At 36.2% G+C, this 107,153-nt stretch overlaps 2 protein-coding genes across 12 annotated transcripts in view; both read right to left on the reverse strand.

The window, feature by feature from the left end:
• Nucleotides 1-1,888: 1,888 nt before the first annotated feature.
• Nucleotides 1,889-76,065, reverse strand: LOC105091261 (cytochrome c oxidase assembly protein COX18, mitochondrial). Of its 4 annotated transcripts, XR_010380744.1 has the most exons (9): nt 75,569-76,065; nt 74,936-75,036; nt 72,715-72,878; nt 71,851-71,975; nt 69,892-69,999; nt 66,053-66,671; nt 62,838-65,277; nt 20,420-20,518; nt 1,889-2,183 (listed from the first exon to the last, which is right to left on the reverse strand). XR_010380744.1 is itself a non-coding variant. In XM_031470399.2 (6 exons), the coding sequence occupies exons 1-6, from the start codon at nt 75,908-75,910 to the stop codon at nt 66,498-66,500; spliced, it is 1,014 nt and encodes a 337-aa protein (XP_031326259.2). In that variant the 5' UTR covers nt 75,911-76,065; the 3' UTR covers nt 66,014-66,497. The 4 variants fall into 4 exon arrangements, 2 of the variants coding, with proteins under 2 accessions (XP_031326259.2, XP_010981020.3); XR_010380745.1 differs by lacking the exons at nt 1,889-2,183; nt 20,420-20,518 and having other exon boundaries at nt 63,406-63,585; nt 65,193-65,277; XM_031470399.2 differs by lacking the exons at nt 1,889-2,183; nt 20,420-20,518; nt 62,838-65,277 and having other exon boundaries at nt 66,014-66,671.
• Nucleotides 76,066-80,487: 4,422 nt separating this feature from the next.
• The window catches only part of ANKRD17 (ankyrin repeat domain 17), a 155,440-nt gene continuing 128,774 nt past the window's right edge, over nt 80,488-107,153 (reverse strand). For 4 of the 8 annotated variants that reach the window (XM_064485323.1, XM_010982731.3, XM_064485318.1 and 1 more), the window contains exons 25-34: nt 105,825-105,996; nt 104,256-104,703; nt 103,652-103,807; nt 101,456-101,605; nt 98,472-100,105; nt 94,491-94,688; nt 83,819-84,067; nt 83,178-83,356; nt 82,614-82,778; nt 80,488-81,897 (exon numbers count right to left, since the gene is read on the reverse strand). In XM_064485323.1, the coding sequence (XP_064341393.1) occupies nt 81,838-81,897; nt 82,614-82,778; nt 83,178-83,356; nt 83,819-84,067; nt 94,491-94,688; nt 98,472-100,105; nt 101,456-101,605; nt 103,652-103,807; nt 104,256-104,703; nt 105,825-105,996 (3,411 nt within the window). In that variant the 3' untranslated portion in view covers nt 80,488-81,837. The remainder of the gene's footprint in view (nt 81,898-82,613; nt 82,779-83,177; nt 83,357-83,818; nt 84,068-94,490; nt 94,689-98,471; nt 100,106-101,455; nt 101,606-103,651; nt 103,808-104,255; nt 104,704-105,824; nt 105,997-107,153) is intronic. The other 4 variants (XM_064485346.1, XM_064485338.1, XM_064485332.1 and 1 more) reach the window with 1 other exon arrangement.

Raw genomic sequence — 107,153 nt, forward strand, 5'->3', positions numbered from 1 at the left:
AATTCCATAAAATCCAAACCAAAAGTCACCTGCCATCACCACCACTCTGTCCTTTCCAATAAACACTTGTTGGCAGAGGCAGGAGGGAAATCGAAGTTTCTTGCCTCTTGAAGTGACAAGCACATTCTTTCCTCATCCGCCAAGCTGCTTTTCTCCCTCTGAAGCTCCAGCTGTTTTCAAAACCCAGACATTGTTCCCTTCACTGGCCGGCCTCTGGCTCTAACTCTTAGCCAAGACTGCTTCGCCCTGAAATCTCTCCGGGACACTAGCAGCCAGGACTTGGAAGACTGTGCCTACTTAAAGCTAGTTGGGTTTTTGGCGGGGAGAAAAAGGGGGAAAAAAGAGGGGGATAGAGATGAATGGGAAATACTGTGTGTCAGCACAAGAACTCAAAACAATTGTTTGGACAATGCCTGATCCTCTGGTGCTGCCAAGTGGTGGCTGATGATTTTCATAGTGGTGTCCAGACTTTGAGACTGTGGGATCTTTTTTCACTGTTGTTCACAGCCTGGGACCCCCCAAGTTCTGCTGTGGAAAATAAAAGACGCTCACAAGATAAGGAAGTCCCTTGTAACTACAATTTCTTTCAGTTATCATATGAATGAGAAAATTCATAGGACCATGGGATACTTGCAGGGGGTAGGGTGGTGAATTTTAAGTCCATTCATTTATATAAACAAGCTCCACAAAGGACAATGTGAATTAATTCCTCAGGGATTATGAGGAGTAAATCGTTTATGTTTCTTCCAATTAATAATGTTCCTCCCTTGGCCATAAGTGTCATAGAAGTAGGAGAAAAGGAATACAAAGACACATTTGTTCACTTTCAAACACAGGAAATCAACTATCAGAAGAAAAGGCAAACACCTGCAACTATTTAGAAATTCTGGTTTTAAAAAAAAGTTAAAACTATCCTACGTCCATACTATCCCACCTTGATAAGGAACCAAGAACGAATTTTTTAACTTCACACATAGCTATTAATCACTGTCTGCAGTGCTTCTTGAAAGTACAACACATTAATCTGCCATTACACTTAGAGATGTCAGTCAAAGTCTAGCCAGCTGGATTAGTTAGAATATAGATTTGGCGAAGTGTGAAAAGAACCGAACAGCAGAGTTCCCTTTACAAAACGATTGTTGTCTTATTTCTCATTCTCATGACAGTACGACTGCACACAGTCCAGAGGCAGGAATTCTGGCTCCTTCTATTTGTTTCACCACACCAAGGACATTTCTGCCATCCACATGGTCCAAGATGATCTTCAGTCAGGCCAGTGAGACGTGAAAGAAAGGGAGCCAACGGGGAGAGTCCATCACTTCCCTTTAGGAGCATGACTCGGAACTTGCACATATCATGCCCACCTACTTCCCATTAACTATACTGTGGTTACACGGTCACTGTCTGAAAAAAATGTTGTCTTTATTTTGGGCATCCATGTGTCAGCTAAATATAAAGAATTCTGTTACTTTAGTACAGAAATCAGCAAACTCTGGCCCACTGCCTGGTTTTAAGTGACCTACAAGCTAAAAATGGTTTTTACATTTTTGAGTGCTTCAAAAAAAAATCAAGAGAAAAACAACATTTCGTGATGTGAAAATTATGTGAAATTCAAATTTCAGTGTCCATAAATAAACTTTTATTAGAACACAGCCACGCTCATTCATTTAAATATTGTCTACAGCTGCTTTCATGTTGCAAGGGCAGAGCTGAGTAGCTGTGACAGAGACCACATGGCCTACAAGGCCTAAACCATTTACTGTCTGGCCCTGTGCAAAAAGGATTTTCTGATCTTTGCTTTAGAAGGAAAAAAGACAGGTATGGATGGATAAGTTGCCAACTTGGCAATACCTAAGTGGTGAAACTGGGAATAGGAGAAGGTGGGTTTTTAAAGGGGCTGCAAGTGAGTTTTATTCCTTTAAAAGTTTTTAATTTAATGTAGTTGTATTAGGTATCCATTTATGCATTAAATATTACTCTGAAACTTAAGCGGTTTAAACAGTAAGTTTTATTCAGTTTCTGCTCAGAGTCAGGAATTCATAAGGGATTACCTGGGTGGGTCTAGAGGAGAGTCTCTCATAGATCTGCAGTTATGATGTTGGCAGACGCTGCAGCCTCACCTGAAGGCCTGACTGGGGCTGGAGGAGCCGCTGTTGGATGGTTCACGCACATGTCTGAATCATCTGAGAGACAGAAACAGAGAGAGAGGGAGGGAGGCAGAATAAGCAGGAATTCACAGTGCTTTTGTACCCAGTCTCCAAAGTCTCACACTGTTATTTCCATTATATTCTTTTTATTAGAAGAGATTCACTAAGTCCACTCCAGCCCATACTCAATGGGAGGGCAATTAGTTTCCCTCCATCAAAAAGAAAAATATCAAATAATTTGTGATTATTTTTAAACCACCACAGCAGTATTTGAGGAGAAAAAAGTAAACCATCTGTCTTCACATAATGCTAGGGAGATGAGTCTGGTGATTATAAAGTAATTATGTTTATTTGACCAGGAAAACAGAATACTAAGTCCTACATTATAGATGGCAATCGGGTTTCAGCTCCCTCATCTACTCCAGTCAGTTGGTAGTAGTTGCCAGGAGTACTACGTTGAGAAGGACTGATAGCTAGCAAGTCCACGTATTTTCTATCACTGGACTTTTAAAAAATATCAAAAGTCTAAACAATGAAAATTTGGAGAAGAAACAGTACGTGCAGTATGTTCAAATGTCCAGAAAGCTCATGCAGCCACAGCTCTTGAACAGCTCTCCCAGCATGTTTCTCAGAGCATGGTTTCTCATGAGATTCCCTCTCTTCATCAAGCCTTCCTGCCACCAAGTGTTTATTGAGCATCTGTGTGTTACACAGGTACTCTGGCCACCAGAGATATAATGGGGGACAAAATAAATGTCTTGACATCATGATAAATAAGACTTTCTGTATTCTGTAAAAAGTCCTAATTTTCCTTCCCCTTTCCAAAAATCGTATGTTTTATTTCTGATTATTATCCAACTACACTAGATATTCTAGGTCAATACTAAATAATAGTAGTGATTTTACATGTTTCTGGTCCCTGTATTACAGGGTTTCCCAGAGTGTGTGTCACAGGACAGTAATTCCAGTGGGTATTAATAGGTATAACTTGAATAGAAGGTTTTCACAATCACATCAAAGATTGGAAAATGTTGGATTAAACAAAGTTGAACAGATTTCTCTACTGCAGGCAACTTTAACGGGCCATGAATCACCAGGAAAAGAATGATATACTGTATTTCCGAAAGTTACTTGAGTTTAAAATCCTGTGTGTTTTGTTTTGTTTTCACAGAATGCTTATTCAGGTGGTCTGACAAGTGCTGCTGGAGGAAATCTAAAGTCACTGTTTCTTTATCTCCCTTTCAGCCACATCAGTTCTCTTGTGTTTCCCTAAGACCTTAGAGTTCATTGCAACACATAAATGTCCATTATTACAGCAATATACGAATCCTGATTGGAAAGGAAATAAAAGGTGGCAATTATTCTCGTAGAGTAATGCTTTAATATCTGAGTATTTTAAAGCCATACAAGTGTTTTTAAACACATAATTTATAATGACAAATATATAGAATGTTTACTCATATATACACCTGTATAAAGATATATATATACCTGTATAAAGATATATATATATGTGTGTGTGTGTGTGTGTGTGTGTGTGTATGCACATTTTGGAGTTAAAACAACTTTCCAGATTGCCTGGAAATATAATTTATTGAGTCCACACAATGTATAAAACACTTTCAGGCATTAAATACAGTGATGAGGAAGAGGGAATATTTTACAAATGTTAGCTTGTTAATGTAATTAATAGCTCAAAGGATTTGAGGACAAAAATCCTTAAAACATATCATTATCATAATGGATAGTTTATAAATAGAAGTACAGCTTATAAAAAGAGGCCACACCAAGGGCTCTGCCTCACTTAAGATCGGTGTGCACAGGACATAACAGAAATTTGACGACAGTGGCTTAACCAAACAGCCTCACATAAGAAGTGCAGGGGCGAGGGCCCAGTGGTAACCTGGCATCATCAGTGCCCCAGGATCCATTTCTTTTTCACTCCTCCACTACCACTGTGTAGCTCAGTTCCTCATCCTTGCTATGAGATGGTCTCCTGTTGCCCATTGCCTTCAACCTCACTGCCTGCTTTCCAGGCAAGAATGAGAGGGAAGAAGGAGCAAAGGGTCAAAATGTATCAGGTTTTGTCGATTATTTCATCAGCTGAGCATGTCATGTGGTTACCACTAACTGCAAGCAAGTCTGGGAAAGCATTTTAGCTGGAACCATGGATGCACTGAGCAAAATTTGGTTAAACACAAAGAAGAAATGAATGAATATTTCATTCAGAATCACTAGTCGTGTCAGAGTCAGAGAAGGCTGAAGCTAATAATAATGTTTTAAAATAGATACCCTTCTTTCTTTCTAAATCATCTCCTACCTATCATACTTCTAACCTCCAAATACCTTTAACTAGCAATTTACTTTTGTCATAAACACAAAATTTCATGGAATTCCTACTACTTCCTTTGAATAGCAATGAAATAAATGTGTGAATAATTTCCATGGAATGTTTGAAATTTTCAGCTTTACCATGTTAAGAAATGGCGGCTTGCTTCTGTTTTTATTTGAACTGTTTTTGCCAGCAAAAATAACTGTTCACATTGGCAGAAGTAGAACATTTGCCAGCATGAAAAAGTCCTGTATAGAATAGCATTTAGCATACCATAACACATATTTTCTTACTCTCACAAATCTAGTTTAAAACCTTAATTTTTTATAGCTATGGCCTCAATACTTCAAAATTTTAACTTTTTTTCAAGTTTGTAGCACATAAAAGTACATGTGTGAGCTTACAGTGCCAAGAAAAGTTTTCTTAAAGTTATTGCATTTCTACTTGGAATTCTGGCTTCATTTTGCACACACTATGCCGAATGCCTTCTTATACAGAACACAGAAACACATTCTTATAGTCACTAATCTTTCTGGTGATGTCTTAAATTTCTCTGACTCTCCTTGACACCCAAAGAGCACTTCTCATTCCTTTCTGCTTTTTAATTTTTTTTTTATTTTTTAGAATATTAATTCCATGTTATCAACATTCTAATATCCATCTTCTACAAGTGGCTAGTGAAGTAGATACTGGGTACTCTCCTTTTTAACAGATCCATAGGTCTGTTAAACTCAAGATGGTTCCTAGAAACCAGATTCCCCCCAAATGTAATGAACTAAAGTACCACCTACGAAGAATCTGTTTCAGCTTACCCATAAAAGTGCATAGCTCCCAGTATCAAACCATGGCGAAATGGTTTTTATCACATAATATGAACTAGAATGTTGTCACGTAAAGTGATAATGATAGAGACTATGTAACAACATGGGGAAATGTTTATGATTTAATATTAAGCAGATTTCAACTTGAGGAAAATTGGAACATTAGACAAAATTAGAAGGCAATATGCAGTAATGAAAATAATTGTGGAAGGTCTACAGTGTATTTTTTTCAGTTCCTTTTTTTCTGTCCTGTCTGATTATTCTTCAATGTGCATGTATTATTTTCATAATTATAAAAAAGGGAGGTAAAAATGATTTTTAATAAAAATCTTGTCTTCTAGCACCTTCTTTGTACTTTTTCCTATTTTTTGGTTCTTCCTTGAGATGCTCAGCAGCCTTCTCTGTCCCCAAATGCCTTCCTTGGCCACTTCCCTGAAAAAAGGGAGTTCCTATTGGCCCCCACTTCATCGCAGGCCTTTCATACATTTACAGTTTCACCATCCTGTCTGAGTCCCATTTCCACTGGCCCTCCTTACTGGTTGGGTGCTTTTTAAGTAGCCATTTGCATTTCAACACTTGAATAACTACGGAACGTTCAGTTCCTCAGATATAAAGGATGAGGATACCTCTTCTTGGGATCACTGTTAGGACTAAAGAGAGTGACAGATATACATCACTCAAATCGTGGTGCCTGTCACAGAGTTGCCCCCATTATACAATACCCATAGCAGTATGAATAACAGTACTAATAGTATTCCTCTCAAATGCATATATGTGCATTTAAACAAAGTTTTGGTCAAAAGAGCTTTCAAGCAAAAGGAAAGACCCATGAAAAAGTTAGCTGAACAAGAGCCAATGGTAAAGAGAGTTAAGTTCAGAAAGTGAGATTCAGAGACACAAAAAGATTATATTCTATCCTTCAACTAGCTAATGGCAGAGAAAGACAAGAACCCCAGTCTGCAGGGTTCCTGGGAGAGTGTGGTGCTCTCTACATTGGGACATCTTCGTTGGTGCTCAGTGCTTGCCTGGATGACTTAATAGCACAGCTGTCTGCTGAGAAGTCCCTTCTTTGTTTTCCTTCATTGCTATTTACCTCCATCAGACAATCCCATAGCTCCGTGGACATTTGACCACCCACAACACAAGAACAACTTCCTTTCTGCCTTTGGCTGGTAGCACATATGAATTGCTAATCCTTTCTTAAACCTCTAGGTGAACCTCAAATTCTCATGGGACTCATATTTCCACCAAAGGCAATCCCCTCGGTGGGGCTCTTTCCTGACTGTTGCTCACAAACAGTTCAGTGTGAAAAATTACAACCACTCCTACCTTCATCCACTTAGTTGCCTCCGTCTATCCTTTGGCCTTAATTTTAAGGTAACATTACTATCAAGTTTTTTCCAGTCTTTTGAAACTGAGGGGGAAGGGGTGAGTTTTATTGGACACTGAGAGGAAGATTCCTATAACACCCACATAAAGAGGTAATGTGGGAAAGCCAAAGCAAGCAGAGGAATTTAAAACCAGCTGGAATACAGCCGGGAAAGAAGTTAACACCCTAGGCTTTCCATGAACTTTTCTACTACAAGTCTTAAGCCAGGGGATCCTTCATGATCAGAAATTATTGCAAACCTGGTTTCAAACTCACTGGAAAGATGATACAAGAAATGCCTAACAGGGAAGGTTTTACTTAGATCAATTGATTAATTAATGACCACATTTCAACAGCTCAAGCTTACTTTGTAGATGTACATGTATGAGTAATACCCAAAACCACAAACTCAGGAGCAATAAAAGAACTTAGGTTGAAAGTTCTACTTTCAAAATTATCCTGATTTTCCTCTGAACAACTAGGGAGAAGAAAATAAAGAAATCAACAGGGAATCTCATAAATCTGTGACTCTGGAAGAAGAGGGTCAGCATTCTACTGCCAGGACAGGCGCTTTCCATGGGTCCAGTAGGAACTGCTTTCTATGATGTGCTGGGAAGTGAACCCAGAGTAGAAAGGCTCCTTTCACCTTGTGAAACTTGTCTGCTTCTCCTGCTGGCTCACCCACACGTTACCACTGTCTTTACCCATGGTGAGCTCCATTTGCCAAGCCACCTCAGGAATAGAATTATGCTTCTGATGGACTTAGCCTCCAAACAGCTCTCCAACCAGAGATGAATACCCAGGGACTCAGCTGAACTCCCAAATTTTATTGGCTTAGAGCCTGAAAAAAACACCAGAGAACATAGCAGAATTATCAAGGTTCTTGGTCAACTCTCTGGCTATGAGTTAGCAATTTCTTTCCCCTATAATTCTAACTTTCTCTTTGTTATGGGTTGAATTCTGCCTTCCCCTCCAAATTCATATGTTGAAGTTCTAACTTCCAATATCTTAGAATGTTACCTTATTTGGAAATATGGTCACTAGAGGCAATGAGTTAGGTTAAGATGAAGTCATGCTGGAGCAGGGTGGGCCCCTAATCCAATATGACTGATGCCCTTATAAAAAGGGGAAACTGGGACACTCACAGAGGGAAGAGAAGGTGAAGACACACAAAACGAGGATAGACTTCCAGTAACAGTCAGACTGGAGAGACACATCAACAAGCCAAGGAATACCAAGGATTGCTGGCAAACAGCAGAATCTAGAAGAGGCTAGGAAGACCCTTCACCACAGATTTAAGAGACAGCATGGCCCTGCTGAAACCAGGAGTTCAGACCTGCAGCCTCTCAAACTGTGAGACAATCAGTTTCTATGGTTTTAAGCTACCCAATTTGTAGTACTTTGTTCTGGCAACCCAAACTAATACAGTGTTCTGCAATCAAAATTTGCTTAATGATCTATCAATGATTAGTTAAACAAAGAACTGGAAACGAGCTCACTTTGAAAAACATTTGTCACTAGTTTTAGAGTCATTCAGTGACTCAATTTCTGGGAGGAATTCCAACAAAGGATTTACCAAAACTTCTCAAATAATCATTACCTTTACCTTTCACTCTTGTTTAGATCCTTGTTTATAGTGGTAAAGCTAGATAAAACCAGGGCAAAATCAACCATAAATATTAGAAATTAAATTTATTTTTCCTCTCCCCACTGGTTATATTAAGGTATAATTTTTAAGAGTAACATCATGACTCTTATACTAATAATAATATTAAAATATGTCAAAAATTGTTTTTAACTGATTAATAAGAGAACCAATAATACATTTAAAAACTACTTCAAAAGAGAATTCAAAAAAATTTTTAAAAGAAAAAAAAAAGATAATTCAAATAGACACATATAGAGGCCATCAGGAATCCAAAATTAATGTGTTAATAGATGCATGGAGTAAAATCAATTGTATCTTCACTGACAAAATTTATTTGCATTTTGAACAGGAATCATCATCATTTTTCTACAACTAAGTGTTGTAAAAGAGTTCAAAGGCAAGAAAAGGCACAGACCCATAGAATCAGATAACCTAGAACGGTACATTAGGCAGATAATCTTCTATTAAAAGGAAACCAAAAAAAAAAAAAAAGAGAGAGAGAGAGACACCAAGTCTCTTCTTGCCCATTTCAAAGTCTTCCATAATATTTCCTGAACTATCCCTCACCTGTGATCATAATAATTTGAAATACTGTTCTTGATTACAAAATAAGATTGGTCTCATCAAGTTTGGTCTGGCTATTTATAACCAGTGCTGCAAGAATGTTAACTAATTGTATTTCAACTGAGGTATCTATAAGTTTGTGAAATTCTTCTCTTTTTGATTTCCCCCAAATTTAGTAAGATTGATGACCTGAGAAGTGATCTTCCCTACCATCTGATGTCCTAGGACCCTTTAAGCCAGATTATTAGACCAGTTTTACTGGAAGAACTGTGTAGGCTTTGGCCCTATAGTAAAGACAACCTTTGTTCCTTAAAGTGACTAGTCATGTGTAATTAAATGAGAATAGAATCATTGTCCAGTATGACACTGCAGGTAAAGCCTTGATTATACACTCAACTTGTTCATTTATATCCTGGGTAAAAAAAGACAGATTCTTACTGAACCTATGCAAATAATTATCTTGCTATGAAAAATAAGGAGAAAATTAAAGGTTTTGATCTAAGTTCAAAACAGATTAGTAGACAAACAAAAAAAAAATCAAATTCTCTATTGTCTGTCACTTAACAGTGAATGATTATCTATTGTTCCTATATAGAGATTTCCAAATAGTTAAACCATAAAATCAAACTCCCAGCCACTGTTGCCACTATAAAAGGGGGTGACTTAATGGCCTTGTTCAAATCAAAACCAAAACCAAAATACAATATCAATCGAAAAGGAAAAAAACCTAGAGAAACAGAGAGTCAGTAAAATTCACGTTCTGTTGACACTTGGGTCACTCTAGAGCCAAAATGGGACTTAATCTGCTCATGTGTGGGTTTAATCTGGTCATGAGGTACACTCCTGCAATGCTGTCCATCTGGTTTTGTCAGGGGAATCTAGTTGATGTCTCAGTGAAACTTAAGAAACTGAAAAAGAATAATGTTTTAAGATTAAAATTACGACCTTCAGTTAAATTTAAATGAACATGTATCAAAGAGTTTTATTTAAGTTATTAATTAATGAAAGAACCAATGAGACTTTAAAGAAGCTGGTCAATGGAGAATTCAGAGTATGAACACACAGACAATTAGGAATGCTGAAGTTAATTTACTAGAAGATGCAATGCTTGCAACCTCCATAGAACAGAATTCGTTTCTTCTTTATTGGACAAAATATATTTGCATTTCTACAAACAGAAATAATTTTCATCACCATCAGTTTTTTGCAAATTAAAAAGTTGTAAAAGAGTTCAAAGATAATGAACTGTAAATTTAAAGAAACCAAAAAGGTGTGTTAGACACTGCCAAGTATTCCATTGAAGCTGCAAGGTTAACAGAACTGCTTAGAGTCAGGGAATCAGAAGGACCCCAGCGGTGGACAGATGCCAAAGGCTGATAGGGACTATTCTCCCATCCCCAGTTCCCATTTTTCCCCATCCTTTTGTTCTTGCCACAGGGAGATTCCAGTTCTGAGTAAGAAATCCTCTGATTTAGGACTGAGTTTCCTGCCCTTTGATGCCCAGCACACCAAGAAAATGGGTGTCAGAAATAAGGGGTACTAAAAATGAAGTTCAAAGATCCTTTAGCTTGTACATAAGGCAAGAGAAAACTGTAAGTGTAGGATGGTACAGACAGAGCACAGGGAACATAAGGACAAGAATAAAGGGCCTGGTGAGGCTTTCTTGATTGTGAGTATTTGAGAAGGAAGGGGGTGGCGGGGCGGGGAGAGAGAGAGAGAGAGAGAGAGAGAGAGAGAGAGAGAGAGAGAGAGAGAAATGGAGATGAAGAGGAGAAAAAGAGAGAGGGCAATTTATTACTCAGTATCTTTCTATTCCCGGGCTTAACAGTCAACAAACAGCGATTCTACATTGTTTCCCATGTGGGTGCCTGGTACATAGTCAGAATTTAGCCCAGAAGATATAGACAGATATAGACATATAATGGGGACACACAAGGAAGAAGTATGAGATCTTCAGGAGAAAATACCTACTCCAAAAATATTTTTCCAAATTTGTGGGTGAATCCTTGCTTCATAGACTGATAATTGTCAAACTTGGAGACTTGGAAAGCAGGGTCAAATGTTATCAATCAAGAAGAGCTAATTATATCTTTGCTTCTTTCTCTTTTTCTTATTTTATTTATACTTATATATAAATAATACCATGCTAAATAGGCCTATGCACATAAATGTTTCCATATATTAGATAACTTTCTTATAAACAATTTCTAGGCAAAGTATTATCTTATATAAATCTCAGCAATGTTCTCCTAGGGCAGTCTACCCAGGCAATAGAAATAAAAGCAAAAATAAACAAATGGGACCTAATTAAACTTAGAAGCTTTTGCATAGCAAAGGAAACCATGAGCAAAACAAAAAGACAACCTACGGAATGGGAGAAAATATTTGCAAAAGATGAGACTGACTAGGGCTTGATTTCCAGAATATGTAAACAGCTCATACAACTTAATAAGAAAAAAACAAATAACCCAATCTAAAAATGAGCAGAAGACCTAAACAAGCAATTCTCCAAAGAAGATATACAAATGGCCAATAGACATATGAAAAAATGTTCAATATTGCTAATTATCAGAGAAATGCAAATCAAAACTACAATGAGGTATCAACTCACACTAGTCAGAATGGCCATCATTCCAAAGTCCACAAATGATAAATGCTGGAGAGGGTGTGGAGAAAAGGGAACTCTTCTACCCTGTTGGTGGGAATGGAATACAGTATGGAGATTCCTCAAAAGACTAAAAGTAGACTTAGCATATGATCCAGCAATCCCACTCCTGGGCATATATCCAGAGGGAACCTTAATTCAAAAAGATACCTGTACCTCAGTGTTCATAGAAGCACTATTCACAATAGCCAAGACATGGAAACAACCTAAATGTCCATTGACAGATGACTGGATAAAGAAGTTGTGGTATATTTATATAATGGGATACTACTTAGCCATAAAAAATAATAAAGTAATTGTCATTGGCAGCAACATGGATGGACCTGGAGAATGTCATTCTAAGTGAAGTAAGCCAGAAAGAGAAAAAAAAATACCATATGATATCACTTATATGTGGAATCTAAAAAAAAAGACAACAAACTTATTTACAACATAGAAACAGACTCACAGACATAGAAACCAAACTTACAGCTACCAGAGAGGGAAGAGGGGAAGAGATAAATTGGGAGTTTGAGATTTGCAGATACTAATATATATAAAATTAAACAACAAGTTTATACTGTATAGCACAGGGAACAATATTCAATATCTTATAGTAACTTACAGTGAAAAAGAATATGAAAATGAATATATGTATGTTCATGTATGATTGAAGCATCATGCTGTACACCAGAAATTGAGACAACATTGTAAACTGGATATACTTCAATAAATGTATGTATACAAAAAAAAAGATCCTGAAATTAGAATAACTGACCAACTCAATGAAATACAAGGAACTTTTATGTATGTTGAACCAACTAAATTTCACCAAAACTGGTTAGGAAGTTCTATTATCTCCTTTAAATGAATGAGACTCAGTTTAGTGTCCTGCCTCAGTGAAAAACAAAGCTAGGATGTGACCTGAGTCAATAACTAATCATGTCCTTTCTCACTAACTGCACTGTACTAGCTTTTTGGTTCCCTCTGTCCCCCTTTGGGAGGCCAGGGAAATGATAAATGAGTGTGGTGGGGGTAACTTCAGCCTGAAATACACCAAGGCGGTGAAGTGGTGACAGCTAGCTCTAGATGTGGACCAGAAGTTCTAGTCTGAACTGTTCCATATCTTTGATTAATTAAGAATTAGAAACAAGTATTTTATAATAAATTATCTGTTGGTAGACACTACTGATCAAAATACAGGAGGGAGAAATAACTAAAAGAGGATCTGATGACAAAAAAAGTTTGGAGAAAATTGCCTTAAATCAATACTGAGTCACGTTGCATGCATTTTAAAGGAAATTAAAAGCTTTAACCTAGAATTGAAAAGCAAAGGATAGCATCTGTAGGGAGATTTAATAAAAGAAAAAAAAAGGTGAGGCCAAGGGGTCCCCTGCTCTGCTGGAGCCCTGAAATCATCTGAGAGAGGCCGACTCAAGCTTCTCAGCTTGTCAAAACTATTAAGATTTATTATGGAAGCTGCTTTTATTCCACAAAGACCTCTGTTTAATAGACTGTGGGTGAACCCATTACACAGGAATACCATGGCCTCATGATTCTTGTTTCCTTGTGAAAGTGTGTTTCCTGCTCTGAATCATCCTATAATTTTCTCCACAGGCTTTCCATCTGTTTAGATCAAGTGTGAAAAAGAATTGCCTGAATCACATACTTAATTTGGTGCAATGAAAATGCATAAGGCAAGGTAGTAAGGACATGCCACAAACTTCACATTCAGGTATATAGGGGGGAAATGCAGCTTCTTCTTACTTTAAAGCTGATCTAATGGCCCATGCCAATTAAAAGCATCTCCATCTCTTCCTCTTTAATTATTTCTTTCAGGTGAATTCTCTTTGGGGTAAGTTTTCCACCTTTTTAGAATATCTCCTCTTCCTCTCTCTCCTCTCTAATATGTTGTCTGAAAGTATGAGGGAAATAATGGTATTATATCCATCGGAGGAAAGAGGGCTTATGTTCCTCACCTGTAGGTTTTTATGCCTTTTCTTGGTACCTGAGTTTGTAACATGGCTGGATATGTTTTGGCCCCTCGGCATTTTAGGGTATCTTCTGAAATGTGCTGGTCACTCTGAGCCCTACGGAACATCATACAGACACCCACTCCTGAAGTCAGTCAATGCAGCTAATTGGCTTGTTCTCAGGAAATCCCCACAAGTTGCTGCCTCTTTATCTATCCTGAGCCCCTGTCTCCAGTCCCTTCATAAATTCATTTCATGTACGTAAATGTTTCATTCAATTCATTTCATTTAATTCATGTACATAAATTGCCTTCTTATCTTCTGCACTGTGGAACCAGGCACAGTACCTCTGGTTCATTTCTGTTTCTTTTCTTCTCTCACTATGTTAGATATGGCTCAAGCTAAAAAAGTAAGGCTTTGCATTTGAAAAAAAAAAAAAAGACCTGCACAAATAATCCAGACATTTTGTGATTCCCCGCATACCTATCCAGATGGTTTTATGGGCTTCCATCGAGACTCAAATCCAAAAGAGAGGATAACAAGGTTACCAGCATTTGACCAACTTGCCTTCCTTTCTCCTCTCTTCAAATATTTTATACTTTCATTACTTCCAACACACATAATTTCATATTTTATAATTACTTATATGTATCTTCATAGATACATACAAGAAATTCTCTGGGATAAACACCCAAGAACCAGCTAGGCCATAGGGCATAGCAACAATGAACATGCCACTTCACAGATCCACAGGAGAACATAACGGCATCTACCACTATGTATCCTGACCGACACTTTGTATGTGGAATATTTCTAATGTTTGTGTTCTGATAGCTTTAACATGGCCTCTCACTGTTGTTTTAACTTAATTTCTCTTTTTTTCTTTTTTTTTGAGGGGGGAGGTAATTAGGTTTGTTTGTTTGTTTATTTATTTTTGATGACAGTCCTGGGGATTGAACCCAGGACCTTGTGCATGCTAGGCACATACTCTACCACTGAGCTATACCTCCCCCTTAATTTAATTTAATTTCTGATTGCAGCATTTGAGGACTCTTTTTGTATGAATTTGTAGCCATTCAGACTTCCCTCTCCACATTGCCTTTACATATTTTTAACCCATTTTTTCACTGGATTTCTTGTCTCTTTTTTTTCGTTCGTGTTGTTGATATTTTTCTATGAATATTTTTGTCTGTTAGATTTATAAGATTTAACTTTCACAATGTCTTTAATTCATGCAGAATTGCCTCTGTACAGTGTAAAGTAGGGATCCAAATTTCTCTTCAAGAGTGAACATTTTCCCAATGCAACCAAAATAATCTCTTCTTTCATTTTCTAATATGTTAATTTCTCTGTCAACTGTATAAGTTCCCAACATGTACAGTTTAATTTCTGAGTCTTTATTTTATCTCACTAATCTATTTGTCTGTTTCATAAGCAATTGTGTGGTTTTTAAACCACATAAATGTCAAGTGTTTAATATCTGATATAGTAAACTTTTTTTTTTCTTTTCTTTTCTTTTTCAATTGTGGCTTAGCTATTCATGGACTTTTATTTTCCCAGACAAATTTTAGAAATAATTTTTCAAGTTCTTCAAAAATATAGATGGAATTTTGACTGGAATTGTATTGTATTTATAGATTCATTTGAGGAAAATTGGCATCTTTAATATAATAGATTGGCCTCTCCATTTATTCAAAACTTCTTGTATGTTTTTAATAGAGTTTTAAATATTTCTCCACAAAGATACTGGCTTTCTTTTTTAGGTTGGTTCCTAGAAATTTATTCATTTTGAGTGATATTATAAATAGCATCTTAATTCAATTATATTTTGTAGTTGATAATTGCTGGTATAGGCTGAGCACTCAAAATCATTCATAACTGATAGTAAGAAATTTTTTTCTTTTTTAAAAAATTAATTTTATTGAAGTATAGTCAGTTTACAATGTTGTGTTAATTTCTAGTGTACAACATAGTGATTCAGTTATATATATATTTATATATATATATATATTCTTTTTCATACTCTTTTTCTTTATAGGCTATTATAAGATATTGAACATAATTCCCTGTGCTATACAGTAGGACCTTGTTGTTTATCTATTCTATATATAGTAGATAGTATCTGCAAAAGGAAATTTTTTAAATTAAAATGAAAAAGAGCACAGTGTGAAAAATTCTGTACAATTCTTTTTCTATTCTGCTTGGCTTAAGTTTTCTTTTATCTTTTTTGTTTACAGATTCTGAATTATTTGAATTTATTTGTTATATTTCTATGATTTTAGTGGCTACCCTTATAATTTATGCATGCATAATTTGACTTAAAATCTAAAACAATTTATCTTTCTTCTCCCTGACTAACAAAAGATCTTCAGAATTTTTCATTCTAATCACATTCTTCCTATTTTATACATTATTGTCTAGAATTTTATTCCTACTTGTTTTTTATCTTCAAAATAATCGATATTACCTTTATTATTTTATAGTTAGTGATTATTTAGATATTCCCATGTTCACCAATTGCTTTTTGTCACATAGCTTCTTGCTTCTCGTTCCTTTGTCTAGTTTCAACATTTTTATTCCTATAAAACTTGAGTAATTGTTTTTCAATGTGAATGAGTAACTAGTAAATTCTTTCAAGATTACTGCTAAATATCTTCATTTTACATTTGCCCTTATATCATAGTTTAGTTGGATGTAGTAGACTGCCAACTCTGTTTTCTTTAAAGATACTTTATTTTCCTTTCTTCCATCCTCTGTTGTTGCCACTGAGATGTCTGTTGCCAATCTAACCTAAATTCCTATCTTTATAGATAATGGTTTATCATCCCCATTAATTTTTTAGGTTTTCTTCTATTTTGGGGTTTCTTTTGTCTTCTTTTATTTCATCTCCATTAGTTTTTTTATTATTATTATTCTGCAGCTTAATTATGATATGCCCTAGTGTAGACTGATTGATTTTTGTCCTCCTTAGATCTCACTCAGCCACTGAGCTGATTAATAACCTGCTCTACAGAGGTCCAGTTAAGACACTGAATATGAAGAGCCAGCCTAATGGATGTATCATCAAGTTATTGCAGTCTGGAATATTGTTCATTTAGACTTCACTAGCTTTCCACATTGCAAAATCATATGAATTAAGCTCAATGCTGGTGACATGCTTTTGGATTTTATCAAGGTTCAACATTACCAATATATATAACATTTTGTATTGTCTATAAATCATAGTTGAAAACATTATGTTATAAAACTAAGATATTTTATAACAGTTCCAAATTTCTCTACCTCCACCCTCAAATATTAATCATTCTCTCCTTCCATCCTGGCTCTGAGAAACAAAAGCAACTTTTTCCCTTTCCAAGGCTCACCCTCCTTTTCTTCCACTATCTCTGACTCTTGGCCCAGTAATTATACCTTCACTCCAAGCTCATTTAAGTCTTTTCCACTCCACCCACTCCTTCCTTGCAGGTAAAGAAAACTTAAGTTTCACATTTTCTAAAAAATAAAAACGTTCTCTTAATTTTCTTGTCCCTCAAGCTAGTAACCTTTGTCTCTCTCCTAGCCAAACTTCACAAAGGAGAGAGCGCTTTCTTACACCCCCTGCTCACCAACACACAGCAACTGCATCCCAGCTTTGCTGCAACTAAGCTTCTTTTACCACCACCCACTGAAACCTCTCCAAGCAAGAGTACGAATGACTTTCTAACCTCTAAAGCCAAAGGAGTTTTTTGGAACCAATCCTATGTGTATGCTCTAAGACTTTGGATATCTCTGCCTGATGTGTCATTATTGACTTTAGGATTAGCATTCTCTCAGAATTCTTCTCTGGCTTTTCAGATTGCGCCTCCTTGGGTCACTTTTTACACTGTACCACTACTCCTCTGGTCCCCTTTAAGTAGGGGGAGACTTATGGGGCATTCCTGGCCCTCTTCTCATACACATTTCCATGTCTTCAGCTAGTATTTATAAAGTGAAGACTCTGAAATGTCTAACTCTTGCCTCTCTCCTGAGCATCAGACCTAACTTCCAACATCATGCTTGACATCTTCAGCTGACTTCCTGACACCATTTCAAACTCACTGTGTCCAAATGTTAAGTTCTTTTCTTTTTCTTTCAAGCTTTCTCTTTTTTCTTACATTCCCTAATTTGATAATTGCCACCATCATTAACTGTTCACATTTAAAACAGAGTAATTCTAGTCCAGTGCTGTCCAATGGAACTTTCTTTGATGATGGAAATGTTCTGTGTCTGTGCTGTCCAATATGGTAGTACTAACCACTTGTAGCTTTAGAGGGCTTGAAATGTGGCTAGTCTGACTGAGGAAATGAATTTTTACTGCATTTAATGTTAATTAATTTAAATTTAGATAGTAACACATGGTTGTCCTATTGGGAAGCACAGTTCTAATCCTTTCTCTCACCTAAGTTACTTTTGCCATCAGATCCCATAGATTCTATCCCCTAAATTTATCTTGAAAAGATGCTTCTCAAAGCTATACATTTTTCCTATCTCCACAGCTACTGTTTGAAAACATCAACCTGTTTATGTCTTTTCCCTGTTCCAAATGTCTTCATTAACCTCATATTTTATATTTTATAAAAATAATATCTGAACTCCTATCATTGCCTATAAGGAGTTCCATGATTTGGCCTCCCCAGGCAGTCTCTCACCACCATCCCTCTCCCAGCATCCTCTATGACAAGCATACTCAACTCTTGGCTCTTTCCCTACATGCCCAGTAATACTTCCAAGCTATTGTATGCGTCTGCATTTTTATCTAGTGTATACCTCTCCCTATCTCTCTCAGTTCCATGACTTCCTACTCAAACTAAAGGGACCAGATCAAATGCCACCTCCTTCCTGCTTCTATATTCAATTCATTTTCCTCCAGAGTAAGGATAATGTTCTATGGAACATTTTCACTTCCATGTGTGAATGACTGAATATATGAATGATAATAAAATTCCAAACAATTTCTTCTATAATTAAAGGCCTAAAGTGTATCATTTGACAAACTTGAGTGCTTCCTTTTAGATAGCTGAAATTATAAACTTGTATATTTTTTCTAGTCTCTATGAGCCATGTATTCCCATATGTATGAAAACAGAGCTTTCTTTATTTTTCCTAACTGAATTTAGGCAAATCCTATCATACCTCTAGATTTATCTCTTACTGTCCCTACAATAGAAGCCGGGTCCCAACTTTCCCATCAGAAAAATGGGGATAAATGTGTGGAGTGAGTAAATGGTGGAAAAAGAAAAAGAGATAGAGAGGGAGGGAGGAAGGAAGGAAGGAAGGACGGACGGAAGGAAGGAAGGAAGGAAGGAAGGAAGGAAGGAAAGATAGAAGGAGGAAGAAAGGAAGGAAGGAAGGAAGGAAGAAGGAGGGAGGGAGAGAGGAAGGAAGGAAGAAGGGAGGGAGGGAAGGGAGGAAACGTGTAGTAAATCCTCAGGTGGAGGGAGTTTCCCAGGCCTCCCAGAGTGATCACGGGAATACACAGATGCCAGTGATACTACTGATTTGTAGTGAAGTCTCACCAGCTCTAAGAAGATTCCTACTTTTTAATTCCCTCTGTGGAGAAAGGCAAGTTGTAGGTCAATTCCCAGACAACCCTGGGTGTTTGTTCAGAGCTTAATCTGAGGCATACATGAAAACCAATTCCCCAATCTATGCCTGACTACACTTTTACAGGGATGGTTCTAATTCTCAGTTTGGTCTGCAGACCATAATTATAAATTCATTTCCCTACAATAATAGTCTATAACTGATAGGATTTTCATGAGGATTCAATGAGATCTTAATGCGATAATCCTTTTAACATGTTTAGCATAGTGCCTCACCCATAATAAAGGGCTTAATATGTGATAGCTATGATTATTATTTATGGAATTCAATAATTCGTCATGTTCTGAAACTGCAATAATTTTGAGTGCCAAGTCATAAATTTCTTCTGCTCAAGTGCTGAGAAGTCGGACTGGAAAGGAACTCATGGATAAAATATGCATGTGTGCAGCACTTAACAAGGTTGTATTTTTATTTGTTTAACTATTTGATTCATATCTATCTCCCTTACCAGACTGTAATCTCCAATTACAATGGAATCTTATCAATTTTGGGTTGTCATTGGATCCCCAGCACTTAACAAAGTACCTGGCACATGGGAAGCACTTGATAAATATTTGCTGAAATAATTTGTTCACTTATTTGAAAGCATTCTAGGTACTATGCTAGAAATTAGTGAGATAAAGTGTCTCAGAGAAAGTCTTCTGCCATCAGTGAACTCTAGTCTAATCAACAAGTCCCTAAATCAAACCAATGGTTATAATGCAGCAAAGTAAGCGTGAAGAGACTTGTTTGCATGGTGTCTTGTGGGAAAACACATGAGGTGCATTGAACCAGTCAGGAGATGGGAAGAGTCAGGAAAAGGTTTCCAGAGGAGGATGATTTTATTTTCTACCTCAATCATCCTAGAGTTTGTGTATTTCATTAAGAGATGCCTCAAATTCATTTTAAAAGAATGCAGAGTGCAAATCATAAATAAAGCAGAAATCATATAGTTCGTTAATATCAGTGAGAGTGTATAGTATTTTACAGTTCATAAAGGGCTTTCAAACTCTTCAGTTAATTTTTTTTTTAAGCAACCCTTTGATGTAAGCAGGAAACTGCTGTTACCACCATTTTTAAATATAAACATGATTCAGAGAGGTAATTGACTTACCTGAGGTTGCCCAATTTCACTCATTCTAATTTAATACATTCTATTTAAATTTATAAAATGTTTAATTTTCCTTGAAATCCATCTAAAAATGTAAAAGTATTTTTTTTCAAATCTTTTTAAGAACTATCAAAAATAAAGGACATATTCATCCAGAGCTCATGGTCCATTTTGAAACACTTAGATTCACATAACTCAGCAAAGCTCACCTCAACAATGCAGAAAGGACACAGAAATAAATCCATTGGTGCTGATACTGCAAACAGACTCCATCTGTGAGCTAGTTACGTTCATGCTACAGAAAAAGTCTGCAAAAGAGACGCAGAAAGAAGGCACTTGAAGCACAGATTCTGGTCCTCACTTTGTTAAAGTATTTAGATGGTGTACTAGTCTCCTAGGGCTGTCATAACAAAATACCCCAAAATGAATGGCTTAAATAACAGAAATTTATTGTCCCAAAGTTCTGGAAGCTAGAAGTTTGAGAGCAAGGTGTCAGCAGGGCCACACTCCCTCCGAAGGTGCTAGAGAAGGGTCTGTTCCAGGCCTCTCTCCCAGCTTCTTGTAGTTCTTTGGCTTGTGGCAGCATAACTCCAATCTTCACAGAACTGTGAGACCATAAATTTCTCGTGTGCTCACCTTTGGCTTGGACTTAGTCAATAAGACAAAGGCCTACATATTAAGGAATTAACAGCCTACCAAGAAGTGAAGAGAGCTTTCCTATGCCCGAGAAGCAGCTGGAAAATGAGGCAACAGAAAGAAGCCAACAAAAAATTCCAAATGCTCAGGCCATGTAAGGTTTGCCCTTCAGAACATTTTACCAGCATTTGGCCTGCTGCCCAGCCCCTTCCACCAACCCTCCCCTGGAAAGTGAACAAGGTGTCAGCCCCCCACATCTATGCAAGTTTCCCACTTGTCTCCACTGAGCAACATTCCTCCCATGAGGTCATGTACAGTTCCTAACGGTATTCCAAATGACTTTTCAATGCTTTTGGCACCTAGTTCTTATGTATTTAAGCTTGGACCCATGAAAACCAAACCGAACACAAGATACAATACAAAGACCTCAGTTGCTCTACAGAAAAACGTCTTTGCAATTCTTCTTCCCTTTTCTTCAGTCCAACCTGTCTTACCTACCCAACCATTTTATAACAACCACCCCCACCCCCCCAAAAAAAATGGAGGATAGAGAGTAAAACATTTTCACTGTTCACCAGGGCACTGGGAAAGTACTGTTTACTTTAAAATTCGTGCTTCAGTATCTGGCACATTGAACACTCTGCTGTTTCATTTTTCTGACTGCCTTAATTACACTTGCCAGGCTAACATCTGTGGATTGCAAGACTTTACAGTTAGAGGAGATGGAGAGTATGTGTTGAAGGAGAAGGAGGAGGAGGAAGGGGAGGAGGAGGAGGAGAAATGAGGAAGAAGGAAGAGAAGAAACAAAAAAACCAAAAAGAAACAAAAATCTTTTTCAGAGAAGAACACCATCTTGAGAGAAAGCATACAATAGTATTCGCACCTTAAACTTCCACCCACCCACTCATCACTCCAGGATTCTTTTCCCACAATTTAACCTAAGAGATGGAATCATCGCTAGTCCAGATTGAGGCAAGTTTGACAGCTTCAGGGGTTGAATGGTGAAAATTTAGTAACAATCTGCCTTTCTCTGAGTATTGCTAAGGCAATGGTGTTCCCTGGCCAATTCAAAAATCAAGTGATGCCTAAATAAACTACAGCACATTCTTGCCTACGGCTCTCATCCAATAGCCAAAGCAAGGTGCTGCCAGAGGCTGCTGGTCCTGCCTGAGTCTCCTGCTAAAACAGTCGAAACACGAGTTTGTCATTCTACAGCTGTTCCTTCTAGAAAGAGAGGGGAATTGGGGCAAAAATATGTACAGTTATAGGGTAAAAGGAAGAGGAGGAAGACAAGAAGAGAGGGTAACTGTCTATACAACGTGGTGTTTCTATGAAAGTGGTCATAACAGAGGCCAAATTGGGCATCACTTTTATAGGATTATCACACCTGGGTATGAATAGGCTGAATTTAGTATTAATCTGTGAAGAGGATCTTCCCTGTGATTTTTATTTCAATTCTCCTCCTATTCCTTCCCTTTTGTTGAATGGTACCATGAATATACTGTACTAGTCCCAACCGGGTATAATTAGCCTCTCAGTTTCCATTGCCAGTCTGTCACAAGTTCTGTCGCTGAGAGTTCCCAAATCAATACCTCTCAGATACAGCTGAGAGTTCTTCTACATAGCCACTGGCCATTAGTGTAGCTCAAGTCATCACCATCTTCTTTGCCTGGATTAATGGACTGTCATCTCTCCCTCTCCTTCCACATATGCTCTTGTCTCTTTCTAATCTATCCTATAATCAGGATGGTCTTTCTTAAATGCAAACACAAACATGTCACTCCACTGCTTAAAACTCTTCCTGGCTCCCTGTTGCTCTTATACTACAGCTCAAACTCTCATCATGGACTTTGAGACCCAGCCTCTGCGGCTTCTGCCCAACTCTCTCTCACTTTTTCTCTTCTTCCTCAAAGCACTCTATGCTCCATCCATACGAAATTCTTTGTACTTCCTCTAACGTACCCAGTTTCTCCCCTGTCCCCCTACTTGCCTCCCACCTGCCCTTTAAGCTCTCTTCTGGCTGCTTGAGATCTTCTCATCCTCCCTTCCTTCTCCTCCTCCTCCCCTTCTTCTTTCTCCTCCTCTTTCTTCTCATCATTTGCTAACTCCTACTTACCCTATAGTCCTCAATTCTGGTTTCACTTCATCTGGATAAGCTTATTTGCCCCTGTGCCTTGCGAATCTGTGGTAAGTGCCCTTCCTATAAGCTTTCTGAGAACCATCACTTTCTCCTTTGATAAAGTATAACATTCTATATTATAATCGTTTGGTCACCCATCTCTTTCCTACTCTCCACACCTGTCCCCCAACCCACAACTACATACTCCAAGATCAAGAAGCATGGCTGTTTTGTTCACCATGACCCTAGCACCACACACAGAGAGCATATATAAGGGATTCAAACTGTCAATTAGTCAATTAAAATATTCCACACTGCAGTAGTGAAGGTAAGAAAAGTCTCTGGCTTATGTGTTGCTTTGCAAAGTTTTCCTATTTAACCCTTGACCACTTATATGTGGTTATACTTTAGCAAAAGGCAAATGCATTGGAGCCACTGCATAAAAAGAAACTGGGATAAAAGATGAACACCGCAAACAAAGAACTTACTTTCCTACACAGTTGTTAGAAGACTCATTTTTTTTAAACAAGTTATGGAGGCTTGATCCTTTCTTTAGACTATTCTCAGCTTAAACTATTAATAATTATCAGATCACAGTTGGCTGAGACCAGAATTCTTGAACCCTCAACCTCCTTCCATAACCACAGCGACCCCTAGTGGTTCATGACCAACTTACCCGTTAGACCCAGTAGTAACTCCTTGCCTAGGGTCCACGATAGGTTTAGACGCTCACAAAAATGTTTCAATGTCTTTTAAAAGCAGAAGAAAAATAAACTTATAGGTCAAAAATATTTTAAAATATAATATCTATCTTTATACCAATACAGTCATAAAGTATGATTTTTAATACTTTTTATGGAGGAAGTGGGTCAATGAAATCAATAGTGCCAAATGCATGAACATCGTAACTTCAGTCCTGCTAGGTGCCTGGGAAGTGATACGGGCACAGAGGACAAGGAACTGAAATCATCTCGCTGTATTGGCGCTTTGATGGAGCCCTTAGTCCTGGTGAGAGGGTTGAACCACATGGATATTCAAAAGGATTGCTTCTGTTCCTCTGGCCTAAGGCCTGTATAATGAGCTAACTGAGGCTTCTCTCACTACTTTCCTTAGGTTTTTACAGGAACTCTAGGCAACCCACCAAAGGAAATTAGAGTATGTCGTCCCCAGATATGCCTCTTTAACAGAAAAATTCTTTTTTTCAAAATTTGAAGTTGTATTTGGCAAGAATAAGACATAGCTAAGGACAACATTAAAAACAAAGTAAACTAAATCAACAGAAAATACGGGCAAGCTTGTTCTGACTCCCTCTTGACCATTCTAGGCAAATGAGAACTTTGTGGGTAAGAGTAAGAGCAGGCAGAGTAATCCACACAGCAGATGGCTCCAATCCAAGTCAATTTATGTAGGTCACAGTTTCCCAGTTCAGTGCTTTTTCTAGGCTATGATGGAAGAGATAATGTAGATATACAATCGCATGATTTACTATCTACCCTGCCTTCAGCCAAAGTCAGGGAAGAAACATCATTATGTGCAGTGTTAAGCCCAGAAGCTTTCAAGCTTAGGCTCAAATTAATTTTCTTTTTTTTTTTCAGTTTTTAATTGAAATTCTTTCCTTTTCATAACTTTATCATTTGCCTTTAGCAAACCCCTCCCCTAACTTACTCAGGAGCTGACTTGAACACATATTTCTCTATCTCCAATTATTACTTCACCTATATTATAGTACTGTTAGCATGGGAAGGAGGCCCTGATGCCAGGGCAACCAGGAGTGCATACGTTCAGCCTCAGTTGGGCCTTCTATCCTAATTGACCAAATTCCAACTGTGTTCTTGACTCACCTCAATTTTATAGACATAAGAAAGTAAAACTTTCATAATCCCTCTGACTTCTTACATGTTTTATATGTATCTTCATAAGGCCCTGGTGACCTGTCTTTTCTCCTGAATTCATTAATTTAATTCATTTATTTATACTAACTAATGATGATATTCAAAGTATTTATAACAGACATGGTGTGAAAAGTACATCAGAATGGAGATATTCACCAAATCAGAATGTATACTAGCTGTAGACAAGAACTGAACCAGAGCATACTAGCCACCAACTGGTACAGTCTGTAACTAACCTCCATACCTTTCCTTCCTGCCGTCAAGCAGACTTCTCTGGTCAGTTATTGAACACTCAATGTCCTGACTGGCCATCTGATACTATCACCAAATACAACTGAGTAAGAATTAGGTTTTAATGTGAAATTCATCTGTGACTTTTATATCAATACATAGTTACGATGATTTTTTAAAAATTGTTTTACATATCCCCTTCATAGGAAGAAAGACACTGTGTTAGAAGATGGAGAAGGATGTTAGAGGCACTGCATGTAGGAAGAAGTAAGGTATCAGATGATGCATAATCGCCTCCTAGTGGAGGCAGGCGTGGTCCCATCTGGCAGTCAGCAGTGCTGGCCCTGCAGTGTTTCTGGCTCTCCCCCTTCCAGGTCCATGGTAGGACTGTACTTCCCAGCCCCATTTTGCTTGGGTGGGGTCAAATAACTAGCTCTGATAAGAGAGTTGTGAGCAGAAGTGATGTATGTCACTTTTAGGAAAGATGCTAAATTACTGCTGAGAGCCCTGGGAGCAACTTGCAACATTCCACATTCTAACTGCTGTTCCAGCTTTGATCCCAGAGTTGGGGTGACCTGAATTAGAGCCCTCCAGCCGGCTCACAATGAAAATGTAGTGTGTGTAAAAAACAAATTTCACGGTCTTAAGCCATTGAAATTTTAGGATTTGTTACTGAGACATCCTCTAACCTATCCGGACTGATATATTTTAGTTTTAATATCTTATCATTGGAGGCTCCTGTTTAGTGCCCTCATTCTGAGATAGCTACTTCAGTAGTTTTTAACATGGAGTCCATAAACTCCCTGTTATTGTAAACAAAATTTAGGAATCTAGGGAAGAAGGTCCAGAGTGTTCATCAATTTATCCAAAACTTGTTTAGGAAATCTTTCCCTCCATCAAGATCATAAACTTACTAAAAGGAAAATGAGGAGAATGCTAAGTTCCAGCTGAGAGTGGTGCTTCACTGGTTTGGAAGTTTCAGACAGGTGAACTATCTCAGTGGAACCTAAATTTCATAAACAAAAGGAGTGAACTTTTAAATATGAGTCATGATGTCTATAAATTGGCAAAGAAATTAAGAAGGCATTTTAATAATTCTTTCAATATTCAAGCTTTGAGTGAAAATGAAGAACAATCATGATGATGATTGTTATAATTAGCTGTAATTCTTCAATATAGTATAAAACAGGAAATATAATTAATAGCTAATTAAAGTAAGACTGTTAATGATCATGGTTATGCTGTCTTTCATTTGCTAATGATATTTCACATTTCAAAAAAAATTGTTTTGAGTCTCAAAATAGTTGTATACTAAAGCATTCTTTCTCTTGGGCTGAAGGAAGCAATTTAACTCTGACAGAAATTGGTTTGAGAAGAGTACACAATTTAAATTACTGACTCCAACAAGTAATGGTTAGGTGTTTTCTAAGAGAGCTGACACAAAAGAGAAAGGCCCAAGTGTTGAAAATAAAAATGCATTCGGGACCAAAAAAACAAAAAGAAAAGAAAGAAAGATAATGAACTTATTCTCCTATGTTATCTTCTAAGAGTTTTATAGATTGCTTAAACTCTTTATATGCAATTATGATCAAACTCAGATAAATCTTATTCAACTCTCAAAAGGCTTCTATATGAAACTGTATGAAGCTGACAAATCTGTACGGAGACTCTTTTATAACCACAACTTTTACAGGATGATTTTTTCCCCTTTCCTCTTTTCTATCTTGCTCCACTCAGCATCAGAGAGCCCTTATCCACTGTCCATGAAGTTGGAGCAGTTGGGTTCAGGTACACTTTAACCCTGAGAGTAGCTCCCTTTGGAGACCCAGCCTAGAACGGACAGGTTCTCTGAAGAGTTGCTCACGTGGGGAGGTGACTTGGCCTTGGCTCCTGTTTTCTCATCTATGAGGCCTCAAAAGGAAAGCTCAGGTTTGCTAGAATTGGCAGCTAGTCCTCAGGGCAAAACTGTTTTTGTTGCTTAGTGTTTTTCATGCATCTTTTGTGCTGCATTTTCTTTTAAAATTTTGCCTAGAAATTTCTTATCTTATTGTCATTGTGATGTGTGTAAGAAAAGAATATCTGTATTTTAACCATCATATTTTATTGTGTTCTATAGAATATTTGGTCAGACTGAATGAATGTCTTATGTATCAAGTTGGCCAGGCTACAGTACCCAGTTAATTTATAAAACACTAATCAGGTGTTGCTGTGAAGGCATTTTTGTAGACGTGGTTAACATCTAACATCAGTTGATTTTAAGTCAACTTAAACTTACCAATTGTCCTTGATAAGGTAGATTGTCCTCATCTAATCACTTAAAGGCCTTAAGAGCAAAACCTGAGATTTCTCAGGGAAGAAGAAATTCTGCCTCAAGACTCTAATATCAACGCCTGCATGAGTTTCCAGTCTGCCAGCCTGCTTTTCTTATTTCAGACTTGCCAACCCTCACAATTGCTTGAGCCAATTACTCAAAATAACGTAACATTTAATAATATGTGTGTGTGTGTGTGTGTGTGTTTCCCTGGAGAACCCTAACTGATGCACTGAGCTATCTTATTATTAACGAAATTGAAATCCTCCCTAACCTGTGTTTCTCTGTCTCTCTTCTTGGTATAAGCTTATGTCTGTCTCTGTTTCTCTACACAACATCCTAATTTTGTTTCACAGAAATGATACGGTTTCAAATATGTCTCATGAAATGTATTAAAGAGTTTTCTTTTCTGATTTACCCCTTTATTTCTCTTTTTTTGGTTTTTACTTTTAAAATTTTAATGCAAATTTCTAATATGCTAATATTTGGTTTCATCTTAAAGATCTAGAATTTATTTATTTCCATTATTTTAGAAATAAGATATGCATCAGTGTGTATATATACTACATATACACCTATGCTATCTACATTAGCATATGGAAACACATATGTACATATATATAAAGTCAACGTTTTGAACATGATTCAAAATTTCTATGCCTGTTTTACATCAACTTAATTTTTTTTTTGTTTTACCATTTGACTCCCTTTACCCATTTCTCCTACCCATGGCAACCACTAATCTGTTCTCTGTATCTATGAGTTTATTCTTTTTACCCCACATATAAGTGAGATCATAGAGTACTTGTCTTTCTGTCTGACTTATTTCACTTAGCATAATGCCCTCCAGGTCCATCCAAGCTGTTGCAAATAGCATATTTCATTCCCTTTATGACTGAGTAGTATTCCATTGTATATATTTACTGCAACTTCTTTATTTATTCATCTAAAATTAATATTGTCTCTTTGTCTAAAAGGTATAAAAGCTTCCTGTTCTTGTTACCTAATTCTCTTGAGAAGCCCCATGCACATATAAAAATGTAATAAAAGTTGTATGCTTTTCTCCTGTTAATCTGTCTTTGTCAGTTTAATTTTCAGACCCAGCCAGGGACTTTTTCCTCCCTACACTACTTTACCTCACCAGTTGCCAAAATAAAATCATTTCCATTACTAGAAGTAGCTAACAACTAGTCCAATACCCAATCATTCAACTCTTTATGTGCAAACAGAAGTATATTAAATAATACTTCTCCCCTCAGATGGACCCAGTGCTTGAAGTCAGAAGCACATCATCCATGAGTTCACGCACACAACTACCCAGTCCTTACCCTGGGGCAAGTCGGGCAACCTGGACAATGACCTCTCCAGACCATGGGCCTGGGGCACGATCTCAAAACACTCTCGAACCTAACTGGAAAATATAGAATACTCTACCATGGCATGCGAAAAGTCACACACTTCAATCACAGAAGGGCAGTGTGTGCACACTATAAAGTATAAGCTTTCTCATATTCTCTAACATGTAAGGGAGCTATTGTATATAGCAAAAATGCTTCACCTGGGGAAGTTTACTAAACTGTAAATGTTCAGAGATGCATCTTGAAGAAATAGAATCAGGTAAGTTATAAAGCATAAAATATGCAACTATTACCTCACTGTAAGATTGGTTACTAAAATCTGCCCCCTGGAAATGTACATCCAGGCTGACACCTGGACTGACTGGGCCACAAGCAGTCAGCCAATCGGAATGCAGAAATCCCCTGACCACCTGGAATCCACAATTAGAGAATTCTTTGTTTAGATAACTAAGCTTTAGCAGTATTTGATTTTACATTCTGTAGGCAACAGATACCAGATAAAAATTTGAATTTACCCATGGTTAGAGACTACAAATAACATCATTATAAATAGTACAAAAATGTCCAACAGCAAAGGAATTGCGAACAGAGTATAACTGAGATGAAGACTGTGTTCCCACTGTGGTAAAAAACCTGCAAAAGTTCCTTGTTTTTTCAGAATAAAACCCAAGATCTTTACAACGGCCCACACAGCCCCTACCGTCTGGCCCACTTCAGCACTCTGAGTGCATCTCCCTTGCCTCTCTGCTCCAGGCACTCACCTCTTCAGTGCTCCTCAAATAATGCTCCTGCTGCCTGGAAGTCTCTTCCTCAAGATACATGCTGGGTTACTCCCTCATATCCTTCAAGCGTTTGCTCTAAAGTAACCTTCTTAAGGAGGCCTACCCTAAAAATGTAAACCACGTCATTTATTACTCATATTGTTTATGGTCTATCTCTCTCTGCTAGAATCAAAGTGAAGGGCAGGGACTTTTCCAATTGGTTCATAGATGGTTCCTAAGCCCCTAGTACAGGGCCTGATACAAAGGAAATGCTGGATGGTAATTGGTTGAATGATTGAAAAATAAAAATTAATTTAACCATATAAAAAGACCAAAGTGAGTAATTCTGGAAAAACATAAGAAGTATTGATGTGATTTAATAATTTTTCTAATGACAGAAAAATTAAATACATCTGATTAACACTTTGACAGGAGGAAGGTGCTCTTCCAAACTGACATATCAGAGAACTTCAGAAAGAGATGATAAATATCAAGGATTGTCTACATTGGCTATTGAATATACTGAGCTTAATCTGACTTAAAATAATTGTAGATTCCCTTAGGACCTCAGTATGTGTTAAAATTACAATTAGAATCTTATTTTTAAAATAAACAATCATGATTCTTTTATAATGGTGTATTTTACTTACATAGTTTTCACTCAGGGACATACTAGCTGAAGAGTTAGTGAAAAAGTCTTGCCCAGAAACTGACATTTCCTCTTCATATCCCCAGATTTAAAGATCTTTCTACCACAAATCAATTTAGGAAGTGCAAAGTCACCACATTTTGTTGAGAAGGACGAACACAAGCATGATGGATGCTGATTTGGCAGAGCTGAAAAGACGTTAACTTTTCAACCTTTAAGAACCTAATAACCACACTGCTCCAAAAAAGTTTTTGCATACTACAGTTACATGTTGAGCTCCCCTCTGTGTCTGGGAGAAGCCATTCAACAATTTCTAGAAAAGCAGACTGGTACTTGGAAGGCTCCAGTAATAAGAAGCAACTTCCTTATCATTGTACTTCCCCAACAGAAAGAATTCTCAAATCCCTACTTTATAAGAAGGAGTTCTTCCTCTGCCTGGAGAGAAGAAAGCTACAATTCAGCAGATACAATTGCAGCACTTTTTGAAGAGAAAGGGCTGCCCAAATCCAACGAAAGCTGTATGACAGTGGTTATTCATATCCCTTGTGTGTGCAAGCTTGCTTCACGAGGGAAAGAACTACGTCTTCTTTATTCCTGTATCTTTGATGTACACATGGTTGGGTCTCATCAAATAGTTGTTGAGTGAATGGATGGTTCAAAAACAAAAGAAGCAACCACTGCTCTCTAGCTTTAGGGTAGGACTACAGCTGAGTGCTGAGTACCTATTTCTTTTCATTCTAAGCACACATATTTACTTATACTGTCTTTTTTTTTTTTTTTCATTATTACACCCCATAAATGTTTCTTGAATTTTTTTCTAAATTTCTTACTTTTGTCTTTTGCATAACTTAATTCTTTTATCTTTTCACTCATTCAACAAATACTTGTTCATCCTGAGCTGAACTTCCCACTTCAGGGAAGAAAAACAAAAGAGCAAATGCCTTGGAAAGAGACGTGGGTCTATACTTAACTCCGCCAATCTTTGGAAGTGTCCTCAAGCAAGCTCCCTGACTTCTCCCCACCTCAGCAATTAAGTAGGTAATCTACAACCATACCTATTGCAGTTGACTGTTTGAGGGCTAATTGAGATCATGTATGTATATAATAGGCAACTGATAAGTGTTCATTGTCTTCCATGATTCTATTTCCTACTAAAAGGTGGGAAATTTAATGACCGATGAGCAAATCCAGTTCAAGCTCCCAGAAATTAGAAAAGGCACAGACAATGCTATATGTCATCAGACTCCACTGTGTTTTCCTCTGTGAACGCAGAAACACTGAAATTCTCAGATCTCCTTTTAGTCAGTGGGTCATTAGAATGTAACAGAAGTGACGACATTCACCACTTCCAGGCCTAGAGCCTAAAAAGAAATCTTCCAGGCCTGGTCCCCTAACTGAAGTCCAAATGCAGAGAATCCAATGGAGGACTCCAAGACCCTACATGATATAGCAGCATGGATAATAAGGAATCTAGGGCCCTAAATTACTGTGTGGACTAAATCCTTCCACCCCCACTGACCTGCAACAAACGACATGTAAACTGTTCAGTTTGGGAGTTGTTTAATTTTTATGGCAGCTAGCCTAACTTGAATAATTCATCACACAAACCGCCGAACTGAGAACTTAGAAGCAGATGAATAGTTTATCCGTTCTCTCACTAAATTTCTTGGGAGCTGAGGCTGGGTCTTAACTTCCTGGTACCCTACTCAACACTTAGGACAATGCTCTATATAAATTAGTTGCTTATTATCTATGTGTAAATTGAACATTGCCACAAGATAGGACTAAATACACCTATACTTATACTGACACATACATATTTTAAATGAAGTCCACCTTCTACACTCTGGCTATTTTAATTTAAAATATAAACCTATTTCCTGAAATCATTTCACTTTAGGGAACAATCAAGATAGGATGACAATTAAAATAGTAAGTAGAATATGCTCCCTGTTTCCCCATGTCACTTGTAGGAGGAGGGCCAGGGTGGGGAGGAGGAAGTTATAGGAACAAGCAAGTATATAGGTAAGAATCCTAGCTGTGTTTGAATATTAAGTTCTGAGATATCAAATCCCTAACACCTTCCTGTCCCACTGAGTCCTGGAGGGGTCAAGGGTCATTTTTTCCTTGAATTATAGTCTCCAATCAATTCTGTAATTGCTACTGTCACTTCCATTCTTTCTTCCATCAGACTTACTTGTACCATTGCTGGCCCACTTTTTAAAACATTCTCATAGCTCACCTTTGATGAATTTCTCTTTCCATGACCCAGGCATCCATCCCCAAGTGTACAAGTATTTGACAACTAAGAAACAGATTGCTAGTTCAATTTTTATGACCCCTTCCCTGATGGAACGTGGGACACATTCCCCTAGAGCTATGATAGAGTATATTTTTAAAATGATATTCTCAAAAACATTTCTCCCCATAACAATCAAACAGTATCTCAAGCCTTAGGGACAGTTGTCAGCTATCTCCAGATAAATTTCCTACCTAGAGGTGACATTTTCACCAGAAACCAGCAATCAACATCTGTCTTTATTATTTAAATGCCCTAAACCTGGTGTCTTGGGTACCTGACAACCCCAAAATACTCTCCCCACTATTTTTTAACATAAATATTGTTAAGTACATCGTATATTCAGAAAGCTACACACAGCACAACTATCCAATTCAGTGAATTTCTTTGCTGTTGTTAGTTAGTGGGCCAGTTAGTTAGTTTGCTTTTCTCAAGTCTTGGAAACCCCTTCACAAAAAGGAGTTTTGATGTCACTGATATTCTAACATCTCCGATGTCAGCAGGAAAATTCTCCCCATTCCTCCACTGCCACTCACACATGCTCCCCACACACTTTTGCTACATGATGAATGAGAGTCAGCATCGGTAATCTATGTCACAAAGGAGCTTTGAAGATTTGATATTTAGTTCACACCCTTGCAAATTTGGATTTTAATAAAGTAGCACCTATTTACACAAAAGCATCTCAGGGATGGAATGCACATTGTCACTGTGCACAATACTCTGAAGAAGAGAGATTTGCATGCTTCACTGAAGTCATACTAATGATGGATTCTAGAAATGGTGAGGAAAGGTGAGGAGTGGAGAAACTGGCCTCACATCAGACCAAGAAATCCTTTCATGTGTCTATCCACATTCATCGCCAGCTGTGCTCCCTCTCAACACTGCCTTCAAAAATCAAGAGGTAAAGAAACTGGATTTATAGCTGGACGTAAATGTGCATATAGCCAAATCTTTCCTGCCTTCTCAAGCATATCCAAAACATGTCCTTAATTAAATGCCATCAAAAAATGGAAATTATTTCAAAAGGTAGCATTCCAATGTTCTTTTTTTTTTTAATTGAAGTACAGTCAGTTACCATGTGTCAATTTCAGGTGTGCAGCACAATGTCCCAGTCATGTATACACATGCATATACTCATTCTCATATTCTTTTTCATTAAAGGTTATTACAAGATATTGAATATAGTTCCCTGTGCTGTACAGAAGCAGCTTGTATTTTTTTAATCTATTTTTATATATAGTGGCTAATATTTGCAAATCTCAAACTCCTCAGATTAGCCCCTTCCCATTCCTTTTCCCTGGTAACCATAGATTGTTTACTATGTCTGTGAGTCTGTTTCTGTTTTGTAGATGAGTTCATAGTGTCCTTTATTTTTCTCTTCTAATGTTCTAAAAGAAGACAGTTGTGCCCATGTTCAATTCATGGGAAAGCGAAGGTAACGGAAAAAGGAAAACACACTCTTAGAATTATTCTTTCATGACACAAAACACATTCCTCTTTTTTAATCTTCCAACTTTGGATTTCATTAAAATATCAGCCTTTCATTTTCCAAAAGTATCCATGAACTTGGTCTATCTATCCTATCTGTAATCCTAGAACTGTCCATTTATCTTCAGACAGAACTGTAATTCTTATTTAAAGGATGCTATGAAAATTCCTTTTTATTCCATTCATAACTAAGCAAAATTTCACTCTTCACTTTTTTCCCTCTTGCTCTATATTCCCAAAATTAAGGGGAACATGATAAGAGAGTCTGAGATAGGCTTTATTTAGATGGCAAGCTATTTTTTTCTAGAATGTTGTTGTTCCTTGTGTCACTTTTTCTCTTTAAATGTTGTCATTAATTTTTCTTTTTTCTTTTTCTTTTTTGCCCCCAAGTAGTGACTACACTTTAAAAAAAATCTCAATCAGAACCTGACTCTACACATGTATACCATACCCTCTCCATACCACCCTACTGCAGCTTCTTTGCAGAGAATAGTTGTGCTGGCATTTCTTAACTCATTCACACTGCTGCTGTAGGGTCTGAAAATATGGGTGATCTGAGCATTTGGGGCTCTAAATGACTGTCCTCTTCTGACATGAATACGGATATGTCTAAATTATTTAGGTGTCCCTGACATGTTGATTTCACTGCTCTCAGATAGAGTTAAGTGGAGCCTCTTCTCCCACATATTTATTGTAAATTTTTGTCAAAAAGGAACTGTCTTCTGACACAAGTAATCCTATTTCACCATTATTTAGGTCTAAGGATGAAACGTGTCCAGCGAGCCTTGAGTGAGCTAATAAAAGGCCAGATGACAGGAGAGGATGGTAGCGTGCCCTATGGACAAGCAGGGTCTCTGAATCTATAAGCCAGAATCAGCACTCTTAAAACAGCTGCTGAATTTAATTCTAGTCTTTTATATTCATGTATACACATATATAAATATCACGTATGTTTCATTAAAATGTTACGATTATTAAAAAATTTTACAAAGTCCTGAGGATTTTTAGGACAGTGAAACTATTCTGTAAGACACTATAATGGTGGATACATGACATCACACATTTGTCCAAACCCACAGAAGATATACTACTAAGACTGAGCCCTAATATGAAGTACGGACTTTGGGTGATAATAATACATTAATGTAGGTTCATCAATTTAACAAACGTAACTATTCTGGTGCAGGATGTTGGTAGTTAGGGAGTGTGAGTACATGGGGGGTGGGGGTATAACTATTTTTTTTTTAAAGCTTCTTATCTGGATATTTTCTCATTTAACATTAAATCACGTGAAATAATCACATAATATGGATATGCCTTCTCATTCTTCTCTCCTTCTCTAGTTGACTAAAGGATAATATTGTAATTGCTTCCAACATCCCTACAACCTCAGACAAATCACTTTCTGGATGTTTCATTTTAAAGAGCTTTTAATTTTTTCCTAGGACAATTCCTACACCTCCCCCTCCTTCTCACTGCACACAACTTCATTTCATCTGTATTTACTGTTGTCTTGCCTGCCAATCAGAGATGAAAGCAGCTTTTCTAAAACCCACCTGTATTTTGGGGAACATTTTTTTAACCCTGTATGAATTTTTGAGTCTGAGCTACAGAATTAGATAACACTGGTCCCCCTTCTCTCCAATCTTCTCACACCCACCACCCAATAATTCTACAAGCTCCTGTCAGAGATACTGTTTAAAGAGCCCATATCCAATCTGATTTCCTGGTCGAAAGCCTGGCCGGCTCCCACGTCCACAATGGAATGCCACAAACGCCCTTCTCAACCTGACCTGCACTTGACCTCATCTCCTCTCACTGACCCAAGGGATCATGGCACTTTCCCATGTCCATTCATTGCCTCTGCTGTCCTCCTTCTACTTTCCTGCCTGGAAAAATGTTCATACATCATTGCATTTAAACTTATCTTCTCAGCAAAACCCTCCTTAACCTTCCAAGATAGTATCAATTAACACAGTCCTTTTTCTGGTGTATATCACTAACATAAAACTGGTTAATTGTATAATACTTTGGTTAATTATTCATGCAGCTGCCTTTCCACTGGACTGTAAGAAACTTGGGGCTCAAATGACCTTGGTCATCTTTGTGAGTGGCTGGCACCAAGAAGGTGTCCTGTGAAGTCCAAGATTGTTTGGTGAATGCATTAATGTAATCAATAGCCATGAATTGTGCATCTGACCAAAGAGAACAGCCAGAATTCTCAAATCTCACCCATGAGAGGAAGCAACAAAAGTTTTTCCTTATTTCCATCTGGCTGACTAGAGTATATACATTTTACTTCTATTATAGTCTTTCAATAGACATAGTGTTACCTTTCTCTCCTCTTTAATTTAGTTTAGAATAGCAAATTTCCCTCCTTTTCTATGAAAATGGCAATGTAAATTTAAGTAATGGTTATTCACAAAGAATCATCCATCCATTCACTTTCTCAAATATATTTTGCATCTTCCATAGGGCATAAATGAAGTTCTTTTTACCCATGGATTTTATCTTGGAGACAGAGAACAAGACTATTTATATCAAGCTCACAGGTAGAGCACAAAATGTCTCTGAAAATTCAAACTCTTAGGAAAATTTTGACATCAGCAAGATATAACTCTCATGGATGCCACAAGAAGCAGCTTCTTCAGCACTCACTGAATAATGCTTTCCTCCAGCAGCCTAAAGCCTAAACCAGACTAATGGATTTCAGGAAAGAGTTGTGGTTTCAGAAAATGGGAAAATATGATGAGCTACCGTTGAAGGCTACCCACCACTGTTTCCACCAGTACCACTCACCCCTCATTTATCCGCTGTCTCTCTCTCTCTCATAAACACACACACACACACACACACGTCCCCACAACTCCCCTTTTGAGCTAGGCTGTTGTCAGAGGCATATATAGATGTACATTACTCTTATGGTAGTTTTCCTCACAGAAACCAGGTTAAGTCAGGTCAGTCAGGTTCCAAAGATTTTCCTGACTTACAGAAACCCTAGTTTCCAGAAACCCAGGTGGAAATGACATCAGGTTGAAACATATGTCAGAGTTTGATGGGAAACTCATTGGGCTGGAAGTCACTGGACCTGAATTCTTGTGCTGATTCTACCATGGTGATCTTAAACAAATCTCTTTACGTTTAATGGTCTAAGTTCATTCATTTGCCATAAGATAAAACTGTCTCGTCAGTATTTTTTATACTGGGCATGTGCTAGGTGCTACACAAAGGTGAAGGATAAACAGGAACCATTGTACTTAATGGTAGGTAATTTTAAAACAGTACTTTTATGAACAAATAAGTAGATTTATTTTCAAAGCTTCAATTTCAAAGATGTGGGATTTTTTTTTAAGATAAAATAGTAGACTTCAAAGACACATTATGCTCATTCTGAGTGGAACTTTCTCTATACCTCCAGACACCTGGTGAACAGGCTCTATTTCCTCTGCATTAGAAATCTCTTATTGAAAAATGATGGAAAATACTGATGAATACTCTTCAAAGTCCCTTCTGTAACTTTTCATCCTATGATTCTGTGTATTAAATGGCAAATGACCAGTTTGCCAGTTTGATTTATACCCTAGCTATTGCTCACTACTGAAATACAATGCTTTGCAAAGAAAGGAGTTAAAATTCCAGATTAAGATATATTGCAATCCTGTCAAATGTCCATTCTTTGTCGTAGGGGAAGGAGAAAGTAGAATTATTAGAGAAGATTCTAGTGAGTGTGCACCTGATTCTCTGCAGATGAGGGATGGAAAGCAAGAGTGAGAAGTAAAGGAAATATGTAGAACTTGCCTGTAAATGGAGCTGGGACAAAATGGAACTGTCCCAAAGAGAAGGAGCAGAGATACGCTTCTGTGAGGTAGAAAAAGCAATTTCTCCCTACAGGAATGTTAAAAAAATTGGACTGCAGTAAATACAGTTTAGGTAGCTTAACTACTTTGGTTCTGGACATCTCTGAGAAGTAAAGGTCATGAAAGGTTAAACTGTACCATTCCCTCTCTCCACACTTCACATGCACAGATTAAACACAAATCTTGTGAATCTTGATGTAACAGACCTAGTTTTCACGTCATTACTTCATGTTGAATATGAGGATTTTGAATATTGTAACTAACTATAATATTTCCAGTCGACTCTAAAATGGCCCTTGAAACCAAGAATGCAAATGTCCATAGATAAATGTAGTAAATTCAGATATTTTATCCTGACAATATCCATCAGCTAGGAATACTATACCTCATTGCCATTCATCAGAACTTTAATAAAATTGGAACTTATCAGAAGAAACATGTCTAAATCAAGATCCACAAAATAAACATCAAATGTACTCTTGGGAAGACACATTCATGGGAAAATATTTTCTTGTACTTTAATTTTTGCTAAGGTTGTGGTAACAGGATGTGTGTCATAAATACTAAATAAGGACTCAATTTAAAGACTATACTTACGTAAAGGAACACTACTGTAGGTCAAAATCTTTACAGGCACAACTGCAGTTCAGTTGTGTGTGCATCTGGCAACGTGGTCATTTGATTATATTAAGAAAAGTGTGTGAAAAATGATACAGAACAGATTACCCATGATTTATGAAAAGAAGGATTGAAACATCGTGCTGTACACCAGAAATTGACACAACATTGTAAACTGACTATAACTCAATAAAAAAAAGGAATCATTATCTGCTACCAAATTTACTAGCTCAGCATATTCTGTGTGTCTTATTGATTCACGTATTTATTAACATAAAGATGAAAAAGAGAAAGATGTAGGATGATCATTTTTTTTATGGCAGAGACAGATGTTGTAAAATAGCCAGCAAAATAATTAGAAGAGATAAATTCACTACAAACTTCTATTTTGTGCACATAGTTCTAATGCATCTGGAGAAGAAAAAAACATTTCAAAGTCTTGGCTGTAGTGTTTTCTGTGGAGAACAATAAAGTTCTGAAACCTTCACTGGGCTCTCCAAACAATTCAGTGTGTTGCCTTTGATCTTCAAAGGCCCAACATCATCTGGATTCAGGTCTCCATAGAAACTGCCTTTATGTACCAGGATGCCTGTTTCAGCTGGCCAAAGGACAGCTGCCAACAGGCCGTAGGTGTAAATAACAAAGGCTGGAAGCAACCCATTTTCCATGGAGAAATTCCACCTTTGGAATTCATTTTTTCAGTTGGTTTCACCAAATTCAGGAATATTGGCCTTCAGGCCATAGAATAAAGCCCAATTACCCGATACTTATGGGACTATTTAGTTGTAAAATAAACATAAAGTCACAACATTATTAAGATGGAATAAGTATCTTGGATTAAATTCTCAGATTCTTTGACTTCCTCTGAATTGCTCCAAGCATGCCAATGTGTGTCGAAACTATAATTAAGTCCTCCCACTTCTCCATGAAAAAATACAAGTCTGCCTAAATAATAAAAGTTTCTTTGAAAATGCAAGGGGTTTTAAAAAATTGGCAATGAGTTATTTAAAAGAAAAAAAAAGCCCTGAGAACTAGAACATTTATGTGTATTACCTGTCTGGAGAGCTCAAGTAAGAACACAGATATTTTCATCAAATGCATTGGTTTATGGAGATTCCCAGGGAAAGATCAACTCCCTTCTTCAACCCACAGAAGCAGAGCCTACAGTTCAGACTCAGAACAGCCCATCATCCTTAGGAAACAGATATTTAGCCATGACCAAGTCTCAACTCAAGGGGGAGGGTGTAGCTCAGGGGTAGAAGCGTATGCCTAGCATGCATTAGGTCCTGGGTTCAATCCCCAGTACCTCCATTAAATAGAGAAAAAAAAAGTCTCAACTCAGATGTCACCTCCTCAGAGGCCTTCTATATGTACTCCAGTTAAGGTAGGACCTACTTCAGTATTACTCTCTTTGCTTCTTCATACAGAACTGGCAGAAGAAAGAATCCGAAAACTTGAAAACAGGTCAATTGAGATTATCCAGACCAAGAAACAGAAAGAAAAATAAATGAAGAAAATTAACAGAGCCTCAGATACCTGTGGAAAACCATCAAGCTATCAATGTATGCACAATGGAAGTCACAGGAGAGAATAAAGAGAAAGGGGAAGAAAAAACATAAATAAATAGTGGTTAGTAACTTCTCAAATTTGATTTAAAAATTAATCTAACAGTCAACTAATATTTGACAAGGAAGCCAAAGAATACTCATATGAGGAAAGGATAGTTTCTTCAATAAATGTTGGAAAAACTGGATAACCACATACAAAAATATAAAATTGGACCCCTATCTTATACCTCTCTCCAAAATTTATTCAAAATGGATTTAAAATATAAATGTAAGACCTGAAACTGTAAAACTCCTAGAAGAAAACATAGAAAAAAAGCTCCTTGACAATGCTCTTAGCAATGATATTTTTGGATATGACACAAAACCCACAAGTAACAAAAGGAAAATTAAACAAGCAGAATGACGTCATACTAAAATTTTTTGCACAGCAAAAGAAACAACCAACAAAATGAAAAGGTAATGTATGGAATGGGAGAAAATATTTGCAGGTCATGTATCAGATAAGAGGTTACTATCAAAAACATATAAAGAATTTATACAAATAACAAAAGCAATCCAATTAAAAAATGAGTAGAGAAACTGAACAGACATTTTCCCAAAGAACAAATACAAATGACCAAAGGTAACTATAAAGAGCTTACTATCAGTAATCACCAGGGAAATGCATGTCAAAACCATAGTAAAATATCACCTCACACCTGTTAGAATGGTTATTATAAAAAAAAACAAGAGATAAATATTCTTGAGGATGTGGAGGAAAGGGAACCTTCATGCACTGTTGATGGGAAGGTAAATTGGCAAGACACTATGGAAAACAGTATGGAGGTTCCTCAAAAAATTTAAAAAAAAAACTACCATATGATCTAGCAATTCTTCTGCTGGGTATATATCCAAAGGAAACTAAAACCGGATCTGAAAGAGGTACATGAACCCTCATGTTCACTGAAGCATTATTTACAATAGCCAAGATATGGAAACAACCAAAGTGTCTGTCAATAGATAAATGGTTAAAGAAGATGTATATAAGCAATGAAATATTACTCAGCCAAGAAAAAGAACAAAATCCTGATATTTGCAACAACATGGATGGTCCTTGAGGACACTAGATAAATGAAATAAGTCAGGAAGAGAAAGACAAAGAATATATGATGTCACTTATACATGGATAGGACTTACCTATATTGTATCATAATTAAAACATAATACTGTACTACATACTTGAAAGTTACTAAAAGAATAGATCTTAAATTTTGTCACAGAAAAGAAATGATAATTATGTGATGTGACAGAGGTTTTAGCTAATGCTACTATGGTAATCACACTGTAATATATAAATTTATCAAATCAACACTTTGTACATCTTAAAGTTACAAAATGTTATATTCAATAAAGTTAAGGGAAAAAATTAATCTATATACTCAAGAAGCTCAAGAATTCCAAGTAAACTCAAAGATCAAGTACTTTATTCACTGCTGCATTTTCAGACCCCAAAATTTGGCCTCATACATAGAAGGCTCTCAGCAAATATTTGTTGAGTCAATCAATAAATTATTCCTTATTTCACAAATGTAAAGCCTCAAGCACAGAGAAGCAAAGTAATTTTCCCAAAGTCAAACAGTTAGTAAATGATAGTCTGATTTTAAATCCAGGCAGTCTGACAGCAGAGTCCTCAATCTTAACCTCGTGCTAGTCTACGTCACATACCAACCATTGCAAAATGGCTTTTTTGTGTGTAAAATTCATGTTGCATAATTAGCCACATCCTGCTGCCTCTCTCTGCTTCCAACTGAAGAACTCAATTCTCAGATCTTCAAGGACAGCAAGGATAGTGGAGAGAAAATAGGCTTTAATGTCATACAGACTTCGGTTTGGATCTCTAGTTGGGCTCTATCTGAGGCTTGTCATCTTGGATAGGTAATTTTATGTGCTTCCCAATTTTCATATCTTGGTAGGCATAAAGAATTGTATTTCTGCAGCACACTAGGGCAAGGTAGCACTTGGTCAAAGGTGACTGGCTTGGAAATCCAGGTGCCTCATGTTCTTCCTACCCACCTCCAGGGCTAGGAGGGTCATATCTGGGCATACCTACAATTGATTTGCACACACAGCCCTTGAGATGCTCTAATTTACCCAGTTTCCTTATCTTTAAAAATGGGGCACCAGCTCATAAAGTGGGGAAGATTATGTCCACTACACAGAGCACTTGTGAACTTAAATAAAACATCACAGACAAAATGCTTGTTTATTGACTGTCACAATGTAGGTGCTTGCTTGATGGTGGTTATCATTATGGTTACCCCAATTAGTATTGTTAAAAAAAGAAATAACAGGTCCAAAATGGAGTCACTTATACTAAGCCCCACAACAGCAAACCAAGACTTAACTGCAGTTTCAACCTCTCCCTGGAATGTGAACTTTACCCAGTCAATATGGAATTACCTGATCAGCACTAGTGAGATAATCGGCAGGACAGACCCTACCTTCCCACAAAGGAAGATGATCTTTCCTGGAAAAAAAAAAACAAAAAAACAAAAAACCTTTCTTTTGTTTATGACTTCATTGTCCTACCCTCCTTCTGCCTTTAAAAACCTTCCCTTTGGAACAGTTCCTCAGAGCTCCTTTCTCTTTGCTAGATGGGATGTTGCCTGATTCATGAATCACTAAATAAAGCCGATTTGATCTAAAATTACCCAGCTGATTTTTTTTTAACAGCACTGACATCAATGGCAGCATTTGTTTACATTTCCCATGGGTTGTCTGTACCCAAGGAGCAGCTTGGGCCAGATTCCACCATGCATATTGGTTTCTCTGCTTCCTAAAACAATGAATTTGCGGATTACTTTCAGTTTATTAATTCTGACTTCCTGCTCACTCACTGACAAAGCATCTAACTGTGCACTGAGGGAGATTCTAGGGAGTATGATCATATAATCTCAAGACAGGAAAAGATTATTACCCTGCTGAAGTACTCTCCTCAATGGCCTCAATCCCATCTGAAACATTCACTGAATGAACACTCAATCAATCCTCAGATACCTCCAATAATGGGAGTATAACTATCCAAAGAAGCCCATTCCAGCTTGGGACAAGATTTACAAAATTTCTTTACGTTAAGTCCAAATCCAACTTCCTACAGCTTCTGCCCATGGATCATTTTTCAATTTGGAACCACTTGGGGAAGATCCCGTATCTGTCAAATAGACCTCATCTTGAAAGATCACATTCTAAGACTCAGACATACCTGGGATTGTCTAGTGAGAGGGAACCTGGGTCCAGTCTAGGCTACTATTTGTAGGAGGAACTGGAGAGCTTCCTAGAAAAGTCATTTGTCCTAATAAAACACAAGCTGTGGAACAAGTAGCAGATAGGAGCCACAGTATACAAACACAGGTGAGCAAGCAAACTACTTCTTTTCTGTAATAACTTAATTTCCGACTAATAAACTACCCTACCTCACATCACATGTTTGTTCACAGACAATGAGAGAAGAGCAAATGAGTAGAGCTCCAAGTCCATCTCTCAGACTGCCTTCCAACCCTGCCCCTATGGTCTCAAACTTAAGTCCCAGGGACAAGAGAGGCTTTACAACGAAAAGAGAGAGAGAAATTTTTCCATCAACACAGATAATTACTACCTACAAGTCGGTGCTGATAAATTATAAAATCTCAATGAGATAAAAGGTTGAGAGGGAAAATATAGATAATTAAAACGAATTCAAGAAAAATATCAAACATGAAAAAACCGATAAGCTTGGAAGAAACTGGAAGTTATCAACTAATTATCTGTAATAAAGGATTTTAGGACCAGGCAATTTTATTAGTAGGTAATTCAGTTCATTTTATTAAGCTAGTATAACCAAAATAGCAGAGGTGACCAAAGAGAGTCTAAAATACAAAACCTATAAATCTCACTTATGTGGATTTGAAAGGTCAAAATAAGATAAGAGCAAAGTAAATTAATCAGCAGACTGGAGCGAACAGTTACCATAATCAAATAGCATTGATTTCAGGAGTCCAACAATTGTTTAATCCTAGAAGAATCTATAAATCTTTCTTTAAATCTGTAAGTCAAAGGACAAAAATCATAGTCATCTCAAAAGATCTAAAAAGGAATTTGAATATCAATAACCCATTATTAAGGAAAAAGAAAAGAAATTTTAAAAGCTAGAACTAGAAGGAACTTCTTTTAGTATGCAAATAAGGGAGTATTCTTAAATAATGACATTGCAGGCAACATATCTCTAGAGTCATTTCTATCAATAATGAATAAACAAAGATACCCAACATCACTCTTAATCTGGCAGAGATATGTAAATGAAGAGGACAATCTGTCATTACATTGGAAGACAAAGTGTTTACACATTGTATAAAATGGTTTATACAAAAGTGGTATAGACTTAATTGAAAATCTCAAATTTTGTACTCAGATGTAAAATATACAAATATCCATATTTTCTTATATACCAGAAAACATGTTAGAAAAATACACTAGATACACAGACATATATTTAGTGGAATACACATACTCCACTGACAATAGCATTCAACATACATAAAATACCCAGAAATAACCTAAACATATGTGAGAAACCTATGTAAAAAATGACATAATTTTACTATAAAATGTGAAGAAGGAGGGAGGAAAAACAGCAAACGTGATGAGACCCATATTTTTTTGATGGAAAGATGGAACTTTGAAAATATATCAATTCTTTCTCAAATTAATTTATAATTTTTCCATAATTTTAATTTTAAAACATCTGACTAAAATCCAAAGTGTTTCCCAGGGAGTACAGGGACCCACATAATCTGACCCCTGATTAAATCTCTGATTTCATACCCTCCACCCCTCCCGCCTTCCAACCACACAGCCTTCTTCCTGCTCCTCCAGACCTGTGTTCCCTCTGCCCATGGCTACTCCTTTCTACTCACTTTCACTTTATGCAAATGCAGTCTCCTCAGAAAGACCTTTCTCAGACAACGTTATCTAATACCATCCACACCCTGTTCTTTTTCCTTTGCCACACCTATCACCACCTAACTTTGTGTTGTATATCCATTCCTGTCTGTTGTTTGTCTCCTCTAAAAGACTGTGAATCCAAGAGCGCAGTGATTGTCTGTCTTGTACATAATTACATCCTATTTCTGACCACTTAGAATGCCTGGCAGAGTGAAGGACTCTATAAAGATTTATTGAATGGAATAATGAGAAATCCCAACTGAATAAAATTATTCTAAATTTAATCTGGAATTGTGAATAGAAAAGATTACATAATAATGTTTTAATTCAGCAATAAAGGAACCTTGCTTTACCAAATATTAACATTTATTTTAAAATCAAAGTAATTTCTCAAAAAGGTAATTAAGTCAATGTTGCATTGGGAAAGGGACAAGCAGATCAATAAAACAAAACAGAGAAACCCCAAATAACCGAAGTTCATAAAAGAACCTAATGTATTATGGAGGTAATCTCACAAAACAATGAATAAAAATAAATTATTCAATAAAGGGTGTAAAATTGACCAGATCAACCTTTGGAAGAAAAAAAGAAGCTATTCCATAAAATCTAATAAACTTCATATTTTTAAAATAGTTTTAAAATAAAACAAAAGGAAAATACATGTGAATATTTTGCTGATATTTGAGTGTGAACGATACCTGCTAGGAAATCACAAAAGCACATGAAAAGATTTGAATACATAAAATTTTAAAATTTACACACATCAAAAAGAGCCAAAATTAAAAGTTTCAGGATCCTAGGAAAAAAGCAACCAGGGAAAAGCATGGACTTTTCCCTCTTCAGTCAGGTTGGTGCCCAGGCCATTACCATTTGGATGTTTCACGGAGAGATGGTTGTTTTTTGTGGACACAGACTTTTGCAAAATAAATTATTTAAGTTACACAGTAATGCATCTGTTACATAAGAACAAAAAGTTTTACACAGACACACACACATATACATATATACACACACCCTCAACAGACATAGAGAAAAATATTTCTGTATTTGAAAACTTCTTGTGAAGGTCTCAGATTTATTTTGTAATTGGAAACAAATTAAAAAGATGGCTTTTTGTTAAAAAGGGGTACACAAGAGGCACTAAGCACAAAAATACCTATTTCTCTAACGCTTCTGTAAGGTGTTACAACACACGGTTACACTGCACTGAGTTACGCTACATATCACAGCACAAGTGAGGATTAACAACTCCCCTCTCCCTTCAGATACCTTTGCAGCACAGAGGCCTGGGCAGGAAGGCTGAAGGGGCTGCGTCTTGGGAAGGAGCCAGAGGGAAGGCCAGCTTTGCTGGGCAGCCCTGGTGGTGTCACAGAACTGGCATGAACCACCCATGCTGTAGGCACTCCAGATGTATTTGGTGGCAGCAGCAACAATGTCACTGCAGGAGGGAAGAGAGAGCATGGACTACTGACAGCTGCTCTGACTGATAGACCAGCACATGGAAGAAAACCTAGCGGACTTGCAGACCTAGTTTGGAAGAATCTGGGGGAGCTGACATTCTCACAAAATGAGTGAGGACGGAGCTGGAAAACATGCCATTGTCATGGAGACCACATTTTCACCCCTGCACCTCTGTGGCCTGGGGAGAAAGCCTAATTCAACTGCTTTAACTCCAGGAGTTCTTAACCTGGTGGAGGAAAGAAAGCAACAGTTGAGAATTTAATGGTGTTATAAAAGACAAAACTAAGTGGAGAATTTGGAACTGACACCCAAATACTGTGAGAGTTTAGAAGAAAGTTCTCTGAAAACCAAAGGGCCAGAAAACATTTCATCAAGGAGAAAGGGATTTTAGTTTTGGCTGTAAAGAGTAGGTTGGCACTTAATAAGATGAGAAAACTGGAGATGGGAGGCAGAGCGCATTCTAGCGGCATGTTCATCCTGCAGCATCATCTTCATGGAAGGCTCTAGAAAGTTTATTCTAAGAAGCAATAGTAAAGATAACTAAAGCTCAGCACTTCACATATAGTCAAACCCCATAAAAGGACAATTTATTTTCCATGGAATCTTATTAGAGCATCAGAAGTCGATACATTAAATATTTACCTACTGAACTTATTCTGAAGAAGAAAGGATGGACAGAGAGAAAAGCCATAATTACAGAAAAACCTATGGTGCTGTAATTTTACTGGAGGCAGAACCACTACAATCTGACAGTGTTGAACGCCCCCTGGTGGTCACATAGTGAAAATTGGTTGCTGGAGATATTCATCCATTTTTCTAAATTGGAAGTGATTCCAAAGGATGAAATGGCATTGACCTGATTCTCCTATCCGTCCCCCTTCATTAATCTGTACACAAATGCAGCTCATCGCGATTTATTTCCTCTACCAACTCTATTGCATGGTGCTTCTAAAAGGCCCCTCCTCTGACCACAGCTATAGTAAAATGAAGAACTAGGGAGAATTTGTAGACGGATACAATAATACGGTTAATTCCAATGGCAGGAAAATACTGTTCTTCATTTCTAAAGAAAATACCAAACATCGTGAAAATCAGTGGTGTGGAAAACTTGGACATTTACTATTATTCATACAGATTTCACTCTTTGCTGTGGAACAAACCAAGATTACACAAGTATGCAAAATCCCTAGCAAAATGCCTGTCATAGAGCAAGGGCTCAGTAAATATTATTTTTTTCCTTTAATAAATAATGATAAATATCTAAAAAGGGCTCAGAAACAAAATGGACCCCCCACACACACACACAAACTGGTATCTATGAGAGGTGATGGATATGTTAATTATTTTGCCTGTGGTCATCACTTCACATTGCATACATACCTCAAATCTTCATGTTGTTCACCTCAAATACATGCAATTTAATTTTTTAATTACAAAGCTGGGGAAAATTAATAAAAACAAAACACAGAACAAAGGAAAAAGAGAAACGATAGGTTTGACAGAAAATTCAAGTGCCATAATGACACAGAACTGAAAATTTCATTATGGGATCTATTTTCTGCCTGCCATATACTGCTGCTGCTTTGCACTTGTGTGTGTCCTTCACTCAGCAACAGCTGAAAAGAGAAGAGTGGGAGAAAATTATCCACCTTCCCACCTCTTGAAATAAGGAAAACTCAATTCTCTGCCACTCACTGGACATACGAGATTAAACATATTACTTATTTATTTGGGCCTCAGTTTCTCCATTTGAAAACATGAAGAGATTGTCATAGATGGGTTCTCTAAAGCAGCTCTTGGACCACTAACAAATGAAGAGTTCATTTGTCCTTGGTGAAGTGAACAATGCAGAGTCTTACATGAAAGTAAATTATTAAATTAAAAGATTGCCAAAGATTCTGAGATCAAATCTTCTTACCCACATGGTGTTAAAATGTCCCTCCTTTTATGAAGCAGTGGTGACATGATTTTAGGGGTGGCTTTAAATGTCCTTACTAAGTAAAACATTGCCAACCCTAAACTGATCCTCAAATTTTGGATCTATGAAATCACTGGAAATCCAATGAAATTTGTTTTTTCTGAAAGAGTGTGTAAGGCAGAAAGACGGTTAAGTTTGGAGACTGGTTGACTTGGGCTTCAACCCAGTCTCTGTTAATTACAGATTATGTGACCCAAGATTTGATTAGACTCTCTGCGCTTGAAAAAGTTATTGATCTTGAAAACCAAAGAGCTGAAAACTCAGTTCCTTGCTGACTTCTAAAGGTCTAAAGGTCTAGACTAAATCATGGACATTGACCTTAGTTACACATGATATCAACTGGGAAAAAAAACACTTGAATGATTAAATTAACCTTGACAAGCGGTAGAAAACGGTGGAGATTCTATACACTCCAGGGCTAAAATACAAAGAAAGAGAAAAAGACTGTGCATAAACGTCACAGACAAAGATTAGAATTCTAAGAGAATGCCTTCTGTATATGCTTATTCACAACTATTATATACTAATATACACATGGAAGAGTCACTTCATCATTCCTAAAAACATCATTCCTAAAAACATGAGATCTTAAAATTCCAGATTTTCTTCTTGAATTTCATACTTTTATTGATATCAATTTTATGAACTCTCTTTCTCAAAAGGGAGAAAACAAAGGGAATTGGGGAAATGAGAACTGAATAATCACATAGGGGTCCCAGTCTTCCTTTTGGTCTTTAAGACTGCCTCCCCAAAGAATCTGGGGAATGGACAACACCAACACACACACACACACACACACACACACACACACACACACACACACACACACACACATACACCACAAAAACCCCTTCTCCCCTACAGTGTTCTTCCTTTGCCTCTGCCATACAAAGCTGCTGAATCCAAATATAGGTCACAGGCACCATCTAGAGGCGTTAATCCTAAATTTGACTCTCATTTCTGTGAACTGATACAAGTCAGTTCAAAATTCAGGTGAGCACTCCCTCTAGGTACAGACTTGAAAATTAGTTAATCAAGTAAAATGTGCCCATCTCTAAATGCTGTCAGGGGAAGTAAGACCAAATGAAAAAATGTGTAATTATACACACCCCGTCAAATTGTTAGACTTATCAGTCTCACCATCTCATTCGTTAACACCTTTGTGGTTTCATTTGCTGCCTGTTTCACAAGAAAGATGTAAAACACAAAGGCCACAATTCTACCTTTAGGGGTCAGGAGACGATGAAACCGGAACTACAATAATTCCACACAAGCCTCAACTCAAGAAATAACATGCCCTTTTAACAATGAAAATGTGTCTGCAATAAATGATATTAGATCCTCCGGTTACTGTTGCTACTAGGGACAACGTACATTTCCAGAAAGTTCAGCCTTCGTGTACCGGCTTTATCTCAACAGCAATAACAAAATATCGGGGTGATGTTTTTAATCTGCACATTTTTCTATGTAACACTAGCTGGAATACATACACAGAACCCCTGAGATTCAACGGCTTATCTACACCCAAGGTATCATAAATCATCATGCAAAGTTAGGGGACAGTTGAAAATAATGAGGAGCTAGGAGCTTCGTGTGCATAATTGAGTCCACAACTCAGGACTGGGTTTGATAAATACCTTGAACTCTCAGGATATCAGCAACCCAATTTAGAAGGCAGCTCAGCTTGGCAGAAATTATGCTGATTAGAGACACTGGAGTCCCAGGTTCCAGCACCTGTATCACTATCTAGCGTTGAGATCTAGGGCTATTCATTTGACTTCTCAGTTTTCCCATATGTGAAATAAATAGGCTTGTTTCTTGTGAATTATAAAGCTCTACAAGCATAAAAATATTCATTAAAATTTGAAAGTCCTAGGTGTAATAAAGCCTATCAAAATACCTGCCCTTTATTAGCATTGATACTTTGTTTCTATACACCACTAGTGGGCAGTGTTGGGCTATTTGGCTAAGACACAGCCTGCAGGGTGGGCAATGAGATTCCTCTGGCACTGAATAATTGCCCCTGCAACTCTTCTCACAACTGGCTCAGCCCAAGTGCCCATTGCTACCATCCCAGTCTCACCTGTGCTGTAAGACACATCAACCAGGTAGATCAATAAAATTTTAAAGAATAAAAAGCTCAACATTAGATTGTTTTTATTTCTCATTATAAGTTAATCATTAGCCCCCACTCTAATAGTTTTAGTTCAACCTTTAATCACTTCAGTTATATTAATTCATTAAAACTATAATTTTTCAAGAAAGACTTAAGATCTTATTTAATGAAAAAAATTATACAGGTTCTCGCTTTATCCAAATGTTTATGAAAAGATGTAACAACACTTTTCATGATGACAAAATTAATGTTTCACTGTTTTTAGCTTCAAAAATTGTTCAGAAAAATCACAAATACTGTTTATCACTATTTACAATTTGTGGCTTATTCTTTGTATAAGGATTTAATTTTTGCTTTTATAATTTATCTTTTATTGAGGTATAGTTGACTTACAATATGTAAGTTTCAGGTGTACAACATAGTTGATTCACAATTTTCAGATTATACTCTATGTATACTTATTATAAAATACTGGCTATATTCCCTGTGCTGTACAATATAGCCTTGTAGCTTATTTATTTTATACATAGTAGTTGTACCTCTTAATTCCCTACCCCTATTTTGCTACTCTCCCTTCCCTCTCCCCACTAGTAACCACTAGTTTGTTCTCTACATCTGTGAGTCTGTTTCTGTTTTGTTGTATTCACTAGTTTATCTTTTGGATTCCACATATAAGTGATAACATACAGGATTTCTCTTTCTGTTTGACTCATTTCACTAAGCATAATATCCTCCAAGTCCATCCATGTTGTTGCAAATGGCAAATTTTCATTCTTTTTTATAGCTAAGTAGCATTCCACTGTATATATATACATCTTTATTCATTAATGTGTTGATGGACACTTAGGTTGCTTGCGTATCTTGGCTACGGTAAATAATACTGCTATGAACATTGGGTTGCACGTATCTTTTCAAATTAGTGTTATAGTTTTCTCCAAATATATAGCCAGGAGTGGAACTGCTGGATTACACGGTAGTTCTATTTTTAATCTTTTGAGTAAACTTCATACTGTTTCCATAGTGGCTGCACCAATTTACATTCCCACAGTATACAAGGGTTCCCTTATCTCCACATCCTCAGCAACATTTATTATTTGTGGCCTTTTTGATGACAGCCATTCTGACAGGTTCAAGGTGATATCTCGTTGTTTTGATTTGCATTTCCCTGATGATTAGCAACACAGCATCTTTTCATGTGCCTACTCGCAATTTGCATGTCTTCTTTGGAAAGCTGTCTATTCAGGTGTCTGCCCATTTTTAAATTAGGTTGTGTGGTTTTATTTTTTAGATGTCGAGTTGTATGACCTATTTATATATTTTGGATATTAACCCTTTGTTGGTCATATCATTTGCAAATATTTTCTCCCATTCAGTAGGTTATCTTTAGATCTTGCCAATGGTTTCCTTTGCTGTGAAAAGGCTTTTAAGTTTAATTAGCTCATATTTGTTTATTTTTTTGTTTTGTTTCCTTTGACTTAGGAGACAGATCCAAAAAAATATTGTTACAATATATGTCAAAGAGTGTTCTGCCTATGTCTTCTCCTAGGAGTCTTATGGTTTCCAGCCTTACATTTAGGTCTTTAATCCATTTTGAGTTTATTTTTGTAAATGGTGTGAGAAAATGTTCTAATTTCATTCTTTTACATGAAGATTATTTCCAGTTTTCACAACACCACTTACTGAAGAGACTGTCTTTTCTCCATTGTATATTTTTTCTCCTTTTGTCATAGAGTAACTGACAGAGTAACTGTCATAGACTAGCACATAAGTGTGTGGGTTTATTTCTGGGCTTTCTAGTTCTGTTCCACTGATTGGTCTGTTTTTGTGCCAGTATTAAACTGTTTTGAACACTGTAGTTTTGTAGTATAGTCTGAAGTCAGGAAGCATGATTACTGCATGATTCCTTCAGCTCTGTTTTTTTTTTTGTTCAGCTCTGTTCAAGATTGTTTTGGCTATTCAGGGTCTTTTGTGTTTCCACACAAATTTTTAAATTATCTGTTCTAGTTCTGTGAAAAATGCCACTGGTATTTTGACAGGGATTGCACTGAATCTGCAGGTTGCCTTCGGTAGAATGGCCATTGTAACAAACTAATTTTTCCAAACCATGAACACAGTATATCTTTTTATCTGTTTGTGTCATCTTCAGTTTCTTTCACCATAATCTTAACATTTTCTGAGCATAGGTCTTTTACCTCCTAGGTAGGTTTATTCCTAGGTATTTTATTAATCTTTTTGATGCAACTGTAAATGGGATTATTTCCATAATTTCTTTGACAGTGTGTAGCTAGTATATAGAAATGCAACAGATTTCTGTGTATTAATTTTGTATCCTGCAACTTTACCAAACTAATTAATGAGCTCAAGTAATTTTTTGGTAGTGTCTTCAGGATTTTCTATGTCATCTGCAAACAATGACAGTTTTACTCTTTTTCAGTTTAGATTCCAGTCTGTTATACCTAGGACTTCCAATAATATGTTGATTAAAAGCAGTGAAAGCAGGCATCCTTATCTTGTTTCTGTTCTTAGAGGAAATGTTTCCAGTTTTTCACCACTAAGTATGATGCTGGCTGAAGGCTTATCATACATGGCCTTTATCATGTTGAGGTATGTTTACTTTATATCCATTTTCTAGAGAGTCTTTATCATAAATAGATGTTGAATTTTGTCAAAAAGCCTCTTCTGCATCTATTGAGATGGTTTTTTGTTATTTTATTCTTTATTAACATTGCATATCACATTGAATTGATTTATAGATCCTGAACCATCCTTGTATACCTGGGGTAAACCCACTTGATCATGGTGTATGATCCTTTTAATGTATTGTTGGATTTTGTTTGCTAATACTTTGTTCATCAATGATAGTGTTCCATAATTTTTTTTTTTTTTTTTTTGGTGATACCTTCTTCTGGTTTTGGTATCAGTGATGCTGTCTTCATAGGATGAGTTGAGAAGTATTCCTTCCTCTGCAATTTTTTTTTTTTTTTTGCAATTTTTTATAATAGCTTAAGAAGGTGTTAACTCTTCTCTAAATGTTTGGTAGACTTCACCTGTAAAGCCACCTGGTCCAGGACTTTTGTTTGTTGGGAGTTTTAAAAAAATTACTTATTTAATTTCATTCAAAAGAATCTATACATATTATTCAATAATTTGCTTTTCCCCCATTAGTTACATCATGAATATCCATATCATTAATTATCTTCCCCATCATCTTCATTAATGTCTACAGTATTACATCACGGGCATAGGAAAAAACTCCATCAATTGCCTTTTTGGAAACTTAAGGTTATTTCTGATTTCACAACACTGAAATGAATATCCTTATTGATAAATCTCTATACTCTTTTTTGATATCTGGACATAACCTAAGGTTTAAAAAACTAGGCAACAATTATAGATGTTTCAATGTTCAGAAGTCTTCATTTGTTTCAAAGACTGTTTTAAGTAGATTCCTGGGTATCTGAAGAAGCCTTAGGTAACTGTTTTCTAATCTTGACTTTCACCAACTCAGAACCTGTTTTAGTCCATTTGAGATGCTATAATAGAATACATAGATGGGATGACTTAAACAATAAATATTTATTTTTCATAGTTCTGAAGGTTGGGAAGTCCAAGATCAGAAGATTCAGTGTCTGGTGAGCCCCATTTCTGGTTCATAGATGGCCGTCTCCTTGCTATATCCTCATACAAAAAAAGAGGGCAAGGGAGCCCTCTAGGGTCTTTGTAAGGTACTAATTCCATTTACAAAGCTCTACACTCCTAACCTACTTACCTCCCAAACACCCCACTCCAAATAATATATTAGGCATAAGGTTTCAACCTAAAAACTTGTGGGGGACACAAATATTCAGCCCATAATAGATGCTTTGGTTTCAGTTACTGTAAAAGAATCAAAGTAAACGTCTTGGATCCATGTATCCCCATTCACTATTCCCATATAAATTTAGTTAATACTTCTCCCTAGCCACCAGCCTCCTTCCTTCCATTTCTCATTTTAGGATTCAGGAGAAATGTGCATTCAAATTCAGGCTAAATTACTTATTACTATGTACTATGCATCCTTGAGCCTGAGATTTAATCTCTTTAAACCTAATGCCTTCATTTGTCAACTGGGAATTATAACAGCCTCTAATTTACCAGGTTCTTGCAAACAGTAAATAAGCTAAAGCATGAAAAGCACTCAGGCCAGGACCTGACATAAATACTGTGCAGTAGATGATAGATATTATTGTCACTATTTTGTTCATTCTAGAATTTATCAAGCATCTGTCATGTTCTAGGCCTAAGGGGTAAAACCCTACACCTGGAACTCTTTCTGCCCTCACACTGGGTACATGCTAATGAGGATACACATCCAAGTTACAATACAGTGTAGTAAGTGCCATGTAGAATTTGGAAAGAGCTATGGATACAAAGAGGAGGACCACTCAGCACAGATATGAAGCAGGGGAAAGTTCCCAGAGGAAATGACACTTCAGCTGCAGATGGTTGACGGGAAGCAGTGTTGCTAGGCACGTGAGAAAGCCTAGAGGGATAAAGATCAGCAATAGAATGACTGCATAAATTAAAGCTGAGTGTTTCAGAGTTACCATGTTGAAGACTCTGAACTCTATTTTTAAAAACAATGATTAGCAAAGGGTTCTAGGCAGGAAATACTATTTCCTTTTGAAAAAAGTCTACAGCTACCGAATGAAGAATAGATTGGATAGGCAAGATTACAGGTAGAGAGCAGTTAGGAAGATGTGGAGATTCAAGTGAGATGATTGTGGCTTATAGGTACCAGCAATGGAGACTTAGAGAAGCAAAAGATTTTTATTATAGTATGAGAAAAGAAAGGAAGGTTAAAGGAGAGGGTGAATTCAGGATATTTATTTCTCTGACCTGGACAACTTGGTTGGTAGAGAATATAAAAAAAAGGACCAGGTTTGGTTAGGGGGTGATAATGAGATGAACTTTGGATATACTGAATTTAGTGCCTGCAGACAGCCAAACGGAGCTGTCCAGTAGTCAGGCAGCTGTATTAGTCTGAAGCTCTACATAGCCGAAGAATTGGAGGTGCAGACTTTGAATACTCAGTGCAGAAATGGTACTGAAGCCACAGGAACCAATGAGATCACCCAAGAGGAGGCAGTAGAATGAGAAGGTAAGGCCTAGAAAAAGCTCTAATGATCAAGACTTGAGAGGAACAGGAGGCCACAAAGGAAATACTGGAAATAGAAAGACTCATAGTGGGCTTTGTTTTGGAAATAGAAGAAAAATGTGGTTAAGCATACTAAATGCTGCCCAGCGGTTGAAATCAAGAAGCCAAGCAAAATCAGGATTGAAAAAGGTTTCAAGATGGCTGTGTTTACTGCAGGGTCACTGCAGTGGCACAGTGTCTGAAGAGAAAGAAGGACTCCAGGTAGCAGACTGGGGATGCCTGACTGACTCCTCTTCTCACAGCTCTGGAAATTACAAAAAAAAAAAAAAAAGAGAGAGAGATATTTAAAAAAAATCTATAGCAGCCATGAAAAACTAGGAAGAGAATCATCAATGGGCTAGAAATGATGAGGAAAACATACTCGGGGAAGGAGTTATATGAAAAGTGGGAGTAGTTCTGAGGCTTCAGTTCGAAGTTCGAAGCTTGGGGATTTGGTGATTATGAAGATAGACAGGAGAAGGCAACCCCTTCTAGGTTGTTTTTAGAGCCACTCAACCACTTGGTCGGGCTTATGCCAAACAACAGCCAGCAGAGTCATCTATCACCCATAAGAAAAATGATGGTAAGTCCTTGGGTTAGGGAGGCAAAACAGTGTCCTGAGTGGCCAGCTACACTCAAGAGGAACAAGGAGCACTCCCCACAGAAGACCTGTCACTGTCACCCTCTGCCTTGCAGTCCATCCTTTCCTCACAATTACTGGAGGTGGCTACAATAACAGATGCTAGCAGAGAAAGTTAAGTCAAAGACAAAAACACAACCAAGAATGACCCAGCAGTTAAGCAAAATCACACCCTAAAATAGAAGTACTGATCTAAATATGCAGAACCACCTCCTAAGGAAATAAAATAAAGACAACAAACTGAAAGTTGTTTTAAGAGGATTATAATTGATATCTTCAGAAGCTTTAAACAGAAAGACACCAGATTCATGTAGCAAACATAGGCTTTTGTGAAAAAAGAATTGACTAGAATGAGAATACTGCAACTGCAATGAAACTAAGGAGATACACTGAGTAGACACAACTGAAGAACAGACACAGATGAACTAGTTACTGAACTAGAGCACAGTGCAAAAGGTCAAAGTGATGGCGAGTGGGAGGGAGTGAAGAATGAAGGAGAGAAGACAGGTAGTACACTCAACTTAAAAACAAAATGGCCACAAATGGGAGAAGAGAGATGGGAGCCTGATAACTTGATAACTTCAATTCTGAGGTACCTCCCAGGCAGGAAAAGCAGTACCAACAGGGAGTCAGTGCAGCCCCGGAAGGAAAATGCTCTCAGTGTTCACCTCAAATGTGGCCACGGACCCAACAAACTGAAACTGCATTACTTCCCAGCCAGGGAGCCCCAGGATATGCGTGTGCTATGAACCTGCAACCACAGAGTGCTTTCCCTTCTTCCTTGTCCCAAGTGGGGAACTTTTATTGTGATTCTCCTTTCTCCCTCTTCCACTATTTATTACTAGATACTTACATTTCTTACCATGAACCTAACTCAGAGGGATACAAATCACTCCAAGTCCCTGGATCTAAAAGCAAATGCAGAGAACTTGGAATTTGGAATTTGAGCTGTATTCTGTTAAGGAGAAATAGTTACATTATGTTTTAAGTTATATATTTACATCAATTATATATCTATAGATATAATTTAAATGTAATGCTTGGATTACATTAAAATTAGTATTGTATTAATTCTATATAATTACATATTAAATAAAATTAATTATAATATATTATATACTAAATTATATATACATATGCTGCTGAGCAGCTAAGGAGCTGGATGGAGAAGTCCTGTGTCCTCTGAAAATCCATTCCTTCCCAACATGCCATTCACATGGTTTAGGTTGGAGTTACCCCAACTCTGGTTCTGGGAGTGGTAAACATAACCCATATCTGGCCAAACCATATACTACACCCACACAAGTCAATCAAGGTCTTGCCTAGAACATTTTCTAGAAGTATAGGAAGCACTAACTGAAGCAGTATTGTGAGCCTAGAGCTACCAGTGGCCATAGCTGCCACTTGAGCTTCAAGAATCAGGCCAACCCAAAGGAAAGCGAAGTTGAAAGAAACAGAAGATACTGTTTAGGCTTCTAGGACCACCTATGCCTAAAACCTACATTACCTACAGACTTCGTGGTTATATAAATAAATATATTCTCTTTTTGATAACATCAGATTGAATTACAGTACCACCTACTGTGATCAAAAGAGGCCATAATTAAACTATGTAATGAAAAAGCAACCCATAAATCAGGGTTTAGATATTCTCCACCACTGAATGGGATATAAAATATACTAAAGAGGAATAACACTGGCAATATGAAGCCCTCTACCTTTTAGGGGGTATCCTAGAAAAAAGCTTTCATTAGAGAAAATTACTGACTTAAAGCACCATATTAGTGAAGTACTGTCAGAGTGTCTGGATTTTGTCTGCAAAACATGCTTGTCTTTTGATATATAGTAAAAATAGTGTAAGAGAAAAAAAAAAAAACAATAGTATATGAGACCCTGAAAGGACTGAGAACCTTCCACTGGGTCCTGCAACTGTTTCTTTCTTCTCTCTCCTACACATGACCTCAGCCCCTTACTGTTCTCCACTCTTCTTGATAAAATCCAAATTGCCCAAACCATAGCTACTAAACTGCACAAGCTATTCCTCCGTCTTAGAACACTTTTTTTCTTGAAGACCTCTGCCTCAGACAGAGGCCACTCTGCACATAGTATCTGAATATATCTGGAAATTAAAAAAAAAAAAAGGAAAAGACTTTGTAGACAAGTAAATAGTAGTCTTATGGGAAGCAAAGAAAATTAAGATAAAACATAGGTAAGTTCCAGCTCAGATAAAAAAAGTTAATCCTGTTTTGGGGAACAAAATACCAGGTCTCTGGGACCCCCAACTCTCTCTTAGCAGCTGGTCTAGAGAAAGGGCCTGGGAATGTAAAGTCCTTGGACTTAATGGCGTACCTGGACAATCTCACTATATTTGATGAGTCTTTAGAAGAATGAGAGAAGAGACTTCAAAGTGGCACACCATCTCAAAGAGGCAAATTTTAAATCTTCCCATGGTAGTCATCAACCGTACTGTACCTACTGATCCCTGTTAAGTACGCGGGGCACGTGCCCTCTCAGCCAAAGGCAAGCACAGTCCCTGGGAAGATGTGCTCAAACACTGGCCCTGTCCCACCCACCCTGGAGAACTAGAGATGCTATACCTGGGAGTTACAAGTGGGCTGAGTTTTGTGTGTGTGTGTGTGTGTGTGTGTGTGTGTGTGTGTTTAAGGACTTCTATTTCCAATTCCTCTCAATATTCTGACTTGAGGTTACCCTTTCACTAGGTAACCACCACCTTGTTTTCACTCTCCTCTGATGATCCCTGCAGCCTTGGGTACTGGAAGAGGAGTGGAGCCACTGGAGGAAGAAGCCTGCAGGCAAGCATTGTGTGTTAGTGGACTGACTACTCAGTGTCACTGTACTGACATTTGACCTATGTGAACAAAAAATACTGCAAACCTTATCAGTAAACAAAGAATGCTGAAGCCATCAAGTCATCAGTGGCTGCCACCACCCCCCAGTGAAGACAAGCCTGCAGCCCAGCCTCTGCAGCCACTCACAATGGTGCACTCTGAAGGGACTCAGAATAAGAAAGGACAGGACACTGGCCCTAGATAGCTAGGTGCTTGTCAAAGGAATGAATTCAATGAGCCCAAATGTTTGCTTCCTTCCATAAGTAGAAAAGCATTCAATTCTTTAACTTGAGATTCCTGGCTTTCTTTAGATAACAAGTAATCTTTTATTGTTCCAACTACCTGGTCTTTGTTGTAAAGCTCCTATATATCCTAGCTCCTCCCCTACCTCTTCGGAGCCATCTGAGAGGCTGTCCTCCCACCAAATAAAACATAATTCTCAACTTTTAGGCTGCGCATTTATTTCAGTCAACCCCTACATATGACACACATCTGTGTGGAATACTAAACTCTGCCACATATACACTTATTAAACAAAAAAAGTATTAGCAAGTAGACACACACAGTTCAGCTCTGTGCTCGTAACTCAATGAAATCCCAGCCCCTGTACTTTATTTAGGTGAACTTATGACATCTGACATGAAATCTTACAGGCAGGGTTCTGTTACCCTAGGAAGGAATCAGAACTGTTCACAGATTAAGCCTTAGGACCAGCCATCCCGAGGATGCAGGCTACAGAATTCATCCGATTCTTCTCTCTTATTCATTCAAATGTAGGCATGTCTCTAAACTACCCCAACTAACCCAAGTGCTAATTTGACTAATTGGAACCCATTTCAAATATTTACTGTGGTGATTAAAGTTACTAATTTCAACAAATAAAACCTCGTGACACTGTAATGTAATAAGAAATATGTATTTGGTCTCCATCCATTGCTCCTAAAATACTTGTAATTTCCTAAAAGAGCGATGGATGGATTTTTCTTATACTATTTGGTGTTTTGTGCTCTTGAAACAGTTCCTAAAGGAGCTGTATGAATTCTGTTATTCATAACAAGGCCCTTTCAACCACACCTGAAAGCCCCTCCTGGATAATCACAGGATGGAGGCTGGATACCAGGGGAACCAACCACAAGATTAGAGGGTTGAAACTTTCAGTCCCACACCTTGACCTCTCAGGAGGGGAGAGGGGCTGAAGACTGAATTCAATCACCAACAACCAGTAATGTCATCAGTTGTGCCTACATAAGGAAGCCTCCAAACAGCATGAGAGCTCTGTGTACCCTGCCCACCCTGCCCACTGACCCATGAATTCCTTCTATTTGGCTGAGTTGCATCTTTTATAATAAATGGATAATAGTAAAATGCTTTTGAGTTTTGTGAGCTGTTCTAGCAAATTATTGAACTTAAGGAGGGAGCTATGGGAACCCTCCATTAGCAACCAAGTACAGCAGAAGTTGTGGGTTAATACATGAGACTGGTATCTGAAGTGGAGGGAAAGGGCAGTCTTGTGAGGCTAAGTCCTGTGTGATCTGCACTGACTCTGTGAGCAGACAGGGTAGGGGGTGAACCAGGCATCACTTTCTTAACATAAGAAAAGCCATTTTTGGCCTAAGCCATTTTGTGATCTAAGCCAGGCTACAATGCTTGCTCTTGAACAGGTCTCATTAATTAATGATTTTAATGGAAGGGAGAGAATGCAGGAACAAAGGAAAAAGCAGTCAAGAAACAATAGTTCAGCAATAAAACTGAGTCCTAGTTCCTCTTCAAAGGATATACATTAACAATGTGACACGTATCTCTGAGTTCTGCAGGAACTAAGGCCCCCATCCAGGTGGAGGATGGTAACTATGCTGAGACCACAAATAGATCAGAACCTAAGAAATAATGATGTTGACCTTTTCTGACCCTTGTGACTTCAATCAACTAAAGCTTAGACTCTACCAACATCTGCCCCAATTCTATGCTGAATTCTCCTTTGCCCAACCCCCTGTGTGAATATGCACGTACCCCTAGCTTAAAATTTCCCAATTTTGCAGTTCAGGGAGACACTGCTTTGGGAAAATCCCCAGTGTTCTCCTTACTCACTGCCAGTAATAAATCCTTCCTTCTCCTGATGTTTGGCATATGTCTTTTGTCTGGACACTCACCAAGGGGCAAATCCAGTTTTCAGGTAACCTCAGGTAGTGTCAGAACTGAACTGAATTGTAGGACACTCGTTTGGTGCCCACAGAAAATTGGAGAACTGCTTGGTATGGGGAAAAACACACACACATTTGGTGGCCAGCAGGATTCTGTGGATAGTGTAGAGAGGAAACAGAATTTTTCTTCAGCTGTAATTTTTCTTTTTTCAAACCCATTTTGCTGTGATGAGATATTCCACTTTAAACTTTCTTTTTTTTTAATTGCTTTTTTTTTTGAGGGGGGAGGTAATTAGGTTTATTCATTTATTTATTTTTAGAGGAGGTACTGGGGATTGAACCCAGGACCTCATGCATGCTAAGCATGCACTCTGCTACTTGAGCTGTATCCTCCCCACCTCACTTTAAATTTTCTAATTTTTCTGACCATTGCTTTCCTGTGACTTGGGAATATTGTGATATCTGGTAATGCCGACATAGGTTGTATTCTTTTAGCGCAGTGATAATGTCATTGCATAATATATACAATGTTTTGCCATCTAATTCAGTAACAAAACCCACGCTTTACTGTGCCTTAAAAGCGTGACATCTGAAATTCACTTTTCTTATTTTGACTGGATATGAACTAGTAATAAAAAATTAATAAAATGTGGCCAAAGGACAGTACACATGGCACTTGAAACACTATCAAGTTATAACTGCACCACTGAGATGTGTACTGTGCTGAGCAGTGTGAGCACTTTAACAGAAGAGCTCTGTCACAACCACGCAGCTCTGCAGTTGAAGCATGAATGTCATACACAAGATGTAAACAAACATGGCTGTGTTCCAATAAACTGTTATTTATGGATGCCGAAATGTGAACTTCATATAATTGATATGTGTCAAAAAATGTTATACTTTTTATTTTTTCCAATCATTTAAGAAGGTAAAAACTATCCTTGGCTTTCAAGCTGTACAAAAAAGGGTAAGTGAACTGTATCTGTGGCTTAAATTGAGGACCCAGATTTAAACCATCATATGCATAAAAACCCGTGTGGCACAGGCTGAAGCACATTGGTTCTCATTATTCATGGTAGGTTTGCTCTATAAAGGCACTGGGAACACCGACCCATCACTCCTAGAGGAAATTCAGAGTTAGGTTCCTACAAGCCTTTGGTCACAATACCAATTTCAGTAACCAATCAAGATGTAACCATGTCGGTGGGGAGGGTATAGCTCAGTGGTAGAGTGCATGCTTAGCATGCATGAGGTCCTGGGTTCAATCCCCAGTACCTCCATTGAAAGTAAATAAAAACCTAATTATTGCCCCCTCAAAAACAACCAAAAAAAAAAAAATTAAAAAAAATAAAGAGGCAGACATAATACAGTTTAATTATTGAAAAAAAAAAAAGAGAGAGACATAACCACGTCCTATATGTTTGTGTTTAAAGACATCTTATTTAGTATGTATTTTGATTCATTAACATTGAACCCCTGGCCAACAGCACTGTAGTTCACACTTGCATGAAGCTTACCTCACACACATACTTCCTCTGTGAGGACATCACAGACTTCTTCCACTTAGTGCTCAGAGGCCATCTTAAAAAACTATAAAAATGAGAAAAACATGGCACTAAACAGACCACAAGAAGGACACATAAACACAATGTCCTTACAGTATGAGAGCTGAAACAAAAAGGCAGCGTCACTTTGTTTGATCCCTGCTGGGAATGTGTACACTGGGTGGGCTCAAACTTTTTTCTGCTCTGAGTTTGAAGGCACAAGTCTGCTAATAACTGCAAAAGCATTGTGAGCATCTTACAAATAAATTTTAGTGAGTAGGTGACTTCATAAATATTAAACTACGCATAATGAGGACCAGCTGTATTTTAAAGTGAAATAAGACCTTATCACATACATAGGTGCGAGTTAAAGATGAGGGAGAAGATATCTCATTTCAAAATCTCTACTTGGTTCTAACAGTAATTTTGAATGTAAACTTGCAGTTTTTATTTGGATCCCAAAATGAAACATTTGTATTTGAAAATTTATATAAGCAAAACCGAAGATTCTGTAATAAAACTTCACAAAAAGACACGATACATTTTGAATAGTATGGAATAAGCTGTTAACTCTCTCATAAATATAGAATTCATATTTTTAATACTCCTTACCCTCAGAAGCATCCATCACTCACAGAGGATACAGGAGGCTTGAGGTTATAATTAGAAGAAAGTCCTCAAATTATTAGTTGTACTACCCTTGGAACACACAGAAATGCAGCTGCAATGAAATGGATACCGTTAGATATGTTTCATATTTCAGTTTTAAGTTTCCCTGAAGAGCTACAATTTAGCCATAAGACAAAAACCAAAGCTAAATTAAATATAATGCTGCTTTATCAACGAAGGACAAATAAATGTAACTGGCTTATCAGGGATCCAAAGGAAGGGAAGCATTCCTCGTGAAATTTTCTCAAAATGGAAAAGACAGAAATTAGGCATTTTCCCTAGAGGCTTCTTTTTCATGAAATTCTTGGCCCTCTGGAGTCTAGCAGAGACCTTCAAGGATAGCATTTTCTTTTTTGTTGCCTTAGATAGAATAAATGAATAAGAGTGGCTGCTTTCTTGAAGCACTTTAAGGACTTTCAACCATGCTTTTGTTCCCAAACACCCGAAAGTATTTTATAGTACAAAATCAGCAGCACAGGCCTAGGCAATTAAAGGTAAGGCTATCTTAGAAAACTTACCTAAAAACTTGGCAGTCAAGAAGACAGTCGGTGGTAGAATACAAGGCAACAGGGCTTGTTACCTATTCCTTTGGGACAGTTATATCAGCACCTCCCTCATGTTCAAGTTACAGCAAAGCAAAAAGTTCCTGTTCTAAGAACTAGGAGAGGTTTCTGTGTGAAAGTGCTTTCTTGGTTTTTTGTTATTGTTGTTGTTTTTCCTTTTCTTGTGGTATCTGCAGGCCTTATCATTTCTATGGATGGGAATCAACCAGGATCAAAATGTTTTTGTATACAGCTCTGTTGACAAAAAATTAATCAATGGTCTATCTAAGAGAAAAATGGAAAATTTTATTCAAGTCAACCTGATAATTATAATCTGGGAGACAGTCTTTCCGAAAGCTCTTGATTACTATCCTGCCATTAGAGGTCAAAGCAGTTATATGTTTTTGAGACAAAGGATTATGTCAAATGACTTATTACTGATAGTTTACACAGTTCAGACGTATAGGTACCAAGTGAGTCATGGGTTATCCTGTCCCTTCACAAGATTAAGGAGGAAGGCTACCCGCTAAAGAGTTGTGTTCCTTGATGAGATTAAGGAATGTTATCTCCTAAGGAGGTGAGGCCCAAAGGAGCAAAAACAACTTGTATGTTTAAATCTTCCTCATCTTGTCATAATTATGAATTTACTTTCATCAATTCTTAATCAAGATTGTGGAAGGTCTTAGGTGAAACAGACATGGAGGTTAGGCTTTCTGATGTAGGGGTAGAGAATTGTGGGGAAGACCCTCTTCTTCGGGACAAATTTTTTTCTCAGGGGCAACCCCTAAACCTATGCTTTAAAGGAAAAATTTGAAAGAGATATATCTCATAATATCTCCAACTAATTTATTCAGTAGTATCTTCCTCTTGGTGCATAAGCAGCATGAAGAATTTATTACAGCAACCACGGAAAACTAACATACCAGTAAACATCACTATACATTTTACTTCACAGTAAGAGGTATAGAGCAGCAATACAATTACCAAATAAAGTTCTAAGATTTCTAATAGTCCTTTTTGCTTTTAGACTGTATTCCACAAATGACTGCAGTCAAGGTAGTACTTTCAAGAGCCATGGAATTAACTGCTCCCTCTCTGTAGCTGTGTTAGTCCTTACCTAATGAAGTTTGGTTCAGTTGTTTGTTTGTTGGGATTCCAGCAGCTGACAGTTCGAAGCTCTTAAAGGCTGTGGCCTTCCGGGGCTAGGAGAGAGAAGGGTCTACTGTACTTAGAGATGATGAAAAAGGCTCAAATAGTTCTGTCTCCAGAATTCTGCACAACAATCTTACTTCACGTTTATGTGATCTACTACATTCTCCAATGACTGAATACACAGTATAAGCACAAGGTTCACATGCACGCTCTGTAACTGAATAAGCTGACTGACTCTCCACCTATTTAATTTCTGGTAATAGTGAAACTAATGTACTTTCATGTATTTAGCAATTATTTTTAAATTTAATTTTTAAATTGTTATAAGTACTATCCTGATCTTTCAAGCTTTTAAAATGTATTTTGCTCCCTTTACCAAGCTATGAACTTACGAATTTTGTAATATATAAGATCCTCAGACCAACTTAAGATTATGTATTATCATACCAAGGTGTACAGGTTTAAAAGAGTCTTCCAGTTAGCATTACCCTAACCCTAGCACCAGCTTTTCACTTTCTTAAAGGGTTATCAGAGAGACCTGGTTCCTTCATGTTCCATATGATTAGCTTAAGATTTTCTACTTTGGGCTCCAGCAATACTTAGTGCTATCTTTATTCCAGACTTCTTAAATTATAGAAAAAGGAATGAACACTTTCTGCATTCTTTCAGAGCAGGGTTGGGAAGCAATACCACCGACCATATTACTTTCTTATACGCATGGACTACTCTATTGCACGTTTCTCAAGTCCATTTTTTAAAAAATCACACATTAACTCATCATCAACGTATGTTCCATTAAGATAGTATTTATTAACTAGGAATTACCAGAAGGCCTTCAGGGGGTCAATAAAGGTCTCCATGATGCGAGTTCCAGGACTTTTCTCAAGAGAAAACCATGGCTTTATCAAATACTCAAGCAGGTATATGATCTTCCACACCTCCAAAATTTTAAGAATCACCTCATTGGATGCTCTTATTTTGTAAAACTTTTCTAGTCTTGTTCTCCAAGGTTCTGGCACCTCTAATAAGTTGTAATTTTATAAACAGGGCCCAACACTTTGATTCCCCTCTTATATTCTTAGTATATAATTAAACATACATTTTTAGCACTTAAAAGATTTTAAGTGTCCAAATATATCTTAATCCACAGTACTTCACAGGGCTCATGATTTTAAACAAAAGCAAATTAAATCATATCTGAATTTCTCGATGTTCTAAATACATTAAGAATGAATACACTGTCATTGTTCCAAAATTACTAGAAAGTATGTCATTTTCTTGAACTGAACTTGGCATGCAAGGCAGCAAAGAGGTCCTTATAAGGAGTGTGTGAATCTGACTTGGTTAACGGTATTCGGCAAAGTTGGCGAAATCGAGGGGAACGCAGCAGCAAGTTCTGTGAAAGGCCCATGAAGCTGGAGCATAACCAGTACAGAGCAATCGACTGTGGAGAGAAGAAAGGACATGAATGTTAGCATCTCTCCATTCTCCAAGGACATCAAGTCTAGAGACAGGCAGGCAATAAAAAAGAAAATTGCAATCTCTGTAAACAAAAGTACACCAGGACAGAACAAGACCTTCAGTGGCTACTAGATACCTGTGACAGATCTAATAGATAGGTAAGAAAGCTGAAAGGAAGACCAAAAACCAAAAGAAACCAAATGAGAGTATTCATGACAGAAATGAATAACGGAGAAGAGCTCCCAGGCAGAGGCTCAAGAGAGATCTCACCTCTCTTCTTTGGCAATTAAGTATACTTCTCCCTCACCAAGAGTTCTGACAAGCTGCTATATTGCAGGGAGGCTACAGGGGGCACGGCCATTTATGATGGCAAACCTAGCCTCCCTAGACCTCATTTTCCCTCATACAGTCATGTATCTTGCAAATTTTCCCAGTAACCAGTTTTTTAGTATAGTCAGGAATGCATTACCTTTGCCATTTCCTGAGACAAACAGTCTCAGCATTATCTTCAGTCTTCTTTTTAACTACCAGACTGATTTATTTAGGTCAAAGACCAAGTCCTGCAGCCTCTTAAAACATTCCCATTCATACATCTTTCCCAAACTTTTCTTTGGCATCAGAAGGTAATCAGGCTGTTGGAGAACCAGTATCACATACAATTGAACAGCTGCTCAAACTCAGAACTTGATGTTTGAGGACAGCTCATGAAATTTTTGGCACAAACAGCATACTGGTGCTCCCTGGAAACCAGTGAACTCTTTAAAGGTCCTAAATGTGACAATTAAAAAGAAATGTGATCATTTCCCCTTGATTTTACACTGCAGACTTGAAGCTAGGCTCTTTTCCTTGGTTATATTATTTGATCACAATTTTTTTTAATGGAATAAAACTGATTTTGATATGGGAAAAAAAATAAAGAAATAAAGGTAATCAGGTCCCACAGGAAAGACCAAGTGGTGGTTGAGTCCAGGTTCTAGAGTCAAACTGCCCGAGTTTGAAATCTATTTATTTAACTTTGGGAAAGTTATTTTTCTTGTTTCAGTTTCATCTTCTATAAAATAGGGACAAAAAAAAAAAAAAAAAAAAAAGTCCTGAAACTCACATCATGGAGGACTTTAATGACCCTCCCCGAAGGCCTTCTGGTAATTCCTACTTAATAAATATTATCCTAATGGAGTATACATTGATGATGAGTTAAAGTGTGATTTTTTAAAAAACAGACTTGAGATACATGTAATAGAGTAGTCCATGCGTGTAAGAAAGTACCTAATATGGTACTTACTTCAAAGGGATGCTGTGAGGAATAAAAGAGAAAATTCACGTATAGCGGTAGGCATGGTATGCGGCCCATATTAAGCACTTGCATTTGTTCGAGAACAGGTTTTTCAGGGCAGAAAGCAAAGCATATTCAAAAGCAGATTAGCATAATAGTTAAGAGCAAGTGTCAAACTGCCTGGATGTGTGTTAAGACTCTTCCACTTAACAGATCAGTGACCCTGGATGAGCTACTTAACCTCTCTGTGCCTTGGTTCCCTCATCACTAAAGTGGAGATTATAATAGCACCTACTTCACTACATTGCTGGGAGAAATATATGCACTAATATATGTAAATGATTTAAATCACTGCCTGGCACAATGTTAATGCTGAACAAATATTAGCTATCATCATCATCTTATTCACAAAGTGGACAGTACTGAGCCCAGCGACGTCAGACTACAAACTGCCTACAAAACATCATTCTTCTTCCTTAGTAATAAAACCCTAATTTTCAGAGGATATACTGTCACCTGGGAAAAAAAAAAAGCAAAAAAAAGCTGTACTTTCCAGCTTCTTTTGCAGTTAGGTATGGCCACATATTTAAGATGTAAGCACAAGTGTTTGGTGGGACATCTGGCAAGGGTCCTGAGAGGGGCTGACTATACTTGAAGCACCGTTTTACTATTCTTACAAGATAACAAGCTTCAACAGCAATCATGACTATTCTGTGGCCTTCAAGGCAGAAATTACAGGCTGTGGATTATGCAACATTAAGAGAGAAGCAGGCTGTGTCTCTCCTGTCTTCACAGGGATGTCACATCAGCTCTACACTAAACTGTCTAATTCTGAATTTCCTATATTTGAAAGAATGAACTTTTGGGTATTGAAGACACTGTTTTTTTAGATCTCTGTTACTCACTTTGAACTCAATCTCTCACTAAAACGTGACTGCTCCTATTATATTTGATCTGGAGGTTTTCTCAATGATAACTGGTATTATTTCCCTTAGAAATGTAGTAAATTTGTATTGCTCTGCTTTAACCAGAGTATTTTACAACAACATTATTATTACGTGAAAAGTACTATAATAGGCACTTATTATTTCACTAATTCTCAGACATTATGGTGTTTATTTTAGAAATGAGAAAACGTATTTATTTTACACAAGTTTAATGACAGTATTATGTCTAAGTGATAGCTTAAAAACATTTAACATTTAATTGACATTTGTGAGGCTGAAAACACACTATTTCAGATTCCTGAGACAAGTCATATGAAGTACTTTCATACAAGCTGATGTAACTCTAACTACCAGCAACAAATGACGACTACTTTATGGTCTATGTGTTGGCTCTGAGCAAAGACAGATATACCTGATACAGCTTTAGCCATCTCAGCACTGAAGTATCCACGGAAAATAAGTAAAAGGCTAAAAATACGAAATAACTGCAAACATAACATTTCTTTTTCTATTTCTATAAAAGTTTAATTACGTACAAATGGAGACAAGTATACTTGTTTCATAAAGTTGTTATGAGCTTAAATAATATTACATATGAAACCATATGGACCTAGCACAAAGTTTTGTTTCTTTTCTAAGTGCTAACTTCCTTGGCCCAGACTATGAAGACAGAAAGAACTCAATATATCAATTAATCAAACAGAGAAATACTATGTTCATAGTACTGTGCAAGGTATTTTGCAAGATTGAAAAAAAAAAAAAGAAAAATGGAAAAAAGGAGTTTGATTTAGAAGAATTAAGACATATTCATATAAAGAAAGTTTAACCAATCCCAAGAAATATTCAGACATCACTTGGTGATAGGGACAGTAGAAACCAGTAAGGGGTTGAGTGGTCAGAGGAAGCTCAATAGAAGAGGCAGAATACAGTCAGAGAAGGTTTATATTTAGCACATGCTTCACACAATGCTGGTGCTTACTCACTGAAGGTACTGTGGCTGCAATTGGAATCATCAACACTGATACCGCCCGAACAAAGTATGTAATATATGTCTGAAAACGAGACATTCCAATTTTCTGCAGAGCAAACATCTGAAGGGGTAGAATATATACACATGATTATTAAAATGCACATTAAATTAGACATGCTTTAAAATACAAATGGATTTTTGACTGCCCTCTACCTATACTTTAATAAAAGCAAAAAATAATTAAAAACAAAACTGATAAATTTATTGGTTGATAATCTATTTAAAAACTTAATCATGTAGAATTCTTAAATGGAGCTTTAATTAATAGCAATAAAGAGATTGAACTATATTAAAAAGAATCACAGCATAATTTTTATAAGTCAATGTTTTTAAAAGATTGTCAGTAAACCTTAAGTCTCTTTGAGATAAGTCTTATGTATGAATCATTAACCTTGGCTTTTAGCACCTAAATACAAGGCCTGGCATAAAGAAAGAACTTGACAGCCATCTCAAAGGTTTGTGATCTGGCTACACAGACTTTGGAAAGGACCAAGGCTAGGAAAAGCAGTTATGGTTTACTTAATTTACGAGGTAAATTACTTATTTACAAGGCAGCACAACTCAATGATTATGAACACAGACTGTACACCCAAACTATCTTGGTTCATGAGGCAGCCCTGCATTTAGTGGTTATGTGTTTTTGTGCAAGTTACTTAAACTTTCTGCTCCTCACTTTCACCACTTTAAAGTGGGGGTAATAAAAGTACCGACATCACAGCATTACTGTTAAGAATTAAATGAGTTAATTCAAATAAATTCTGTACAGCTGTGCCTGGCACATGGTGAATGCTAAGTAAGAATAGATTTTTATTAAACTTATCTAAGCTGGGTTGTTAGATGGAATAAAGTAAAGACTAGAGGATTGACATTAATTCACTGTGACCTGTTACCACTTCCTTCTTTCTAAGAAATATTCACTAAGTACCAACCACGTTCACAGAACTGTGCTGGTGCTCTTAGGGTAACACACCTAGGCTACACATAAAAAACTTTACCCAAGGCCTTAAGAGTATCATCTTCATTTTCCTCGCCTGAAAGAAATAAGTGTATTAGATTTCCCAAAGAGAGATCAGTAGATATGAGGTCTGCGAAAGCTCAACTGAGATAGATCTTTCCTAAGATTTCTTCTAGTTCAGAGTCTATATTCTACTCAGTCTGAGAACAGTTCTTTATGGGATTAAAGGCATGCTTTCCCTAAACTGCTAAGTAAAGTAGCACAGGATAATGGTTAAAACATGGCTGGGATGTCATATTTTTCTTTTTTTTTTAATTATTATTTATTATTTTTTTTAATTTTGGGGAAAGTAATTAGGTTTATTTATTTATTTTTAATGGAGGAACAGGTGACTGAACTCAGGACCTCATGCATGCTAAGCATGCACTCTACCAATGAGCTATACCCTCCCCCTTGGGATGTCATATTTTATACGTATGTTTCTCCACTCCATCTTATGAAGAAGTTCTATGACTCTTCTAAGGTCATATAACTAAGGGCAGTCAGGTACTAACTAATACAAATCGACATATTAAACACATACACGAAACACCAATATCTTGTGGAAATAAAACCAGATTGATCAGGTTGATTAGGCATCTTAATTGCTGTCTTTACTAAAAAGCAAATCACAAAAACGTATGCATTAGAATCATTTAATTTTAAAGCTGAAAGAGATTTTGGAAGCGCCTCTAATTCAGCTCTCCTATTTTAATTACAAAAGAATAATACAGAGAAGTTAAGGAACCAGCCTGAGACACAGTTTATCGTCAATAGCTGATCTGTGACCAAAACCAAGGAATCTCAATTCTAGCCCAGAGCTATCACCACCAGCTCAAATTCGTTTGAAGTCAGAACAGCAACAACAAAAATCCCAATGACTTAAATGGCAAGCAAATCTCATTTAAAACCACTGACCTCCACTATTAATAAATTGATGACACCCACGGAGACAGGCAGAATCCAAGTGGAATCCAGGGCAGTGAGGTCAGGAAACCACAGGACCCCACCAGTAGCTAACTGCTCCTGAACAGAAAAACCTGCTGAAACATTTTTATACATAAAACAAAGGAATTTCTAAAAATAGCAGAGGAAAATAATTCTAAGAAGGTGTCCCTCACCCTGAAGACTTGCATTTTTTATTCAGGTTATTTTCATTCTATAACATAAATTAGTCTTTCCTGTTCAGAGAAAGAGGCAAGAGATTCACAGACAATAGAGATATGAAGCAGTAATCTTTTCAGACTTAAATTTAAAAAATTATTTGTCCATAGGCTGCTTTCTTTCAAATCTACTGATTACTTTCTGGTTAGCAATGCCTTTAAATGAAAGTAAAAAAACAAACACTTTAGTTTATAACCTTTCTTAATTAAAGTTTACATTTACAACTGTGAAATATTTTCTGGTCTCTTAAACTTAGAAAAAATTCTTGGCCAGGAAACTGAATTATGGAATTACAACACTAATTTTATTATGATCTCCAAGAAGTCGCACTAGTGATGTCCTTCCTAGATTCATTTGTTTTCTCAACACAGCTAGTTTGCTTACACTTAATGTTTTAAATTCCATACCCTTGTAAGGGAGATAATAAAGAATATATTCTAATTATCATAAGTATAGGTGTTTTTAATTTTTTTGCTTGGTTTTTTGTTCTTCTCTTTAGAGTACAAAGACAATGTACTTATATACAAACTGCACTTATATGTACAGTGTACTTATGTACAAAGACAATGTACTTAGAGTACAAAGAACTTATTTGGGGAAACAGATTTCAATAACTACCTTCTGAATGTGCTGCCCCTGTGCTAAAATTCCGGAGAGCAACAGACATGAAGATCCACATTGGAATCTGGATCCAGACCAATACAGTGGCTTTGAAAGGGTGGCAGTTATCCCGAATATACAGCTCTGAAACAAGCCTCCGCAGAATCTTTAGATAAGTAAGCCTAGATTGAGGGAAGAGGGAAAAAGAAAAAGGAGAAAACATCGTTTGACTACTAGCAGTGCTTCATCCCCACAGTGCAAACACACACACACTCTGGTTACTGGCTAAGGGATTTATGGAGGATTTTGGGTGTATGAAGGGACTGCCTAAACAAAACGCAAATAAAGTCCTTTACTCCAAGTTCTTTCACAATTTACACAAATCACAGAATGATTCAATAAATCTGACACTGTCAAACTACAGGCTGTGTTTCTGGCGGTCCTTGGCAAATTAGGCTTTAACCAGGGAAATTTCACTACTGACATAGTATGACCACAACTTCAATCAGAAATTCTAAAGGTGAAAAGCACATTTTACTCAAATACCTCCACTCCAGCCAAGCTCAATCACTTAACTCCTGAACATATCTTAGGTAGCAATGTGGTTTTGTACTGTGTATGCTCTTGGCCTGTCAAAATGGTCTCCATCCTTCAGTCAACTCTTTCATAAAGATTTTCTTACTATTTCTCTGTTTACCATATTAGTTATTCCAGTTCTTGTCTTAAGTTCCACTTTCTGGACCATAGTCTCCTCAAAGGTCAAGTATCGGGTCTTAATCTTTAAATCACTTGTAGCATGTTTTATACAAGGTAGACGTTCAATAGGTTTGCTGAATTTAATCAAATTATAATCTACTGAATTAAGACAGTACATAGAGACATTCTAGGCTCTTTGAAATTTAGCCTTTGCCTACTCTTGCAACTTTATCTCCTGTTACTTTCTGTAGACATCTGTATATTCTAGTCCCTGAATGACCTGGGTCATCCAACAAATCAGACTTCCACACCAGCATGCCTTTGGAAGTTATTATATCATCTGTGTGGACAGCCCACTTTCCTGACCTGACAAATGTCACCTGACATTTACAAATAGCCTTCAAAACCCAATTCCATTGAAAATGCAGGAAACCCTCAGAAAGGTTTCCTGCATTAGAAAGCCACTCTGCTGTGTAAGGATGTGTCTGGACAATCATCCTGCCAGTGCTGCATAAGCAAGGTGCCACAGTCTTGTTGAGGCTGCATTTATAACCCACGTGAGCAGCTACTAATCTGCTCTTTTGGACTAAAGCTGTAGTCCTCGGATTTCCCTGCTCAGTAAACCATTAAAACTATAGGTTTACCAACTTTTTCTTTTATCAAGTAAAGACATTAAGCTATAAGAATATATTTTCTAAAATACCAGGTCTTTTTAACACTATATAAGGAGGGACATAATTTCATACTGAAGATAGTTGGCAAATTTACACCATATACAGATAAAATATATGGATAATTTAGTAATCATATTTAAAAAGCCCTTATTTTTCTCATTGCTGTTAACTGGTTAACACTTTGTTACACTCTAGTAAGGATCGGGATTTAGAAAACTAAGCAGTAATAGCTTAGGCTGACTAAAGCAGGGGGCCTTCGAAGTTCCTAGTGGATGACTGTAGGCATAGAACTGAAGCATGGTTAAGCCCCTTTGGGCAAAGGCTTTCTAAGAGAAAAGGCAGATAGCTACACAGAGTAACCACAGCAGATTGACAATACCTTGTCTATCCAGTCGCTTTTACTAGGGCATTCATATTTTCTACCTCCCCATTCCTGTGGGCTACAGTCCGCTGAATCTTGTCAAAAAGGTCAAGTTTGCAAATAACCTGTAACATTATTGATTAAAATCTCAACAGACTGGCACAGTATCTTCATCCCTGACTTTCCATGATGACCCAACTCTGTACATAAATCTTTTGTACAGTACTTAATTCAGTCATTATTTGATTACACGGCTGTCTTTTTCAATAGCCTGAGGTCCCTTAAGAACAAGGAACTTTCTCTTCTTATCTTTGTTTCTCCATTTCTTTCCTTTCAGTCCGGTATATAAAACTATCATGCCACATAAACTTATTAGAAAGAACTACTTTGCTGCTAAAGCTACAGAATACACAAATCTATAATAAATATCATGTATACATTTTGTGTCTATATATATACACAAATATATACATATATTCATGGTTTTATATGCATAAAATTAGCTTACCTGGCAACTCTTTTGGACCACCCCAACTGATTTGCGCGAACTGCAACTTCTTGGTTAAGATGCCTTGCAATGTTTTTTATTTCTGGCTGCAAATTTTCCACCTAGCTAAAGAAAAAATACACTTTGTTATGGGCACACAAAAGACCTTCATTCATAACCATTTATGATTTTTCTTTCTAGTTCCTCAAGCTCATTTAAAAATGTGGTTCACTGGTCATGTCAAGAAACCTTAAGTCTGAGTATATGACACTAATTTAAGATATCCTCAGCTGTAACCAGATTCAAATTCCAGCGTGTACACTTAGCTGTGTGATCTTGGGCAAATTATTTAACTTCTAAAGTCCTGTCCCCTTACATACATAATGTATAACAGCACCTACTTCATAGGGTTATTTTAAGGATTAAATGAGAACTGCCTTCTGCACTTTAATGTTTCAATCCCTGGATTTCCCAGTAATGTAAACCAAGGAAACAGAAGTCAATTAATAGTATTTAACACGCTCTGTGGCAGCCACACAAAATTTGCATTTATTTCCTGTCCTGTGTTAATTCTTTTGTAAAGTAGCTCATTGCCGTATTGGTGCTGATTAACACGCAGCTCTCCGGAAGCTATCTGGGGATCTTAAGCCTCACCTTGGCCAGGATGTAGTGCTGGTAGGCGGCCAGGGGCAGCGTGACGGCGCCGCGCAGGGCCATGGTGGTGAGGAGAATGCTGCCCCACCAGGGCAGGCCCGTGGCGGTGTGCGCGCAGAGCAGCAGCGCCTCCGCGCCCTGTACCGGAGCCGACGTAGCCAGGGCCTCGTACCAGCCTCCCGCGCCACCCGGGGCAACTGCAGAGACTGACGAGGCTGCCCACACTGGCAGAGCGGAGCGCCTCATGCCGCCCGTTAGGACGGGCGCGAGCTGCGGGCCCAGGGCCCCGAGCCGCAGGGCAGGCAGCGGCCGCAGCCACCGAAGGCTGAGCCGGCACAGCATGTCTGCCACCACCAAGGAGCCGGACACACGGACCTCCCGACGGCGTAGTATCGCGCAGCCGAGACTATTCCTCGCATGCGCCGGCGACCCCGCGCATAAAGTAGGCGTGGGCGCGCCGGCAGCCACAATTGACCTTCCTAGTCAAGCCGGTGACGTCTTGCGTCGCGCTGGAGATGACGCAGAAGGTAGCGAAGTCCCGCCTTTCCCACGCGGCACTGACCAGGCCTACCGTGCACACACGGTACTTTGGCGCTGCTGGCATGGAGCTCCTCAGAGGCCAAAAAGAATTTCAGAATCGGGGGCGGGGCTTGTTGCCCTGAGCAGGGCGGGGCGTTCCCTAGGAAGTTCTCGCCTAAGAGAGCCGGTCTTCTGCGTATGCCTTTACATTTTTTTCACTTAAGCTAATCGTGTCACAGGTTAAGCTTTGTGGATGTGTTTTGTGTATGTGTGATCAGAGGGTAGTCCCCCAGCTCTTTATGTGCTCCCGATTGCTTTCTCTAGAGGTTGAGATAGTTTATGGTATACAGGAGTCAACACATTGCTGAAATGCCAGTTTGGAGAGAGGCATGTGTTTCTGGCCCACCCCGTTTTAATCAGCACTAGACATAGTTTAGTCTGTGGTGTGAAGATTTAGTTGGCTCATCCGTTTTAATAGTCATTTTCAGACCCAAGTTCAGTGTTTTAGCTTTCGTTATAAAGAGCAGCAAACTCTTATATTAAGGGTCAAGTACCATCTCCTGAATTAAGTGGAATTATCACTGGCAGCGCGGTGAATTCCTTACTGGGGCATAACATTTATCCTATATGAGCTTTCAAGAGCCTGAGCAGCAACATGAGGAGTCTGCCGGTTGAAAGGAATAGGCCAAATGTACGTAAGACTAGTTTTTAGTTTTGAGTTCCTGAACAGCAAGCACACTGGAATGACACAAAGGAGTTTCCTCAGAGAAGGCTCACCCCTAGACCTAGAGGCCAGATTGTGTCGTGAGGAATAAAATGTTTATTGAGACGTGAGCTCTGACCAATGTTGGGGTTACACCAAACTTAGCTACTGTTGTTGCTTCATTATGCACTTACCCGAGGGTACCAGATACTCTTTTCTCTGGATTCTGGACGTCATCCTCCTTCAAATTGACTGATAAATTCATATATGAATTTTTAAATGTTAACACACACATCCCAATATATGCTATATAATTTCCTTTTTAAAAGCCTATCTCCCTATTCATTCGTCAAGTTAAAAAAAAGGCAACCGGTTGCTACTGACTACTGATTTTAGGTGGAAGTATCCTTGCCTAAAGATTGTGGGAGTTAAGCAGCAACTTCTATGCAGCTGCATTCCTCTCCTTCCAGGGAACTGATGACATTTAGGAGTTGGCCCTTCCACAGTGGCACTTAAGCCGAGGGACTCTGACTTTCTAATATCCAGGAGAAAAGTTGATTAAAGAAAAAAGATCCTAAAATGAAAAATCTTCATGCATGCACAGTTCATATAATTTAAATTAAGAGTTTTCAAGCTACTCCTCAAATTCCTTCTGTGAAGCGTATCAGGGGTTGGGGCTGGGACGTCTTCAATCAGTGTAGGCCCACCTTTTCTGCTACATATTGGAGTCACAAATTACATTCTTTTAAAAATGTTCCACTGTTACAAATTTTTTTGATCTAAGTAAAATTTATGCATATTTAACCTGCTAATTTCATACATATAAACATGTATTCTTAAATTTGGATAATGGGAATGATCAGAATTTGCTGTCTATTTGGTAGAGAATGTTGGGAGAACTATTTGTCAATGATAAAATCCAATGCAAAAGTGAAGTGTTAGCACTCATGTGTATCTATGTACTGGTAACAAACATTGTAACACCTGGTATCTTTTGAGTTGCAGAATACAGTACAAAATGACCATACAAATACTGGGCAAACCAACCAACTGAAATCATATCAACCGTAATACTTTTCAAATGGACACATTAAACATTTTTTAAAAGTTCAGTATGACTAGCCTATTCTTTTTTATTATTACTACATCACACAGCTAACTTTTTTCTTAACTTTACTTAAGCTCCTTAAAAACAGAGACTATATTTCATTTACTTTCTGCAGTTCCTGAAATTCTTATCCATTACAGTGCTGAACACAGGAATGGAGGTCAAAATGTGAATATATGCTATTAAACATATAGACTGTATATATGTACAGTCGTTTTAATTTCTTATTTCCTAAATATGCCTTCTGAAATGTTTGACTAAAGAACTTTTAAAGGATATTTTCACAAGCAATTGTTAAAGTGATCCCTTGGAATCAGATTTAATTTCTCTTTTTCCAATTTCTTTAATGCATTACTTTTCAAAACCAAAGCTATCTAATGTAGAATTAGCTTTTCTTCTTATTAATATCCCTTCGTATCATCTTATTGATTCTTAAGTATTGAGCATGCAAAATTGTTTACCTTTCAAAAGTGTGAATTCATTTAAAGGTAGAAGTCTAATATGAAACTTTTTATAACATGTCTAATAGTCCTATATTCCAGTTGTTACAGAAAGAAATTCTTATTTATGTCAAAGCCACTGTGGCACACTTTTCTCTATATTCACTCATCCAAAATACAAGTGATGGTATTTTTGCAATCAAGGTGTATTACACAGTAGATATATTAAAGAATTAATGACACTCTCATCCTAAATTCCAGTCATCTGGAATTAATACCAGTTAACTAACAAAACCTGTTAATTGAGTGTTGTGACTTATTTAAGGAAGTATTTATCAATGGGATGTATACTGCCAGAGATTCAGGAGTATCCAGAATTTACCAAATATAATGTAAGTATACCAAACATTAATACTAAAAGACATCTGAATAGATTCATTTATCTACAGTAAAAATACATTGAGTAATGGAATACTGAATCTCTGTATTAGTGATGAAAAACAGTGAATTGGGTTTTCCTTTGATATTTTAATCATTTTGAAATAATCCTGATTTTAAAATTTGATATTTGAAAGTTTTGGCATTCTTCAAATGTTCTGTTCTGTAATTTCAGAACTGTGTGTATGAGAGTGTTTCTGAAAAACATCTAAGTGAAAATACGCTGAATAAATCAGAAGATCTGAAGAGGTTTTGTGATTTTGAGTTTCCCTGTTTAACACTTCGGATTGTTTTATAAATAAAGTGAATAATATGAATAAATGTGTATTTAGGTCATTTGAATCAAAAGAAAGATGGAATAATATTTTCATGAAAAACAAGACAGGAAGTTAGTAAACTATTTACCTCCTTTTCTTCCCTGAGAGGAAAAATGACTAAGTATAGTACTTTACCAAAAAATTAATTTTCAATTACTAATAAAATGATTTAACTTTTGGTAACAGGAAACAGAAGGGAAAATATCTTTCACATGAATACTAAAATCACCTTTTGTGAATATATTGATACATGTTGAAATATATGTTGAAAAAGCATGAAATAGGGATTCTGTTGGCACTAGTAAACAAAATCATCTCGAAAATGGAATGGTTGGTATGAACAGATTACACAATAATTGGGATATTAACTATTTGGAGATTTAAGGTATGAACTAACCTAACTGTTATTTCCAAGAGTTAAGTTACTTCTTAAAAGAGTAAGTGAAAAGAAATACATTATGTAATCTGCAATTACACATACCACATACTTTCAAAAGTGGGGGGAAAGACCTGCGTGGTCTCAAAAGATTGTTTTTTTATTGTTCAAATAAAAATGCACTGCACTACATATGAAATATAAACAATGTATTTGAAAAAAATGTTCCTAGTACAGACTTCTAAAACCATGGTATTTTATTTAACAAGTCTGATTCCCAAAACTAAATAAGGAGCATTCCATTCAATATCCCTCTGTCATATGGTTTTTAAGTAAAAAAAATAAGTTTTTTTCTCTTCACTTTTAGTAAGAAATCCCATCCTAAGAAATTCAGTTTTGTGAGTCAACACAACTCATATGTTGCGATAAATACTAGGTATATCTGTTATTTAGCAGGATTATTTTAACTAGAAAATAGCCCTAGTAAACACAGGAGAGAAATTAAGCAAAAAATTATATGATATGGTAAAAGTCATACACAAAACACTCTGTTAAATATCATTATACCCCCTTTCTTAGTAAAGTGCTGTAATTTTATGTCATAGCCGTATTTATTTGTAGGATATCATTTAGCTTTTCCTTTAAATTTGGTCATATCAATCATAGATAGGTAGAAAACCAAATTTATGTACTTTAAGACCACTTCCTAAATTAAAAGCTATAAATGTGTTGTTTACAAACTTCTAGATATGTTCGAGAAATCTTCTTTTTACTTTTTACTTAGGTTACCAGAGTAAAGAAAGCATTTCATTTATTTTACAGCTAAGGAACCATATTTAATATTGTCATCTGATCTATCTGAATTTTAGTTGATGTCTGTTTCAACAGTGTGGAATTTATGTCTAATTTAAAAAAAAGATAGGTTGATATATACATTACTTAACTTTTATGCTTACTTTCTTTTACATTTCAGCCATATAATTTATTTTCCACAGGAGACAGGGTAGGACACATATTCTTCTTGGATACATTACTGTTTATTGTTTCAAGTGAACTGAATATATAAATCCCACTGAGTAATTTAGTGTGGCCCTATGTCTTATATAAACAAGTTAAATGGAGACTTCACTTTGTAATCTGTGTATTCATGTCTACCATAAATTGTCTTAATGACAAATACAAAATTTTATTACTTGCCCCAAGTTAGCTGTTGATCCTTTTCACTGATAACATACAAGTGTAGAGGTTGAGAAGCCTTTAAAATTGGAAAAAAAAACAAAACAAAACTTCCCATTAAATTACTGAAAATTGGAATTTTTATGTTGACTCCTGATGACTCAAAAGCCAAAGTTAAGAATCAATGTTATCCAATAGTACACTGAGTTGTTTAATAAACAGTATATTAAGAGTTTGTATATGCTGACTGGGAACAATAGTGGCTTTTTAAATTCTCAGAAAGACTGAATTGTTTTTATGGTCAGAAGAAACCACAGGTGATGATGAAGGTTTTCCATCTCTCTGTAGCAGCCATTAGAGTAAAAATCTTTACAGCATTATTTCACGATCAGCAAGAAAATTTTACTGGTATTAGTGGTAAGGGTGAGGAGAGAAAAAAGAGTGAAGAGAGAAGTGTGTATTAGTTTTAAAGGTGTGACAAGGTAATAAAAGAGACATGAAAAAGTGATAAATTTCTTATTCTATATGTGCCTTGCTGCAGACAAACTCAAAAGAGAGCAACATGGTATTTTAAAAGCCAACGTCGGGAAACATTCACTAATAATGCCCATTGCTTTACTGTATACTTAAATTACACAAGCAGAAAAGTTATACTTATTAATAGTTTAATGTATGAAGGAAACATCCAGATTTCTGAATATGAAGGTACATATCTCACATTAATTTAAGTCTACATAAAGTAGAGCCTCTATACTGACATATTGAAATTTACTTTCTGCTTAGCCTTTTCTGTTATGTAAACAATTGTACATTTATTTGCCATTCTAAAACTTCAGGATCAAGTTTACATAATTTTGCTAAATTTCCGTGTTTGCTCAGAAGCAGTTTACAGTACTAAAACCAACCAGCCAAAGAACAGCTTCAACAGAAAGTTATGTCCAAAGGGGAAGAGGGAAAGAAAAAAAGAAAAATGATAAGAAAAATGCTAACTAAGGTAAAACAGATGATGGTGGGGAATGGGCAGTCACAAATGTTCACAGAAAATAGGTCAGTTAGTAAGTTCTTCTGCAAAAAGCCTACACACTTCAGTCAAGCACATCAGTAGAATGATTTGGGAGCATAAATTTTTTTTCGGCCACTTGTGATTTCCTCTGAATGAAAAGGAATCTGCAGGCTAACAAGCTGATCCTCATCAGCCAAGCTGGTTCATATGCACACTGTTCATGTGAGGTGCCCAGGGTCCAGTCCACACCTATGAATATAGAGCATGCATTTTATTAATACATATTTAACATATATTTGATTAAAACAAAACTCTTAAACACTAAGGAAGTCTCCTAATATTTATGAACTAAAACAGCTAAGTCTCAGTCAATTTGCAGCATACTGGGAGATAATGAAGAAAAACAGCAAGAAACCACTTTTATCTGTTGTTTTCTTGCCTCTCCTTTTATCCCTCAAACAGGATCTGATTTATCAGTATTTTTTAAGGACCATTATCTGAGTACATACAGGTTGCTGATTGTGGGAGGAAAATGAATCAGAGATACTAAACATATACCACAATAAGCTAAAATATACAACCATTTCTGTGCATTTTCACAGTTATATACTGTTTTGGCACTTAAAATACTTTTAATAAATAACCTCTAGATGGCCCTTTTCACACTAGTAAATTTTGATACATAAAATTACATTACAATACTCTGCAACTTAAAATCTTTTACTTACCATCTGCTACCCAATGGAATATGTTATATAACGTCTTTCATAATTTTAGCCCCAAACCACTACCTTTGGTACCATTTTTCACATCCCTCTGCTATATTTCAGCTATATTAAATTTTCCACAGTTTCCTCAACTGCCCATATTCGCCATTCTCTCTCACTACCATGATTTATCTGTGTCCTATTTGTACTGGCATCCCATAAACACTAAGTAAATGTTCACTGAATGATCAGCCTTACCGTTTGAGGGCCATTATTCTCTGTGGAGCTTGAAACCATCTTTATCAGGGAGTTCCAAGAGGGGTCCGCAGCATGAGGGCCATTAAATATGGGTCCTCCAGCACCATCAGGAATAGGTGCTACTGGAGGAATCATTGCATTCCCATACACAGAAAAAGGCATACCCTTAAAAAAGGAGAAAACAAAGATTATGCATGTTCAAGTCACTGGTTACTTTTCCCAGTATGATCACCAGCCTCAAAATTGATATTTGAAACTTCACCTCATTCTGTTATCTGTGATATAAAAATTATTTTCCATTATATGATTTCTTCTAGCATTAGATAGAAGATACTATAAGCCTACTATATAAAAAATATTTTGTTAAAAAACATTTCTCTAAACCACTGGGACAAAATCAAGATTTATAAATATTTATATTTTAGCCAGCCTTTGACCTATCATTCCAACCCAAAGCTCCAGCATCATTTCACAAATGCTTATGGGAAAGTGGGAAGTTAAATAAGGCTAATAGTAAGGAAAACATCTAGAAATAATACAAATGCTTATTTAAATCACCATTACCCCAACTTTAGGAAAGTCCATGTATCCTGCAGGAACATGCTGATGGAATGTACCAGAAGGAGTTACAATTCCTGTGCTCTCTCGCTCCATTGCTTGATGCTGTGAAAACACTCCTGGATCAGACATTGGCCTGTGAATCATAGGATTTCCCATCCCAGGGTTACACCAGTCTACTTTGTCTGAGGGAAAACAAAGAGGCAGAAAAAAATAATTGGTGATATTTAAAATCAGAAAAAAGCAAAAAACCCCAAACAAACATATACACGTATATTTCTAATATTTTCCACACTGAATTGTGAATTCCTTCAGAATGACCTACTCTTACATATTTACTGCAGTATTTCCATGTTTGTAGATAGTGATATTATAGCCTAATAAAGTAACTTAAACACTTTGTGTTAGAAAACAAAAAAAAAAAAGCTAAGATAAGATGAAAGCTAAAGAGCCCTAAAGGAAATATTAACATCTCCTTAACATAATAAAATAAAGTAAAATGTTTCAAAACTTAAATAAATTGATTAGTCAAAACAAAGTGATATGAATACAGGTTTTTTAAAACAATGCCTATGATAGTTACATACTGCTTAAAATATTTTAAATGCATAAACTTAATTTCCAGTAAGCAGAATAGCATATCATACCTTGATTGCCACCAATTCCTTCAAAGGACCAGATGCCACTATGCCCTACTGATGTGGACAAATTACTCCCAATAACAGATGGAGCTGAAGTTCCAGTTTGCCTGATACGAGCAGAACGTTCTGTCCCAATAGGGACTGGAACTTTTCTGTCCTGAGAGACGTTGTTGGGCTTTTCTGACCCTAAAGGTACTGATGAGGGGGCAGGAGAAGGTGCACGAACTCCAGAAGATACTGACTGTGTGGGAGAATCTAGAGAAGATATTTTGAAATAAAATAAATATCATCTGTAGGGCTTGAAATTTTGAAAAACAAAATCTTAAATTCTGAAGACACTTAAACACGCATTCTTTGATGAAAAATGAAATATGAAAATAATGCTTAAATAATAAATTACGTATATTAAAATTTGGTTAAAGTTCTATGACATCACAGTTATTTTTTAATTTAGCTCACAATTTTCCCATTTAGTTTCATGATAGTAGAATGTGAAGATGTGAATGCTACAACTACACACTAATTAATATTTAAATAAATTTACTCCTTGACAGTGAACAAAATATAACACCAGAGCAATGAGAAGACAAAGGTTAAGTTAAAAAAACAAACAATAACAACAACAACAAAATGGAGGTTGGAAAAAATCACTGCTTGTATTGGCAATTCTCAAGCTGTTTTCCTTGGGAACATTTGTCCCTTGGTATGTTACAATTAAAAAAAACAAAGACATTCAGGTACCTAACAAACTCAGAAAATCTAGCTTAAAAAAAAATGTTTCTTTAAATCAGGACTTTACAAAACTTTAATATGCTGATAAAACACCAATAGAAGACTATACTTCATATCCCAACTGTTTTATTTTATCTTGTGGATATTCCACAAAACACACTTTTAGAAATGGCAATTTAAGCATTACTTACAAAACAAGGCTAGTTCTTAATACAGGCAATTTGGAGTACTCATTAGTGATTTAATCTCTTTATACATTATAGAGAAGAAGAAAAACAAAAACAACCAACCATAACTATTTCTTGTGAAAACCTTAAATATCAAGCACATTTAAATTTAAATAGTTTAAATTCTGGAGGAGTTTGAATCTTAAAAGTCAGAACAGTTACCTTCATAGCTAAAATTTATTCATAACTGTCTGACTGTATGCCCTAGTGACGATCATTTAATGATATTTTTTCATTTAACTATCTTTACTATTATTTTTAATTTTTTTTTTTTTTGCAGGGGGAGGTAATCAGGTTTACTTACTTATTTTTTGATGGAGGTACTGGGGACTGAACCCAGCACCTTGTGCTTGCTAGGCATGCATTACCACACAGCTATACCCTCCCTCCTTAACTATCTTTACATTTAAGTTTTCTATATGTATGTGTATGTGGGTAAATATGTGTGTGTGTGTCTGTTTCTATCCAAAGGGACTCAAGTAGCTAATAAATTTACAAAATCAATCTATCTATCTGTACACATATAAGAATAGTACTTCCATTTCCTCAGATACGTTTCAAGGAATTTGGAAGAAAAAGAAAAATTCAGTAATATTAATGACCTGAATATGTTTCAAAAAATACTTCTCAGATATACTTTAAAATCATAGAATTGGAAAGTACTGTGGAGATCAATTCCATCTTACTAGTGTTTGTAGAGGTCTATTTTGGTTAAATTGATAGTACCACCACTCAATGAGAGGTAGTGACTATTAACTTAAAAGGAATGAATCCTAAAGTACCCTATAAATTATAATTTATTATATGGATTTTGACTTTATTGGGGAATAAAAACATGAAACATACAGACTTGTTATCTGTAAAAGTAAACCAAGAAAACTATTACCCTCTAATGGAAAATTAAAATGTATCTCCTGTGGTCATGGATACATTAGCATTACTTTACAGCATTTACTTTTAACAAATCATAAGAAAATGGAGAAGCCACATAGATGTATTTAAAGCAACTAGAAGTATTTTAAAATTCACCTTAAAATTACACTGGTATAAGAGGGAATTCTAGGATGATGGAAGTAGCAGTAGCAAAGGTTTTGATTCTTCCCAAATCCTCCCATAAAAACAGTCATTAAGATAGCAAAGCCTAAAATCCATGGATAACATTTATAACAAAACTAACAGAAAACATATCCAGGTGAATCCAAAAATACAAGTTGAACAGAGACAAATCACCAACAGCTATAAGACTCATGTAGTATCAGCATCTATGTGGAAGGAAGCAATTCTCCAGAACTGAAAACAGGAGAATCACAAAATAGTCACGGGCTTTCAGAGGAAATCAGGGCAGGCCAATCTGAGAACAGCAGGTGAAAGTGGGAGAGCTCTGCCTATGCGCGGGTGATTGCAGGGGATTCACAGTAAGGTCTGAGGAAGCTGGAGCAACAAGGGCCCTATGACTTCTTACAGGTACCTGCTGAAGCCCCTTGCCAGGATAAAGCCCTACACTGATCAGAAACTTCTGGGAACAGACTCCAAACTGAACAGGAAAGAGACAACAAAAGCAAAGCAAAGCGAAGATCCAGTCAAGAGTAGTGCAGAGGTGGGTGGGTAGGCTGGATAGATGAGTAAGGACAACAAAGCAAGGAGATTTAACAAAGTAGAAGACCATATTTTTGCACATTTCCCAATAAGAGGAAATTCTAGAGTCCTTAAAGTAGGAAAAATGTCTTAATCAATTTATTCCTTCTAAAAGTTCAGGAAGACTCAGTTCATTTAAAAATGTAAAACAGAACAGAACTGCAGTTGAATTGTATACAAAGAACTAAAAGAGATATGAACCCACAAAATCTGGTAGATAACAAAAGCATCCCAGAAAGAAAGCTATATTCTAATATTCTAAAGGCACATCAGAAAAAGACTATAATCTAAAATCCCAAAGTGAGCTGAAAGAAATAAAAGAAAGATTTGAAAGGACAGCATAATTCAGAATTAGTAAAACTGGAAACAAGACAACAAAACTCAGGAAAGTATTAGAAATGAAATAATATTCCAGAAAAGACTAAATTGAACTGCAGGGAACACAAAAAGTTGTAAACACAAAGGATAAACAAAGTTCTGTTTTTTGTTTTTTAAACTACATACTGAAAGGGCACAATTATATACCTGAGAGAAGCCAATCCAGAAAACTAACATGAAGACACAATCAGTCAAAGTTGGCAGGCAAGAAGGAAGCAAGGATGGAAGGCTGCTTAAGCAGGAAGGACTGATGGAAGGAAGGACAAATGAATCCTACCTTCCCTCAGAGTCATCCTTGGGAGCTCTCCCTAACCTCTGTGTTAGAGCTAGTTTCTCTTTCCTATCCTGTAGCCTTCAAAAAACAAAACCAAAGCAAAATAACAGGAACCCTCCATATTTTGTTCAAATGTAGAAAATAAGTAGGCTTGCCTGCTGACTCATCTCATTTAAGGGATTTCACAGATTCTGCCACCTCACTAGCCATAGTTTTTGTTTTTAATCAGATGACTGTTTTCTGCTTTTTCCCTGATGGCTTTACTGGACTTACTGCCAAGCATCTGACTGAAGAATGATCTACTTCAGGCAAGCCAACTATCTGTGACTGACATGACTGTACTTGAACATATGAACTGAGCCAATCATATTTCTCATACAGGAAGGTGCAATTGGTAAACAGAGAAAAACTTGTTTAATCAACTATGAATTTAATCTTTGAGGACCATATACAAGATGAGATTATGAAGAAGCCTAGGTGTAAAGAGAGTAAATAGAGGAGACTCACAAGAAAACAAATCATGAGTGAGAGACCATAAGTCCTCTAACTAAAGTGATGGAAAATAGGAGTCACAAATTCTGGATAGTTCTGAAGATGGCCCTATATACCCTTAAACACCATTTTCCTGGAGATTCGTTGGGTAGGTCTATATTCCTTGCAATGAAAAGAGCCTGATTATTCTACTTTCTTTTCTCACCTCTAATCATAATAATTTCTTTAATTGGAAAAAAAAAACAAGCAAAATCTAATCCAGAGTCATATTATTTTAAAATATGCCAACTTATATTATTAGAGAAAAAATAGGTTTTAGAAGTGTTGTGAGATCCTATATAATCTAAGGAATCTGTCTTTAGAAGAAGAATACAAAATTAGGTATAGAACCTTGGCAGAGGCCCTTACAAATGAGGTATCCTGAATCTTAAGCTTCAGTAAATCCACTTCAGTTTTGAAATGACAACAGGGTCCTGAATTCAAATTGAAAGAGCAGTGTGACTTACAAATGGAAAAAGTGCTCCTGCAGGAAAATCACACTGTACTTTCTTCATGCTTCAGTTCAGTGTTGATTAAACCACAGTAGATAATGAGATAAATGTGGCTGGTCATGACTAACACAAAAAAATTTTTTAAGGTAAAAAAAAATAGAAAATACCAGCATGTTATATATACTGTGAGGATAAATATTGTTTTGTAAATATATTTCAATTACACACACATGTTCATGTATACTGGGTCACAATGTAAAATTAGTTTTTTCCTTTCAAAATTGTAATGCTTTTTTACTGCTTTTTGACCCGACAAAAGCTTTATAAGACTGAATGTCAAAATGGCTCACTGACTAAAGTTGCCAAGGACTGAAGCTCATAGACCAGAGACAGTGATCAGTAAACAATGCACCGACTGGCTGAGTGTTGATAGGTTAGACCTTAGCAGTTTGAGTGGCATAAAGGCTCAAGTGATCTCTGCTCAACCTGTATGCAGAAAGTACTTGGGCATCACCAATCTGTTGTTCTGGGGCCTCAGGAAAGGTTCTTTGCTTCCCTTTCTTTCTTTCTTTTTTTCTTTTTTAAGGAAGGGGCCCATGTCCCCGACATCCCAACTTAGTTTGCCAGAGTCCTAATATCATGTCCTGACATCCTAAAGAGGAGGAGGGAAGAGAGAAGTGGAATGTATGGAAAAATGTGATAAAACCTATTCAAGTACTAAAACCAGATAAATATATTGTGAAATATAAGTTCACGCTTCTGTGATTAGTCCTACAACAGCATCCAGAATTGCAACTTTTAAGAAAATACCTAACACTGAAAACAAAATTTTAAAAGACTACCGTAAAGAAAGAAAAATATGAAATTACATTCATGTGAACACATTACCTAAAGAAGAGTTGGAAGTCAGACAAAACAAACTAAATGGTCACTAAAAAGAATAAGACTTACATTAGGTAAGGATAATACAAACTAGTTAGAAATTCAGTATTAAAGGTAAAAATGAGTCTTGCCTGAATCAATCTAATAGTTGCAAAATAACTCAAATTATAATTCCTTCTACTTTTATGAGTTGTCATTATACTGTAAAGAAGAACATTCTCTCTCTTGCACTTCAAATTTTTAAATTTTATTTATAATTATTATATTCTCATGGATATTTGTTTTATCCAATGTGGTGACATTATTCACTTTGATGGTCAAAATACCCTGAATTTGGCCAGTGAGAGCCCCTTCAAGCTGCCTCCTGTGTCCTTACTGACATGTCCCCATCATCTGAGCACTTAATTACATAATTACTTTCCGACACTATAAGACTTTTGCAGGCTCCCCTTATACTTTCTCTGCACCAGTTCTCAAATCAGCTATTTCCCCAAGGAGCCCTAGTTTCTTTTAGTGGACTAAAATATTTAACAGATAGTGCACAATGCTACTGAAAACTCACTGCTTCTAAGCCCTTTCAGTAGATAGCACTAGGGGAAAAAATGGCAATTTTATATGATTCAACCCAGTACATATGTCATTTAAAAATCAAGAGTTAATACTGATCTTCTAATTCCAATCCAGTCAATAGGATTCTTCCTTGGCTTACTCTACTCTACATTTCTCTCTACATTTCTTACAGTGAGAACCCTGGATCATTTCATCATCAATATACTTATTTATTCATTTGCTCAATCCCACAATATAATCTATATAATTGTAGAGTTGCTTATCCATAATATTATAAAAAACAAATGTCCTAAACAGAAATGGAGATTTGTCTGAAGTCTGTTTGTCTTTAGACTGAAGGGCATACAGAGTACTGTGTTCAAGGGTTTTTTGAATTGTTTATTTTTCTTTTGGTAGGTTTACGTTAATAATTTAAAATGTAGACAGGTTTACCTATTTCTACTTATATTCAATTTTAATGTTTTTTTCTTCATCAAAGTTGATTTTGTTTTAAATTTATAAACATTAACATGGTTACAAAAGTAAAACTATTATTTATACTGAGATAAGTGCTACTTCTTCCCCCATTCCCTTACACTCTTTATACTCTGCCTGAAAATCTTACGAGGAATAATAACAGTCAAAGTAACTCCCCAAAGATTACTTACAAATTACAAAGGGAAATATGACAATTTGACAGTGTAGAACCAAGTGATCAAAGCATCAATAATAGCACAAACTGACATTTTATACCTTCTAATGTAATATACTGAGAAGGATGCAACATTGACTAATACTAATATTCCTGTCAAAAACACATAAACTTAATCATGAAGAAATGTCTGAAAAGCAAACTGAGGCATTTTATCAAACAACTGACCTGTAATCTTAACAAAATCTTTCTTTGAAAGGCTGAGGAAATAGTTCCAGATTGAAACTAAAAAGCTACGGGAATTAAATGCAGTCTGTGATACTGATTTGAATCTTGAATGAGAGGAAATAATAAACATATTTATTGGAACAACTGGTGAAATGTGAATACGGACTATACATTAGATAATAATGTAGTAATGCAATTGTGCTCTATACTGGAATTTGACACAACATTGTAAAATGATTATAAATCAATAAAAAGTGTTAAAAAATAATGTAGTAATGTAAAATTTGCTGTATTTGATGACTGCATTGTAGTTGTGGAAGAGAATGTTCTTATTCTTCCAAAATATTATAATTTGGGAGTATTTAGGGGAAATCAGCTGGGTATCTGTAACTAACTCTGGTTCAGGATAAAAAACCCTATACACAGACTATACTACACACACACTCACTCACTCACACACAGGGATAGTGGTGGGGAAAGGGAGGAATGTGGCAACATATTAACTGGTGAATCCAAAAAATATACAAGAGTTCTTTGTGCTATTCTTAAAAGACTTTAGAGAGATAGCCAACACAACATGTTTACCTTAAGTAGTTCATGGTTCAGAAGGGAAAAAAAAAATCTATAAAAAGTGTTTTAGGACAACCGGGGATACATGACTAGAGACTGCATTATCAGAGGATATTACTGAATTCATGTTAATATATTAGATATTTAATGATGGTATTGTAGATGTGTAAGAAAATGGTGTTACGTTTAAGCGATGCAAAATGAAGTTTTTAGATCTGAACTGTCATTTCTGAACCTTACTTTCAAACAGTTCAACAACAAAAAGCAAACAGAAATAAAAGAAAATGGAGTAAAACGTTTAAAAAATGGTAATTTTAAGTGAAAGGAATATGGATACTTAATGAACTATTCTTTCAACTTTTCTGTAAGTTTGAAATTTTTGGAAACTGTCTAAAACAAGGTTGTTGGAATGTACCAAAGAAAGCAATGTTAATGGCCTCAATTGCATTCTGTATTAATTAGCAATGTATTACAAAACCTAACCTGTATTGGCTGCATTGTTAGAAAAACCACAATGCTTTTTCAACAAAAAAATCTAATGAAAATAAAACAAAACCAAAACCAAAGAAATCCCCCAAACCCATGCACCAAACCCCATGGGCATACGCAACCTATGATACTTTGTGAATTTCATTCAAGAATTTCAAATTATGTATTTCCTAAAGTAATAAAAATTCATATCAATAAATATGTTTTTATTATTTAAAAATATTCTCTGCTTCTGAGAATCCATTCTATTTTAGAGATTACCAAAAACTTTCAGGGAACATATTTCAATAGCAATCATGTTAAAATTTTAACACTTTTTCTCCCAATTCCTATTTTTTTATGAACATGAAAACCAAAAACTATCCTTATTTTTATATGTAAATAGGTGAATATGAATCACCTATATACAGGCATTTTAAGGAAGATGTTTATTCCTGTGATGGTTTAGTTTCAGCACAACATACTCAGAAGACACTGATACAGATCTGTTATGTATTTACAGATAAAAATTAATTTTAAGAGGAGTCTAAGAAAAAAACTAAGCAGGTAAAATCATTCAAAATTTATAATGTGTTTCAGACTTTTTAATCACTGGCTATTTATAAGATGTTTACTTCTCTATTCCCAGTTCTTTAGTACATTTCTAAAACTATTAGAAAACAGGACTAATACTTACTGTCATTATCATCATCCTCATTATCATCAAAAAGAAAAAAAACCACCAGTGATAACAGATAACATATATTGTTCTATTTCACTTTTTTTTTTTTTTTTTAATATTTATGGCCTGGTCTTTTTATTCAGGTGTTTTTTTGTTTGCTTTTAATGGAGGTACTGGGGATTGAACCCAGGACCTCATGCATGCTAACTAAGCAAGCACTCTACCACTGAGCTATACCCACCCTGCCCCATTTACTCCTCAGACTAATCCAGTGTGGTAAATATTAACAGATAGAAAAAACTGAGGTTCACTGAAATGACTTGTCTAAGATCACCTGTTTATATTAGGATTTTGCTGACAAAGGCAGTTTTGGGGATAAATTAACTTGAAAAGTGCCTAAATTCAATAAATTAACTGTTGTTATTTAATATATGGTTATTAGTTATATTACAAAAAGGGTTCACTGGTAATTCTCAATGTTTTACTTTTCTTTTAGTTTTTTTCCTTAATTGAAACTTGACCTAAAATCTCTTCAAATCATAGCCCTAAAGGGAGAGAACCCTAGATTAGGATAAAGTACCAATTTTTAATGCAGAGTGAATTACCTTCCACTCAATATATACCTGTCAATCTTCCTTATAAACCAAATAAATAAAACAAATATCCATATTCCCCTAGTATATAGAAATTTGTGTTGTACTGAAATACAGCTTTAAATAACTGAGGCTATAGTTCTTATAATAAGCCATAGTTAAGACTAAAATGTCATAATCAGTTACTCCTTAGAGTTATATTTAAGAATTCTATTTAATGGCTTATGTTTAGATAAACCAGGCTAAGTGCCAATGTAATACTGTATTCATTTTATTTCAATTAACCATGATTCCTAAGAAATTTTTTATTTTAAAATTTGAAAGAAATTTTTATTGTTTAAAAAAATTTTTTAATTTAAGTATAGTTGATTTACAATATTTTTTAAAATTTTTTATCTCAATGAAAAAAAGAGAGGGAATAAATCTACAACATATAAAATTAGAAAATTATTAAATTTCCACTTAAAGTTCCTTGAGAAAGGGCCTTTTTTCTTATTCAAACTCTGCATCTCCACCAGAGCACTTCAATAAAAATTAATTCAACAGATACATAAATCAGTCACTACTCTTTTATCCACTTTCTATCTTTCAGAAATATACTATTTTCTCTTGGGCCCTTTCATCTTCTTATATTTGTGTGATTATCATACTCTTATTGCTTTGCTCAAAGTTTAATGAAACATCTAGAAGGAAAGGAGATAAACATGAATGCTTGGTTTGCCATCTTGAATTGTAAGTCCGTACAGTGTTATGTCACTAAGAAATTTTCCTAAGCTTTTTCAAATATAGGTAAAGTATTCTGAATGAGAACTGCTATAAACTTTTTTTCTTCTTATATTGGTACATTATTTTCATACTTCTTATATTATTTCTGGTATGTTTTTATCATAGTCATTTTGAATTCTCTCTTAAGCCATTTCTTTTCATTTAGGGACATCTGTACAAGGATAATTAACATTCTATTACTGTCCTCGTTATTTGACAAACACAAGAAGAACTATACAGCATGTTAATTCACTATAGACCACACCTTACTTCATGCTTTCACTGGCAATGCACTTTGATTTGTATCTCTCAAATACTTTTTTTTCATTCTTTCATTCAGTTTACCAGGCTCCATTAAGTGGGATCTAACATTGTTAATTAGAAGAAATTTGGTAGTTAAAAAAATGGATTCTTATTCTTATGAAAATTTCCTCAAGGAGAAAGAAATTTGATGTCTTTATCCCCACTAAATAAATAAATAACCACAAATACAAAAACCCAATAGTCTTATTATAGAATTCTTTTAGTATGAGTTGAATCCCTTACTGATAACTTAATTTGAAATTCCCTACTGATCTTCCTTAGTTTAAAAATCTAATCACTGCTTCAAAGCCTGACTACAGTTAAAAATACAGATCTGATAATGCAAAATCGGTTATACTATTTATATGATGTATGAAATTTAAAGGTAGACAAAAGGTACATGATATTTATACTACTTTTAAGGCTAGAATCTTTCTTCTTGGTAGTTATACTCTCAAAACTAAAACTAACTGTAAATCAATAGGTGGCACAACAAAATTTTTTATTTTCAGAAAAGGATCCCTCTTAGAAATAAACTTCAATATAATGTTCTAGGTTTTATAGAACTGAGGCTGATTCCAGTAATTTAAAAACCTAAAAATTCTATTTAAATTTCTCCTGATTTCAGATTGTCATTAATACAAATTACATTTTTATAGTATTTAAATTATGATAAGATTTAAACTTAAAAACTCCAAGCTTTGAAAAACTTAAAACCTTCAACTCTTCCTCTGGAATTACAGTGTCTATTACTCACCATTTGATGCTGATGAACATGGAGTCAACAAACTAAGTGGGGAAAAATGTTGTCTGTTAAAGTTAGCAGCTGTGGGTGCTCCTCCAAGGGGTGCCCCAGGTCCATACATTTGACCTCCTGAAAGGTTTGAGGCAAAATTTCCCAAATGTGTAGAAGAAGGTGTTACAGAACCATATGGCGAGTCCATATTGACAATACCTATAATATAGAAGATAGTAATAATGTATAATAGTCACCCCTAAGAGAATTAGAAAAACCTAAATTTCTAAGAGGTCCCTAACAAATACAAAAATATTTTAGATTATTAAAAAAATTTTCCTTGCTTACTTCTTCCAGTCCACTGACTCATTATTTCCCCCTTTATTTTACAAAGATAGCTATAAAAAAGAAATTATCAAGGAAAATATTTTATATTTAATTTTAATTTTGACATTTTATTAGTTATTATAGAATACATGTAGATTTAATATTAACACAAGAATTTAAATAGGTTTGATGGCCAAAGAGTTACATAAAATTTTCTTTAAGAAACTTACAGGGGAGGGAGGAATGAGTAGGCAAAGCACAGAGGATTTTTAAGACACTGAAAATACTCTGGATGATAACATAATGGTGAATACATGTCACTAGACTTTTGTTCAAACCTACAGAATGTACAGCAAGAGGGAACCCTCATGTAAACTACGGACTCTGATAAGCATGTGTGAATGTAGGTTCATCAACTGTAACAAAAGTACCCCTCTGGAGGAGGATGTTGATAATAAAGGAGGTAAAAGAGGCTATGCCTGTGTGGAGGCAGAGTATATGGGAAATCCCTGTATTTTTCTGTCAATTTTGTTGTGAACCTAAGACAGCTACCTTAAAACAAAGCAAAACAAAACAAAAAAACTACTCTCCTTTGTTACAATGGAGAAATCTGATAAGTAGCACCTTAACTAATTGGCCATGCTTTTTATAGCTAATGGAGGGACAATCTGTCATTGAGTGCCTCCTGATATAATGCAGTGTGAGATTCAAACATTGCCCATCTGATGTTCCTGCTAGAAATGCTTAGCCTGAATATAATCATGGATTGAGAAAACAGGTGAAGCTGAAATGTAGGACATTCTTCAGTATAACTGGACTCTTCAAAAGATTCAGTGTCAAGAAAAACAAAAGAAGGTGGTGAGATATTTTAGACTGAGGGATACCAAAGAGACATAACAGTCAAAAGCAATTTGTAAACCTTAACTGGTTGGAGCAAAAGGAAAGGAAAAAGAAACACAGAGGCATAAAGGATATATTTGGGATGATGGCACTGCATTTTAGGTGCTATTATTGAATTAATGTTAATTTTCTAGGGTGTCGAAATAGTGGTATTACTGTGAAGGCAAATATACCTGTTTTGACCTAAATCTAATATATCCCTCTGATGGACTCTCAAGTTAACCCTCATTGCTAATTTTGGGTCTAATCAACTGTACACCCCACAAAATCACACTTCCCTATGGAGCTCCTCTTTTTCTTTACTTTTCCACAAAACAAGAATTTATTTCCTTTTTCTGTAGACTTTAACTTTAGTCTTTCTTAATACATTACTTAGATTTCACATTTTTTGAAAAGTGAAGTATTTTCACTAAATTCCAATTATTATAAAGATGAAATATAAAAGCATTTCCAATGTATTACTTAGCATATGAAGCTTTTATAATCAAACTTTATTGACTTTATTGTTTAAGTACTCAAGATGAATTGGTTTTAAAAGTACACATAAATATTTTAACCAATCCCCGGCAAAGAAACATTTACTGACCATGTTCTTTATATTTATGTGTTATAGAAATAGGTTAAAAATAACAATCAGTTTCCATTAAATTTAGAAATTTTTAGTCCCAGAATTCCATCCCTTCAATGACACCTATCAAGTTGGCAACCTTTCTGTAAAGGGCTAAATAATAAATATTTTTAGGCTGTTATTAGAGCATGGAAGCAGCCATAACACACTATGTAAATAAATGGGCATAGCTGTGTTTCAATAAAACTTTATTTATGAACACTGAAATCTGTCCTATTTTTGTGTCACATATTATTCTTTTTAAAATTAAAAAAATTTTTTTTAATCTTACACAATTGTTATAACTCAATTAAAAAATTACAAATGTAAAAATATGTAGTATGCCATATCTGGCCCATGGACCATCATTTGTCTATCTCTGGAATGAAATTATCATTAATTACTTGAAATATTCATATTTGCATAGTAAAATGCAAAGCTCAAAATGCAACTTGGTATCCTGGACACTTTAAAAGAAAGATTACTGGAAAAACTAGTGATAACTGTATAAAGTCTGTAGTCTGGTTAATTATATTGCACCAATATGAATTTCTTAGTTTTAGTAAATATGCTGTGGTTATATAAGATGTTTACATTCAGGGAAGTTGGAATAATTATAGATGAACTCTTCTATAAATGTAAAAATATTTCAAAGTAAAAAGCTAAAAAAGAAAAAGCAGTCATACACAACCAGATCTTTAGATACTCTTTAAATATCAGCATTGTCCAACATGAACGTTTTACAGTAATAGATGTGTTCGATATCTGTGCTGTCCAATACGGCAGCTACTAGCCATATGTGCTTATTAAGTAAGCACTTGAAATATGACTAGCCTACAGCCACTATGGAAAATAGTAAAGAGGATCCTTAAAAAGTTAAAAATAGAACTACCACATGATCCAACAATTTCACTTCCAGGAATATAGCCAAATGAAACAAAAACACTAACTTGAAAAGATACCTACACTACCCTACACTCCCTTGCTCATAGAAGCCTTATTTACAATAGCTAAGACATGGAAACAACCTAACTGCCCATCCATGGATGAATGGATAAAGAAGTTGTGGTGTATATATATATATATATATATATATACACACACACACACACAACGAGATATTATTCCATCATGAAAACAAAACAAAACAAAACAAAACGAAGTCCTGCCATTTCTGACACAATGGATAGGCCATGAAGGCATTATGCTAAGTAAAATAAGTCAGAGAGAGAAAGACAAATACTATATGATCTCATTTATATGTGGAATCTAAATCAAACTCATAGAAAAAGATCAGATTTGTGGTTATCAGAGGTGGGGATGGGTATTGGGAGGGGGAACTGGAGGAAGGTGATCAAAAGGTACAAAGTTATTAAGATAAATAAGTATTAGAGATGTAATGTATAACCATAATAACTATAGTTAACACTGCTGTATGATATAAAGGAAAGTTGTTAAGAGAGGCTAAACTAAATCCTAAGTGTTCTCATCAAAAGGAAAAACATTTTCTTTATCTTTTTTTAAAAAATTGTATCCATGTGAGATGATGAATGGTAATTAAATTTATTCATATATCTCACAATATACATAAATCAAACCACTATGTTGTACACCTTAAATTCATACAGTGATGTATGTCAATTATATAAACAAGATTGGAAAAAAAAATTTAAATAGCCAGCTTGACTGAGATTTTTAATTTTATTTAATTTAAATTTAAATAGCACATATGGTTAGTGGCTATCCTATTAAAACTATGTAGCTCTATATTTTTCTCATTATTTTTTAAAACAAAAAGACAATCAGCAGTGAAACCAAATTTTAAAAATCTTTGGTATTTTAAAATTTGAAATAAAAGCAAATGTTTGATGGCATTATCTTATTAAATGAAAACATATGAAACTTTTTTTTGAGAGAGATAGCAGTTTACCTGATGAAGAAATTTATTTATGGTTAAATTTAAGATAAAATCCACTGTAGCTTCTAAAAAGATACAAAAGATATTATAATGCCATACTAAACATTCTCAAACATTCACAACAGCGTTTGAATTAGTACAACAATCTCTATCTGGACCTGTCACAGAGTAAAAGTATTAGAAAATGACCACGTTTTCACATCATCTGTGTAAATGAGCAGCTGCAGAATGTCAGAAAATACAAACTTACCTGAGGGACTTGGAGCGGGTCTCTGTAATGGTGGTCTAAAACCTGGAGCTTTGGAAGTATCAGACTGATGTAAAGGATCTGAATTTGGCAAATATGAGGATTTTCCTGACAGCATAGATTCTGGTGTTGACTGAGATGAAACAACAGATCCTCCCCAGAAGGCATGAGCAGAAGTAGGGCTATTTTCAAACAATGTGCTAAAGGGCCCAAATGGTAAGGGGGCACTGAAATTGGGAGCGATAGGCTTATTTGCTGGATGTACTGAATTTTGACAAGCACTTTGTGTACTTAAGGTTGAAGGTAGCTGGACAGAAGAGGGAACACTGTGAGGTCTTTTAATGTGATTGACACTGAGGACTGCGACAGATGAATTCTGCACTGGAGCTGGATTCTTGTGAGGAGCTGTTGTGCCATGAGAGGGTGGTCTAATAGCAGGGGGTTCCATTTTAGGAGCAGGCTGGGAGCATCCCATTTGTGTCTGAGGCATAGGGTAAGTCACTGGGGCAGTAGAAGGCACCGCCACTGGAGCAGAACTTGTTGCTAAAGGAGGAACAGTCATTCTAACTTCCGGGGGAGGAACCTGAGACGGCTGAAGAGGTGGTCTTGGCTCCTGAGAAACAGGTCCCGGAGGCTGCTGTTGAGTAGAATGAACTGATGAACTCCCAGAAGAACTGCTGCTGTTTGGGGGTCTACTGTTTGTTGTTTCTACCACTGGTGGACTACCTGCTTCCTGTTCAGAGGAAGATGCCCCTTTATTTGGAGATGCTGTTCCACAATCCAAAGGGCTGTTTCTAGAAACCCCTCCTGGCTGGGCTGGTGGTGACGGGGAAGATGGGGATGATACTGGGTAGTGTTCTTTGGCAGTAGGCATAGGATATGTGGCATTTGTGGATGCAGTGCTGTTGTTGCTTGCTGTAGTTGTGACTGTTGTTGTGGTAGCATTGGATGTCTTCACAACTGTGACAAAAAGCTGCCTTCTGACGGAAGGTGAACTTGGACTGCCATTTGTAGATGTACCAGGCACCGTTGAAGCTGATGAACTGGTTGTAGTTGTTGGACTTGAAGTTAAAGAACCTGCTGAATTCACCTGAGAACCACTGCTATTCTGATTGCTATGGCGAGGCACCATGTGAGGCTTAGGCGAGTTAGTAGCTCTGGCAGGGCTCAAAGGCCTGACAGGAAAAGGACCCCAAGTGGATTGAGCTGGTGGAAAAGTACCTCCAAAGTGGGTCATGGGCAACCTTGGTGGACGGATCTGCTGGAAAGTCTGAGCAGCAAGCAAAGCATGTGCAAACTGTGGAGGAGGATATGCTAATGGAAGAGAAACTGGAAAACCAGGCCTCACATTATTCACAGGGTTCTTAATGGTTTTGTGAGTAGATGAAGAAGAAATCGCAGGCACAGTGAGTGCTGTGGGAGTTTGAGATGTTGATGACAGAGCTACAGTTGTCATTTTAATTCCCATTAAGGAACTGTTAGCAGCAGTGGTGGCAGGTGCTGATGACCCTATTTTGGAATTTGCTGAGGAGCTTTTCAAACGATTCTTTGGAATAAGTTCATCAATTTCTTTGTCTGGATCCTTGATCAGAGCATTGATCAACTGAGTTGCTTGCCTTGTTGATTCAGTGCCACCCCTATAAGTTGACAAGACAAAATTAGGTCCAATTTTCACTTTCTAATATGTAAAGCCTAAATTCATTCACGTGTGCATGTATGTATACATGCATACAGAGAATAGATGAAAGTTAAGCAGCAATTTTCTGACTATTCTTAGGTATTCTGCAAACAAAGCAATAAACTGTCCTGACATACTACAATATTTTTCAAAGGAAAAGTAAATGATTTCTTTTCCAAAAATTAATTTTACTATTGTTTCCTTAGACTAAGCAATCATTTTCCTACTGTGAAATGCATTATAAATAGAAAAACACTTAAAAATCCTATATAATCTATATTGTTACCATAAAGTTAAACAGTCGATCAATATTAAAAGCAGTACTGTAAGTAAGCAATAAAAACAATACAATTGAGTAAGAAAATAGCATTTTATTTTAAATCCAGGAATCTAAGGTGACCCTATTTATAAATTTATTAGTGGTTTCTCTATTAGTAGAGTGATTATTATAGTATCTCTTGACAGATGTCTCCAAATGAGAGAGGAATTCTGATAATGCTAACAATGGCCATAAGGTCAAACCCTAGTCTTTGATATTTAGTAAAATATATGACTAAAAGGAAAGTCTTATGGAAATTCTAAGGGGGAAATTACACATAAAGAGTAGTATGTTTCCCCTCTTCTCTGGATAAGGTAGGTTGTGATTACATCTGTCCCAGGAGAGGGATAAGCAAGATAGGAGAGGATGATAAGTACAAAACAAAGCTGGTTAATTGACTCCTTCCTCTTGAAGTAGGCTATGTAACTATCAGCCTCCCTGTTACTATGAAGGATAGCTACTGCTCACAACCAAATTTATAATTTCTTAGAATATCATCTTTATTTTAAGGGTATTCAGGCATAGATATATTTCAATATTCAAGACAAATATCCACTTCAGATTTAAATCTATTACTGAGCTCATATTCTAAGGATATAATCTCAGAATAACAAATCTCAAATGCTAATTTAAGAGAAAGATGGAAAACTATAAATTAATATGTGTTAGAAACCCATTCCTTCTTTAAAAGTCTCAATAACTTTTTAAGAATGCCATATGAACAATTTCATGTAAGGAAAAGATTATTCAAACCTCTGCCACACACACGAAAGAAAAATTCCTTTAAAGTCCTTTGAAATACTTCGTAAGAGCATATGAATTAGAGACAAAAACTGTAAAGTTTATCTTCTCAAACACTAATCAAATTTGCATTTTAAAAAAGTATCCTATTAAATACAAAGTTCCATTGAAAACTCAAATGCTTATATATAATTAAGCTCTCATGCAAAAAAGTACAAAGGAGGAAAAATGTAAGAGACAAAATTTTGCCTTATTGTTATTATCCGGTCTCCTGTCTTGTCTTTCTGCTTATCAATATCTATATGTGCACCAGTGAACTCCCGAATAGCATTAATATTACAGCCTCCTCTTCCAATCACTCTGGATATCACAGTTGATGGAACAGATACTTTCTTTGACCTGTTTAATAGTTGCAAAGATAAATTAAGATAAATCATTAGTTATCATAGGTTGTAATGAAAATACATGGGAGAGAATTATTACTAAAATATGTTTCTGTAAATACAGAATAGATATTCTCACTCTAAGTGATAAAATGTAACTTATGAGCCAACAGAAAAAAGGGAAGGGGGTGAGAGAGAGAACTTCACTGCAGCTTCTCATCTCATTACCAAAACTGTTTGCTTTTTTGACTCTCATTGACTTCATTAATATCTGTAAAGCACACACAGGTAGAAATACACTGTGTTAATGAAAATACTAACGGCAAGTAAGATGGACAAGGGTTCCTGCCCACTTATACTGACTATGTAGACACCAAGTAAGAAAACTACAACAGGATGCTGTAAGTGCTCTAATAAGGTATCATAAAGACTCATTGGTTGGGGCATCTAATCTAGCCCTAGCAGTCAAGAAAGGCTTCTTGTGGGCACCTTTGGGTATTTGACTCTCATTCTTGTTTTTATTCTCTAATATATAACTGAAATGATAATATTAAAAATTCATAGGGGGAGGGTATAGATCAAGTGGTAGAGCACATGCTCAGCATGCATGAGGTCCTGGGTTCAATCCCCAGTACCTCCTCCAAATATAAATAAATAAATAAATCCAATTACCTCTCCCTCATAAAACAAAACAAAACAAACAAACAAAAAAGTAAAAATTCACTCTTCCCCTGTATTCTTCTAAAGGCATTAAAATGATTATCCACAAATAGAGAAACTTGCTAAAGACCGTTAAGCTGTGTGAGGAAAGAAAAGAGCCTGTTGGAAATTTAAAAAAGCAATACCCACCTAACACTTGCAAAATTACATTACAATTTTACATTACCTCAGGAAAGGTAGGCATAAATTTCTGGCAAGTCAAATTACAGAATATTTCTAAAAGAAATACAGTATAACTCTCCATAAAAAGAATGAGTCACTTATGCTTTAATAAACAAGGAAATTATTTATTTAGACTAGATTTAACATTAAATTAAAATGTTATATTTTCAAAAGGTACGGTATGATCCCTGCCCTTTTATATACATAAGTAAGTTACTTGATAATTCTTTTTCCCCTAAAGTGCATAATATCAGTCAGTGCATTACTTTAAGTTAGTTAAGAATTTGTTTGCATGCCACAATATAAAATGCATGCAGAAAAATGGAATTATCTTACTTTTGTACAGACAGAACCCTGATGTGATTTCAATCAGTTCAATAGTGTGTGTATGAGACAGAGACACAGATAGAAATAAAGGCAGAGATGGTGATTTGAGGGGAGGTGTTGGCCCAAAATATGAAAAAAAAGTACAGTACATTTTGAGATTAACAATAATAAGCTTGGTTGACTATAGCTCTTGTTTTCAAACAATCAAAAGTTTAATTTTTTGATGGAATTTCTGGTGAGTTCTTCAGAACAGGTTATTAAAGATTTATAATATAATGGGTCACATTCTTTCCAGGTTTGTGGTATCTTATCTTTTAGTTTTTGGGATACTGTTTCACTTTTTGACACATTATTATTTAAAAAAAATCCCAAGCAAAATACTGTAAAATATTTCAGTCTTAAAACCCTTAAAATAAAGGTATCCTATGATTTAAGGACAAGAATAGTTTAAAACCAGTACTTATTCATTCTCCAAATATTCACAAGTACGTAGTACACACTATATACTTGGCCCTGAGATTACAAAGCTGAACAAGACATAATCTATCACCTTAAATAACTTAAATTAGTTCTCTGCCAAATACCAATATCTATGAGGGTCAAGCAGACACCACAATCATCTAAGTTTGTATGTAAAATGTTCCAATTTTAAAAGTATTAACATATACTTTTTTTCCCCATTTAAAATATAGTATAGGTTGTCTCTGTTGGCCAGATTCAGCCTTTGGTCACCAGTTTCTTTGCAACCTTTGGAATAAGTTAGGGGAATTTAAATGAAAGGCAAACTATACTTCACTATGAAATAGAGCACATAAAAAGAATGAGAAAAATGATCAAAGAAACAATCAGTCACCTTCTTACAACTTCTTTCCATCCTTCTTCCCTCTTTTGTCCACGCTTAGGACTTGCTACTGTTAATTTGCCATTTGGAGAGGAAAGGGGAGATGGACCCGATTTTGTGCAAGTGGAGAGAGAATTACTGGTCACTTCACTGATAGTCTCTGACAATCTTAAACAGGGAGGAAAAACACATATTAAATATAGAACAGATACAGAATTTTTAAATGATAAAGGTAATCTATTACATGACTTTATTATTTATTTTCAGAATAAATATGATGAATAAATGAGAAACTTACTTTTCACTTTTCAATATTTAGCATAATATGAAGGGCCAATTTTTAAGAAGATATTATTTAGAAGCCAAATTTAGCAGAACTGAAACACAATAATAATCCCTGAGAAACCATAATCAATACTTTTCATGGGCTAAGTTTAACAACTGAAATGGAGAAATTACATAGTAATTCTTCAATTCAAATAAAATCATGCCTTCTTTGGAAGAAAGACAAATCCTTATTTTGTCTATTGTTAATCTGCCTGCTTTGCTAAAAAATGCTGCAACAAAGTGTTTCATGATGATACTATAAATAGTAAAAATGAAAATTGGAACTAACTTTATTGAAGCCTTGCCAGAAACAGATTTTCTCTCCTCCTTTGGAAATGTAACCAGAACTGATGGCTGCTTCTTGCTGGTCACAGTGGTAGTGACCACAGCAGGTGAATGATTGTCACTCTTCCGACTGCTGTTGCTGTTACTACTTTCATCACTGCAGCTGGAAATTCTCATGTTATCACTGTCCCCACTCTCACTGGTACTGCTGCTCTTGGACTCTCCGTTCACCTTCTCTGGTTGACTGTATGAGATTGGTAGTGGATCATCAAATATAATTTGAACATTTTCTGGAGTAATTTTATTTTTCCTGTTTTTCCTCTTTGAACTGGTTGTAGTTATGGTATTATTTCTTTTACCATGGGAACCTGCCAAAGTTGTCCAGGTAGCAGATATACCTATGGTAGTAGTGGTTGTGGCACTTGGAGGCTCTGTCAAGACTTCAGGCTCATCTGTAGAAGTAGCAATACTGAATTAGCAAGTTCCAGTGTGTTTAGGATAGATTTAGCTTTAAGCACTCGATGAAAATAAACCCAGAAGTTACTTTACTACTACTATTAGACACAAAGTCATCAGTCGATCCAGTATTCATTAGTAATGAGATAGATATGATTGATCTGTTCTCTTCTGTTCTAAGTTCTAAACAACACATAGTAGAAATTTATAAAAAATTATTTTACGAAATATGAGTATGTTCTGCACAGTATATATTACTACAAAGTATTAAATTTCTTAGGTGTAATAATATAATTGTGGTTATGAAAAATGTTCTTTTTCTGAGAATGCTACTCAAGCATTTTGGGGTGATTTCATATGATGCGGACATTGTACATGAGACCATTAAAAAGAAGAGTAAGGAAAAAAGATAAACTCATGTGCCAAAATGTTATAAGAATCTAGGTGATGTACACGTGTTCATTAAATTAATCCTTAAACTTTTATGTGTAGTTTGAAATTTTTCAAAATAAAAGGTTGGAGGAGGGAGAAACTAACACACATACACAGCATACGTATTTGGTGGTGTAGTGGCAATGGTTCTTCCTAACAATACCCTCATCTCAAATAATTTTTTAGTTAGAACCTAGTTAAAAATAACTCCCCATTCAAGAAAAATCTGAATATGGTCTTGATTGTAGATGAAATTATGGAATTACTGTTAGTTTTTTAAGGTATTATAAATGGTATTGTGATACGTAAGCGAACATCATTCTTAGGAGACATGCTGAAGTTTTATAGGTGCAATGTCAGATATCTACAATTTACTTTCAGACAACTTAGGAAAAAATATGTATATATATTTAGAGAAAAAGATAAAGCAAATATAGTGAACTGTTTATTTTTAAATTAGGTGAAGCGTATTCGGGTGTTTATCATTTTCTTTCCTTGTCTATAGGTTTGAAATTCTTTATAATAAAAAGGTGGGGGGAAGCCAATTAATGAAAATAGCATATTAATAAGGGCTTAATAACTTACAGATCTATTTTTACCTTAAGTTACTGATAGTTAAGAAAACATAATTTTGAATAGAATGTATTACATGAAACAAACAACCTAGATGGGTTAGAAAAAATACCTTCAACTTTATGCTTTTCTTTTTCTTGAGCAGCTTGGAGTTCAAAGTTTTCTTTATTTTTGGCTTCGATTTCTTCTAGTTTTCTTCTTTGTTCTTCCTTTTTCTTTCTTCTCTTCTCCTTTCTCTTTTCTCTTTTGGCAGCCAAAGCCAGCCTCCTACTTTCTTCCCTTAACTGTTAAAGAATCAATAAAACAGACATATAACACTAGAATTTACCTTGGAAAAAAAGTTGTCATATAATGTCACTTTATCATAAGGGTACTGGGATACAAAAAAATTCAAAGTCATCTTAGTTTAACTCATTTTTGATCAAGATCATAATCAAATCACTGTAAAGAGAAAATAATATTTTTAAATGTCAAGATCAAATTAATGATAAAAGACAATCTAATTTAAAAATGGATGAATGAGAGATATACATAACTTCATAATCACTAAGAAAATGTAAATTAAAATAAACTACCATGTTTTGTTCATCAATTTGGGAAAATTTAAAAAGATATTAGATAGCAAAGTTTGGGAAAATGAATTCTTACCTACATTGTTGTTGGTATAAATATTAACATTTTAGGAAAGGTAATTTAAAAGTCTCCTATGAAAATTATAAATGGCTTATCCTAAGAATTTATTCTATAAAATCACTATCTCTAGTGGAAAAATATAGGTTCAATATTTTCCATTGCAAAACTGATTACAATGGTAGTAAGTGGAAATAAGGTAAATCCATGGGGAGGTGGCATAAATTAACAACAGTATACATTCACAGAATACTAGGAAGCCATTAAAAGTTATAAACATATACCTGGGAAAATGCACACAATTTACACTTGTTAGGAAGAAAAAGAAAAACTGCAGACCACTGATTTCATTTATTGGGGGTGGGTGAGGGAAGCCCTTTATGTGGGTCTTTTTGTGCAAATTAAAAAAAAAAAAAAAAAAGGCTAAGAGGACAGAGATATAAATCAAAGGCTTACTAGTGATTAGAGGGTGGGCCTAGAAGAGAGGTAGCAGAAAGAAGGTGACTTTCAATTTTACTTTAGTTTTACATTATTTCTATTTGTTAAACTGGGTACATATTAAACTAAGAGTAAATTTTAAAGTCCAATAACATGTCTTAATAAGCTATTTTAACTATTAAATTTTCCTCTTTCGTTCATAAAGTGGGAAAATCATCTTCAAACTCTTTTGTTTGCAAGCTGTCTAAATGACATTTTCAAACTATATATTTCCTGCCCAAATCTAGTGTTCCATATGTTTTATGTGTATTTTAAATATGTGTCCAAACAATGATACTCAGTTTATGGAAAATGTCACAATATCCTAGCTAAT

Source organism: Camelus dromedarius, chromosome 1, assembly GCF_036321535.1.
Source record: "Camelus dromedarius isolate mCamDro1 chromosome 1, mCamDro1.pat, whole genome shotgun sequence".
NCBI classification, from domain to species: domain Eukaryota; kingdom Metazoa; phylum Chordata; class Mammalia; order Artiodactyla; family Camelidae; genus Camelus; species Camelus dromedarius.

Coding starts and splice junctions, on each gene's coding strand:
- LOC105091261 (XM_031470399.2), bottom strand. CDS start 75,910: ATGCTGTGCCGGCTCAGCCTTCGGTGGCTGCGGCCGCTGCCTGCCCTG. Junction 75,037..75,568: donor AGCACTACATCCTGGCCAAG/GTGAGGCTTAAG, acceptor TTCTTTAGCTAG/GTGGAAAATTTGCAGCCAGA. Junction 66,672..69,891: donor TTGCAGCCACAGTACCTTCA/GTGAGTAAGCAC, acceptor TTCTCTCCACAG/TCGATTGCTCTGTACTGGTT.